Here is a 141351-nt window from a genome sequence, read left to right on the forward strand (position 1 = left end):
TGGACAAAACCCCATTGGAACTAAATTATCTCAGGCTCCCTTGCCTAGGAAGACCCCCCAGAACACCGGGGAAAATAATGGGTTTTCCAACCGTGGACAGCCCAGGAGCTCAACAGCTCCCAGGAGCCCTCTGAGCCCCAGGCTCAGACGCTCATCTCGGCAGGCAGGATCGGTCCTTAGGCAGAGAGCCCTGGTGTTGAATTGGCAGTTTAGCTGCAGCAAGGAACAGGACTCTACGTCCACACTCCAGGAGTTTGCTCTTTGACTTGGGGGACAGGGGATCTAGCACAGAATGAGATCCCTGCCTCTTCTTCAGGAAACAAGCTTTTAAATTTAACTGGTCAGGGACCCCAAGCCAAGGTAGAGGCTTCTGACCCACAACAATAGCCATCTGTCCACAGTCCAGACAGCCCCCTCCTCGGGGCTCAGGGACCTGTCTGGACGCTGAACTCCCAGGAGGTCCGAGGGGTGTGACCTCCCTCCCTCCCGGGCTCCCTCCCTCCCACCACCCAGGCCCAGCCCAGGCCTGGCTATAAAGCTGGCCCAGCCTGGCCCTCAGCACACCCAGCTGGGACCCTCCCGGAGCCTCCTCCGGGGACACGTCCTCTCTGCCCCTCCCTCTCCCGAGCAGCACCATGCGGCCCCTCTGGCTCTGCTGGGCGCTCTGGGCGCTGCCCCTAGCTGGCCCCGGGGCGGCCCTGACCGAGGAGCGGGTCCTGGGTAGCCTGCTGCGGCAGCTGCGCCTCAGCGAGGCTCCCGTCCTGGACGAGGCCGATGTGGAGAGGCTGGTCATCCCCGCCCACGTGAGGGCCCAGTACGTGGCCCTGCTGCAGCGCAGCCACGGGGCCCACTCCCGGGGGAAGAGGTTCAGCCAGAACTTCCGAGGTGAGGCCCTCCCTCCCTGCTGCAGCCTGGTCCTCGTGGTGGTGGGGGAGGGAGGGCCTGCTCTGGGGAGGCGGTCTGGGGGCGCAGGGTCCACAGGGCGATGGGGAGGGACCATGGACTGTGAGGAAGGCTGGGCCCGGGCCCCTTGTCTCTGTCTGCACTGAGGGCCCCACCCCTCGGGGCCAGGAGGAGCTGAGCCAGGCTGGACCCGCTGCCAAGGCCAAGGCAAGAACAGATATCATGGGGTAGGGAAGCAAAGTGGAAAGAGGGGAGAATAGAGAAGAGAAGACAGGCTGTCAAGGGGACTTCGTGCTGGTGGACAAAAAGGCTGGCCTCAGCAGAGACTGTTGCCTCAGAGAGAAAGGACCTCTGAGTTCAGTTCTCAGTTCTGATATTTGTTTTACTTTGGACAAGTCACCGAACAACTCTAGCCTATTTGCGTTTCTGGAAATGAGATTAAAGTAGCTCTGACTACTTCCCAGAATTGTGGGCGTTATATGAGATGGGAGGTACCAGGTCTGAATCCTGTTGCAGCCTGTCACCTCCCTGGGGCTGGGGCTCACCTCCTCAGTGCCCAGAGATAGACGAGGCCAGGTGTCTGGGGAGATGAGGAGACCGGTCCTGGACACCTCAGCAGGGGTGGCTGCTTGTGGCCACGTGGCTGGCTGGTCAGGTGATCATGCTGCCCACCTGGAGCCTCAGCTGTTGGGGACATGTCGCTGGTGCCTCTGAAGAGGGTGCTGTACCCATCCTCAACATTTCCCTCAGGGCTCAGTAGTCCCACAAAAGTTGTTTACAGGCCCCTGGCTCCTCTTCCTCCTTTGGGGGACATTTCACTGGGCATGAGCAGGGAAATGAAAGTAAATTCAGGGCTCTTCCTCTGGCTCTTAGGAAAAGCCAGTTTCAGCTGGTGACCATAGATTTTCACTAGCTGGGTCTTCTGCCTCCCGCCCTCCATTCCCCCTCCTGCCCCTTTGCCTAAAGAAGGCTGTGGGTTTGTAGCCCTCACTGGAAGCCCCAGTCCTTGCAGAGCGTCTCAAAGCTGCCCCTACCAGGTGAGGGCAGATGCCACTAGTAAACGAGCCCCAGCCTCAGATGATGGGGGAGAGCCTGCTTGGCCCTAGCAGTTTTTCTAGGAGTGGAGGTGCTCTCTTTCTGGCCTGGCCCATCAGTTTCCCAGCCCCCAATCTCTCCCTAGGGATTACTGGGGAAACCCTGTTCACTGGCCCTGGGCCCTGCCGCCCTCAGAGCTCCCCTGGTGCCCGGAGGGGCCCCGCTGATCCCGCTCGTGTCCCCAGAGGTGGCCGGCAGGTTCCTGGTGTCCGAGGTCTCCTCGCACCTGCTGGTGTTCGACATGGAGCAGCGGCTGCCGCCCCACAGCGAGCTGGTGCAGGCCGTGCTGCGCCTCTTCCAGGAGCCGGTCCCCAAGGCCGCGCTCCGCAGCCACGAGCGGCTCTTCCCGCGCAGCGACCGCGCCCGGGTCACCGTCCAGTGGCTGCACATCCGCGACGACGGTTCCAACCGCACCTCCCTCATCGACTCCAGGTGGGGAGGTGGCGGCTGGGGTGCGGGGCGGGGATGAGGAGGGGGGCTGGGCCCGGCGCGGGAGGAGGGGTGGCCTGGGGGAGGAGGGGCGGCGCGGTCCCAGCCGGGCCCCTTGGGGGGGGAGGGGGAGGGGGAGGGGGGGAGAGGGGCCCCCCCCCGCCCCGGGGCCACCCCAGCCGTCCCAGTCCCCGCCCCTCAGCGCGGGCCTGTGTCTCCGTGTGGTGTCGCAGGCTGGTGTCCGTCCATGAGAGCGGCTGGAAGGCCTTGGACGTGACGGATGCCGTGAACTTCTGGCAGCAGCTGCGCCGGCCCCGGCAGCCGCTGCTGTTGCAGGTGACGGTGCAGCGGGAGCATCTGGGCCCGCTGGCCTCCAGCGCCCACAGGCTGGTCCGCTTCGCCTCGCAGGGGCCGTCGGGCGCCGGGCAGCGGGAGCCCCAGCTGGAGCTGCACACCCTGGACCTCAGGGATTACGGGTAGGTGCTGTGGGTCAGATGGGTGAACTCGAATAATGAGGCAAATGGCGGAATTAAACTTATTTTGAAATGGGCAACTTTACAGGGTGCTATGGGAATGGATGAATATATAAAATTTCTCCTAACGCTCTTAGGAGTAATATCAGGTCTAATTGTTTATTTGGGGGTTATTTCTAGTTATCCATCCTTATCACAGATATCCAGCATTTTGAACATAACAAGAGATGGACCATAAATCTCCCTCCAGATGCCCCACTAAGCCCTGCCCTGAGCCCCCTGACCTCTGCCCTCCCAGCTGACCTCTGACTCTGCCTCTCCTTGACCCCCACAGAGCTCAGGGAAACTGTGATCCTAAGGCACCAGTGACCGAGGGCACCCGCTGCTGCCGCCGGGAGGTGTACATTGACCTGCAGGGGATGAAGTGGGCTGAGAACTGGGTCCTGGAGCCCCCAGGCTTCCTGGCCTATGAGTGTGCGGGCACCTGCCAGCAGCCCCCAGAGCCCCTGACCTTCAAGTGGCCATTTTTGGGGCCGAGACAGTGCATCGCCTCAGAGACGACCTCGCTGCCCATGATTGTCAGCATCCCGGAGGGAGGCAAGCCCAGGACCCAGGTGGTCAGCTTGCCCAACATGAGGGTTCAGAAGTGCAGCTGTGCCTGGGACGGGGTGCCTGTACCAAGGAAGCTGGAGCCGTAGGCACAGGGTGTAGGCATTGAAGGACTTGGCTTGTATGTGTGTCAGAAGTGTTCCAGGGCACCAGGAGAGATGGGGATTACTGAACCGTGGATGGCACATGCTCTGTGCTCTCTCCTGAGTTCTTCTGACCAGTCAGCTCACCTTCTGATTTTTGTTTCCCAGGAACAAGACTCCCTGGCCACTGGGTAACCCCTGCCCAGTCTACTCTTTTCTTGACATTATTCACTGCACTGTATCCTAAGCACTTATCTGTGTAGATTTTGTAACCTAAGAGGAGAAACCCCAATTTGCCATTGTTTCCTTGTCCTGTCACTGGATCTGGGCTGAGCTCTGTGGTATGGGTGGGAGATGCAGCTGCCACTCTGGGCTTAAACCCTAGGGTCAAGTATGGGTTGTGCATTCCCAACTCAGATAATAAGGGCATTCTACAAGAAACAAATAAAACAGATTTTATTCTGTATTGCTATGTTTTACCCAGAATCCTGCAAATTGTGAGGGAACAGAAAGTTCTATAGGGATTAGGTCAACCAGATTAGAAGACTAAGGGAAAAGCTTAAAAAGACTTGTTCAAGGTCTCAGTTAAGTGATACAGGGTGCTAGGATCAAAATGCATTGATTCTAAGGTGCCTGTCCTCTTAGGATTAAGGCAGAATTTTTTTTGATCATTGTTGTTGACATTTTTACTTTTCTGGGCACAGGGAGTGGGCTTTATTTCAATTCTACTTGATAACAAAATTTTTAAAAATCTGTGATCAAAATAATCATCAATATTACAAGAATGTGGGTCACTCCTTTAGATTTGGGAGCAGATAAAGGGAGCAAATGATAAAATGGTGAACATAAGATTTTCGAATGCCAAGATTACACTGGCTTTTAAACTGAGTTTGATGTAGGATCTGGGCCTGGGGTGTGGATGTCTTGGATTCCTTGCCAGCCAGGCTGCACAGCTCTTATTAGCTATAAATTCTATATCCTCTAAATTTTCATTTTCTTCTCTATCAGATAGGAACAATCCCTGACTCCTGTACTTTTACTGGAGATTTAAGGAAATAGTGTTTTTTTTTGTCTGTTTTTTAAATATTTATTTATTTGGTTGTGCCAGGTCTTAGTTGCAGCAGTGGGCTCCTTAGTTGTGGCATGCTTGTGGGATCTAGTTCCCTGAACAGGGATCGAACCCGGGCCTCCTACATTGGGAGCACAGAGTCTTAACCACTGCGCTGCCAGGGAAGTCCCAGAAATAGTGTTTTTACAAGCACTCTACATACTGCCTGACACATAATGGGGGCTATGTTTATCTCAACTCACATTTTGATCTATCTTGGCCTTCTCTTGATTTTGAAATAACCTACTGAAAGTCAAGTTTAGAAATCCCTTCCCTCTCTGAAATCAAGGATCCTAACTTTTCTCTTTGTCAGTGGCTCCACCAGGGTAGGGGTTAGAACTTTGCACTCCCCTGGGGCCCAGGGCACAGACCAGGAAGGGGGTGGCTCCATTAACTGAGGCAGGGAAGGAATAGGGACATGCAGGTGGGGCGTATGGGAAGGCAGAGAGTGGACACAGGCAGTCTGAGAAGCCAGGGGTAAGTCCAGAGGCCACACCCAGGAACCTGCTGAAGGTCAGGCGTGGGCCCTTGGCAGTCGGAGGTAAGAGCAGGAGAGATGGTCAGGCACCTGCGCAGAAGGACAAGGGCCGGGCTGAGCGCAGGGGCCAAGGGCAAACTGGGAAATAACTAGCGGCTGTGGGTGGAGGAGAGGGAGGAAGCCAGATGGGACAAAAGGAGCTGTTAGAGAAGCAGGAGACATCCCCTACCCCACCCCACTCCAGAGAGCCCCAGGCTGGTGCTGGAGGTGTGGGGAGGGAAGGAAGGAGAACACTTTGACCATTTCCAGGAAAGAGGAAAGCCCAGAAATGGAAGACAGGTCAGAGGCCCTGCAAAGCTGTACACGTGCGGAGTGAAGGCCTGTTCAGGATTTACTAATTTCTAGTGCGGGAAGGGACCTGAGGGGAAGCTTCGGTCCCACCCCCTCGTGTTGCAGACTCGGACGGAAACCGAGGCCTTCGGAAGAGGGCAGTTTGGTGCCGCAGGCAGGCGGTGGTCTTCGGTTTCACAGGGGGCGCAGTCCTCACTGAACCCCGTCCTGCGTGTGGCCCAGACACACCCTGGCGCCCCCTGGGGAGCTTACAGTCCAGTTGCGGAGGCCGCTGGCTCATAGGAAACACCCTGGGACCCAGCCCGGGGAAACAAGCCACGCTTAGGGAGCTGAGCTAGATGGGTGCTCCCGGCGGCCTGGTCCTGGCAGTACCCGCTTTGGCTCCAGGGGACCGCTGAAAATACTGCGACCTCCGTTTGGGGCCAAACGTAGGACGCACCCACCCACCCTCCACAGGGTGTTCCCTGTCCGGCTGCCCAGAGCGGTAGGGGAGCCGCGGCCTTTCACCCTGGGAGCCGGGTGACCGCGTACTGCGTGGAGCCGAGGTGCGGGCTGAGCCCAGCCGAGCTCCCCATCCTCCCACTCCCCCGGGCGGGCCTAAGAGCCGGTCGCGGAAATTCAGTGCAATACAGGACAATCAAGAACGTTTGCCGATGCTCTCCCCGCGCATCCCCCGGACGCGACCACCCTGTGCTAGGCCCGGGGCTCCCCGAGGTGCCGAGGGGAGGGGGACGCGCCGGGGGCTGGGGAGAGGAATTAGCCGTGGCGGCGCCCTCCTCTGTCCGAGGACGCGAGCCGGCCCGGCCAGGGCCTGCAGAACTTTAGGAGGAGCTGCGCGGGCTGAGCAGCCGCCCCGGGGCCAGGCCAGGGCGGAGGATCGCCGAGGGGCGTACGGTCCAGGGCCCGGGAGCCGGCGGCAGCGCGGACGCCTGCCCCGCCGAAGCTGCAAATTGAGCAAGCAGTGGATGCGGGTCTGCGCATGTGCACGAGCGCCGGAGTTTCACTTTGTAACTTTTAAGGAGTCAGGACACCGCCCCGCCCGGCCAGGTGGAGCCAGACAACCTCCCCGGGCCGCGCCGGGTTGCAGCGACGCCGCCGCAGGTAAAGGGGAAGAAGCGTTGGGAGGGGGGAATGTCGCCCTCCGCCTTTCCCGGGGCGTGCAGGACCTGGGGTCTACGTCAGGGTGCCATGTCTAGTGTCCGGTTCCGGGGTGCGGCCCTCCGGCCTCCGCAGACCCGACTCCGGAGCAGGGGTGACCGGGTGGGTGGGAGGAGAAGGTCCGTCCCTGGGCCGCGCACACCCCGCGCCCCTCTTCCAGCGCCGCGCCTCTCCAGCTTTCCTAGCGGCTTTTCGGGACTTCCCCCTCCAAGGCTCCAGCTTTTCGCTTTTATGGCTGATCCCTTTCTCTTCCCACCCCTCTCTTTGGGGATTTGTCAGCTGGAGTCGACCTCCCAGCCTAACCCGGAGCGCAGCCTGGGGGCCCTTCCTTCTCCGACTCTGCGAGGTGGGCCTGGGAAGGGGCCAGGCATCTGAGTCACCTGCTGCTGGGAAGGTAGAAACCACCTTGGGGCTGCTCCTCAGTGACCACTCCCTGCAGCCCTGCTGGAGTCCTGAGGAGGGAAGCTGGGGCTTTGGGGAGGGGTGGGGAGGGTGAGGAGAGCTCTGCTAGGAAACCCAAAACGCAGAGGTGCCAGTACCTGATAAGCCCGGCCATCTGAGACTCGGGGGTGAGCTCTGTCTTTCAGCTCAGGCGGTGTCCTGAAGGGCAGGAGGCCACCGCGGTACACAGAATGACCCGCCGGCTTCCCTCCACGCTGAAGTCGCGTGGCTGTGGCCCAGCCGCACAGCGTGCAGGGTGTGAGGTTAAGCCGGTGGGTTGTGCTCACCAGTTCAGGCCCAGTGCGTACAAGGCGGCATCCTGGGGTCTTTCTCAGGCCCTGGCTCCTGCAGGACTGTGGACAGTCGCTGGGGAGAAGGAAAGACTCCAGGTCACCGCTTATTGGAGAAACGACTCATATTTCCCTTCTCCCTTCTGCATGCCCATTGTCTTTCTACCTTCTCCCCTCCTCTGACACCTGTCAGGTAGTCCTGAGTCTGCTTCTGCATTGAGGTGGATGTGTACAGAAGCAGAGGCCTCCTTTCGCCTTCATACGCCTCTTGTTTGTTTAGTTTGGGGGCAAAGGTCTCCCTTGGCTGTTCACTGGGCTGTAACAGGAAAAATATCAGATGGGGTCCTGCTATGCCTAATATTGTCTTTCCCATTGTCTGGAGAGGTGACAAAATGAGAGCAGATTTTGAGTGCCCACGAGGGCTCAGTGCTTTATGGGCATTGCCTCTCACCAGCCCTGCAGGAGAGACATCATTGTGCCCATTTTACGGAGAAGGAAGCCAAAGCACCGAGTGGTTAAGCCACGTGTCTAAAGGCATGTGGTGCTGAGACCCTAACTCCAGAGCCTGCTCAGGTGACTGCTGGCTGCCCTGCCTCCCCCTGCAGCCAGACTCTGTGCCATTTCCTTGGCGCTCCAGGGCTTGTGTCTGTGGAGGTAAATGGTTGTCCAGGTTCCTGGGCCCTGTTTGGTGGGGCTTTAAGGAGAAGTTTGCAACCTGCCATCTACAACATCAGAGTCACCTCCTGTGGCAGAAGGCCTGGAGCTGCTTGTCGTCCTAACAAAGTCAGAAAATTTGGTGATGATAAAAATACCCTGAATTTGCAAGAGCTGCGACTCTCACACACTTCCTGCAGCGTTCTGTTGCCACTCCTGGCAGGGGAGGCGTAGAGATCTTCAGGTGTGCTGTGGGGGCCAGCAGCTACCAGCTCAGGTGGGCAGGGGGTTAGCATTGGTGGCTGACTTCTTTGGCAATTTTGGGACCAGCCATGGCATTGAGCTCTCAGTCTCACTGGCCACAACCAGACTGTAGGGTGTATGTGGGCTGAACTTTGCGTTGGGGCCTGAGTCACATGCTGCTCACCTGGCACCTGGGCCTCAGCAGTATATCTTGCCTTTCCTGAATGAGGCGATGAGCAGAGAGCTCTCTGGAAGGCATGGATAAGACTAGGCATTCACACATGCATATCTGACAAATATGGGATGAGTGGACATTGCCAGGCAGGGCGCCTTTGGCCACAGGGCCTACTTGCTGGTTTGGCCCCTGCCCAGCACTACCAGTCTTTTGCCCACTGAGCCAACTCTCTCCCGGTCACCACCAGCTGAGTTCCCTTCTCTCCCCCTCCCGTTCCTTCTGAGCCTGGCGGGGCTACCCTATGGTGCGTGTGTTTCCAGCTGCCCTCTCAGAGTGTGCCCGTTTGGGAAGATGCAGGGGGCTGGCCCTGGAGGGACCGTGATGGTTCAGCAGAATCTGGACTTTCCATGTGTAACAGACTACAACTAAGCAGAAAGTTCTGAGAGAGAATGCGGGCCCCCAAAGCTGTGCCCTCACCTGGAGGGGGCAGACAAGACAGGCCACCTCTGGGGAGCCCTGAGGTTCCATCCCAGGCTGGTGGGATTTGATGGCTGACCTCACTGAGTCCTTCTTATCAAACTTTGTAAAACCACCCAGGGGAGCCTGTTTGACTTAGAGGCGTGACTGGGGCTGAAGGGGGAAGAGGAGCATAGGTACCTGCTTCCCACGGGGCCTCTGCTCTCCCAAAGCTCAGCACAAAGCAGCATTGGTGAGGCTCATCCTGCCCCAGCACCACTGCACCAGCCGCCCCTTTCCAGGGACAATGCTCCCTCTGTGACCATTTTATGGGGATGTTTTTTTCTTTCCACTTCACTTTTCAAGCCTTCCTTGTTTGTTCTGCTGCATTCCTTTTTCCTGATTCTAGTCTTTGGGGGCCCTGGGGAAGCCTCTTGGGGCCCGCATGAGGTCCTGGACTCAGTCTTCCTGGAGCCTACAGCTGCCAGCGCTTCTGTGGGGGGAGGTCCACTGCCCTGGCTTCAGTAGGGCCTTGAGCCGTTGGACAAGAGGGGAGAGGCTGGACCCTCAGGTGATGCTGGGGAAGAGAGAGGAGAGAGGAGCAGGGCAGCACAGAGGAGTGTGGACCCTCCGTAGTGCTAGGAGTCTGGGGAGAGAGAGCCAGGGCAGGAGGGAGCGCATTGGGAAGAACCACAGGCTCCGTATGAGCGTTTGAGTTCCGACACATTGGGGCACGTGTGAGTGCAGGGGAAGTGTGCTGCAGGGTTTCAGGCCAGAAGCCCTGAACTGGAAGAGGGCAGCTCCCACGTGACTCTGACTGTCTGTGTTCCTTCAGGGAGGTCTGTAAAGGCTGGTGCCCCATGACCCCAGTCAGGAAAGCCCTGCAGGAAATGAGTGGCGGACCTGAGGCAGCTTGGGAGGTGGCCAGGGCTGCCACTGCCTTTGCTAGAGCCTGCATCAACTGAGGTCCTCTCCAAGGCATTCACCCACACTTCCTTCCCCTGGCATCTGGTAAGTGCGGGGACAGGAAGGAGGGGCAGGCCTTTGCCAATCAGTGTCAGGCTGGGCGTTCCGCTGGGGTGGTGCCAGGGGGTGGGGTTTAAAGGAGGGAAGCTAAGACCATCTGTCTGCCAGAGGCAGCTTTTGTGGCTCTGCCATCACACCCTCCGGCCATTGCCCAGTCTCTTATAGGGATGAGAGAGTGACTTGGCCTTCTGGAGAGTCCTCCCATGCCCTTGACCTGCCACCTCCCCCCACCCACCCTGCACTTCCTGTCATGTGTGTGTGAGACTGTCCCCAACCCAGCCGTCCCAGGGGCCAGAGTTGGGAATCACCTTCCCCCAGCACACATCCTGCCAGTATTACCAGGTAGTCCAAATATCTGTCTGTTCTCTGTACCTCCTCTTCTTGTCCCCAAGATTTTTGTCCCTCTAACAGGTAGAAAGACCAGACTTAGCCGAAGTCCCCTGGGAATCTAGGTTAACCAGATTTAAGGAGGTGGGACCTTGAGAGAAGGTGTTGCTGAGCATTTCTCCAGGCTCTTCAGCCACAGACAGTGTGAAAAGCAGGCCAGAACTTGGCCACTAACACTGGGGCCTTTGGTGTTTGGAGATTTCCATTAGTTTCACCTGGGTTACCAGGAGCCTCAAAGGAAAAGTCAACAACCAGCCTGGAGCGATATTTGCTTTGGAAATGCTGGACCTTCCAGTAAGGCTAGGGGTGTAGGAATGAGAGGGCCCAGCCTGGGGAGTGCTCCAGCGCTGCACGGTGGGTGACTCAGGGGTCCCTGAGGAGGCCTGGGACCCCATCCTCCTCACCCTAGACCACCCCCTTTTGCCTTCTCTGTCTCCTCTCCACTGCCCCTTTCCTGGCTTTTACTCTCTCACTAAACTAACGCATGTGTGTAGACGGCTGCAGAGGGAGTGTGGCGTAGTAGAAAGAGAGCTGTCATCTGGGACCCGGGAGGCTGGGTCTGAGACCCAGTTCTGCCCCGACCAGCTCCTTAATCTTAATGGAAATCTCAAGCCTCTGAGCCTCGGTTTCCAAGTGTATGGAGTGGGCCTGCCTCTGAGGCCCCGGCCTGACATCCCATGAACTCTCGTCTGTGGCTCAGATGATCAAGAGTTGTTGCACTTGGACGCTCTTCCTCCTCCTCTGTTGATTCCTGTGCCCTGCCTGGTCTCCTCTGCCTGCCCTCCGGACCTCCCAGGGTCCCCCTGCAGGAATGACTTCCCGGCAGGAGTCTCTCCTGAGGCTGGAGGAACTTGGCACCCCTTAGGCAGGCACCACAGCAGCTCCTGTCCTTCCCTGTCCTCCTGTTCACCCCCCCGCTGGGGAGGCGGCCAGCTGTGTCCTGGGTGAGCCATCCGCCCGGTCCATCTGACCCTCTGGGCTGTTCCCACAATGGAGCTATTCTCTGTAGGCTCTGCCGGGCACTCGGGGCCAGTGTCCGCCTCTCCCCGATCCCTGTGCCCCACCAGCCCCTGGAGGAGACACCCGCCCTTGGCTCTGCCAGTGGTGGCTGGGGAAACCACGGGAGACTTGGAGCCCTGACCCTCCGCCGGGCCCCATTCTCCAGGGAGGACCAGCACGATGACCGACTCCCCATTCCTGGAGCTGTGGCAATCCAGGGCGGTGGCCATCCGCGAGCGGCTGGGCATCGGGGACCAGCCCAATGACTCCTACTGCTACAACTCGGCCAAAAACAGCACCGTGCTCCAGGGGGTCACCTTCGGTGGCATCCCCACTGTCCTGTTCATAGACGTCACCTGCTTCCTGGTGAGACTCCTTGGGAATCGTGTCAGTTATTTGTTTGTTTAACCTCCACCCCCCACTCCCCTTTCTGGGAAACTCAGGTGAGGAGCCAGCAGACATCCCTGGGTTTAAGTCCTAGCTCTGCTACTTTGCAGCTCTGTAACCTTGGGCGTGTTACATAGCTTGTTTAGGCCTCAGGTTTTTGCTCTGTAAATGGAGGTAATAATTTTTACCTCGAAGATTCTGGGACAAGATTAAATAAGGCGATGGATGTAAAGAATACACATTACGATTCTTTTGATTATTACCATTGTTACCGAGTTATCAGCACGTCATGTGTCTAAGGCCCTTGGGAAGGGTCAGTCCACAGGGATGAGAGATGTGAATGAGAATTAGAGCAGCTGCAATTCCCAATTTATAAATGTCACCCCCCTGTTCCCCACTGGGGTCCCTGGGCCTTTAGAGGATCAGACGAGAGAAGGAGAAAACTGGGGAAAGGCGAGTATACCTTATCAGTGCCGACCCTCACAGGTGGCCTTTCTTTAGTTCAGACCTCCTTGTTCCCACAGACCGCCCCCACAACCCAATTTGAAATATGCCGTATTCTCCCCTAGACTGACTCAGACTTGCTAGGTGAGATTTACTGGGGCTCAGGGGCACCTTCTTTTGACAAGTGCCCATGGGATGGTTGGTCCCTCTTGTCACCTTCTCCTCCCATGTAGGGGAGACCATCTGATTAAACAGGGTAAGAGTGGGCGGAGGGAGTAGACCCCTTGGACTGCTTTGTGCCAGAGGTTAGGTGGGGGCCTGGGGGAGGGGGATTAGGGCCCCTGTCCCTGAAGGAGGCGGGTATCCAAGCCAAGTTTGCTTGCGGGGAAAATGTTCATAGGAAGAGGGAAGGGGAGTCCTAACTCCTCTTTGCATTTTCCTCCCTAGGATTAAAGTCTAAATTGTTGCCTTAGACTTTTGCTACATTGTTGGTCCTCTAGGGGCAGAACCCGCATGCTACTCATGTTGCTTTTACGAAAAAGGGCTCTTTAAGTGCCGAATAACCCACGTCTTGGAGCCAAAACCCATTTGTAGGTTGAGAACAGTCATATCTACCAGCCTTGGTTGGGAGGAGAGAGTAGGCAGGAGCGTGGTGACGGATTTGAGGGTCGGTGGGATTCATGGAGGAGGGTGGCCCTAGAGCTGTGATCCAGCGTCTCCAGGGAGGGGAGGGTCTGGGCCAAGGAGAGAAGTCCTGAGAGGCGGGCTGGGGTGGGTGTGTCTTGGTTGAGAAGAGAGAGTAGCTCTCCAGTGGAGTGTGCTGGTGGGGGTGGATTTGTATTGCGGGAAGTTACGGGGATTGGGGGTGGGGTGGAGGAAGGGGCCCACCGAAGAGCCAGAGGGGCCTGGAGGAGAGAGATGCACGGGAAATGTCCACACCGCTGGGGCCAAGGGGGGCAGCAGCCAGGGCAGAGGGTAGGCACTTGCCCAGCCACCTTCACGTTTATCCGACAGCAGGACTCACCTGCCTTTGAAAATACATCACCAACTTCCAGATTCACCTTGAGAAAATTCTGCTGGAACTCAGCCCCTCTGGGGTCCAGAACCCACATTTAAAACCACAGTTCCTGACGAGGGCAGGCAGGGATATACTGATTAAAACGCTGAGCCCTGAAGGGAGGGAGCCTGTCCAGGGAGGGGAGACAGGAGCAAGGCAGAGGACCTGCAAAGGTGGGCACGGAGGGAGCGAGGAGACAGCCTAGAATCGACAGACTTTTAGAGCGGGAAGGGGGTTAGACTTGAGTGCAGCCCCTCGCGTTGCTGTTGGACGCACGGGCCTGCCGCCCGAGCGCCCCTGCTTGTGGAGGCGGAGCCACACGGAGCCCCAGGCCCTCAGTGGGCGCTGCCCCTGCGTGCTCTGCGCCGGGAGTCCGTCCCCAGGGCTTGCCTCCAGGAGAACCAAACTCAAGATAAAGGTCTGACCACCTCTGGCTCAGCTTCCGGGAGCTCTGCTACCTCTGTTCTATAATTAAAAATGCAGCTCTATGTAAAGCGAAGGAGGGAGCTGGTCCCCAGGGCTGCTGTGAGGGCCCTTCCTGCTCAGGAGACCCTGCAGGCACACCAGGGCCGAGGACGGCCGTGGGTGTCAGGGCTGCCTTGGGAGTGAAGAGCAGGGCCTGCGTGCTTGACTGGGGGGCTGCCAGGGCGAGCTCCGTGTCAGCGTTGACAGCCTTTGTGGCTTGGGCACAGGGGACAGGAGCTGGTGAAGGGGGTGAGCACAGCGTTGAGCCCTTGAGCTGTGTGGCCTTGGGCAGCACCGTGCCTTCTCTGGCCCTTTTAGCCCTCCTGAGTCTGGGGGGCGGGGGTTGGGGAGGGGTGGGCTTTGCCCCTAAGACAATTGCCCCTAATTAGAAGCCATCCAATATGCTTTTACAAGACTTGATTTCTTTTCTACTTTTAGTTTTTGATATTGGTATTTTCCATCATAAGAAGAAAATTCTGGGATTATGGCCGCATTGCCCTGGTGTCAGAAGCAGACAGGTAAAAAAGACTCATTACGTCAAGTGTGTGTGTTTGTGTGTGTGTGTGTGTGTGTGTGTGAGAGAGAGAGAGAGAGAGAGAGACAGAGACAGAGACAGAGGCTGGGATGGGGCTGGGGGCTTGTGAAGCCCACCAGGCACAGCCCACACATGATGCTCATATTAGATTGTGTTCATTAGTGTGTCTGCCAGGCCTGTACCAGAAACTGTTCCCTCTACTCTTCACCACAGACCTGTGAGATTAGCCTTGGTGCCTTCCTTGTGGTGGTAAGAAAACCATTGCCCACACACCCAGCTTTCCCCTGGGGCTTGGAGCTGGCGTGACTGAACCAGCTGCTTCAGGCTACGGAAGAAATCTAGTTGCCTTAGATACTTAAGGCTTTCATCATCAGCTGAGGAGGATGCCAGCTTTCTTTCTCGCCTTGGACATTTTCAAGTGTATCTTCTTTGAGATTAATTAGTTCGGGGCTGGGGATGAGGCGAGCTGGATTGAGAAGGGCAGCAGGGCCGTAGGTGAGCTGCTCCTTTCCTCTGGGTCAGGGTCAGCCAGTGGCCCTAATCCGCCAGCTTCGGACGCTCTGTCACAGAGCACAGACTGCCTTGGCCAGGACTCACGTCCTTCTGCCTCCACCCTGGGCTCTCTACGCATGTCACCTGAAGGGGGAGAATGAGTTCCACGTCTGCACAACTGGCATTTCCAGCTCCAGCTAGCTGTCCCTCACCCCAGGATCTTGTGTCAGATGCAGCAATAGGAAGCGACTGGGGAAACAGAGACTGGCCCGGGCTGCCCCACCCAAGCCTCCCCGGGGGTTCCACAGGCAGACCCCCACTCTTGCTCCACAGGGGGCTCCCGTGTTGAAATGCGGTCTGTGCAGGAGGGGCGATGGGGGTGTCTGTAAATGCACCTTCTTTCCCCACAGTCTCCATCCTGGCGTTTGCGGAAGCCCAAGGGTACTAACCTTGGGGTAAGGTGCTGGGGCCTCTGCTTCAGCTGTGTGCCAGCCTTGGACTGTTTGGGGGGAAACTTCTGAAACACCTGGTGCATTTTTGGCACATTCACTCCTAGGAGGGCTGAGTACTACAACAGACTAGAGCACCTGGAAATCAGGAGCCTCCACACTTCCATGGCTGTGTCATCTTGGTCAGGACCCTGAGCTCGTTGGGTTGTTTCCTCTGGCCTTTTCTTGCCTGTAGGGTTACCATGAAGGTCAAATGAGGCAGTTCTCTGGAAAGGCTTTGAAACTTGAGCTTCATCAGGCCTTATGCCATTAGAAGTGGGATGGTGAAGCCAGGAGTAGGAAAACAGAGAGAAAAGCAAAACTTAGCATACTGCAAACACCTCAAATTCACAGCGCACAGGGTGTTTTTATGGGTTACTCAGAAGAAAGGATCTGCCCAAATTAGCAATGTAAAATGCCCCAGTTCATCAAGTCTAAAATGCGCATTTTTGGCATTTTCTCATCTATGAAACTGGGTGCAACTTATTATCAATGGTGATCATAGTTAATTGACAGCATCCTTTACTTCTTAGTGGTTCAAAAAATAATTGTGCCCTTTACAACCAGTGGTGTCTTAGATTTGATAAAATACAGTATTCCAAGTTTTATTTGCTATATTGGGAAATATATTGTAAACAGGCAACACTCTGGAGTCATTTTATGTAGACCAGTCACAGGGCTGAGGTTCAAGGGTGTGGAGCACAGGATGGTGCACTGATGCCCTGACCCCCTGTTATTCATCCCACGTAACATAGAGTTTGATGTCTCACCAAACCTTGGAATGGTCGATGCCCTTGCCTATATTTTTCACAGGGTGAGTTATATTTTGTCCCAGCCACTGAGCGCTAGTAGCTTTGGTCCTGAGCTCTAAGAGGCAGCGAGATACTAGACATAAGTTTTTAGACCTTTTAAAAGAATTATCTGCCATTTTTCCCTTTTGTGTTTCTAGTGAGTCCAGATTCCAGAGACTGTCATCTTCCTCCTCAGGGCAGCAGGACTTTGAAAGCGAGCTGGTTGGTATTTAAGGGGCAGGTATGGTTGTGGCTGCGGGATGGGGGCTTGCAAGGATGGGCAGTAATGAATTGGCAGGGAGAGGGCAGTTGTACTCCTGCTGAGCCGCTAACTCAATACCCTTGACCTTGAGTGGCACATGCTGGTGAGAGCTCTTCTCTGCTTTGACAAAACACCTGAACTTGGGAAATACCACAGCAAAGATGGCAGCTGGGTGATCCAGGATTGTGAGACTTGATTAATTCTCAGGCACCTGGCTACAGCTCTTGTCTGTGTTATCATACTTAGCGGCTTTGTGTGACAGTTAATTATTGACTTGCTTGCTAGCTTATGAGCCAGCTGTGGGCAGGAACCAAATCTTATCCAGCCCTGTTCCCCACCTCCTGACACCCAGTAGGTGCTAAGTAACTGTCAAATGAATGACGAGCAAATATTTGTCTTTCCCAGCTGGGTGAGAGTCCAGCTTTAAGGGGTATCGAGTTTAAGAGATACGATGGACACTAAAACCCATGAAACCCTTTCCCTCTCTAAACCCCGCCCCAGGGAACTGTCCAGTTGAGTGGGCTTGGTTCCTTGCTTTTGTCTTGCATCTCATTCAGTCATCCTGAAACAAACAGAAGCCCCCATCAGCTTCTCCAGAGCAGCCTTGAACTTTCATCAACTCTCCATTCAAGTTGCACCGTTTGACCCAGGAGCCTGTATTAATTCCACAAATTGTCAAAACTTGAGAGGCTTTCACAAGATTTCCAGGCACAGGATGCATGTTACAAAGGACTGGGGGCACACCGACTCTGTCGTGTTTGGACAAGAGGGTTGCTTGCTGAATTTGGGACAAAAGCACTGCTTTTTATAAAACGGGAGGTTAGATGGTTGTTTAAAGTCAAAGATGATGATTATATCTGCCTCCGAAAAACAGAGATTGTTGGAAGCTAATCCCTGTTCTCCGTTTCCAGGGTTGCTGCCCCTGGCTGACTGCAATCTTCCGCCTGCAGTGAGTACAGCGCCGGTGGCTGGAGGTGTCTTTGTTTGGGTGGGTTTGTTTGGGTGTTCGGCCAATCAGGAGGAGAGAGCCAAGATGCCTGATCCTGAGCTGGAGTCTCTCAGATACTTTTCAGTTCAGACCCAAAGCTGTACTTGGGGGCTGAGAATAAAGGTGGCCCAGGGAGCCCCTGTGCAAGCTAATTAAAGCTAATTTTTTGCTTTAGGCAGGAATTATATCTACGTACTGTGTAACACGGATATATTTGGATGGAAGCTCTTCTAGGCAGCGTCATGTCTTTGAATTAGTGGAAAGTGGAGACATAATGTTTGCTTAATATATTCAGCTCATTTGGTTAAAAGTTTTCTTTTTTTTTCTTAAAACTTGGGCCCTTTGGAGAGAAATCCTGAAAGAGGTGCTTGGTGATTATAAGCCAGTTATTCCCCTTGCACGTGGTGGCAGAGCTAAGCTGCGAGTCTCAGCTCTGCTGCCTGCGGCCGTATTGCATCCTATCTGAGAAACCACCGTTGTAAGACGCACAGCACCAGGAATGAGAAAATGCTTCCTATTATGCTGTGATTGGCTGTGATCCCAGGGTGCCCCCCCATTTCAGAGGTGTTGAAATATGAAAATGACATCTTAGAAGTGATGAAATGTGATAGTTCTAGGACATTGGGTAAGTCCCTCTGTCTGGGCCTCAGTTTCCCCAACTATAAAAGCAGGCTGAGAATAGCACCTGCTCTGTCTAGTTCAAATGCATTCACACGTGTGAGCGTGTTATAAACAGTCCAGGCTGGTGAGAGTTGTTCCCAGGGGAACTGGCAGGAGGCAGTTTGTGCAGAAGAAACCAGTGAACTCTGGTTTGGAGCAGGAGGGGAGGTTTCTGGGAGGGAAGAGGGGACAGAGGTGGGAGAGGTGGATTTGCCAGCCTCGCCCTTCCCTGCCCACTCCAAAATCATGTCAGCGTTTCCTCCGGGTTTTGGAAGTCATGCATATTCTGTGCAAAAATCCATCACGTACAGAACAGAATTAATAGGAAGAAATTTTAAGTCACCCTTACCCCTACCTCTGAAAGATGCCCTTGGCATGTTTTCCTCTGCACAGCCACTCCCCATGACACCGCTGGCTGGGACTCAGGCCATTCCCCTACCCTGGGCTGTGCCCCCCACTCTCTCCCTGGATCGGGTGGGGCAAAGCCAGAAACTTTGACTCATCATCTTCATGTTAACTAGCAAAGGCTGCTGACGGTTTGCACTGGAGTCAATACCCACTGTTTCTATCACTCCATGTCCCCTTCCTGCCCTCTCCGCGTGGACCTCACTTCTCATTGAGTGAGGCCATACCCATACAGCTGCGTATTCTGCTTTGTCATTTTAATGCTGTATCAGACATATTTTTCCATTTCAACTCCCACTGTTTTTTCTCTTCTGTTCCTGCCACAGAAAGGACTACCCTTTGACTTTTTTTAAGGCTGCAATTAAATTTTAACAGCTGCTCACGCCCAGCGTTACAACTGACATTTAAAGAGGCCTCTCAGTTTCCATCCAAATTGCCTTTCCCAGCAAGATACAGAAATTAGAGGTGTATCTCAAGAAAAAATTGTTGATGAAAATTGCTCACTTATTTGTTTTATTTTTAAAAAATATTTATTTATTTATTTTGGCTGCACCGGGTCTTAGTTGCGGCATGCGGGCTCTTCGTTGCGGCATGCGGGATCTTTTTAGTTGTGGCGTGCATGTGGGATCTAGTTCCCCGACCAGGGATCGAACCCGGGCCCCCTGCATTGGGAGTGTGGAGTCTTACCCACTGGCCCACCAGGGAAGCCCCACTTATTGGTTTTAATCTTCACCAGTGTTTGTTTAGTAAGCACGTATTGTGGCAAAGTATATGCATTTTGGTAGTTTATTTAGAAGTGAAAACAGTGTGGTCAGCGGCAGAGCTTTGTCCCCCAGGTAAGCAGTAAAAAGGAGTAACATTAGCAAGCGTACTGCGAGCGTCCACCCCGCACCAGGCACGGCGTTGGGCCCAGATCCTCATTGCCTCCTGTGCGCCTGCTGAGTGACCAGCTAGCTAGCGGGTAGTAGCCTCCCTGCTTTAGGTCCCAGCCTCAGGTGGGTGCTGTGACCCTCTCTGGAGGCGGCTGAGCTGGATTCCGCTGTGGTCTGTCTGTCTGGCTGCAGAGCCCACACGCCACACCTTTCACACCTGCCTTTTTATGCTGTGGCCCTTGCTTCCCTGAGCTCTTTCTTCCCAGTGCAGGGCTTTCCGTGCCTTCTGGAAGCAGGATCCTCAGGGTAGCTCCCTGTCAGGAGAGTGGGAAAGCAGGAGACACCCCCCTCCCCTTATCCCTCTGCAGCATGGAAGTCTGGCTGTCAGAACCCAGAATTTTCTGGGTTGCCAAATGACCTGGAGCCTCCAAATACAGCACTGAGGGTGGGAAAGGGTGGAGCAGGTCGCCCCCCACCTCTGGGGCCACAGCAGGGACACAGGGAAGAGGCAGGGCCAGCAGGATGGACTGAGCCTTAGAATGTTTAAAGCAGTAGCTCCAGGGACTTCCCTGGTGGCCCAGTGGTTAAAACTCTGTGCTCCCAATGCAGGGGGCCCGGTTTCAATCCCTGGTCAGGGAACTAGATCCCGCGTGCCACAACTAAAAGATCCCACATGCGGCAACTAAAGATCCCGCGTGCCGCAATGAAGATCCGCACGTGGTAACGAAGATCCCACACGCCTCAACTAAGACCAGCACAGCCAAATAAATAAATAAATATTAAAAGATAAATAAAATAAAGCAGTGGCTCCACCTCTGTCTCCCAGTTTCCCTGAGGAGGAGGTGGGAGAAAGGGTGGGAACCATGAGCCTGGACACACACAGCTTTGCTCAGGAGATTCTCAGCAGCCCTCTTGTCAGTGGCTTTGCTTGTCCATAGATGCAGGAAAGGGCTGAGGGATAATTGTATTTACACACAAACGTGGGCACAAATGTTTCTAGAGACCTAAAGTGGAGCAGTGGCAGGTTCCTTCGTCCAGGAGTATGGGGCGAGGGCTGAGAGGCAGGCTCTGGAGATCATAGCTCTGCTATTACAGGCTGGATGATTGTAAAAGTTAATGTGCTTTTTCTGTACCTGTTTCCTCATATTTAAAAAAATGGAGATCAAATTGGGACCTACCTCACGGACGGTCACGAGGGTTAAATGAGATCATCCATGCAAGGCCCAAAGGGCCCAGCCTGTTACCACTACTCATTAGGATTCCACGTGTGTCTTGCGCAGAGATGACCAGATCATGGAGTGGTGTGGGGAGGACGCCATCCACTATCTGTCGTTCCAGAGACACATCATCTTCCTGCTGGTGGTGGTCAGCTTCTTGTCTCTGTGTGTCATCCTGCCCGTCAACCTCTCGGGGAGCTTGCTGGGTAAGGACTCCTCATCTTGCCTGAGTTGGGCCCAGGCAGAGCAGCAGCCCTGGGGAAAGGGCCTCATTGTGGTGGATCAGAACCCCAGGATTCATGCTCAAATTCAGATGTGAGAAGGTCTCAGGGTGACTTTCTGAACTTTTCCATTTGCTTAAAGATCTGGAGAAGAATCCACCCCAAACCTGGGCCAAGAGCTGGGGCCCCTAATATCTAAGTAGGAGGAAGACCCCAAGACTGATAAGATCAGGGGCTTTCAGAGTGTGTTTTATAGTTTCCTGCCCCCACCCAAATCAGGAGGCCACAAGTAGTGGATCCAGAAGATGTTTGTGATGCTCTACGTGAAAATCGGAGTGTGGAATTCTGTTTCCAAGCACCCACGGGAATCCAGCGTCACCATCACGAATCCACTTCTTATGCCCAGTGATTCCCAGCCTTGGTTTTGGGAACAGCTTGGGGTGTTTCTAGATTTCTCAAGGAATGCCACAAGAATCTCAAAGCAAGATGAATTCAGATTTTGACTTTACCCACATGGTAGGTTGAGAAGAAGTTGTCAGGAGCGTCTTGGAGTAAAGCAGCGGCCTTGGTTGGTGTAGCTCTGAAAAGACTGGGCGGTCGTCACAGTCCTCTGGCTTCTCGGACATCTTAATGCTCCTCCTCCTTAGAGCTCCACAAACCAAGGCTGTGTTGCCCCCCTCCCACTTCCCTAGTGTGACCCTGCAACTGAGTATCTGTGCTTCTCTGCAGACAAAGACCCTTACAGCTTTGGGAGGACGACAGTCGCAAACCTACAGACTGAGTGAGTTCGAGGTGGGAGGGCATGAGGGTGCTGATGGGTGAGACCAAGGAGAGGGCAGATTCTGGAGCCCGGGATAGGCCAGAGGTCGTCCAGAGTGAGCGAGTTAATGTCTGAAAGCCTCTTTGCCGCTAGTGCCTGCTGCTGGGCTATGGGCATGGACACACCCCAGGCCGCTGTTGTTCTGCAGTGGGTTTTAGGAAACACAGAGGGCCCCGTGGAGCTGGGGTTCATTTGTGAGGACAGTGCCTTCTCTAAAGGGCACTGGCCACTCAACCTCTGTTGGAGGATCTGTTGTGAGGAAGCCTTTGGCCCTCAGCTCAGTGCCAGGAGGGTAACCAAGCCCAGCCCTGCACCCTCACTCCCTGCCTGGGAGCCCAGCCCTGATGGCAGGTGGTGTCCCTCCCCTCCCCCCCAGCAACGACCTGCTTTGGCTGCACACCGTCTTCTCTATCCTGTACCTCATCCTCACTGTGGGCTTCATGCGGCACCACACCCAGTCCATCAAGTACAAAGAGGAGAACCTGGTGAGTGAGGGACGGTGGGGGGCTGGGCGTGTGCTGGGGAGGGGCCCAGGTGGGAGCTGGGGAGGAGTGGCACCAGGCTTATTCCCCAGCACCACGATGGCAGTGAGTGTAAGGAGGGGCCTCAGGCTTGCAAATGTGTGCTCAGAATCGGCATTAAACATTTTTTTCTGGTAGATTGTTTTAGGATTTGGCTATTTCACCCCATTTTGCCAACTAGCCTTTAGATTTGTGGGGTTTGGGCTTGTAGTTACTGATTCTAAGTAACTTCCAAGAAGTTTGAATTGAGAGCAGCTCCCTCTCTCACTGCAACCCATAACTTGATGGAGGGAGAGGGAGTTTCCATTACTTGGTTCCAAGCCTGGGTCCTCCTCTGATCTGCTGTGTGACCTCATTTGAGTCACTTCCCCTTTCTGAGTTCTTTCTCAGTCTCTTGTCATGCAAAGGAGGCTCATCGAAATTGCTTTGGAAATGTATTTTTTTTTTGGCCATGCTGAGTGGCATGTGGGATCTTAGTTCCCTGACCAGGGATCGAACCCATGCCCCCTGCAGTGGAAGCGCAGAGCCCTAACCATTGGACTGCCAGGGAATTCCCTGGAAACGTATTCTTGACTGCCTAGAAGAAGATGCTATGTAAAGAAGAGACTTCAAGGCTCTGTCAGGCCAGGAAGGCAAGCACCTGAGCCTCTGAGTCCCCATCGTTTTCCTTGGGGAGGCTTGAACAGGATGTCCCCCTGGCCGACTGGCTTGCCCTGGTGACTTTTCTCCCTGGTGTGTTTCTCCGGCAGGTGAGGCGGACCCTGTTCATCACAGGACTCCCCAGAGACGCGAAGAAGGAGACTGTGGAGAGCCACTTCCGGTGAGCAGGGCCGCTTCCGCTGGGAGGGAAGGGGAGAGAGACCCTAGGAGGACCTGGCCCAGCCACCGAGCCGCGGATGCTGCTCTGGGCAGGCTCTGCTGGGGCTGTGAGGGCCTGGGCTGGGGCGGCACGTCCTCTGCCAGCAGCCACGGCTGCCCACGTGACCGCAGTAGCCAGAATACAGGCCAGGGTGTGGGGCAGATAAACATCTTGAGAGCTCAGGGGCAGAGAAAAAGATTTATAGAAACAACACGCCCACACACCCGCCGCAAAAAAAAAAAAAGAAAAGGATTCACCCTGGGCTTCTCAGCGTCAGCTTTGCAGAGTAAGAGATACCCGAGAGACAGCAGTCTTGGAGGCAGGGAGGGACCTGGGCCCCGCTTTGCATTTCGTGGTTCATTCTTCTGCTCAGCACGTGTCTCTTGAGTGAGCACTCCGGGTCCGGGGCCCTGTCCTCACAGAGCTCACTCACGGCTCTCCCAGCAGAACCTCCTTTCCAGCAGCCTCCTCTGAGCGCCTGCACCAGGGATACCTGCAGGTGGGGGCTAGAGGAAGGGCTTTCCTGTGAGAAGGAAATTGTGTGTACGGTGCGATGAATGCAGGGCATCTCATGGAGCTTCAGGAAAGGGGATGGTCGGGGGGAGAGCAGGCCGGGAAGGCTCCCAGGACCCTGGGCTGGAGGGCTTGAACCTGGGCTAGGGAGCTGAGGTTTCAGTCTGTATTCATTCCTCATCAACAGTCATTAATTTGTAGTATGGATTAGGGGTTGGCTATGGCTTGGCTTTGCACTATTTATGAAGAACACTTGCTAAGCAAATTATTAGTATAAACAGAATTGTAAAATGAATGTTTAAAATTTATCGACTAACCTCTCTTTTAGAAACTCTAAGTATTTTAGAAATATTTTTCTATATGTAAACACTGGGTACTGGAATCATTTTTCTCTATTCCTTGAAACAGCTCCCCAAAGTTGCCTGTTAGGCAACATTTGGAAACAGTAGCTCCACTTAATATATTACCTTAAAGAGAAAAACAAGTCCTCTCATTCCCATTACAAACACTGAATCACACTTTCTCCTATTTCAGGAAGCCCTTTTAGTGAACACTGCTGCAATCCATGGGGATTGATGTGTGAATTTGCCTTGTAGCAGGGACGCTTACACCATTGTTCTCTTCCGCAGAGCTTGTAATGGGACCTGAAATTGTCTACCTGACATGTCTATGGGCTGTGTCTCTCTCTCTCACTAAAATGTAAACTTATCCAGGCTCCATCCCAGTGCCTAGCAAGTAGTAGGTGGGGATTTACACGGTTCAGGAATGCCCAGGAGTTGTACGTAGGATTTTGCGTATATGGTGAGGGAGGATCATATGCTGGGTTACAGGCATGCGCCCTGGAGCTGGGCCGCCTGGATTTACTTCCTGGCTCAGACACTCACTAGCTGTGTGATCTTGGGCACCAGTCATTTTACCTCTCCGACGCTTATTTTCCTCATCTGTAAAATGGGGACAAAAACCTCACAGGTTATGGTGAGGATCAAATAAGTTAATGCTCTAATAGTACCTGGCCAAGAATAAGTATACATACAGCATACTTACAGTATTTTACTATGATTGTTAATGCATGTGTAGACATTTACTGGGCTGAGGGTCCTTTGCTTTCATGAGACCGAAAAGGTCTGTGATCTTCAAAAGGGTCACAAACTGAATAGGATCTCAGTGATGGTCCAGAGTAGAAATGACCTAGAGCAAACAATAAACTTACTCCTTTGCATGGGTAGAGGAGGTAATGAATAGTGTTATTTTTTTTCTTCAGGAGAAGTACTGACTGATTTAAAGCCAAGTGGGTATAAACTTGTCAGTCTCAGGCAGTTAACTTTCACGCTATTTAAAAGGACCTCTTTGTATTACATTTCAAAATTTCCCCCTTTGGTAAAAGACAAAGAGGAAAGAGGTCTCCCCTGGCACAGAAATGAGCAGTGTAATTACTCTGCCACCCCTGTAGTCTTGGGGGTCTCTCCTGCCTGGGGGGTTCTCTTTTCCAATGGCTATCTTTTGCTTTTGATCTGCCCTGGGCACAGGGACGCGTATCCCACGTGTGAAGTGGTGGAGGTCCAGCTGTGCTACAACGTGGCCAAGCTGATTCACCTGTGCAGGGAGAGGTAAGGGAGGGCTGGCAGGGTGGGTGGGCGTGGGCTGAGATGGCCTGCATCTTTCTGACTCCTTCCCTCTGAGATGCCATCCTCATTCCTTGCTGGCCTCGGATCCCCTAGCAGGAAAGGAGAGGAGTGGCTCTGCCGCTTTCTTGTTTAGAAAGCTGGTGTGACCAGTGGTTGATGATGGGTGTGGGGACCGTGAGTCACACCACAGGATTGCGAGTCTGAAGTTTGTCCCTCCCACTGCAGAAAAAAGACAGAGAAGAGCCTGACCTATTACACAAACCTGCAGGTGAAGACAGGCCAGCGGACCCTCATCAACCCCAAGCCCTGCGGCCAGTTCTGCTGCTGTGAAGTGCAGGGCTGTGAGTGGGTGAGGGCCCACACCCCCCGGGAACGTGGGCGCTGGGTCCCCCGAGACCTGCACAGGACCACGTCATCACAAGGGGATGTGTCCTCTGGTAGGAGGACGCCATCTCCTACTACACGCGGATGAAGGACAGGCTGATGGAGAGGATCACAGAGGAGGAATGCAGGGTCCAGGACCAGTCCCTGGGAATGGCCTTCGTCACCTTCCAGGAAAAGTGCATGGCCACCTAGTGAGTGTGGGCATGTCCCTTGTCTGCCTCCAGATAACTTGCTGTCCCTCTTGGTTAGAGACGGTACTGCTGAACCGCCATTGCTGGGATTTGTTTGTAGCATTTCCATCTCCTTCTGCGGGTGTGGCTGGGATTGGGGGCAGACATCCACACCCACTCCCTTGGTGAGCCCGGCCGATGTTTGTGTGACAGCTGAGCATGCGTGATTCCAGCTGAGCCCCTCTTGGGTTGATACGGCCTTACCCCACTGCCGGGCTCTCACCAGCTGCCCCAGGGGTCCCATTGCCTCTATGACCCAGCATTTCGCCAGGTGGGGTGGATGCCACCCTCTTTCACGTACCTACTCTGGAACCACAGATCTTCCTTCTGTGCGTGGCCTTCCCATCTCCCTACAAATGCACTGCTGTGGGGAAATACCACCGGGCACTCCAGGATGCTCACTGCTGCTGAGAGCCTGGCCCAAGGGAGTGGGTTTTCATAGTGCACCTTGGCGTGAGCTCTAGCTCCTAAAACGCTCTCATGCCTGGGATCTCCATGTCGTCTCGCCTTGGGAGCAGCAGGGGATGGGGTCGGTAGAGGGAGGCGGAAAGGAGTTGGCCCAGCAAATGCTCCTTCCCCTGCCTTCCCTGCTTTGGGCATCGTGAACCGTGGGAACAGACTCCTGGCTGTGCCTTGCAGACTCTCAAGTGAGGCTGGGGTGGGGACGAGGCCAGTGGAAAGAGGAAGAGTGTTCTGAGACAGGAGTAGGGGGGCTGGTGGGTTCTTTGTGGGAGACTAAAGGGGGAAGGAGTGGAGAGTGTGGGGGTGGGAGTCCTAGGGAGGGGCATCTTGGAGTCATAGGTGATGCAGTCTAATGCTGCTATGGGGCCTGGGAAGAGGCGAGGGAGTGGAAAAGTGAGGCCCCGGGCCTGGCAGCGGGATGTCCGGCTTCATGGGCAGGGCAGAGGGGGGCCGCAAGGAGGAGCCGTATGTTGGGGCAATGCCAACAACATGGGAGCTGGGGTCAGACAGACAGGGTACAAAACCTAACTGAGAGCCTCAGTTTCCTCATCTGTAAAATAGGAATGGTAATCCCCGGCTTAGAGGGTTGTCCTGAGGATTAAGCAGAATTCTGCACATAATGTGCTAAGAATGGCATCTCTTTCATAGCACTAATTATAGCATAAATATAATAAACTAATAATAAAGCAAAGGTCCTGTGCCATGGGGCTCCCACTCTCACACGGTCCTGTTTGCTGTGTGGGTACATGGTGCCCCGAGGGGTCTGGACCCTGGCCATTTCTACATTTCCTGGCAGCATCCTGAAGGACTTCAACGCCTGCAAGTGTCAGGGCCTTCAGTGCAAAAGTGACCCGCAGCCATCCTCCCACAGCAGAGAGCTCTGCATCTCCAAGTGGACGGTCAGCTTCGCCGCTTACCCCGAAGACATCTGCTGGTGAGCCCCCAGGCCGGCAAGGGGCGGGAATGGGGCCTGGGAGCCCTGCAGGGCTGCCCAAGTCACCTGGAAGCACAGGTGTGACCTGGCACTCAGAGAAACACTCATACTCTCCTGCACCCCTCTGGGCCGGGGGTGGGAGGCGTGATGGGGGTGGGTGGTGTGTCCACACCCAGGACTTCTCTCCCCGGCATCAGCAGTGTCTGGTAGGATTATAATGGGAGCAATGTATGCAATTTTAAGTTTCCTTTTAGCCACATTAAAAAAAAGTAAAAGAAACTGGGGAGTTCCCTGGTGGCCTAGTGGTTAGGATTTCAGGCTTTCACGGCCATGGCCCAGGTTCAGTCCCTGGTCAGGGAACTGAGATCCTGCAAGCTGCACGGCGAGGCCAAAAAACACCAAAAAAACCACAACAAAAAAACGGGTCTTAAAAAAAAAGAAAAGAAGTAAAAGAAACTGTTAAAATTAATTTTAATAAGAGTTCTCCCTCTATATCTAAAATATTATCATTTCAACATGTAATCAATTGTTTTAAATTGAGATGTTTTACAGTCTCCTTTTCATACGTAGTGTCTTTGAGATCCAGCGTGTATGTGCCACTTCTGGCCCATCTCTGTTTGGACCAGCCACATTTCAACACACAGTAGCCTGCTGTGGCTCGAGGCTACTGTACCAGACAATGCGGCCCTGGGTTAGGTGCCAGCCGCCTCTCTAGCCTGGGACACAAGCTGGTGAGCTGAGCTGTGTCCCCAGGAGTCTTAAGCACAATGCCGAGGGTGAGGACAGCCCGGCAGAGGCCCCACCGTGGCTCGCCATCCAGCCTGGCCTCAGTTCCTGGTCCAGAGCAGGGTTTGGGCGCTCATCTCCACTGGGCTGTATTTCAGCCCCTGGCAGTTCTGCTCTTTGGTTCACTGAGCTTTCTAAACTTGGGACTGGTTTGCCGGTCTGCTCTTGGTGGGGTGAGAAGCCAGGGCGGGTTCCAGCTGGGCCTTTTGCTTTTGTCCCCCACCCCCCTCCAACTCACACCCCAGCTCACGGCCCCGTGGGGAGTCACGTGTCTTTAGCGTGTCTGAAAAATGCCATGTTGGAGCCTTGTTTGGCCTGCTGGGGGGCTCATGGCATCTCTTTGAGTAGGGTCTGGCTCCCAGACTCTAGCTGCAAATAACCTGTTTTCCTTCTGAGCTCATAGGGACCCCAAATTCGACCTTCCTGTAGCTGAAGGTCAGTGCAGGACACTTGCCTGTGCTCCCAAGGTCAAGATGGGCCCTCAGCCAGAGCCCTCAGTCTAGTCTCTTGCCTTGCGTAAATTTGACCTTCTGACTCACCCAAGCCGTGGGCACTGTAGGTGTCATAGGTGGCCAGAGCCTGAGAGATAAACCTCCAGGGCCTGTGTCCTCCCCTCTGCAGGAAGAACCTCTCTATCCAGGGCCTCCGCTGGTGGTTCCAATGGCTGGGCATCAACTTCACTCTCTCCTTGGGGCTGTTTTTCCTGACCACACCCTCCATCATCCTGTCCACCATGGACAAGTTCAACGTCACCAAACCCATCCATGCGCTAAACGTGAGTGACCATCCTGTAGGGCCTCTCGCAAGAGGGCATGGAGGGTGGGGGAGGAATGAGACCAAGAGCCGTGGGGGCCAATGAACCAGGAGGCCGTGTCACTCGGCTCATGTGCTTTTAAGCCCTGAGCAGGCATGGCCACGTTTATTACAATGTCTTTATAGTAATGTTATGTAGATATACATATTATGTATACATGTTATGTATATACTTTATGTATACATGTATGTGTATGTATATGTGTGTGTATATGTGTTACTATAGAGACATAGATACAGTGGAATCAATCTAAATGTTCAACAGTAGGGGTAATTTGAGTTGAATGAGGTATATTCAGTCTGACAGACTGTTAAGCATCCATTAAAAAATTGTATAGACTTTGTGGCAGACATGGGGTTTTACGATAAAAGCAGAATATAAAATTCTCTCTCGGCAATGGTTACAGTGATGTACCAGTGATGTGTGTGCAGGATGGCTGCTATGGGGAGTGGGTAGCAAAGAATGCAAAGCGCTTCTCTGATGGGGGTGGCGGGATCATGAATGAATTTTTCTTTTTATATTTCAGTTTCTGATAATCCTGTTGTAAAGTTACTTATTCTAGATAGGTAATGAATGATTTTTAAGGATCTTAGATGAATTGGTAACAGCTGAACACTCCCTAAAATGGCATCTACTTGGTTTCCCATAATTGGCTTTGCTGAAATGTCACTCCACATCCTTTTCTTTTTTTCAGTTCCACTTGGCATTTGGTTAATCACACTCTGGGAAAGCACAGGGGACTGGAGGCCCTGAGGGCCTGGTCCTCGCTCAGCCATTCCCTAGTTGATGAATTCTGAGCCTTGGTTTTTCCTCTAAAAACTGGCTTTGTCCTCTATAACACTCTGCTATGTTATACTCATGGGGCCGTTGTGATGATCAAATGACTCAATAGATAATAAAAAATACGTAAGTTTTGTTTAGATTTAAAGCATTTGTTTAGATTTAAAGATTCCTTTGCCAGTCTTTTGATGTATGGTCAAGGCCTGTTCTTTTGAGGAAGGATCTGCTGATTAGATTTCTCCTTTGTGTATTTTATATAAAACACACGCTTATTTCATTGTTTGTGATTCTAGTTTTGGTTTCTTACAGTCAAGCAAGAACTTAGAGATACTTGCAAAGCCATTCAAAGTATAGAACCCTCCTAGATTTCATTTCCCTTGATCTTTTACAGTTAATTCACTCTCATCTAATTCAGCAGCATTTTTGAGAAATTGGCCTTTATCAAGTCTTTCCAATGTATCCAACTTAGTTTTCAAAGAAATCTCTCTATTGCTATGCTCATTTTATCAGAGAAGGTAATAAGCTAATCGAACCATGTAATTGCAGTAACAGGTACAACAGGCATAGATGAGATTGGGAACAAACACGAAGCAGTTCTGGGAAGCTACGACTGGGCCAGTGGGAGCTGAGTGGGCAGGCAGCTGGGGAAGGGCCCTGGCCGTCAGTGCTCTGTCTTCCTTTGGTGTCCGTCGTTGGCTTTCTATAGGGAATGGAGGAGGTTATCTCTCTGGTCAGTAAGACAAGTGGAGTTCAGTTGTATGTGAAGTTGCATTCTTCGCTCTGAAGAGCTATACAGGGACTTCCCTGGCGGTCCAGTGGTTAAGACTCCGTGCTTCCACTGCAGGGGGCACAGGTTCGATCCCTGGTGGGGGAACTAAGATCCCACATGTCACGTAGCGTGGCCAAAAAATTTTTAAAAATAAAAATAAGAAAAATAAAGCACTGTACAAATGTCAGGTGCTGTTATTGTCTGTTCAGCCAACATTATCTACCCTGTACCAGGTACAACGTTGGTTCTAGGGGACAAAAGTGACCAAAATCCCAGAGGTCACTGAGTCACCGTGCCAACAGGTCATGGCCCAAGGCCCCCAGGGCTCACCGCTCTCTCTGCTATGGACTGTTTTCTAGGACCCCATCATCAGCCAGTTCTTCCCAACCCTCCTCCTGTGGTCCTTCTCAGCCCTGCTGCCCACCGTCGTTTACTACTCTACGCTGCTGGAGCGTCACTGGACCAAGTGAGTTCCCTGGGGCTCGCCCCTGAGGTGGGTGTCTCTGATGCACCCTCCCCGCCATCGCGATGGGCATACAGCAGGGCCCTTACTGGGGACGCCCGGTGCATCTGAGGGACTGTGAGGGCTCACCTCTGACTTCCTGCAGGTCAGGCGAAAACCGAATCATGATGACCAAGGTCTACATATTCTTGATCTTCATGGTGCTGATTCTGCCCTCCCTGGGCCTCACCAGGTACATATTACCACCTCCTGCTCTAAATTCAGAACCAGGGTCACGACAGAGAACACTATCCGCAAGAAAATGCAGATGGTTTGGGAGTCGTTGCAAATTCCTGACAACATTTAAACCTGTCACACTCACTTGGCATGCAATTATGCTGGCCCACTGATTCTTCCAGAGATATGATCTTTCTGCCTTAAAAAAAAAAAAGCTTGAAAATGAAACTTACCATGGACCTTCCACTTAGGGAGAGGGTCTGATCATGGCTTTGGTTATTTTGAGGAAGGAAGTTTCTGTTAAAGCAGGCCCTGATGAGTTATGGTATAATAAGTAGCATCTTAGAGAACCAGGGTAGATCTTGAGATTTGGCCTTTTTTTAAAAAAAAAGCAGAAAGCAGAAAAAAATGAAAACATATGCAGTGATCACATGGACTGTTGGAAATGAGTTCTTACGGGATTCATTTTTCTTTCAGTTTGGATTTTTTCTTCCGGTGGCTCTTTGATAAAACTTCCTCGGAGGCCTCTATCAGGTTGGAGTAAGTATCAGCCACGCTGAGTTTTGGAGCCACGTCCCCCAGGGGCTGGGGCTGGGGCTGCAGTGGGGGGAGGGTTGTCTGTCCTTCAGGGCCTGTGGACTCCCCGCACCACTACAGGTTCCTGGCGGGGCTGCACCGGGGGAACTGACCCACTTTGTGCTACAAGTGCAGAAATGTGGTTAATCTTTTAGGTTGAAACTCAATTAGTGGCATTCTCATTCATTCTTTGAAACTTACTGAGAACAGAACTGCCTGGGGAGAAGGAACTGCTGGGTCTCAGTGGTGCCGGGGAAGGGGGAAGGAGAATAATAATTAACACTGCAACCAGAATGACTGTCTGGTCCAGGATTATTTTCGCTAGGAGAGAGGAGTTGAACGTATTTCTAATGTGTGTCCTTGTTAGTATTTTCAACTTGTACCGAACCCACTTAACAGTAATAGCTGTTATTTAAGAAGATGCTATGCTAAATGCTTGATTCTTTTTTTCATTTAATCTTTAAAAAAGCTATGAGTCAGAAATTTGACTATTTCCATTTTACAGATGAGGAGACTGAGGCCCAGACATGCTGAAGAAAAAAAGGCTACCCAGCTAGTTAAGAGACAGAGCTGGGATTCATCCCCAGCCCCTACTGTACTATACTTTAAGTCCTAATGTAGGCCCGGATGTTCAAGATAGACTTTTCCAAAGGACTGTTCACAGGGAAGCCTGGCCGTGCCTATCTGAAAGGATAGAGTGAATTTTCTTAAATGGGTTCTCGCTGGGTAAACTGAGGACTTGGGAGCTGGCAGCCACAGACAGACACACCCATACCCAACCAGCTGGGGTCTAGGTTGACAGTGACTTCCAGATGGCCAAATCCGTGGTCAGTTCTGAGTCACGTCTCTTCTCAGTCACGGGCCCCTCTCCCTCTCGGGGCACTCAGCTCACACACCCGGTGGTTCCCCAGGTGCGTCTTCCTGCCCGACCAGGGCGCCTTCTTTGTGAACTATGTCATCGCCTCGGCCTTCATTGGCAACGGCATGGAGCTGCTGCGGCTGCCCGGCCTCATCCTCTACACCTTCCGCATGGTCATGGCCAAGACTGCAGCCGACCGCAGGAACATCAAGCAGGTACAGAGGGTGGGGGTGGGCGCTGACTTTGTCCCAGAGCCTCCCCGCCGCCCGCGTTTACCCAGCCGCCTGCTAAGTGCCGGGCACCCTGCGCAGGGCCTCTCACCTGGGCCCAGGGCTGTGGGGAGAGGAGGTGTAAGGAGCCTGGGTGAGGGTGGCCTGGCTACGTCATCCTCCACGCTGACTCTCCGGCTGGAGGAGAGAGTGGGGCTTTTTGCATTTTAACCGGGCTGATCACACACACACATACACATACATTTCTTTCCCATGGACCTTCATTTGCATAAATTCTTAGATTACTACAGAGGTCAAAGCATTTTGGGCTGGTGGCATTTGTTCCATGACTCTCTAGATTGGGTGTGTGGGGTTCTCTTTTATTCTCCTTTGCCACTGTGGGAACCATAAGAGGAGAAGCCCTGCATCCTGTCATTTAATCCTCAGAGCCCGCTGTGAGATGGGCGCTACTGGACCTTGCTTTGCAGACGCACAGACTAAGCCACCGGGAGGTCAAGTGCTTGGCCCAGGACACACGGCTAGAAGGGGCGGAGTGATGTTGGGTCTGACAGAGTCTGTGGAGGGTCATTCTACAGTGAGATGTACCCCCTCTGCCCTTTGGGGGCTCACAGGCCTGCTGTGTAGACAGGATTAGAACAAGAGAAACACTACGAAAACACGATTCATTGTGCCTTTCGAGGTCTGGGTGTGAGCCAGGTGAAGCTGGAGGAGGCTTGTGGAGGGACAGAAGGGGCCTTGAGAGGTGAGGGGCGCGGTGAGGCTCCCACTTCCGAAGTCCTCCCGCACTGTGTTCTCCCTGACCGCTTGGAGTGCACGGAGGCGGGTTGGGTTGGACCAAACCCCTAAGCCCCTCACCACCTCCCGCTCCCAGAACCAGGCCTTCGAGTACGAGTTTGGAGCCATGTACGCGTGGATGCTGTGCGTCTTCACCGTCATCATGGCCTACAGCATCACCTGCCCCATCATCGTGCCGTTCGGTGAGTGGCCCTGGGGCCGGTCCCAGGGCAGGTGGGTGGCTGATTCGGCCGAGCACCCCAGGACAGCCATCAGCAGGGCGTCATGGAGCCCCACAAACAGAGGGCCTCTTGTAGCCACAGGAACCGTAAGCTGCCAAGGAGCCACAGGGGACACCAAATGTAATTTCACTTCTCATGGATTCCTTCCACGGGCCTTCCTTGAGGGATAAGGGGAGGGGGGCTCAGCGTGGGAGGAAGTTGAGGCCAGGCCTCTGGGTGGAAAATCGCCTCTTCCCCCAAAATGGTCCTAGAATTTCAATGTTCCGTGGGGACAGCAGCACGGACGCCTCTACTCCCTGGGTCAGAAAGAGGCTGGGAGGGAGGAAGGGGAGGTGGGGAGAGGAGAGAGGGGGAGAGGTGGACAGGGAGGCGGGGGGGAGAGAAGGAGAAGGAAGAAAAACAGTAGGAGCCAGGACATGCACGTGTGCACGTAGACCAGCCGCAGCCCCAGCCCAGCTCCCGGCACAAACAGCCACCTCCGGGAGGAAGGGGGTAGAGTGGCCCCTGCGGCCCAGCCACTGTCCAGCTCACAGCCCTGGCTCTGCAGGCCTCATCTACATCCTGCTCAAGCACATGGTCGACCGGCACAACCTCTACTTCGCCTACCTCCCGGCAAAGCTGGAGAAGAGAATCCACTTCGCAGCCGTGAACCAGGCCTTGGCTGCTCCCATCCTGTGCCTCTTCTGGCTCTACTTCTTTTCCTTCCTGCGCCTGGGTGAGTGGCCCTTCTGACTAGGGCAGGGGTGGAGGGCAGGAGGCAACACCCAGCCTCCTATTCCCGCATCCACACCAGCCCGTCAAATCCCTTCCTGTTTTAAGAGCATCAACTCGTTGTCCAACCAGAAGGTGGTACCCCAAGGGTGAGGGCTGATTGGGTGCAGCACTGACAGCCCAGTTCCAAGCTATCCTGAGGTCAAGTGTAACCTGGGGAAGGCCAGGTCGATTGCCCCAGACAGCCTTACAGAGAAGATGGTCCCTTTACCAGCTATGGAGGGGCTGAACCAGAGAGGGGGAAGCTAGTCCGCGATGCTCTTTGCGGGTGTGGATGGGCCCAGGTCCTCAACGCTTCACAGTGTGGAGGCAGTGGGGACATGCCGGAGGGAAAACTGCCACTCTTGAGAAAAAGGAAGAGGCAGAAGAGATGTGTGACTCTGCTGAGGGCACTGGAGACTGGAGGGAACCGACTCAGCAAGGAGGCTGGCAACTTGCCTTTGACTCGGTGCCCCAGTACCTGAAATCTGACCAGGGATAATGCCAGCTGTTCAGTGGGTCACTGTCTGTGCTCCTGCCTGTGAAGATACCATCCCAGCTGCTGGAGATGGTGGGAGGCGGAGGGTGGGTGATGCCTTCTCTTCATTTCCGGCCTGAGAGTGAAGCCACACACAGTTCCTGCACCAGGGGTGAGCTCCCCCCGCCAAGGCTGGCATCCCTTTGTCCCCAGGTCTGAAGGCTCCCCTCACCCTGTTCACCTTCCTGGCGCTTCTGCTCACCATCCTGGTCTGCCTGGCCTACACCTGCTTTGGATGCTTCAAGCACCTCAGCCCTCTGAACTACAAGGTAAAGGGCCCCTCCCCCACTGCTGCCCAGCCAGGGTCTGGGAGGAGAAGATGGTGGCTTCCTTCTCCATCCCTCCTCCACCTCTTCCCATATCAGCAGATCAACAGTCCTCTCCAGATTTTATTTATCCACGGGGAAGGCGTGGGTAGTTGGGTGTGATGTGTAGCTTCCCTCCCTGCCCCCTTCCCTGCTCCCTGCCCTGCCCACACCATCCTCTCTTGGGCTGCCGCTGGGAGCTTTGTGCCAGCTGGTACTATTATTCTGGGTGTTAATAGTCTGTTTGTTTAGAGGGTGTTAGTTCAGGAAGATCGGTTTTGTTTATCATCGCAAGTTTTTGCTGTTGTCTGCAGACGGAAGAATCAGCAAGTGACAAAGGAAGTGAGGCAGGCGCCCACGTGCCTTCACCGTTCACAGTAAGTGTGGTTCTCAGCCGCGCATGAGCACCTGCAACGGCCCCGACCAGATGGGCCCTGCAAACCTGCTTTGACCCTCTCTTGTTAAGACAGAAGTCCCTTGATCACGTGCCAGGCGGGTTTCTGAATTAACGTCATTTGAGAAGGAATCCCTGGTCCCTCTGGATGTTTTCTCTTGCATGTGCGAAGCCACATCCGGCACCAGAAGATAATTAGTTTTGCCATGATGTATACCCACCTCCCTTGGTTTCAGTTGCCTGCTCACTTTCCTTCTCTGCATATTTAATGCTTGGTGAGCTTGGGCCTTTAGTGAAGCCATATCGCAAGGCCCTGCGGTTTGATGAAGCTTTATCAGAGCATTTCGCCAGCACCTGCCTGTGTGAGGTCCTTTGCTAGGCACCAAGAGGGTGTCACACTAACTCCCCTCTGAATTCAACAAATGAACATTTTACCTGCTATGGAGCGGGGCACAGTGTTAGAAAGACACCAGGACTCCTTTCCTTCCTGGTTCTCCCTGCTCCCGGCCTCCAGGGTCCTGCTCCTAGGGTGGGGTTGGGAAAGGAAGGTAGCCACAGGCTCCCGGAGCTGTGACCGCCGGCCTGACGGACGGGGCTAGGACAGCACCGATCTAGATCAGCAGCAGCATTCTTTCCAGTGGCTCCCTCTCAGGTTTCAGGCACTCTTATCAGTGTCTGTCTTTGGACCAGCCCCAGAGAAGGTCTCAGGAAGATTCATTACCCAGAGGCTCACCTGTGACTATGCCTGCCAGGCAGGGCAGGTGGATGACGCAGATCCCTCATTCTCAGCCTTGTTCAGGGTCGGCAGCTGGAGTCTGGGATTGAGAGGAAACAGAACCTACACAGCGTCGGTCAGCTGCTCAGAAGTCCCACTGACAGCATTCTAAGCCTGCCCTGTGTAGACAGACCTGTTTCCTACATAAAGTGAGAAATTCTTCTAGAATCCAGGGCCAGGAAGAGTTCTGTTTCCTCTGAGAAATTGGTGTGTGTGCTTTCTTCTCTATGACCACGAGAACCCTGTGACTGTGTGTTCTAATTTGCTCTGGCTGTTAGGAAAATCTGCAGTTGGCATATTTTAGGTCCTGATGTCCTAGGTTGATGTTACTTCTTTATGTGTCCGTCATGAGCATTCTGTGTGTCTTCCGACTGGAGGGAGGCGGGGCGGTAGGGGAGGAACGGGATAGGGATTCTCATGCCCACCCCGCCAAGCACTAACACCCCCATTTGTTGGCAGTCCTACGTGCCCCGGATTCTGAACAGCTTGTCCTCGGAGAAAACAGCCCTGTCCCCACAGCAGCAGCAGACCTACGGTGCCATCCACAACATCAGTGGGACCGTCCCAGGGCAGTGCCTGGATCAGAGCCCCGCGGACAGCGTGGTGGCCGCCTGCCAGGAGGCCTGAGGGCCGGGGAGCTGCCGGGCTGGTCCAGACCCGGGGAGTTGGGAGGGGAAGAGACACAGGTGGAGAAGTGGCTTGACTCCAACCTCAACCAAGTCAGGACTTCTTTCCACCTGTTTTAAGCACGACAGCTCTAAAACGATGGGAGCAGAAAGGGGCTCTGGCCCTTGGCTGAGGCGGAAGTGCGGGACTGCCATCAGGTGGTGGTCTTTTCTAGTCCTAGCAGTGGTAAGGGGAGAATGTGCAGCTCTGGACTCTCCCTTGCTTGCCCGAGGCTCTGTTTATCTCCAAGTCCCCCTTCTGCATAAGTGCCCGGCTCTGTGGCCGGGATGACGCCCCTGATGATTTTCAGCAGGATCGCGTGTTGGCGCTGTGTTCCTCCAACCCGTTAGTGTGGTGACTGTATCAAGTTAAGAGGGGGAGGTACCGTGTGGAAGACCTTCTCCCTCTGAGCATGCAGACACTGCCCCCCTCCTCCGGGCACACACGCAACTGATAACCAAAGAGTCTGCAGCAACCGCAGGCCTGAGATGGGTGCCAGATGATGGTCCAGGTCCATCCCAGCTTCCCCTTCTGGATATCAGGCCCTTCACGCCCCTGCCCCCGCCCCCCAGGAGTGAGCTGCAGGGAGCAGGACGGGAGCGGGCCAGTGCTGGGCCGCCCCAGGCTCCTCCACATCCCTGCCATGGTTCTGTGTTTTTCTGTCACGTTGCCAGTGACACCGTGGCTGGGTCAGGGTCACCTGCAGCTGGCAGGGACGATGAGGACCACTAATAAAATGCCCATTCAGCCAGACTGGTGAGATGCAGCCTCTTCGGGGCCCAGTGCGTGGGGCTCAGCCTCCAGCCCTTGATTCCATCTGTCTGTTCCCTCCAAAGGGAGCAGTGCTCGGGGCCTCCTTGAAACCAAGGGAGAACTATGGCCACAGAAGGAGGGGCGTAGCCTCTTTCTTTTTCTCTCCCCACGGGATCCCGCGGCTGGGACGCACCTTTGGGCGCTTGCCGGAGAAGCTGCCTCCCTACTGCCAGAGGCACAAGCCGGCGTGATGGGTGCTGGTGGGCAGAGCTGGGAGGCCGCTTCCGTCCCCGCTGAGGCGAGGCGGGCAGGTCCCCGGCAGTCACTCGGCCTCACTGCCTCTGCTCAGAGCTGCCTGGGCGGGCACTTGGGAGGACAGAGTGGCCTCCCGCTGGCCCCAGCGGCCCCTCCTGCCTCTCCCAGCCGGAGCCCCAGTGCAGACCTGGCAGCTCTGCTGGAAGGGGCACCCCACGTGGGGTTGGGGCTCGACATGTCACTTGTTCCAGCCGCTCTTAGAAGGAAAATCATTTATCATCAAAGCCATGTTGCTTAACAAAGTGTGTGGGGAGTGCGTGTGGAGGGGTGAGCATGGGGTCCCAGCACGGGCAGGGGACGGAAGCAAGCACATTCTTGGGAAAAGGGGCAACTCCACCAACAGAGGACTGGGAAGGGGCCTCCCTGCCAGCCTCACTTCTACTGGGAGCTGGGCTGGGAGACTGGGGGCTTCCGGGGAAAAGGGCGGGTGTCAGGAGGAAGCCTGCCATGCCAGGGCAGGGGCTGCCTGCGAGGTGACAGCCGGTCCCCGCCGGGGTCACTGCCTCTCCAGCAGCCCCACGAACTTGCGGATGTCCTGGGCGAGCAGCTCTGGCTCCTCAAAGGCAGCGAAGTGGCCCCCACGGGGCATGTAGGAATAAGAGATGAGTTTCGGGTACTTGGACTTCACCCACTTCTCTGGGACGTGTACTAACTCACAAGGGAAGGCAGCAAAGCCCGTGGGCACGTGGACCTTTATCCTGGAAGAGACAGAGATCCCACTGAGGGGCAAGCTGTGGCCTGGCCCCCCTCCTCCAAAGCAGGGGTTCAGGGGGCTGGGGGTTCAGTTCGCTCACCCACGTGGAGCCATAGAAGGACAGACCCAGGGTTTTAACCACCCACCTCAATTCCAGCCCTCTCTGGGGCCCTCTTTTCTGGAACGGCTGCCCCAGCTGGACAGTGTCACCGAGGTGGGATGGGACAGCCTCTAACTCCCACCTTTGTTCCCCCTTCCCTTTGCTGCTGCCTGAGAGTCTCCCTGTGAGATCTGGAAAGGGCTCCAGGGAAGTCCCAGAGCCATCACTGCCACCCTAGGACAGCCTCCTGGCCCTGGGGGAGCCCCTCGGGATGTCTGGGGGCCAGGCCTGGTGTTCCCTCCGTGAGCTACTTCTAATGACAGGAATTTCTCCCAACACCCCTGACCTTTAAATTGTGTTCTCACCTTACACTCCCGGCGCGCACCCAAGGCTAGGCTGTACTTTTCCGCATCAAACGTCCTCCCTTGAGTCCAAGGCCAGGCCGTCCCCCTGCTCCCTGCCTCGGAGGCACCCTCCTCAGAAGCCCTGCCCCGGGCTCAGCCGGACTCACCCCTCATGCGTATTGTCCAGTCTCAGGTTCTCTTTGTAGAAGCGCTGGGAGGAGGTGATGGTGCCTGTCGTCCAGTAGAGCATCGTGCCCGTCAGCAGATCGTCCAGGGAGAACTTCCTGGGAAAGCAGACCGGAAGGCCCCTCTCAGTGCCAGGGGCAGTTGTATGACAAATAAGAGCTGCCACTTTCAAGCTGTACGCCAGGCGCTATGCCCGCCTGGCTTCCTCCCTCCTCCGGCCTCACTGCCAGCTTGGTGATCTTAAACCCCGTGCCACAGGCAGGCCTGGCCCAGGGTCACCAGAACCGTGACGACAGGCAATGCAGAGTGATGACCATGTACACGGCAGGCTGTCATCTTGGGTGGTGTCAGCCAACCCCCTCCCTGATCTACCTAACGGTTCAGGCCAGAAGGGATGAAGCAGGTGAGGTCAACTGAACCCAGAGGCTTTGGCTGGTCACTGCTGGGTAGCCAGGAGGTCTGTGGGTAGGGTGCTGCAAACCCCGTTCAGAGGTGGTGCCCACTCCTGGGACCTCAGTGCAGGCCACCTTCAGACCATCCTCAGGGGCGCCCACCCCTGCCAGGCCCTGAGCAAAACCTGATCTCCAGGCAGGCTTTAGAAGCCCTGATCCTGCCCTAACCGGGCACCAGGAGAAGCAGGGCAGGGTCAGCAGCTCCTGGGGCATTTTTATTCACTAGCCCCCAGCTTGCCTCCCGCCAAACCTGTGTCACCCCAGGAGGGAGCCATGGGGTCCTTCAGAGACCCGCCACACCCGCTCAGCATGGGACACCCCTTTTCTTCTCCAGCCTGGGAACTGCTGAGCAGGTGAACCCCACCCAGACTGCAGAGCCCCACACTCTGGAAGGAAATAGTCATTTGGTACCTAATGTTGGAGCACGTGGCCTGTGGACTCTGGAAAGCCCCACTTCCTCCTGGGCCCACCCGGCCCTTGGGCCCTCTCCGTCTCCTGCTGCTGGGCTCCCTCAGCCCGGCCTGCGTCCAGAGCCCCCGGAGCCCTCCATGGCCCCCCCTCTGCCCAATTCAGCTGCTGCTTTCCACTGGCTGTGCCTCCTGGGCCTCCATCTCCCCACTGCTCCCCAACTCATCTTCCACTCCCCAGCATCTGCCCTTCGGCCCTGGAATAACTGCCCACCGCACCCCAGACCCTCTCGCTCCCCTGACATCACTCACCCCTTCAGCGCCCTCAGCCTGGGGGCCTTCTGCCACCCTGAGCCCACCCGACAGTCCACAGGCGTGAGGGGACTCCAGCGCTACTGACGCCACGCTCTCCAACCTCAGCTGCCACCTCCTCAGAAGGTCCTGACGGCCGTGTGCTCACCCACAGCCTCCCGCCTGCCCTGCCTTCCTCTTTGAGGAAAGCCAAGTTCACAGAGCAACAGCTCCCGCCCCCCATACCCTTCCCTGCTTGATTCCAGGTTTGGGGCTGAGGAGAGCTGTCGCCCCCTTGTCCTGGGCCCTAAATGCCTCCATCTGCCTCTTCAGGCCCAAACGTCAGTCACCCGCCCCCCACAACCCCAAATGCCCTCAGGCCTTCCCCTCCCTCCATACCCCTGTCCCCTCTCTCCCGCCCCTGCATCTCTCCCATGCCTCCTCACCCTGCACACCGGAACTGTCCCTGCTGCCCAGGCCTCGCGGGTAGGGCCCTCTCACTAGGTCTGTCCTCCCAGACTCTCACTTCTGGTCCTTCTGCAGCCAGTAAGGCTCCTCCCAGCATCCCCGGATGCTGCCTGCTGCTCTCTGTCTGAGGAGATCGACCCTGTGGCTCCAGCTACTAATTCGCCAAGAGAACAGTGGAAATAACTCCTTCCAATCCCACCCCTCACCTGAGCTCCAGATCTGTGAGCCCAGTTACCAAGGGGACGCCTCCGCCCGGGCATCCTGCCAGCATCTCCCACTCGGCGTGTCTGCGACGAAAATGAGCTCAGCCTCTCTGTGTCCCCGCCAAGCCCTGCTGCCCTCACTCCTGCATTCCCACCCCATCCTCGCTGCCTGGATTAAAGAACATTTGCTGCTCCGCCTGCCGGGCTCCTCAGCTGTATGCAATTAGCTTCGTTGATTCATCAGAAGCCAATTGGCCAAAAATGGTCAGTTTGCTTAATTTACTTGTTTGCTTCAGCTATTTAGATGCAGTTGGTCAATTATATTTTTATCCTTAGAACCACATTTTGCGCCACCAGGGAAGTCCTGAACATCTTTTTAAATGCAATTTTGATAACAAAATGAAAACCAGTCAATGGAAACTGAACAGTTAAAAGAAGCATTTAAACCTGTGAACTGGGACTTCCCTGGTGGCGCAGTGGTTAAGAATCCACCTGCCAATGCGGGGGACATGGGTTCGAGCCCTGCTCCGGGAAGGTCCCACATGCCTCGGAGCAACTAAGCCCGTGCGCCACAACTACTGAGCCTGCGCTCTAGAGCCCGCGTGCCACAACTACTGAGCCCACGCGCCACAACTACTGAAGCCGGCGCGCCTAGAGCACGTGCTCCACAACAAGAGAAGCCACCTCAATGAGAAGCCTGTGCACCGCAACGAAGAGTAGCCCCCACTCACCACAACTAGAGAAAGCCTGTGTGCAGCAACGAAGACCCAGCGCAGCCAAAAATAAATATATAAATTTTAAAAAATAAATAAATAAACTGGTGAACTGGCTTTTGGCAAGTTGGCCAAGTGCTTCCATCTCCCCTACAGCTCTGACCACAGCTTGGAAACTGCCACAGCAACCATTTCCACCCTCCTGCAAAAAGATCTGTGTCCCTTATAGAACACAGATCTGATCTCGTCTGTCCCCTGCTCAAAGCTTTGGTGCTCCTGGTATGCAGCCGAGCAGGAGCTGAAGGGGGAGGCCCACGGGCGGTCTGGCCGGCCTCACATCTGGCTCCAGGTACTTGTGTGCAAGGAGCAGGGCCGGACCCCTCGCCAAGGTGCTCCCGGTGGCACTCCATTGACCTTTGGGTGCTGCCCAGTGTGGGGCGGGGGAGACAGATCCCAGGGTGAGGCTCTTGGAGGACCCGCCTATAGGAATGAGTTTGTGGTCTGGCTCCACTGTACCTGCTCCAGCCTCAGGACAAGTTACCCCTTCCAAGTAAACCAGGCATTTTAATCACTCCAACCTTTGCTTCTGCTCTTCTCTCTTTGCCTAAATTCCCTTCTTCGCCCTTTCCACCTGGCAAACTCCTACTCATCCTTTAAGGCCCAGATCAAATAGATTCTCCCAGTCATTTCCCCTCCCTGTCCCTTAAACAAAGTGAATCCTCCTTTCTCTGTGCCCCACAGTCCTCGGCATGTATCTTTAGAGCTCATTTCATCAGACAAATATTTATTGAGCACCAACTATATGCCCAGTGCTGTTCCAGGTGCTGGGGCTAGGGCATGGCTTAGACAAAGTCCCTACTTCCAGGGCCAGATCCATTCACTCTTTTCCACATCTCAGCACTGTATCTGGCACTCTCTGTGTCTCTGAAGGAATAACAAAAGGGATGGGCCCTGGAGAAGGTGGGTCAAGACCAACCTTGATGAAGCTTAAGTCAGACCAGGGACCCAGGAGTCTTGCGCTGTCGAGGCTGCAGCCTCCAAGGCTTCGGGAGACAGGACGCCCTCCCCACTCTTTCTGCAGCCACCCTGCAGGACCGGCTTCCACAGAGCATGCATTCCTTCGGGCATGAGGCCCGGCTCTTCCGGGGTTCAGGGGGGAGGGGCCGTGAGCTGCTCCCACGTCTTGGCCAAAAAGAGGCTCTTGCCGCCCTCTGGACGCCCCGGTCCCAGGAGGAGGCTGCTTAGCAAGCGGAACAGTCTTGAGCCCTGCATCCTATTCTTGACCCCTCCGCTGTGAGGCTAGACCTTTCTGGGCTTCAGCTTCCTCCTCCAAAGATCAGGGTTAGGCTGGCCACAGGGTGAGGATTTGTGGGACATCCAGCAGCAGATGGAACTTGCTGACCATCCCGCCCAGATAAAGCAAGCAGAGGTGAAGATGGCGAGGAGGGAGGTGGGTGAGGAAGGTGGTGCCAGCAGCAGGGGTGGATGGGGTCTCACCTCTCCAGGCCTCCATCCTCCAGGTCTCGGAACTCTGGATTGGTCCAGGTAGAAAACTTCTCCAGAATATAGGCAGCCAGTCCCACGGGAGAGTCATTCAGAGCACAGCCTGACATGGAAAGAAGCAAGCGAGTGACTCAGGCCTGGGGCCAGGGAGCTGGCCAGCAGGACAGAGGTGTGGTGCTGGGCCCACAGAGCGGCACCGTGGGCAGGAAGCCCGCGTCAGAGCCCAGCTCTGCCCTAACTCTCAGGGTGCTCCTGCACCTCACTTCCTTGACCCTTGGCCTTGGAATCCTTAATGACAAAAGGGGTAACACCTCTCCCACTACCTCCTAGGGATCCATACGCTACATGGGCAGCTTCCTTCAAACCGAAGAGGCTACGACTCCAGGTTTTGTAGGATCCAAATGAGAAATACATATGAATGCTATTTTTTAAAAGTGGGGGTTTTTTTGGTTTCTATTCTATGATTAGTGAAGAATTAGAAACAACCTACAAGTCCAAAATAGGGAATCAGTTACAGATAATATTGATCCACTCATAAGCTCAAAGACTGAGCAAGCATTAAAAATGGCATGGATGGATCTCACAAACAAAACATTCAGCAAAAGAAGCCAGACTCAAAAGAGCACCTATTTGAGGATTCCAATGCATATAAAGTATAAAAACAGGCAAAAGCAATCTATCTGTCAGAGTTCAGGAGGGTGGCTGCCCTGGGCGTGGTGGGTAGTGCCCAGAAGAGGGTACAGGTGGCTTCTGGGCTGGCGGGTCACGCTTTGTTTCTTGAGTGCGTGCTGGTTATATGGACATATCCCATTTGCGAAAATTCATCAACCAAAATGTTAGCAAGTTCTTCTGCAGGTCTGGGAGAGGAGAGGTAGGGAAGGACGAGAGGTTTCAGGCGATTGTCTTTTCTGTTTTGTGCTTTTTTGCATCTTTCAATTTTTTGACAATGAACATGGATTACTTTTATAATCAGAGGAAAAAAACTGGTTTTATAAAACACTGTTACTATTATCATGAGCTGTCTAACGTGTGTGAGCATGAGACTGTCATGGAAACTCTAAAAGACTTGGAAATGGGCAAAACGATTTCTGGGTGTCCTCTGAGTGGGATTCGGGGAGTTTCCAGTGGACCCTTCTGGGGTCATCTGATTGTCAAGGGGGCCCCTCTTCCCTTGTCTTAGAGATATTTTACAGCTCTGTAAACTGTTGAAAACTAATAGGAATGCAAATGATTCTTGTTCACAGAGAAGCAAAGTAGATCCTAAAGGTTCTCATCACATGGTAAGAAACATTATTTTTCTCTTTTTTTTGTATCTATGAGATGTTGGATGTTAACTAAACTTATCGTGCTAATCATTTTGCAACAGATGTAAGTCAAGTCATGATGCTGTACAGCTTAAATGTATACAGTGCTGTATGTCAGTTATATCTCAAAAAAACTAAAAGAAAAATAAATTTGTCCAGTGGAGATTTACTTGAATTTTACCCTGTGGATTTTGACAAATTTTGCATCTATTAGCAAATTTACTTTAGTGTTCCCAATTGCCTTCGACTGTTCTGTTTTACATTTTACTAGTTCCTTTATTAATTAATGAGTTAAATAAAATCTTTGACACGTGTTCATTTTTTATTTGTATGATTTTATCTTTTTAAATATTTGGGGGGTTTTTATTTACATTTGTAAATTACTTTATTGACAAAATATATGGTATACTCCCCACACACACAAAGTATAGCTGTGTGATTAATATCTTTAAAAAAATATTATTCCGGGCTTCCCTGGTGGCACAGCGGTTGAGAATCTGCCTGCCAATGCAGGGGACACGGGTTCGAGCCCTGGTCTGGGAAGATCCCACATGCCACGGAGCAACTAGGCCCGTGAGCCACAACTACTGAGCCTGCGCGTCTGGAGCCTGTGCTCTGCAACAAGAGAGGCCGCGATAGTGAGAGGCCCGTGCACCGCAATGAAGAGTGGCCCCCGCTTGCCGCAACTAGAGAAAGCCCTCGCACAGAAACGAAGACCCAACACAGCCAAAACTAAATAAATAAATTAATTTAAAAACAAAACAAAACAAAACAAAATATTATTCCTTAACAGGGCCCTGATGGCAGAAACGGTTGCTGGGCCCTCCTCACTGTCTTGGGGACACTCCCCCCAGGCCCTGGGGCACCCTCCTGCCCCCAAAGCCCCAGACCTGATGAGCCCTAGGCTTCGTCCTCCCCCCATCCCTGTCCATCCCTCTGCTTCTCACTGTAGGACTTGGGCTCAGGGGTGGAGGGACCAGGGGTCAAAGCCAACAGGAACACTGATGCCGCGCAGTGGAGTTGTTTGGGAATTTTATGACCACACACCACTCACGTCTGTGGAGAAATGCCGGGTAAGGGTGGAAGGAGCTCTGAGTCTCTCACGAGAGGTTTTCACCCCGTGAACCGTGTTCCTGGGGTGGGTGAGGCTTCCCCCCGGTTGGGAGCCTCGCTGAATGGAATGGATGTAAGCCCACCCCACCCGAACCACTGAGCCAGGCTTTCTTCCGCTTGCTCACTCACCTACGGTGTCCGGCTTGGTGCTCTGGATGTGCATGTAGCCGGTCTCCCTCACTAAGTTGAAGAAGATCTTCTTCAAGGGGGACATCAGCTCCATATCCCTCTTGGTGTAGCCAAAAAGCCTCCCAAAACGCCATCCCAGGAGAAGGGTCAGGGTGTAGAAATTTCTTAAAATGAATGCCATGTTCAAGTGCAGGCCTTTCACGTGGCTGAGGGCAGAGAAGGGCCAGGGGAGGCTGGGTGGCATCAAGGATGGGGAAGCGACAGGGGCGGAGGTGGAGGAGGAAGAGGCCACAGGGCCGAGGAGCACAGGGCCAGCCCTCTTCGGCATCTGCCCCCTGGGGTGACCACATGAGGTGGAGAAGCAGGTCCCGGTCAGGCCTCTCCCAGGACTTGGTCCATCAGAAAGGTCTACTCCCCGACTTTCCCCTCCTCTAGCTGGCCCTCTGCCTGGGAACCTGGCCCAGAGTCACCAATCCTGTGTGACACCAAGTGGAGGGAGGATCCACGTCGAAGTGCCCCAGGCAGAGCTGAATGACAAGCTCCCTTGTCTCCCCTGGGCCCACACATATCCTGCCTGTGTGGCCCCTGCTCCGAGGCTCAGACACTATGTCCAGGCAGGGCCTGGCGTGCATAACCCGCCTCCCTGCACATCCACCTCACATGGGCTGTGCACACACACCTGCACACGTACACACACACCTGACAGCCCCCCTCACCTGGGCACCAGCTGGGCCATGTTGGTGCAGATCAGGGCTCCCCAGTCCCCGCCTTGAACATAGAATTGCTGGAAGCCCAGCCGCAGCATCAGCTTATGAAAGATCCTGGCGGTGGCCACTGAGTTGAAGCCTGGTTGTAAAGGGGAAAGAAGAACCAGGCGGAGGTCACGCCTTGGGTCCTCCCAGGTCCTCTGAGGTTCCTCATCCCCCCTCGCCCCAGGCTGAGGGGAGAGCAGCTCACAGGGGGTGAGAAGGACTCCTGCAGCCCAAGGGTGGGGTGCCCAGTGCCCAGAAGGCAGTGCTCCTGGTGCTGGCCTTGGTGCAGGAGACACTGAGGGCGTGTGATGGGCTCAGACCGGTCCTGCTGAGCGTCCGTGGGCCCACACTGTGTGTGGGGCTTAGTCGGCCTTGCTGGCCCAGAACAGTGCAGGGCCCAGACGTGGACCTGCCCTTAGTGGGCAGCTCCTGAGGACACGAGAGTCCAGGCCCTGAGCCAGCTCCGGACAGTCGTGACTCTGCCCGGTCCCCCGCCTGCCACGCCCCTCACATCTTGAGAAGATGCACTGGCCCTTTGGCAATAAAATCGCCCCCATTGCTCCTCTTCCCTCTGGTCTCAGACCCCTCCTTCCTCAGCCTCCTTAGGCTCTGAAGGAAGATGTCCCAGCCGACTCCCCACCCCTGGGGCAGTGACACAGCCTGCAGCAGCCCGTACCCTTCTTGGAGGATGCCTCTGAGAAGCCATAGCCAGGAATGGATGGACAGACGACTTCAAAAGCATGCTCATTGCTCAGGCCATGCTTCTCGGGGTCAGTCAGGAGCGGGATGATCTTATAAAACTCGTAGAAGGAGCCAGGCCAGCCATGCACCATCAGCAAGGGCTTTGGGGTCTGGCCGGAGGGCAGCTGGGGGGGCTTCACGTGGATGAAGTGGATGTCCAGCCCTAGGGAGACAGAGCACAGGTAGGGTCAGGGGGAGAGGGCCCTGAGGCTGTGGAGGCCACAGTCCCAGCTCTCAGGGTAGCCAATCAGGCTCTGCACCGCCAGAGCAGGGCTGCCATCCTCGGCGCCCCCATGGTATTGACTACGGTCACCACCGCTAGTGCTGGCTGAGTGCTTACACGGAGCTCCAGATACCCGGGTAGCTCGCTCGGCCTCACGGCCACCTGCAGCCACCTGCCTTTCACGTGAGAACGTGAGCTCTGTCTGTAAGGCCAGGGCAAGGCTGCTCACACACGGCTGGATTCCCAGAGGCCAGAATAGGTCCTGGCTCATGGCAGCACTCAATGAATACTTGTTTAATAATTTACAAATTGCGGGGGGAAAAAGCCCTATATATCCAGCAGTAGAGAATGAAATAGATTATAGCTTAACAGTATACTGTAATATGACACAGTCATCTAAAATGACTTCCCTGGTGGTCAGGACTCCCCGGGCGGTCCAGTGCTTAGGACTCCGTGCTTCCACTGCAGGGGGCACAAGTTCAATCCCTGGTCAGGGAACTAAGATTCCACATGCCGGGCGGTGCAGCCAAAAAGTAAATAAATAAAATAAAATGACAGTGTCGACGTGTATTTAATATGGAAGTCAGTTCCTTACACATTGTTAAGTGGTAAAAGCAAACTACCAAGCCATATCCATTGTATGACCCAATTTTTGTAAACAGTCATATGTATGCATATGTTTACACGGTGTGCATAGGAATTTTAAAGTCTGAAGAGATAAACTACAAGAATATAAGAAGTAGTCCTCTCTGAGCAATAGAATTTCAAGTAAATTATTGCCTTTTTTGTGTTATATGAACTTCTAAATTTTTCTACAATGGACATATGCATAACTTTTTTTTTTAAGTGGAGAAAATTTTTCTAAGGTAGAGTGCTGGGCACTGGAACACCATCCTGGCCAAGGGCAGGTGAATGGATTCCAGGCCCCACTAGAGTCCCTTTGATAGCAGCCCCTTCCCAGGCAAGTGGCCTGGATTGCGCCTGGGTGTTCACGGCAAACACAGCCAGGGCTGCTGGCACACCTGGAACCCTCCACCATGAGGGCTGGCACCGATAGCAAGGTCTGTTGTTTATTCATTATACAAATCATACATGTTTTCTATAGAAAACAGGAAACAAAGGTAAATCAAAAGGGGGGAAAAATCACATTGTAATCCCATGATCTGAAGAGAACATTGTGTTGTCTGTCCAACTTTTTGCATCAAATTTTTTTGGGGAACAATTTTATATTTATAGAAAAATAGTGAAGCTAATACAGGAAGTTCCCATATACCACCACTCAGTTTCCCCTACTATTAACATCTCACGTTAGGATGGTACATTTGTTACAATGCATGAACCAGTACTGATACATTAATAACTAAAGTCCATACTTTAAGTATTCAGATTTCCTTAGTTTTTTTTTTTTTAAGTTTTAATTTTTTAAATTTTATGGTGGTAAGAACATCTAACATGAGACCTACTGTCTTCACAAAGTTTTAAGTGTACAGTACAGTATCGTTATCTACAGGCGCAATGTCCTTCGGCGCATCCTTAGAACTTACTCATCTCGTGTAACTGAAACTTTGTACCCAGTAATTAGCAACTCTCCAGTTCCCCCACCTCCCAGACCCTGGCAACCACCATTCTACTCTCTTTGACAATTTTAGATACCTCATATGAGTGGAATCATGCAGTATTTGTCCTTCGGTGATTGGCTTATAACACTTAGTATAATGTTTTCAAAGTTCATCCATGTTGTCACATATTGCAGGATTTCCTTCTTTTTAAAGGCTGAATAATATTGGTACATACAAACAGTGGAATATTACTCAGATTTCCTTAGTTTTTTACCCAATGTCCTTTTTCTATTCCAGGATCCCATCCAGGACACCACATGACATTTCTCTGTCATGTCTCCTTAGGCTCCTCTTTGGCTGTGACAGTTCAGACTTTTTTTAAAAAGAGAGAACATAAATTTCTTTTAACAGAAATAGAACCCTACATACATTCTACTTTGGAACCTCATTTTTTTCACTTAACAATATATCCTGGGTGTCCTTCTATGCTGCTAAATTTACTCCTAAGTTTGTTTTAGTAGGTAATTTTATCTCCTTTGGAACACAGAGCATGATGTGAGATTATTTATTTTTGATTCGAATTCTATCACTCACGTTATCATTTGAGTTTAAAGTTAGAAAAAACACACATATACATCCATTCTTGTGTATGCATGGGCTATCCCTGGAAGCGTATGTTTTTGGTTTTTTTCTAATAAACTTATTTATTTATTCATTTTTTATTTATTTATTTTTGGCTGTGTTGGGTCTTCGTTGCTGCACGCAGGCTTTCTCTAGTCACGGTGAGCGGGGGCTACTCTTCATTGCGGTGCACGGGCTTTCATTGCGGTGGCTTCTCTTGTTGCAGAGCATGGGCTCTAGGCGTGTGGGATTCAGTAGTTGTGGCACGTGGGCTCTGTAGTTGCGGCTCACGGGCTTTAGAACGCAGGCTCAGTAGTTGTGGCGCCCGGGTTTAGTTGCTCCGCGGCATGTGGGATCTTCCCGGACCAGGGCTCGAACCCGTGTCCCCTGCACTGGCAGGCGGATGCTTAACCACTGCACCACCAGGGAAACCCCTGGAAGCGTATGTTTAACAGAAGCAGACACTGTCCCTGGGGAGGGACAAGAGGGAGACTTCCTTTTCGCTCTGTCTCCTTCTGTACTTTTTGAATTTTAAATACGTAAACTTTTAAAATTAAAAAAAATGTTAAAATATGCCCTATGGGCCCCCCTTCCTTTTGGGGAGGAAACGCTCTCTCGGTTGCCCTACATGGTACCGGTAGGTTCTCTGTGCCCAGGCTGCTGGGTCAGAATCGAGAAGCCAAACTGGGCTCAGAGGGCAGCACTGGGCCTGGCCATGGGGTGAGGGGAGGCAGTGGTCACAGCCTAGGGCCCGAGCTGAAACCGTGGCCACAGGTGAAGGAAGAACGGACAGCCTGGGAGGCTGGAGAGCTGGGTTCTGGCCCTGAACCTCCACTTCCCTGTGACTCGGGCAACTCCTCCCTCCCGTCTGGAGGTGATGGGCTGCATTCCCCAGAGGCCTCTAAAGCCCCTGAATGTCTCAGACTCTCTGAGAACAGAGACTGATCTGTGGCAGGAGGCCCAGGACATGGGCTGGAGTCAGAAGCTCATCACAGAACAAGGAAGTGGCAGGAACAGGGAGGCCGAATAAGGAGGCTAGCGGGGATGAGGACAGAACATCGGGGAGGGGTCAGAGGTTGAGCCTTGAGCAGCCTGGAGCACAGGGGTCAGTGCAGAGACAGAAAGGACCCCGAAAAGGTCCAAAAGTGAGGGAGGAGGATGGCAGCAGAGAGAGTGATGAGGCAGCCTTCTTGGGCCAAGAAGGCTTTTCCCTGGGCTGGGGAGCCAGGAAAAGAGACACGCTGAAGGCGTGCTGGGCCCAGGGCTGGGAGGTGGCCAGCTCAGCACTGTGGCGGGGGGGCAGACGGCATGTGAAGCCGGGTCCAGCAGGAGGACCCACACTGCAGGGCCCAGGGCCAAGGCCAAGCTGCAGGCCTAGGGAAGTGACTGAACTGCACACGGGTTCAGTCACAGTGGGCTGCTTCCGTGATAAACTCCACGCAAGAAACTACCCCCTTTGCAGCACTTGTACCCTGAGAAGGTTTTGTGCTATAAACACTTGATATCGTGTGATGCCGTGAGGAACCCTGAGACGGTCCAGTGGGGTAAGGCTTTCTCAAGCTTGCAAGCCTCCAGGAAGGAAACAGCCCTTTAGTGCCTCTTGCCTCTGGGTTTTGGAACATGCTGTTCCCTCCTCTGGACAACCTTCCCCACACACCTGGCAAACTCCCGTCCATCCTTTAAGTTTCAGCCTAGATGCCACCTCCTCCAGGAAGCCTTCCCTTATACTCCCAGGTGGCATGTGGGGCTCACAAAGTTCCCGGAGCCTCCTCCCTCGTAGCACCCCTTACCACATGCTATAATCACCCCCAAGAGCCTGTGAGCTGGGAAGGCAGGGACCTTGTCTTCTCTGACTGTGTGTCACAAGCAGAATGCTTGGGTACAGGAGGTGCCCTGTCAATATCTGCCAGATGGACATTGAAGAGCTGGGGTAACCGAAGGAGCTGAGTCAAACCCAAGGGAGCCAGGCATCTGGCACCAGGGATCCAAAAGGCAACCTTTGTAAATTACATACAAGGACCTGTAGGTACTTTGGCTTAGATAAAATGGTTTAGATCCTCTTGTTAGGCTCACGACAGAAGGTATCAAAGTCCTCTAAAGTGCACAGCAACAACTGGTTTATATTTAGAATTATTCTCCTACTTATTGAAGTTACAGATTTAAAAATTATTCTTCAACTTACTAAAGTTACAAATTTCAAATTTAAAGCTCTTCATTAAGCATTTGAGTTCAACTTAAAAATATTATTCTATATAGTTCTTAATCTAGCAAATGTTGACGGTCATTCTCCAGGAACATTTGATTAATGGGGCTGCATGTCTATACTTGCTTTATGACACTCCCTTAAACACTGTATAATTTCAATTTCCTTTATAAGAACTTTACTTGATTTGACTAACCAGTATATCTTCCACAAACTTTAAGTAACTCTTAGAATTTTAATAAATTAAATTTATAAATATGGTGAGGCTTAAATCTTCCAATATTGCATATAAACTCAGGAAGATTTTCATATAAAATCACAGGTCTAAATCCATGACTCAATTACCCACTTTAAATTAGTACTGAAAAGTCATATCTGTTACTTGCAAAGGCCAAAATTCTCTTAAACATTACAAATATCTAAAATTCCAAACATGCACAATTTCTTCAACATGAAAAATTATTGGTAGAGCAACCCACAGAATGGGAGAAAATATTTTCAAATCACATTATCTCATAGGGGATTAATATCCAGAATATATAGAGAACTCCTTAAACTCAACAACAACAACAAAAAACAAACAACTCAATTCAAAAATGAACAAAGGACTTGAGTAGACATTTCTCCAGAGAAGAAATACAAATGGCCAACAAGCACATGAAAAAGTGCTCAACGTCATTAATCATTAGAGAAATGTAAATCAAAACCACAATGAGATACTACCACTTCACACCCATTAGGATGGCTATTACAAAAACAAAAACAGAAAATAACAAGTATTGGCAAGAATATGGAGAAACTGGGAATCTTGTACACTTCAAAACATATTTACTCATTTTATTATTTTTCATCCCCAAATACATATAAATGAAAACCTACTCTTCAAATGCAGGGAGGCCCTTGCCTATAATGTAGTATTTATTACGTTTACATTACAAAACATTCTCATATGAAAATCAGTATGCAGCTCTTTCACATGCAGTTTTATATATACTCACACACAATATATGTAAGCAGTTAGGACTTTTCTACTTACATATTCCTCTGGTGGAAAATTAGGAAACTGGGCAATTCCCACACTTTTCAGCCTTGGGAAGGTAAATACAACCTCTCTGAACATTTTTTAAGAAGATGAATTTAAAATGGTGCAACTGCTAGGAAGAACAGTATTATAGTTCCCCCCAAAATTAAGCATAGAATTACTACTTGACTCAGCAATTTCACTTCTGGGTATATACCCAAAGAACAGAAAGCAGGAACATAAACAGATATTTGTATACTCATAATCATAGCAATATTTTTCACAGTAGCTAAAAGGCAGAAGCAACCCAAGTGTCCACTGACGGATGAATGGATAAGCAAAATGTGCCATATCTATAACCATGGGGTATTATTAAGCCTTAGAAAGGAAATTCTGACACATGTTACAACATGGATGAACCTTGAGGACATTATGCTAAGCGCAATAAGCCAGTCAAAAGGACAAATACTGTATGATTTCATTCATATGAGATACTTAGATTCAGAATCATATTTAAATTCATAGAGACAGAAAGCAGAATGGTGGTTTCCAGAGGCTAGGGAGAGGGAGGGAATGAGGAGTTATTGCTTAATGAGTACAGAGTTTCAGTTTATTTATTTATTTATTATTTATTTATTTACTTTTGGCTGCGTTGGGCCTTCATTGCTGTGCTCGGGCTTTCTCTAGTTGCGGCGAGCGAGGGCTACTCTTCGTTGCGGTGCGCAGGCTTCTCACTGCAGAGGCTTCTCTTGTTGTGGAGCACGGGCTCTAGGCACGTGGGCTTCAGTAGTTGTGGCACGCAGGCTCAGTAGTTGTGGCTCACGGGCTCTAGAGCGCAGTAGTTGTGGCACGCGGGCTTCAGTATTTATGGCGCACGGGCTTCAGTAGTTGTGGCACCCGGGCTTAGTTGCTCCGCGGCATGTGGGATCTTCCCGGACCAGGGCTCGAACCCGTGTCCCCTGCACTGGCAGGCAGATCCTTAACCACTGCGTCACCAGGGAAGTCCCCAGAGTTTCAGTTTTGCAAAATAAAAAAAGTTCTGAAGATAGATGGCTGTGCTGGCTGGGTAACAATATAAAAGTACTTAATCCACTGTGGCGTTACACGTAACAATGTACACTTAATGGTTTAAATGGTCAACTTTATGTTATGTGTATCTTACTATAATTAAAAACAGATAAATTTGTAAAAATTAACAGCATGAGTTTGATTTTCTTAAGCATTTCTATATTTGATTCTAAATCTTTCTGGGGCTAAAAAAATGCTTTTCCACTTAGGAAACTATTATCTCATCCCAAATGATCTTAGGTCACTTTCCCAAGAACATTTTGAGAGATACCTTCCCTTCCAGATGAAGTTGGGTGACAACCTGTGATACTGTTGGGATAGGAGGTCTAGAGCTGCAGAGACAGGACAGTTTTTATTCGGACCTTGACTGACAGGCTGAGCACCCTTGAACAGTCACAGCATCATGGACTCCAAAGCTTCAAGGAGGGGCTGATTGACCAAGGCCACGTCCAGATCTAAATCTTATCTCCATCCTCTCAGAGATTGTTCCATCACTGAAGTGGATTGTGCATTTCTTTGGTTTTTAATTTATTTATATGTTTTCCTGTTTAGCTCTAAAGACCATTGGATTTGTTGGGATTCTGCATTATTTTTGCATCCTCGTGGCGTTATACCTTCCAAATACATCTCAGTGACCAATAATTGAATTCTGGGTCTTCTGGCTTTATCTAAGTCATGTCCGGTATCTAAGGAAGGTTGTTTTTTTTTTTTCTGCCGCACTGGGAGGCATGTGGGATCTTAGTTCCCTGACTATGGATCGAACCCATGCCCCTTCTGTGGAAGCGCAGAGTCTTAACCACTGGACCACCAGGGAAGTCCCTAAGTCACGTCCAGTACCTAAGAAGGCCGTTCCTGTGATATACATCCCCCTCCAGGTGGTGTTCTGGAAACATACCTTCAATCTTAGTCTTGAAGTGAGGGTATCTGTTGAGAATCTCCACCTGCTTCCTCCAGTCAAATTCATTCCGCCAGTAGGAGATGATTTTCTTCAGATAGTTTGAGTTGAAACCGTAGTGGAAGCGGCTGTCCTCCAAAGGTGGGGTTAAACGGACCTTGTCAATCCTCTGGTGTAAATCCTGGAGCAAAATGCAGGACCCCAAGTAGAGAAGGTGAATGAGGCAGAGCACAAGAGAAAGTTTGTTTCCAGAAGACAGTTCCAAACCCTGCAGCCACAAGACCCAAATATTATATATTTTATAACATTATTATATTACATAAAATGTATATTATATATTTTATATTATTATATCCTATATATTATATGTAATATATATTATATATTAATTATATATATTAGTATAGTTAATATATATGATAATATATGATATATAATATGTATTATATATTACAATTATATTAATATACATTATATATAATATGTATAGCAGAGGCAAAGCAAAGTTTCACCAGACAAGGTGAGGAGACTCCTGGTCTGCACACTCGCGCTCTGGGTTGTTAGGTTTATCCCAGAAGAAACCTCCGGGCTTCCCACAGCAGTGGCTGTTCCCCAAACATATGTTCTTCACTTTCGACTTCAGGTTTACTTCTCATCTTTCAGTTTTTAAATGTATGAACAATACGGATCTTTAATTTATCGAGGCTTATATACAGCAAGGGTTGGCAAACTTTTTTGTAAAGGGCCAGATCATAAATATCTTAGGCTTTTTGAGCTGCAGCTACTCCACTCTGCCCTTGTAGTGTGGAAACAGCCGTGGATGGTACATGGACAAATGGGCATGGCTGTGTTCCAGAAAAACTTTATTTATGGACACTGAAATGTGATGTCATGTGATTTCCACATGTCGCAAAGTATTATTCTTCTTTTGACTTTTTTCCAACCATTTAAAGATGTAAAAACTATTCTTAGCATGGGAGATGTACAAAAGCCGGTGGCAGACTACAGATAAAACAGATAATCAACAAGGACCTACTGTATAGCACAGGGAACTCTACTCAATATTCTGCAATAACCTATATGGGAAAAAAATCTGAAAAAAAAATGGATATATGTCTATGTATAACTGAATCACTTTGCTGTACACCTGAAACTAACACAACCTTGTAAATCAACTATACTCCGATATAAAATAAAAATTAAATTAAAAAAAAAAAACAGGTGGCAGGATGGATTTGCTGACTCTGATACGCAGCACTGAACGATACAGTATATCCTAACTCACTTAGGATAAAAATGACAGACCCGGAGAGAAGGTACAAGTCTCACGGGCAGGCGTGCATCAAGCTGAAAGAGCAGCCCCAGCTGGGGAAGTTCAAGTTGGTCCACGGAGCCTCTCAAGTGTTACCCTTCCCAGAGTGTCCTCCCAAGCACTGCAGTAACCTCCACACAGATTTTAGGAATGTCAGACGCTGAGCCTAGGAACCCACTAAAGGAGGTATCGACAGGGCTCAGCCTCTGTCCTCAATAGCGACACCTCGTCAAGTGCTACCAAGGGAGCCTCAGTCTGGTTTCTCTTGGGTACAGCTGTCTCTGCTCTTTTATCCCGTCCTCCTCAGCGCTCCCATGACTTTTTATGGGCACTTCTTACTGCATTTATCTCTATTAATCATTAACGTTTCTCTGTCCACATTTCTCAACTGCTGGACTAGGAGCTCTTTGAGGGAAGGCTCTCCCTCTTCTTCCAAGCACCCAGCACAGGGCCTGCACACAGTAGGTGCTCCCACACCCACAAAATGAAAAAAGGATGAGTAGGGACATCCCAGGTCCCACCCACCCTCCTGGCCCTGCTCAAGCCTCGCTCTCAGATCAGCCCACCCCACGATCATGTCTATCCATCCTGATGCCAGCCCCGTGCAGAGGACGGGCATAGTCTTTGGAGTTAGACAGATCTGAGTTTAAACCCTCTGCTTATTATCTCGGTCACCTTGGGTCAGTTGCTTTGCCTCTCTGAGCTTCAGTTTCTGCATGACCGCAGGGACTGCATGTGACTGCAAGGGGGCTGACACACAGTAGGTGCCTGGCCACCGCTGGCCCTGTGCCAGGTTCTCTGTGCAGCAGCATTTATGTCACCACGGCTTTGCTTTTCACTCACGATCTCCACCCAGGCCCTGAGCCGAAAAGCTCACTCCCAGGGCTTCAGGTGGGGCACCAAGGAGGCAAAAACAGCTGCTTTCTGTGACCCTTGGGTCCGGCTGGCACCCACTCGCCGGCCTGGGTACTGCTGGGCCTTGGGAAGGGGAAGGCGGAAACAGGGGAGGGAAGGAGCAGAAGGGATGGGTGGGCAGAGTGGGCGAGCCCAGTGGGAGAAGAGCAGGCGAAAAATACCCCCCCACCGAGAGGAACCACTTCCCAAGCCCCTCCGCATCCCAGCCCCAGCCTGAGGCCCAGCCCCAGAAGGGGCCTCCCCGCCCTCCCCTCTGCTCCCTCGCCTGGAAAGAGGTGCCTTACACTGATCTCCTCGTCTGACGTTTCCACCTTGAACGGGCGGATGCTCTCGTCCTCCCCAGCTGTGGGCCTCACCCCGGGCCCCCACCATCCATCTTCAAGTGGCAAAGTTTCCTCCTTGTCCTTGGAGACGAACCAGTAGATGACAAAGCCCAGCACTGAGGCGAGGAGTATTTCCAGCCACATGACTCCTGCAAGGGGGAAAGAATCCACCTTGACCTCTGGCCGGAAACACCAGATCCCCGACTTCTTTCCCACCCAACCCTCGACTTTAGGTACTTTTGACCTGAAAAAAATAATATAAGCATAGTATGGAAAAACTGGAAAACAACAGAAAAAGACACAAAAATCACCCATGATCCTACTGAGCTATGAAATTCATGAATCAAATTTGGAAAAGATGAAGCCGCGTTGGCTTCCGCACAGCCCTGGGTGGTGGGGCTGCGTTTCTGAGGCCTCATGGTTCTCTGAGGGGCCTCTGGCTCCAGACGCTTCGGAGAAGCTTCTCTCCACCCTCGTGACACCCTCCCCAACGGGAGGCGCAGGGGCTTCTCTGAGTGGTGGGCTCAGGAGAGGAGATGGAGCCATGCTTGCCCCTTGCTGGCTCTCTCTGAGGGGGGCCTGTCCTCAGGGTGTACATAAGGGGTAAGAGGGGAGGTCTGAAGAGCTGGGAGGCTAAGTTCATTCGGGGTGGGGGAGTGTTCAGTGGCCCAAACATGGCCACATATCTCAGCTGGCTGTCAACAGCTTTATTGAGATATAATTCATATACCATGTAATTCACTTGTTTAAGGTGTACAACCCGGTGGTTTTTAGTATATTCACAGATATGTGCAACCATGACCACAATCTTAGAACATTTTAATCACCACAAAGAGGAACCCTGTACCCTTTAGCTATCACCCCGCTTTGTCCCTCACACCACCCCAGGCCCCAAGCAACCACTAACCTACCTTCTGTCTCTATAGACTTGCCTATTACATTTCATATCAGTTCAGCTCTTTTAACCCTCATTTGTCTGATTCCCCTGCTTTTTTCTCAGAAGGGCAAGAAAGAAGAACTTAGTTCCTGCAAACCAGTACCAGGCTGACACTGGCCCAGCATTATTATCTAGCTCCTCATCTTGCACATTCCTGGGGAAGTAACCCCCCGGAGGTTCACATTCAGAGAAATGTGCGTGAATACGGGCACCGTCCTCGGGCCTGAGCCAGCAGAGGGTCTGCTGGACGCAGGCCAGTCAGGACCCAACCGGAGGAGAAAGCATGGATCTCAGGTGAGGCCTCAGCAGACCCGCTTCCCAGGCCCATCCAGACTCTCCCTTGGAAAGCTGGGGCAGGAGGAGGACGCTGCTAGCAAACCCACCCTAGGGTGCCCTCTATCTGCCACAGGGCTCTGCTGGGGGCTTGCTGAGGCTCTGAGGTTTGCTCCTGCCAAGAAAAGAAAACATGCACAGGCTTCTCCCGCCTCCCACAGAGAGACGCTCTGTCCCTGCCAGGAAATCCTACCCCTTGAGAAGATGGAGAAAAGCCAGCTGCTAGTCTCTGTGGTATTGGAAGGCAGGACTAGGCTTAGGGATTGTGGGGCACTGGGGAGCATGTGGGAAAAGGCAGAAGGCAGAGAGCAGAGCTGCCCCCAGCAGCAGGAGCAGATGGACTCAGTTCACCTGGTGGGCGGGTCACAACACAATAGTCTGGAGCTGGGAAGGCAAGGACTGTGTCTATCCTGGTCCCTGCCCTGACCCCAGTGCCCAGTATAATGCCTGCCCAGAAAGGCACTTTGCCAATATTTGTGAAATCAGCATACGCGGTAGAAGCAAATAAGATAAATTGTGCAGGATGTTGTCAAGCACAGAGAGGCCAAGAGCACGGCTGTCACTTCCTGCTGGGATATAAATGACCAACTTTCCCTTTTCTGCATAGAATTATCCTAGTGCTTTCACTTTTCCACATGAGCTCTGAGTTCTCACCCTTTGATCAGCTCCTTGGGAAGCAGCCAGGGAAGCAGAGCGGTGGAGTTCTGCACCCAGACACATGCTAGGGGCGCTACAGGCACCACCCTCACTCCCCACTGCCTTTTTTTGTTTGTTTGTTTGTTTTTTAGTTATTTATTTTTGTTTGCATTGGATCTTCGTTGCTGCGCACGGGCTTTATCTAGTTGCGGCGAGCGGGGGCTACACTTTGTTGCGGTGAGCGGGCTTCTCATTGAGGTGGCTTCTCTTGCTGCGGAGCACGGGCTCTAGGCACACGGGCTTCAGTAGTTGTGGCATGTGGGCTCAGTAGCTGTGGCGCACAGGCTTAGTTGCTCCGCGGCATGTGGGATCTTCCCGGACCAGGGATCGAACCCGTGTTCCCTGCATTGGCAGGCAGATTCTTAACCACTGCGCCACCAGGGAAGCCCCCCCACTGCCTTTTAACAATTGCTGCGCTCTACCAACTTAGCAGATCCGATGTGTGTGCAGCGTAGTTATGTCCCCGGACTTGGGCAGCAAACAGAACCACGAGAGAGAATGTTGAAATGATCAGTGTTCAAGCACTGCATCTAAACTCAGGGAACCAGGACAAGGGGCACCATGATGGGCCACGGCCCAGGGCAAAATAACAGATTCAAGGAGAAAGTTTAAAGTCCTTTCTCTTGCATCCTAATTAAGATAATAAGAATATTAGTCCTTGGTTCAAGGAGGGCGCTTTAGAGCCACTGATCTCAGATTACAAAGCAAGCTTTAACTGCAGTGTGTTAATCTGCCACCTATTAACCGCCCTTTATTTAATAGCGGGTCCTAAATGCACACGAAGTAGGGCGCTCTAGGTTAGCCAGGTGTAACAGGCATTGACTGTCTGCAGGTGGGTTTCCCAGGGATATGATAAACCATGGCCCATGCAAATCCACCCACTAAGGAGTCAAAATTCATTGAACTTGACTTTCCTTTTCACTTAAGGTAAGAATCAGAGCAGGCAAGGGACGTGCCCCAAATCGCATCTCACTTATGAGGATTAGAATTTGTAGTCAAAGCATTCATTCCCTGTCTGTCATTGGGCATGTTGCTCCTGCCAACCCCGCCCCCAGCCCATCTTGTCTCCCTTCAGCATGTTTTCAGCCTCAAGCCTTCATACCTGTTCTTTGCGACCCTCAGAGCACAGGCGAGCCACGACTGCACGCGGGCCGCGGCCGTCTACCCGAGTGGGTCTCTCAGGCCTGCACATTTTTTTTCCGAAAAATTAAATAATAAAAAACAAGACCTTCCCCTTCCTGGTGCACAGGAGCTGCAGGTCCATGAAGAAGGAGGTCAGCGAGCTGCATGAAGAGGCGGGGCCTCAGAGTCCGACCAATCAGAGTTCACGGGCCCCCCCCCCTGCGTCCTTAGGTTTAACTCCGCCCCCACGCTCCCTGGTAGGGAGCGAGAGCCGAGACGCCCACCCCCGGGGCGTGGAGAGTCTGGGCGTTCCGGGCGCCGGCGGGACGGCCACCAGGGTGCCGCGGCTATTCTCAGGCCTCCGGCCCTCCCTGGCCAGGACTGCTGGTTTACTTAGAGTATGAGGAAAGTGGAAGTTTGAGGCTCAGGAGAGAAGGCGCCGCTCTGCCTGCCCAGCTCCCTGCACAGTGCAGGCGAGGGCATGGAGCTAGCTGGTGACTCTCCTCCCCAGGGCGGGCTCCTTGGGGTTGGGCTCCCCATCTCCCCCAATGGGGAGAAGCGCTGTTCACCGGGAAACCCAAGGCCAACTGGACTCTGGCTGCCGCAGCCTGGGTTGGGAAGGCGGTAGCACTAGGCAGATGACACAGCCCTTACCTGCCTCCCCTCCCCCAAGGCCTCTCTAGGCCAGTTGGCACCTGAGAGGAAGAGTAGGGCTGCATCAGCCCAACCTCCCTGGGTCGGCCAGTTGCTAGGTTGGAACCACTGAACCTCCAGGCTAAAGAGGAACTCAGCAACGTGAGTTCACCCCCCTCACTTCATAGCTGGGGAAACTGAGGCCGGGGGTGGCCGTGACTCCCCCCAGGTCATGTGGCCAGGGAGCAACACATCTGGAACAAAGGGAGAAAAGGACCACTGCCCTCCCTGCCCTCTATGGTAACTGCTCTAGGGCAGGGCTTCTCAATCTCAGCACAACTGACATTTTGGACCAGATAATTCTTTGTTATGAGGCCTGTCCTGTGCATTGTAGGGTGTTTAACAGCATCCCTGGCCTCTACCCAGTAATACCAGCTCCACCTCCTCCCCTACCCCCACCCCCACCCCCGCCACCCCCCCGTGTGACAACCAAACATATCTCCAGATATGGCCGAGTGTTCCCTGGGAGGGAAATTGCCCTCAATGCAGAACCCATGCTGCAGATCAGCGGTTCCAACTTCAGGATGTGTTAGAATCACCTGAGAAGATGTTAAACGATTCAAGGGATCTGGGGTAAGGCCGGAGAATCTGCATTTCTAACTAGTTCCCAGGTAATGCTGCTGCTGGTGGTCCGGGGACCACACTTTGAGAACCCTTGCTCTAGACTGGATTATAAACTCTAAGAAGGCTGGCTATCTGTCTTGCTCCCCAAGGTATCCCAGTGAGCACTGAGCCCAGTTCTGGCAGATGCAGGAATCTCACCAACAGCTGTTTAATAAACACTTGGGCCTGACTGAGGTGGGAGGGACTGTGGCCCTTCTGTAGGATCAAGAAGCAAAGAGAAAATGCCATCTCCAAGGTAACAGGTGAGCAGACAATCCCAGAGCCTCTCTCCGCGCACAGACTGTTAAGTTGGTCCCGTGCAGAAAGCTGGATTCCCCAAGCTGCCCTCCTGGTTGTAACCCTCAGGGGGAAGGGTGGACCCATGACTCCACATCCATGGTGTCCAAGATCCCAGTAGAAATTTGAAGAAAATGCTACAGTTCCAGGGGCCTGCTGCCCCCCAGCCAGGCCTGTGAAAGTCTCAACAGCCCACCTCTCACATTTTACCAACTCTCTTTTCCTAGGGAGGAGAAATTCCATAATCTGTCCTTCGCACAGCCTGCAAGCTACAGGCTAAACTCCTAGTCAGCCCCAGGAGGCACCCCGACTCTGGAGCCTGAAGCCATACAGTTTCTCTGTCCCCCAAAAACAGACCTCCATATCCTGGGACAACCCTCCATTTCCCCCATCAGAACCCTGCTCTTCCTTCCTCAGGAGTCAGCAAAATCTCTTGTCCGTGAGCCGCCCTTGCCCCCATGGCAGTGTATTTATGCTCGCCCCTGAACTCTCACCCCAGTGGGCTCAAGGTCTGAGGGTAACAGGCATCTTAGGGAGGGCTTCCTCGGACACTGCTGTGAGCAGTTTGTATCATCTGACCCATTAATCCTCACAACAGTCCCACTTTACAGATGAGAAAACCAAGGTTGTGTAACTTGTCTGAGATCACAGCCAGTAAAGGGGGTGGGGTTGGAGGGGAAATGTGGCAGGATTCTAATGCAGACAGCCAGACCCACAACCCACCCTTCCCCACACCACCTCTATTCCTTATGCTTTGTTACTTGGGGAGGATTTTTCTGTACGATGAAACTGTGTGCTTCTCAAAGGCAGGGATTCTGTCCTTTTCAGCCCCAAATCCCCACCATGCCTTGTTTGTAACAGGAGGCCGATAAACCACAGTACTGAATACTGTAATAGCCAAGCCCGTTGTGACAAAGAGAGCAGGGCGGAGGCTCAGGGAGACCACATGGCTCTGCTCAAGGTCACCGGGGGTTATGAGCTAGCTCAGGCCTGCTTGGGGCAGGGGGACTGCTGAGAGCTTGTAAGGAAGCTGGGAGACGCTGCCGTGCCGTCCAAGTCACCTTCCTTGCAGGTGTCTTTCCTATCTTCCCCTGACCCTTCCGCCCCCTCCAGCTAGAATGCGATCTTCTGTTTCTTCGGTCTTCCCCTTGGCTCCAAGCACGGGGCTCTGCCCACAGAGGTGCTCAGTGTCAGCGCAGGCACACACTTGAAGCTGCAGGGCTGGGGTGGCTGGTGGGCCTCAGTCCTACCACTGGACTCAGGTAAGACGTTGACCTTTAAGATGGAAGGGTATGTGGAGGGTCCCCTCAAAATTGGAACTGAGGTAACAGTGCTAGAGAGAAACTAGGATGAATCAAAATGTAACAGGAGACTTTCATACAGTCACTCTGGAAGACTGTTTGGCAGAATCTACTAAAACTGGGCAGATACAAACGCTGTGACTCAGCAATTCATTCCTAGGTATAGATCCAACGAAGATGTGTCCACGTGTTTACCAAAAGTCACAAACGAGAATGTCCGTAACAGCACGATCCAATCCGATCTGTAGAAGCCAAAAACTAGAAACAATCCAGATGTCCTTCCACCACAGATGATGGTCTCTTGACACAAGGGAACACCATACAATGAGAACAGACAATCTGTAACTACACACAGTGACAGGGATCAATCCCACAAACAGTGCTGGGCCAAAGATGCCAGACACAAAAGAGCACACACCGCATGACTCCACTTACATAAAGGACAAAGACAAGCTAAACGAATCTATAGTAAGAGACTTGAGAATAGCGCTTTCCTTTGGTATGGGGGCTGGAGCCCAAGCGCTATTTTTTAAACTCCCCAGTGAATACAGTGCGCAGACAGGGGACAGGTCCGTATGTAGCCCAGAAAAGAGAGGCCTCAAGAGCAAGACTTGGGCATGTGCCTCAACAATGCAGGGGTGCGCTGAGCAGTCACGAGTGTGGGGTGGCCACGGTCACAGGCCTCCCCATAAGCCTGTATGCTGCCCCTCAACTGTGGCACCCCACCCGGGCTCTGGTTCTCTACTCAGAACTACTGACTCAGAAGTCAGCCGCAGGTAAGCCTGATTGCTGGAGGAGGGTGGGACATTAGAGGGCAGACCTAGTCACTGGGTCCCCAGGAACAAGGTGTCACCCCGTCCTGCCATACATCAAGGAAATGCATACACCCTGTGAGTTTGGGGAAGCCTGGTGGCCCACTTGGGTGTTCCCATTTGAAGAACCAGCCTGGCTTTCCTGGAGAACCCCCATTCCATGAGACATCGCCCCACCAACAGCAACTTGGACTACCTTTGATTTTAAGAACCGGGAACGTTTTGGAGTTTACAGTAAAGGATCTTCTAGCTTGCTTCCCTGTTTGAGTAGTTCAAAGCCCAGCTGTGGGCTTCCCTGGTGGCGCAGTGGTTGAGAATCTGCCTGCTAATGCAGGGGACACAGGTTCGAGCCCTGGTCTGGGAAGATCCCACATGCCGCGGAGCAACTAGGCCCGTGAGCCACAACTACTGAGCCTGCGTGTCTGGAGCCTGTGCTCCGCAACAAGAGAGGCCGCGATAGTGAGAGGCCCGCGAACCGTGATGAAGAGTGGCCCCCACTTGCCACAACTAGAGAAAGCCCTCGCACAGAAACGAAGACCCAACACAGCCAAAAATAAATAATAGATAAATAATAAATAAATTTTTTTAAAAAAGAAACACATCTCTACATAGCCATGGATCAAAGAAAAAGTTATGATATGAGAAAATATTTAAAAAAAAAAAAAAAAAGCCCAGCTCTGCCATTTACCAGCTGAGGGGCTTTGGACAAGTTACCAAACTGCTCTGACCATCTGTGGCCTCCTCTGTAAAATGGGGATAACGCCGACCTCACAGGCTCAAAACAGGTACTCTACCAACGTGTGTTCCTTCCCCTTCCCCCAAAGCCCTTATTACTGTGCAGAATCTTCATGCAGGAAGAGACCCCAGAGGACCCCTATCCCTATTAGATGACTTAGGTATAAGCAGGCTGGGAGCAGGAAAGTGCATGGTGTGGGCATCTGCTGGCCTCCCCATGTGCCCTTACCAAGGACGGACTTGAAGGATAAGGAAAGCACAAGGCCACATACATCTTGGCTACCAGTGTTTTGCAGTACATGTACCTGGGTAGTCCCCACTCTTCTGAGAAGTTACATTCTCAGCGTTAGCAGAATTCTGTTTACTAAGCCTTCCCGTTTCCAAGGAAAGCTATATTTATCTCTTCTGTGTGGTCCGCTCCTGCTGGTGTAGAAAATATTCTATCTACGTCAAAACATCAATATTTAGGAGACACCATGAAAAATTCAGAAGCAATACAATGCAAAACGAGAGTGCCTGCTTTATTATGCTAGCACCTGAAACTGGAGGTTAATTCATCTACTCCAAAAGTTCAGAAAATATATTTTATCTGATTAAGTTGTTGTTTTGTTTTGTTTTGTTTGTAATGCACTTTTCCAGAATACTGGCAAAATACTTTGCTGAGAGAATTGGAGAGCGGGGAGTAGCCTTTCAGAATGAAAGCATTTTTTTCTTGGAGCCACAGTACCCTTCCTTAAAAAATGATTAGTTTGTCTAGTAAGGAAAATGCAGTTTTTGTTGTAAACTAGCCTAAGTTTTTTAAAGACACAGTAACTGGAGGACAGTGGTCATTTAGTTCTAAAATGTTGAGCTTAGAGGTAAATCTGAGCAGCAGTTGACTACTCTGATAAGAAATGGGATTATATGAAGTTTAAGTCAAGTCCCCACATTCTATATTGAAGCTTTGAGCATGCACTTCTGAAACTTGGGAAAAAATTAGGAATTAGTTCAAGTTGAAGAAGTCAGTTGTGCAATATGGTTACCTTTACCCTTAAAAGATGCAAATAGAGCAATTTATTATTTTACTTTTCTTTTGTCTTTCTGGGTCTTACTAGCAAAGGACAATTTTAAATATAGGAGATCAAGTAAAAGGGGTGCTTAGTTCTCTAGGATGGCTAAAAGGAAACCCAGTCTAATAATTTCACTGAATGTATAGTATTTCTGTTATGCTTGGGGCAAAAACACAAGTTTTAAAGCATACAATTGGGACTTCCCTGCTGGCACAGTGGTTAAGAATCCACCTGCCAATGCAAGGGACATGGGTTCGAGCCCTGGTCCAAGCCTGTGCGCCACAACTACTGAGCCTGTGCTACAGAGCCCATGAGCCACAACTACCGAGCCCACATGCCACAACTACTGAAGCCCACACACCTAGAGCCCGTGCTCCACAACAAGAGGAGCCACCACAGTGAGAAGCCCGCGCACCGCAACGAAGAGTAGCCCCCACTCGCCGCAATTAGAGAATGCCCGTGCGCAGCAACGAAGACCTAAGGCAGCCAAAAATAATAAATAAATAAATAAATAAATAAATAAATAAATAAATAAATAAATAAATAAAAAAAAATACCGATGGAATTAAAAAGAAAAACATACGATTCACTTTTATTTTTTTTCTTTAATTTATTTATCTTATTTTATTTTTGGCTGTGTTGGGTCTTTGTTGCTGTGCATGGGCTTTCTCTAGTTGCGGCGAGCAGGGGCTACTCTTCGTTGCGGTGCGCGGGCTTCTCACTGCGGTGGCTACTCTTGTTGCAGAGCACGGGCTCTAGGCGCACGGGCTCAATAGCTGTGGCACGTGGGCTCTAGAGCGGAGGCTCAGTAGTTGTGGCGCACGGGCTTAGCTGCTCCGCGGCATGTGGGATCTTCCTGGACCAGGGCTTGAACCTGTGTCCCCTGCATTGGCAGGCGGATTCTTAACCACTGCGCCACCAGGGAAACCCACGATTCACTTTTAGATTGATACTGAAAGTTCAAGTGAAAACCCTTTTCTTGTAATTTGAATATGTAAAGTATCAAGAAGTCATTTTATTCTTTTAAAGTAAATAAGAGATTTGTATTGGTGCTGGAAAAGTAAGTATAAACTTGCTTTTGGATCAAAGGGCAGTTTAGTAGACGCTACCCATGACTATGCGCTGGGGTCTTTGCAGGCACAAGGAAGAAGACACAGTCCTGTACCTGCTGAAGTTCATGCTCTAGTAGGACAGATAAACAGATGAACAAATAACACCTTTCTAATGATAGATACAATATATCTGCACAGATGGAAGAGAAGTGTGCAAAGTTAGAGTGGTAAGTCTGCCACAAAGGTTTCACAGAGGAGGGTGTCACTGAGTAGGGTTTTTAAGAATGAATAGGAGTTTACCAGGCAGAAAATAATGGTGGAATGGGGATAAATCTAGGGAGAAAAGAGAGCATGTGCAAAGGCATGGAAGTAAGAAAGTGCATGGTGTAAGCAAAGAACCACAAGAATCTACATCCATGTTCAGTGTAGAGTTGACGATTACAAACTTTGGAGTGGTCATTTAATTTCTTTCTATATTAGCTGAAAGGAGTCCCTACCTTATCTCTTTTATGAATTGTTAACTTCATCATGTTGAAGCTGACCCAGGAGTTTAACTTAGAAATTGTGTTTGCAATTCAGATGACCCTTCTGTAAATTAGATGCCAAGGGGAATGAGGAAAGGAAATATACTTGGGAGGTGAGTATTTCATGGTTGCATGAGAAAAAGGTGGCCAGGGCAGGAGATTACTCAAAACCAACATTCCACCCCAGCTGCCCTTAGTGATTGGGCTGCTCTAGCAAATATGCCCTCAGATTGATAGTGTGGCAGACTGCCAGCTATGTTTTCCTCTTTGTTCTCAGCACTGGAATTTTTATTTTAGTTGGAGAAGCGCAGCTAAACACTACATTTCTTGGCCCTCTTTGCAACTCAGTATGACAGGGTGATTAGGTGCTGACAAAGAGCTGGAAGTGTATTTGAGGCAGAGCCATCTGTGACCCAGACAGTACCTTTGTGTGAATTAGGAAAAGGCATCCATTCCTCAAAATACCATCAGAAGATGAACCTAATATACTGCTTTGCTATATGCTAGAAAGCACTTGTAAATAAAATATAAATCCATGATGTTGATGATATGAATGGCATCCTTGTCCAGTGAACAACCTACACAAGAGTCCATGGGTCCTGCATGTGTGTGGAAGACTATGTAGAGAGCCCTGACTCAGCTGGGAAGCACACCCTTTTGCCCTTCCCCTTTCTTTTCATGCCTCCTGGGACACAGACATGATGGCTGGACTCCAGTAGTCATTTTGGACCATGAAGTGATCTTGAGGATGGAAATCAGAGATGATGGAAGGATCTTGCGTTCACCATGGAGCCACCAGCCCAGGCCTGGACTGCTTACTCCCAAACTTCCTTTGTATGACAGGAAAATAAAACTTCTATATTGTTTAATCCATTGTTATTTTGAGTTTTCTATTATATAAAGCCTAACATAATCCCAACTAATTGAGAAAGTCAGGGGGGAAAGAAAATATATCAAGTTCCCCCAGGGCACACACTCTTAAGAACAAATGCCCAGTCTTCAAAATTTTCAATGTTCTATTACTGTTCCGTCTCTGGAACATTTATATGATAAATAAACATTTTCCTGATGCCCCAATCACATAAAAGTATGTTCTCAAAAGACAGCAAAGAGGAAACAAACTTTCACTGAATATGTTTTTGCATGTTGAAAAACAAAATTTTTTTTTAACCAAATGCATGTAGTATCTACCCCAAAACAAAATAATTATACATTTTAAAAATATGGACAACCACAAGAGTGAGTCTTCCCTGTGATCCAGCTCCAAGAGTGAGTCAGACACCTCGCAGCACCAGAACTGCGCAAACGCACTCAGCAGCTGAGGTGTGACTTCCCAGTGGCCAAGAAGCCCTGGAGACAAAGGTGAATCCAGAAACTCAGAAACCCATGGGCATCTGAGGGCCGGGGCCCTGGCGAACATATGAAACAGGGTGAAGAAAGCTGGCTGGGCTGTGGGAGAAACACTGGCTGCCGAAGAACTGGTGTCCAAACGGGGCTGTCCTTTCTGTGCACATGGCTCCCGCTGCCACCTCTGGACAGATGACGGACGTGAGCATCTCTAACCCAGACCTCCTCTGAGCTCCAGACCCAGGCACCCACCTGCCAACTCGATAGTTCCTCAATGTCTCAAAACCTCCTCCAGTGCATCTGAAGTTGCACTTGTCTCCCTAAACTTTGTCTTCTTCTGGGGTTCCCTCTCACTGTAGCTGGCAGTAGCCACCTTCCATCTGCCAAGCCAAAAACCCAGGTGATGTCCTTGAAACCCCCCTCCTCCATTTCATCCACATCCAATCTCTCGGCAAGTTCCGGCAGCTCTACCTCCCAAATTATATCCCCAATCCTTTTCCACCACCACCACCCCGCCCAGGTGCCCAGGTGCCCGTCTCTCCCTGGACTACAGCCGGTCCACTCACCCCTGCTCAGCCCCCTCCAATACACTCTGTAGCCACAGCGATCTTTTGGCAATGCAAATCTGGCCCTGTCGTGCCCCTTGTTAAAACTCTTAAATAGCTTCCTGCTACTCTGGGGACAAAGCAACACTGGTTAAGGTGACCTTCAAGGCCTGTGTGGTCTGACCTGCCCACACCCCTCCCAGGCTTCAGCCCTGAACCCCTTGTCCTTTCAGGCCTGTGTGCTCACCTGCTCCCTCCTGCTGCAGGGCTTCATGGAAATGCTGGTTCCCCTCTGTCTGCAATGCTCTTCCCGTCCCTTCTCAGCTCCTTAACTCGTGTTCATCCTTCCGATTTCAGATCGTGTCCCTCCTCCAAGCCTATTTCAGCACCACGCACCTCTCCTTCCTACCCCCTGTCACTGTCACATTTGTCCATGAGGTTGTGTGACTGGTAGGGGTCTCCCCCACTGGAAGGAAGCTCTTTGAGGGTAGAGACTAGGGCTGCTTTGGCTCCCCTGGGTCCCCAGTGCCTGGCACTTATTGGATGCTCGGTAAATATTTGTTGAAGGGCCTTTTCCCCCGGCCGGCAGCTCGGAGGCCGCACAATGCTTGGAGTTACTGTAAAAGACGTGAACCAGCGGGAGTTCGTCAGAGCTCTGGCAGTCTTCCTCAAAAAGTCCAGGAATTTGAAAGTCCCTGAATGGGTGGACACTGTCAAGACGGCCAAGCACAAAGAGCTCACTCCCTACGGTAAGAACTGGTTCTACACACGAGCTGCTTCCACAGCACAGCACCTGTGCCTCCGGGGCAGCGCGGGGCGGGGGGGCAGCACTCCATGACCAAGATCTATGGTGGGCGTCAGGGAAACGGTGTCATGCCCAGCCACTTCGGCAGAGGCTCTAAGAGCATGGCCCGTCGGGTTCTCCAAGCCCTGGAGGGGCTGAAAAAGGTGGGAAAGGACCAAGATGGGGGCTACAAACTGACACCTCAGGGACAGAGAGATCTGGACAGAATCGCCGGACAGGTGGCAGCTGCCAACAAGAAGCATTAGAACAAAATAAAGTGCTGTTGGGCTTCCCTGGTGGCGCAGTGGTTGAGAATCTGCCTGCCAATGCAGGGGACACGGGTTCGAGCCCTGGTCTGGGAAGATCCCACGTGCCGCGGAGCAACTAGGCCCGTGAGCCACAATTACTGAACCTGCGCGTCTGGAGCCTGTGCTCCGCAACAAGAGAGGCCACGATAGTGAGAGGCCCGTGCACCGCGATGAAGAGTGGCCCCCGCTCGCCGCAACTAGAGAAAGCCCTCGCACAGAAACGAAGACCCAACACAGCCAAAAATAAATAAATAAATAAATAAAGTGCTGTTGACAACTTGTGATAAAAAAAAAATTTGTTGAATGAATGAATTTAAAAGTTCTTTGAATGACAGCGTTGAACATTATCAGACCTTTTGAACAGAAAGATGGCTGAATTCTCCTTGAGGAATTATAGACGACCTGCTGCTGAGCCTAGTTTGTAGAGATGGGCCGGTATCCCAGGCGCACTGTAAATGTCAGGGTTTGGGACCTAGAAAGATGACGATCAGCCTCAGGATCCTGCTGAACACAATGGGGGGAGGGGCGGGTCGGCCAGCCTGCCCTCGGAGAGCCTCCTCCCTCGGACCCAGGCAGGTGGTGAGGACCTCACAATCTGAAAATGCTCCCCAAGTCATAGAAAGCTACTAGCTAACTCTAACTCTTACCATGTACCTGGCCTTGGGCTGGATGCCCAAATGTCCTTCAAGAGAAGAGGCCGAGAGGGTGGACACAGACCTGAGCCCGAGGAGAAGGCCCAGCTGTGGCCTGCACGGGGGATTCCTCCCTCCACCCTGTTGTCTGACGTCTTCCTGACAGGGATTCAGACTCAGGAGCGTGATAACCTTGTGTTCCTTCTGGGGAAGTAGTCGGCCAGCGGTCCACAACCGCGGGGCAGAGGGGTACACTGTGTGCCCCCAGACTCCAGGCCAGAGAAAGGTGGGGCTGGGGGTCTGTGTGCTTCCTCAGCCTCAGCCCCTCGCCACCCTACCCAGCCTTGCTGCTCCTTCCTGGGGAGAGGCATATCCAGCAGAAAGGGGAAAACAGATGGCTTCCCTTCCGCGCCAGGTGGGCATGCCAAGGAGGGCCACCCAGACCAGGAACGTCCCTCCAGCAACGTGCACCGGAGGCCGGCCAAAGCCTGGGGCTCCCAGGGGCTCCCCAACAGTGATGCCCGAAACTCCCAGGCAAGCTCACTGTAGCGGAGACCGCTCTGGCCCAGGATGGATGGGGGAAAACCCTGGGTGAAGGGCCTCCCCAACTCTGCACAGCCCAGCACGCGACCAGCCTCTCCACCCACAGGCCTTTCCCGGAACCCCAGTGGCCAGCGGTGCTGGGGTGGGCGAGGCCCATGGGCAAGGTCAGCTGGGCTGGACAGATTAGAATGCTCCGCACTTGGGACAAGGGCCATGTTTATCTCCCTGAAAGATCTGGAACCAAGCCCTGGGAGAGCAGCCTGGCAGGAAAAGAAACACGTCATTTGTAGGCAAAAACAAAGGGAAGTAAAAAAGTAAAAACAGTGTGGGGGGCAGCCTTCTTATGGGGAACCCTGTTCCGGGGCCTGAGTGAAGGCACATCGCTGTGTGCCCTGGAGGCTCACCCCCGCCCCCTGCCCCCATCCCCATGCCCCCAACGATATATATATATATATATATATATATATATATATATATATATATATATATATATATATATATATATATATATATATATACATACACATACACACACACACACACAACTGTATAGACAGACAGAAAGAATACAATTAATGACTGCTAATCTGATCTGATGAAAATCTTCATGGACTCAGGAGCCAGTTTGGCTGGTGGTCAGGCCCTCAGGGCCTGCTTTGAATCCTGGCCCTATCCCTTACCAGCCATAGCCTAGGTAAACTTAGGCCAGTGTTTTCATTTCTCCAAGCCTCAGTCTCCACACCTGCAAAATGGGTGGAGTAAAGTACATCCCTCACTGAATGAATGCAGGGAAAGTGGCCGCACAGGGAACAGCTGTCACAGGCATTCGCGTTTTGTTTTTAAATCCTGAGGACACTAAAGGTCGGGGAGAGAGGCCCACCCTGAAGCTTGAGGGAACCTTCCCTGAGGAAGTGTTACCTGAACCAAGAAGGGAAGTTAGGAGCGATCCTTGAAAGAGGGAAGGGCAGAGGGTTCCAGGGCGGATAGGATGCCTGAAGGCCAGTGTGGCTGGAAGGCAGAAAGTGAGGGAAGCGCGGCCTAGGATAAGGAGGGGGCTCTGGGCTCTGGGGCCTGAGTGAAGGCAGCCTCAGCACCTGCCTGGAGGGTCTGGATGGGTGAAGGGGGGGAATGATATGGGTGGGCTGGCTGGCCCAGAGCACCTTCAGAGAGGGGATGCTGACCTCCACAGATTTTAAATGCCCCTGAGCTGGGGGAGCAGGGGCCACCACAAACTCATTTACACAAGCTGCCATGCAGACTTTTAGTTAAACAACACAAGCGGGGAGCAGACTCTCTCCACCCTGCAGGGTTCACACACTCATGCTCTGGGAGTTTCACTTGAATCCTTTCCATCTCGCATTCTGTCAAGTTGTCCACTGGTTCTAAATTACCAGAGAAAAAACCCAAGTGGAACACAGTTCACTGCCTATGAGGAAAAAAACATTACCTTCCTGGAATTTCAATACTTGGCATTCTCTATTTGAGGAGAGAAAGACTCTTATTTCAGGAGATAATAGGCGTGGGCCATATAATACACCTATTTGATTTCCTTTCCACCATTAACCACACTCTCTCTCCTCCCTCCCCTCCCCAAGCCTGCTTTTCCTCAGCGAAGTGCTCCCGGTCTGGAAGCTTCCTCAATAGTGTGTAACAGGATAGCACTGCGAGCTGGGCCATAGCACAGTCACCTGAGCTGGCTTTATTGTCTGAAACGCACTGAAAGGTTCCCTGTGCTTCACGTACTGCAGCCCTAAGGACTAGGGTCTGAGTTCAGAGGAATATTCTGGGTTGCTGGTGTCTTGGTGGGGTCAGTTTGCTTGTGGAAATGTCTAGGTTGCAAAAAGAAATAAAAAGTCAAAAAAGGCTAAAAATACTTCTGAAGTTCAACCAAAGGTCCAGGGGGCAACTCTGAAATTAAGGTGTTCCATCTTGACGGTATCACTGTGACCCTGAGACCCACCTGTGGGAAGGGCGCACAGAACCGGCCGAGGGCAGGGGGCCGCCTTCCCCCACCCGGTGCCCAGCCTGCCGGCTCCTGCCTCCTCACAGAGACAACTTGGTTCACAGGCAGAAAACCTGGAGAGCAGGAAAATACATCCATTTTCTCCCAAAGAGTTGGTAAGAGCGTCAGATTTCCCTGAGCCCTTGGCACTCAGGGGTTAATCACGGAGCTTGGTGCTGGAATCAGTGTTTCTCTTACTTTCCAAAAGGTCCCAGTCTCTCCAGTTCTAATGAGAAGGGTAGTACAATCGGAAAGTCGCACCCAGTATCGCAAAGGTCACTCATGCCACCTGGAAAGCCACGTCCCAGGCTGAGCTGCCAGGGGACACCCTGAGGTGGTGGTCCTCGGGGAAGGGTGTAGGCCCACGCCCAGCCACTGAGAAGCACCACGCGGGTCTCTGACGCGGAGGCACCTGGCCTCCCGCTCCTGGTCATTGGCTTCCTGCAGCCCTCACGGCTCACTGCAGGCCACAGCCTGGCTACAGCCCACCCGATAGGCCCACGGCGGGGACGCTCAGCACCCTTCCAGGACATGAGGACGCGTCTGGGCAGCACCACCTCCTCTGAGGAAGCCCAACGAAGCCCTGGACTGGGGCATGGTGGTGGGAAGACTCCATAAGCACATCATCTCCTGTGCTATGATAACCCTAAGAAGTAAGGCGGAGTTGTTTTCTGTTTTAAAGAGATTTAAAAATGAAGCTCCAGGGCTTTCCCTGGTGGCGCAGTGGTTGAGAATCTGCCTGCCAATGCAGGGGACACGGGTTCGAGCCTTGGTCTGGGAAGATCCCACATGCCGCGGAGCAACTGGGCCCGTGAGCCACAACTACGGAGCCTGCGCGTCTGGAGCCTGTGCTCTGCAACAAGAGAGGCCGCGACAGTGAGAGGCCCGCGCATCGCGATGAAGAGTGACCCCCGCTCGCCGCAACTAGAGAAAGCCCTCGCACAGAAACGAAGACCCAACACAGCCAAAAATAAAAATAAAAAAAATAAAAAAATTTAAAAAATGAAGCTCCAAGAGGCTTAACAGTTTGCCCAAGTTAACCCAGCTTGCAAGTGCCAAGAAGATATTTTAATTCAGTCTGTTTATCAATCTTCCCAAACGCTAAAGGTAGTAAAAACTCCTGCTCCTGACTCGGGACAAGACCCATGGTTCCCATTTGTGAGTTAGCTATAGATTCCTCCAGAAAGTCCTTGAAATCCCCAAATAGAAGAGCATTTTTTTTTCCTAATGCAAGCACTTTCAGTCGAGCCTAACAGGTGTGGCTTTGCAGTAGTTGGACCGTGCACTCAAATGGCTCCTCATGGGAACAGCGCCCAGTGCCTGACAGCAAAGCCAAGACAGACAATGGGGTCCAGTGGACAGGAAGACTCCACTCCAGGTCCTTGAGCCTGTCTAGAGGAACGTTCACAGGCTAGACTTTAGACAGTGAAAACAGCTGCTCTCTGGTGACAAAGGATGAACTATGACCTCCCTCAGGAAGTAAACATAGAGTCATTCCTCAGTATCCGTGGGGGATTGGTCCCAGCACCTTCCAGATACCAAAATCGGTGGATGCTCAGGTCCCTTATATAAAATGGCAGAGTGCAGTCTGCCCTCCACGTGGCTGGGTTCCACATCCACGGCCTCAAAGCCTAGGGATACGGAGGGCCAACTGTAACCTTGATGGCAGAAGAGGCTGTGTTTCAGTTTGAACCTGGTTTGCACAATGGCGTGTTCAGTTAGGCAACCAAGGGCAGGATCGTACCGTTCTCTCCTTGACAAGACAGCGTCCAGCACTCCCTCCTCAGGGAAGGGGGTGGGGGGGTGCTGGATCCTTGGCAAAGCTTTGGTTCCCTCTTGGGGGAACTGCTGGGGTGCCATCTCCCTGCTGCAACCTCCCCACCTGACCATACAGCCCCTGGAGCCTCTGCTCCTAAACCACTGGGCTCAGGCCAAGAACCACCCACCAGCAGCCCACAGGTGACCCATGGGGCCAGCTGGCCTGGGCAGTGACACTTCTGCCTCAACCCTGGGCCCTTGACCTCTGCCTGGGGTTTTGCCCCCTACACCCTGGCCAGGCCCTTCACTCTATTTGACGCTGCCCGCAGCGAACCCGGCGTAGGCTGCAGGACCACCCAGGCCCCATCAAAGCTGACAGCTCCCCACTAACCTCTTTCCTTTTCTGAAGATCCCTTTGGACTCTTAACCACAGAATCATCACATATTAGATCTGTAAGAAGCCTTGCAGATTATATAGCCCAACCTCATTTCATGGATGAGGTCCCCAGAGGGGAACTTACTGGCAGAGCTGGGACACCAGCCAGATATTCTTCCTATGCCAATTCTCTTTCCACATCACTGTATCACCTCTCAAAGGAATGAATCATTATGATGGGATGTAGGGTCCTATCAGAGGTGGGTTTTGAGCATGGGATCCTAGAGACCCCTCAAGTCACCACAGGCCTGCTCTGTCTGTGTCCACTCCAGCCTGAGTGGGTATGCTCTGGGCTCCTTCTTCGGCAGTAGTGAGCAGCTCACACTGAGCCCTGCCTTATTTTGTAAGCCCAGCTGGGTTCCATGTCTTTGAGTATCTCAGCTCAAGGATGGAGAACTGGAGTCTGGGCAGCCCCTGCCTTTCCATGTCTGGGCTAGGCCAGGATGCTGGAAGGAAAGTCAAGGTGCAAGTCAGCAATGACTAAGCCTGGGAGTTGGGTTATGTCAATGGGAGGGTCACCGTGTATTGATAACAGGGGGGCCTCCTGTGCCCTCCAGCTGGTGCTGGATTTAGACCTCAGACATGAATGAGGACACCACAGGAGGGGGCTGGGGCAGGCACTCCACTTCCTCCAGTGATCCGATGCCCTTTCTCTAAAGGTCCCTCTGCCCAAAGAGGCCCCATTCAGTCTCTTACCACGGATATCCCACTCCCATAAGTCTGTACCAGCCCATGCACTTAAGGGATAGCCGGGAGGCAGGTGGGATCACACAGGGAGCATGTGGGTTGGAGCAGGTGGTGTTGAAGTTCACCCTGGCGGCCTTGCTGAGCAGTTATTTCCCATGGAAGACTTTCCTTTCCTGGAACTGGATGTGGGGGGAGCCTCTTGTTCTCAGGCTGAGCCAGTTAAGTTTATCCAGTAGCTCACTCACACCAAAGGATCCTGGTGGCAGCTTGGCCCACACTCAGCGAACACAGATATAAAGTTCATCCATGCCAGCCACATGCCTGCCATGGGGCCTTTGCACTTGCTTGACCTGTGCACCATCACTCCAGATAGCAGTCTGCCACCCCCTTACTCCTCAGTATTATTCAAATATCCCCTCTCGGGGGGCCTTCTTTTACCCGCCCCCCCCCCCCACTTCTCTTTTTAGTGCTGTATTTTGCTCCCACATCGCTTTCTAACATAGTTTATATTTTACAAATTTATTGTGCGTATCGTCCATCTTTCCCCCAGCAGAACGGTAGACTCCGTGAAGGCATGCTCCCTGCTGAGCCCCCGTGCCGGGGCAGAGCCTGCACACAGTGGTCAGTCCGCTCGCACTGCCCACGCCTAGGTGGGAAGGAAAAAACTGCTTTTTGCTAAATCAGACCTGCTGGGGCTAGTGAAAGGCTCCTACAACGTCCCCAAGCCCCCACTCCCTGAAGGAAGCAACCACCATACCAGAAGACAATGCTACTTCCCAGAGCGGTACCGCTTCTTGCCAAAGTTTATTTTTAATGCTGAATTCAGAGGAGTCTGCAGAGCGGCACTGAGACAGGCATAAATCCCAATGCTCTCAGCAATTTCCCGCAACAGCTCGTAAATCCGATGTACTGGGTGCTGAGGTGCCGAATGCAGAGGTCCCCCCCCCCTACTCCACGGCGGAGCCGGCACCAAGCTGCAGCGCGGGGAGGGGGGCAGGGCAGAGAGAAGGCTGTCTGCGCATCCGGGCGCCAGGGGCCCACCCAGGCTTTGTGGAGCCTGAAGGTTATATAGTGGAGGAGAGTGAAGGGGGTGGGGGACGAAGCTTTAAAAGAAGTCAAAACTAGGATCACAACATCGCTAGAGTCTCTGACCGCGCCTCCACCCCGAAGGCGTCAGAAGGGCCGGGCAAGTGAGGGGCCGGAGGCTTAAGTTCCCCAGCTTCCTGCGGGGAGGGAGGCTAAAGGAGTCTCGGGTCTCTGCTGCGCTTGCACTGATCACATCCCTGGGCTCCTGCTACATGGTGAACTCTTAACCCCGGGCCCAGGTTTCCTCTCCTGTGCGCTGAGCTGAGCAGGTTGGCCTTCTCTCCCGAGAGAAGAGCAAGGGGAGGGAGAGAAAAACTGGGGCGGCGCACAGAGATGGCGAGAGAGCACGTCTCAGCTAAGAGACTTGAGATCGGTTTTAGTACACAGGTGACAAACAAGTGCAGCTGCACTGCGTGAGCCAGACGCACCCTGGAAGCAGTACTCCCCAGGAGAACTAGGCAACGGGGCCCCGCTGCTCTCCCCCGCTGGCCCGAGCCCGCTCGCAGGGCTCACGCGGGCCTCTCCCGGAGTCCGGAGCGCTTGCGGGCCAGAGGGGGCGGGGACCGAGCGGCGCGCTCGGAGCCTAGGTCTGGACGGAGCTGTGGGCTGCGGGGAAGCGGGCGGGAGCGGAGGCCTGTCTGGAAGTCTCCCTGGAGCCCTGGCCGGACGGCGCCGGCCGACAGCGTCCCCCAGCCCGCGGGATCGCGATCCGCCCCTGCACCCTGGGAGCGCGGTCACGGCCGCCCGGGCCCCGGAAACTGCGCACGACGCCCCCGGGCGCTTACGGTCGTCTGCTCCTGGCTCCCGGGCTCGGCGGCAGCAGGTACGCGGTCCCTCCGGCTCTGGCTCCCCGGGTTCCCCGGCTCCCTATCCGCGCGTCCCCTGCCAACCCCGCGCTGACCCCGCCCCGGCTCGGCCTCCCAGAGGGGCGGGCCGGGGCCGGGCCCAGGGCGGCGGGGCGACCCGGGTTCAGTCGCGCTCCGCCCCTGTTACCTGAGCGACCCGGGCGAATCTCTGCACCTCCCTAAGCTCCGCCTCTGCTTTGGAAGAGGGCTCTCAAAGTGCTGTCCACTGACCCGAGGAGAGAAACGAAGCCGAAGTGTTTAGTAACTCAGGCAGTAACTTTGTCCACTGAATCAAAAAACAAACAAACCCCAAGGTTGCACGTTGTATGACTTGTTTCATATTTCTAGCCGTTCATTGCTATTGTATTTTACACGTGTATTGGTCCAGGACAGATTGGGAAATTTAAAAACAAACAAATCTGTCTTTCAACACAAAGAGTCTGAGAAGCATTAGTCTGGGTGAAAGTACGACCCATTCAAAGAGGTCTTCATCGCACTCGTAGAGAACGGACGTGAGGGCACGGATGGGGCGAAGGGGAAGCTGGGACGAAGTGAGAGAGTAGCACTGACGTATATACACTACCAAATGTAAAATAGATAGCTAGTGGGAAGGAGCCGCATAGCACAGGGAGATCAGCTCGGTGCTTTGCGAAAACCTAGAGGGTTGGGATAGGGAGGGTGGGCGGGAGGTTCAAGAGGGAGGGGATATGGGGATACATGTATACATATAGCTGATTCACTTTGTTGTGCAGCAGAAACTAACACAACATTGTAAAGCCATTATACTCCAATAAAGATGTAAAAACACAAACAAACAAAACCCAAAGAGGTCTTCATGGTGAGGATGAGGTCTACAACGGGTAGTTCAACCCCTGGAGAGTAGCACTTAATCAATCCACTTCCGTTCAGCAGAAGCTGGGCGCTCAGGCCGGTGGATGCTTGGCTCTTGACTTCTGCAACAACCGTTAATCCCCAGACCTTCATCCTTTGAAAACCTACCCTGTCACTTCCGTCATCGCTCCTCGTCACCGCCTCACAACTCCTCCGACACCGCTTTTATGTGCTCACAGATGCAGTTTCAACACCCGGGATCCTCAAGATCACAGCCGGCAGACCAGAACCAGGGCCTGTTACAGGGATATTAAGCTTCTGACTGTCACCCTGCATACAACTTCAGGATAAAGTTCACCCCCTTGGCCTCCAAATTTACTGCTCACCCTGGCCCAAGAACTCTCCATTTCAATGAAGAGAGGCTGTTCTTGGCTAACACACTCAATTCAATCACATCTCCGAACTTTGCTCGTGCAGCATGCCTGGAAAGGATGCTCTCCTGCGTCCAAACATGAAATCCTACTGTTCTTGAATTCCACACCCTCCTACAAAAGCCTTCTCTCATCCCTGCAGTCTCTGGCATCTCTGTGCTCCTTGAAAACGTGCAGCCTGTGAGATCCCTCCATCCCTCCCCCACATCTTTCAGACAGAAGCTGCTCTGCCTCTGGCCATTTTACCAAGGGACTCAAATTTGTTACTTTTCAAACTGCAGTGATGATGAAAACATTCTAAAATTAGATATTGAGGATGGTGTATCACCATAACTCTGTTAATATACTAAAAACTACTGAATTGTACACTTTATTTTTTTATATAAATTTTAAAATTTATTTTTGGCTGCGTTGGGTCTTCGTTGCTGCGCGCGGGCTTTTTCTAGTTGCGGAGAGCGGGGGCTACTCTTCCTTGCGGGGCGCAGGCTTCTTCTTGCGGTGGCTTCTCTTGTTGCGGAGCACGGGCTCTAGGTGGGCGGACTTCAGTAGTTGTGGCTCGCGGGCTCATGGGCTTAGTTGCTCCGTGGCATGTGGGATCTTCCCGGGCTCCAACCCGTGTCCCCTGCATTGCCAGGCAGATTCTTAACCACAGCGCCACCGGGGAAGCCCTGAACTGTTCACTTTAAAAGGATGAATTTTATGGTATGTGAATTGTATCTCAAGAAAACTGTTATTTTTATATTAAAAAACTGCACTGAGGTTGTAACCTCATTCCTCACTCCTGTATCCTAATATCCTCCTCCTTGGTTAGATATTCATCCAGTGTTAGACTATGAAATCCCGGACAGTGCAAGATATTTCAAAGTACAGTCTATATATACACAGTCAGTAAATAAATAAAACACTGAGTCCAACTCAGCAGGGCAAAATTTAGACAATCAGATGTCAGCTTTTGGTCAAAAGCTGTTGAAAGGTTTATGGAGTGAAAGAATGGGTATAAAGTGATCTCTAGAATAAACTACGTATTTTTAAAAAGTCAGAACAAAGGCTGTTCTTCTGTACAGACTTCTGGACAGTTTCCAGGTACATCAGGGAGAATGAAGAATAATGTGTTGGGGGGAACAATCTTGGCTAAAAATTGTAGATCAATTCCTGATTCACTGGACGGAAACAACATCTTTTATGCCAAAAATGCATAATATGAATCTAATCATGAGGAAACATCAGGAAAAAAAAAAAACCAAAACCCAGATTAAGTAACATTCTACAAAATAACTGGCCTGTACTTTTCAAAGATGTCAATGTCAGAAAAGTCAATGTCATGAAAGGAAAGGAAAGGCAGATAAAAACGTTCATGATGAAAGGAGACTAAAGAGTCATAAAAACAAATCGCAACGCTCTATCCTAGACTGGATCCTGGACCAGAAACCATTTCTATGAAGAATATTATTGAGACTACTGGGGACATTTGAAGAAAGTCTATAAATTAAATAATAGTATTATATTAATGTTAAATATCTTGATTTTGAGAATGAATTCTTTCTAAGTGAATATCCTTGATCTCAGAAAATACACACTGAATTATTTAAGGAGTCATGGCTGAAATGTCCTTCCATTTCATACACTATATATACTCTACACACACACACATATATATATGTATATATATATATATATATAGAGAGAGAGAGAGAGAGAGAGAATTACAAAGCAAATGCAACAAAACGTTAACAATTAGTAACTCTGGGTAAAGCATATATGGGAATTCCTTATACTATTCTTGCAACAACTTTGCTGTAAGTTTGAAATTATTTTGAAATTAAAAGTTTTTAAAAATGTGGGTTAAATAAACATGTACATTTATCTCAGTTCCCTACTGAAAACGCCGTGAAAATAACTACAGAGGGTTAGAAAAGCTATAAATTCCACCAGGAGAAAGTGATTGGGAGAAAAGATAACAGCAGAGGAGAAATGTCAACAGATTTTTGTAAGATGAAAAGTCAGATGATGATTGACTTAGCAGAACAGATAAAGCTAAAAACCTTTCTACAACCAGAAGCAAGCAGATTCTTGCCCTAGTCTTGCAGAGATCATTCAGCTATAGCCCATGGGCCACATCGGACTCACAACTTGTTTTTGTAAATTGTTTTTGTAAATAAAGTTTTACTGGAGTACAGTCATACTCGTTTGTTTGCATATTGTCTATGGCTGATTTCATACAATAGCAGAGTTGAGTAATTACCTGTAAAGCCTAAAATATTTATTATCTGACCCTTATACAGAAAACATTTGCCAATCCCTGCCTTAGAGCCCTGCCAAGTCTTAGGAGCTAGAGGTATGGGGAGTCTCTGAAGGCAGGGGTGTGGTGGTGTGGGATATGGTCATCTGCCACAGACCTTGAGTGTCCCTGCATGTTCCTGCTGGATGTGCCAAGAACGCAAGGCAAAGACTCAGTAATGGAGCATTGCTGTTTAATGGGTATAGAAGTTCAATTCTGCAAGATGAAAAGAGTTCTGAATGGGTAGTGGTGATGGTTGCATGACAATATAAATGAATGTGCTTAATGCTACTTAACTGTACACTTAAAAATGGTTAAGATGATAAATTTTATATTATGTGTATTTTACCACACACACAAACACACACACACACACACACACACACACACACATTGGGGGAAAAAAAATCCTAGGAGGATTAATTTAAAGTTTGTATAAGGAGAATTTATATCTCCTGTCCCTTGTTCATAGTCTAAGCCAGTGACAAGTCCTCCCTCACTGTGGCTGACCAGGGGTTTATTTTCTGGAAACTGAACTGAAAGGCTTCCACCCCAGGGGCACTAGGCCCAAGTAGAACAGGGATGAGGCACCCAACTGAAAACAGTAGAACCAAGTGAAAGTCTTCCCATTAACCTGTGAGGCCCTCCTCAGCCCCTTCCCACTCGAGTTCACAGAACACTGTCTCCAAGTAATAATCCCGAGGCAGGAAGCAGAGGATCTGCCTCTGAACTAAATGAGCTGTCCCGGAGAAAAGAGCCGCAGATAGTGACATCTGGAGGCCTCAAAACAGCTGGCTCTCCATCTGACCACCCTCCATTGAGGTCAATCAGGCTACTGCCCCCCACGCACACAGAACTTCCAAATGGTGTTTTAGTGCCTCACTCCTAAATATTAAAAGATCACCAGACACTGGCAAAAGTCTCCCACATAAAAGGCAGAGTCCAAAATAGAGAGAGAAAGTGCTCACAGGTAACAGAAGAAACTATAATATCCTCAAAGAGATAAAAAATGAATTGAAGCAGGAACAAGACACAATTAAAAAAGAAGCATTCAGAGAATTAGAATGCACTTTTTGAAATTAAGAGTTTAAGAGAAAGGTCAGAAGATAGAGTTGAGGAATTCTCCCAGAAAAATAGAACACAAATCAAAGAGATAGACAGTGGAAGAAAAAAAAAAAGGAAAAGAAAAATCAGAAGATCGATCCAGGAAGTCACCAGACTAATAAGAGCTCCATAAGAGAGAAAAGAGAATATAGACAGAAGGAAATTATTAAATAAATAATCCAAGAATATTTCCCAAACCAAAGCACAGGAGTCTCCAGATTAAAAAGACACAATAAAAAGCCAGAAGAACACACCAATGCAAGTCATTGTGAAATTTCAGAACACTAAAGAAAAAGAGAAGATCCTAAAAGCTTTGGTTGGGGGGGACCCAAAAAAACAAAAATAGTCAACACAAAGACTCAATAATCAGAATATCCTCAGACTTTTTAGCAATAACACTGGATGCCATAAAATAGTGAAGCCAGGCCTTCAAAAGTTGTGGGAAAATTATTTCCATAGAAGAATTATATAATAAAGTGTGAGGGCAAATTAAGGACATTCTCATATGTATAAGGACTAAATATATTTTTACTTCTCATGCACCTGTTTCTAGGGATATTACTAGAGGATGTGCTCCAGCAAAACAAGGGGGTAAAATATGAAAGGGGAAGACATGGTATTCGGGAACCAGGGGATCTAATAAAGGAGCAGCAATAGGAGTCCTAGGCTGACAACTGTGCAGCAGGCTTAGAAAGCAACCTGTCCAGGTTGAAGGAGGAAGACAAATGGCTGGGAGGCAGGTCTCCAGGGAAGAAATGAAATTATACATTAACTGAGTTAACTTTTTGGGAAATAACATGAACAGATATTTGTCAGATCTGATTGCTTATTTAGGGGAAAAAAGCTAAGGAAAGGAAGATAGAAAAATAAGTGAAGGAGGAAAATGATTAACAATAGGAAAAACAGAAAGTTGTTCAAGAAAGCAAATCTAATCATGGTACACTGCTTGGCTGTGTAGTGAGCATATTTACATAGTCATCATTAGGTAACCACTATTGATTTAACACAAAGTTATTGTTACTATCTTGGGAGGATGCAGTGGGAGTAGTAGGGGCGGGTGTATAATACTTAAGTCTTTACTATAAGAAAAAATCAATAGGTCATGTCTAAAATTGACAAACCCAGAAATATGCATTATAGGCATATTATTTATTTATTCAGAGGTAAATGCCAAAAGACTTGAAAGTAGAATGAGAAAAATGAGGGGAGGGGATTGTTATATTTTATTCTAAGCTTTGATTATTTGATTTCTCAATAACCATGTACAGATAAAAATAGAAATTCATTTTAAAATATTATCTTCTAAGGCCATTGGACACTCCAGATTCGTTGCATTTCTCCCTAGATTTCTAAAGCATGACTTGCACTCTTCCCAATTCCAGGCTCATATCAGTTCCAATAAACTGCTGTTTACTTCTGCTTCCACTCAAACTTTTCCTTCACGTTTATTCACCATGGGGCTCCTGCCTTGCACTCTCTGCTCTCTGGATGCTTATCAGTAAGTTCCTTTTCAGATGCCAATTGAAAGATAATTTATTGCATCAGACCCTGTATGTATTTTATTAGAGTTAGATTCTCATATCACCTGCTACTCATCACAAAAGTGTTATCTACCTCAAAATGAACAGATTACAGATCCCCTGGGACTTTAGAGTGGAGGTGAGGATACCAAATGGCTATTTTACAAAATGCCCTAAAGAGAGAGCATTTTGTAAGAAAATCAATTACACAGAATTATTTCATATCTGTATTTCTCATCATTTTTATAATCAAGTATATTTAACAGTCATCTGTTAGCATACGGCGCTACCCCAACTAATAGAAGAGATGTTCACATAGTGAGGTATAAGAACTTATTCTGGCTTATACATGATTTAACTTGAACTTTAGGCTAACAAGAACAGCTTGTTTGTGGCCTATTAAACATGCATTGCACATCTGCTTTAACCATTAACACAAAGAATGCATTTTAAAAAATCAAAATGGAATAACTGTGGTTCAAGCCTTCAAAATGGAGCTGAGTGGCCATTTTGGACACTGTTTCAGACACGTTCCTGGATTACTCAGAATTAAATTTTCTGAACTGTATCAGACTCAAGGACACAACCCTCCGTTCTCAAAACAATATCTGATAGCTGCCAGCTGCAACCTCACGGTCTCAAGGTCTCCCCTTGTAACTATGTAACCATTTGGGACTACAATCAATCCTTCCTTGGCAGGCAACCTTGCTTCTTGCCAGCTCCAATTATAATTCTTGACAAACAGCTCCTGTAATTTTGCGGTCTTTGCCTTTATAAACCTCCTCCATTTTGTAGTCTGGCAGAACACAGTTCAAGCGCTACTTGAATCTGTGTCTCCTGGGCTGTAATCTTCAGTTTGACTCAAATAAAACTCTTTTCTATTCCTATTGTAGATTGGTTTATTGATTTTTTTCCGTCAACACAACAAAACAACCAATAAACAAACACAAACGGAACCCCCAGCTTCTAGAAACTTGCTCATGTACAATAGACAAGATAATTTACAAAGATATCTTTTGGGAGATTATCAAGAATGACAAAATAAAGTAATATGTCCTGAGTCACCACAAATAGAAAATAATTTTAGGTTTTAAATAGATTTCATAGTTTTACAAAAAGATGCAAACGAAGAGGAAAGATGCAAAATGTTGGATTTTTTAAAGCAGTTTTCCTATGTCCACAGAAAGGCAGAAGGATACATACTTACTCAACAATCCTGAAGTTTCTTTTAAATTACTTCACACTGACCGCTTTCTCCCACATTTCTTGAGATCACTGACTATACTATATTCCCAGGACTTCAAGGTCAACAATATTATCTCATGAAGATCAAAAGTCAACAGAAGAATTTAGTAAAGAAGCCAGTTGTAAACACAGTTTATACACAAAGTTCAAAAGAAGTCAAGGCCCTCTTGAGCCCTCTATGGGCCTGCATTGGACACTGCATTATGACGATGCCCTATTTGAGTATGAGAATCATTTCGTTCCTGTTTTGCCCAGGATGGGGAGACTGCTATTTAAACTCAGTATTTTAATCAGAGTCAATCACTTGAAGCCTCAGTTGGCTCTACGTGGTTTTAAGACAACAGCAGTTTCAGCCCTTTTCCCCCACCCCCATCCCCCGTCCTCCTTGAAGAGCAAAAACCAGGTTTAATCCTTTTAACTGATTCTTTTTATATTTGTATACTTAAGTGTTCTTCTTTTTTAACCTCATCTTAGGCACTACCTGTTGAAGACTTCAACAGATAAGGAAATCAGCTCTTCAACTGACTTCGCTAGGGAACTTCCATCCGCCCCGTATTCCTTCCCCCCAATTTTAGTTATATTTTAATATTCAGTGTTTTCATTGTTATGAAGGCAACTCAGGGCCAAGCTATTATCACTATGATTTTCTTTTCCTGTGTAACATGATGTTTTCCCTAGAATTAATATTTTTAAAATTTGCTTGGTTTTCTGTGTACCGATCACTACTTCACCACCGACCTCTCTATCAGTTATATACATCCCTTCATAGTAAATTCATTCACATCAGATTTTTTTCCTTTTCTTAAAGAAGTGCCTCAGGAGCCCTCTGACCTGCCTCTGATCTGGTCTGGTGGCACAGCTGTCATCTGAGTTCCCCCTTCACCACCATCCTGGGGATTCCTTCCTGCTGTCTCCTATGTTAGGTATCCACTTGCTATATCCCATGTCTTCGTCTTTCTTGATTCATTCCATTTTAGAGGAACACCTCCTTGAGTGACTTCCTGAAAAAGGGTATGTGGGAGGTAAATTTCTGAGACATTGTGGAGTAGATTACTGCCCTGGCGATTTGCTGGATATATATTCCTGCCCTTTGCTATGTGACCTCCAGTGCCTCCCTACAGATGAATATAATTCCCCATGTCACCAATACCAGGCTTGGGCATGTCACTTGCTTTGACCAATAGAATATGATGTGACATCTGAGCAGAAGCTTTAAGAGCTGTCTCCAGGTTCTGCTCTTTCATCCTGGATCCTGGAATGAAGACACTGGAGCAGGGGAGGGGCTGAGGAGCCACAACTGTCTGTAATTTGAACAAAAAATAAACTTTTTTCAAGATACTGAGATTGGGGGTTTACCTCAGTAAAACCTAATCTAAATGTGTCTGGGAAATGTCTTTATTCAATGTTTCCCTTTAACTGTTTGGATGAATACAAAATTCCAGGATGGAAACAGTTTTCCTTCAGAATTTTGAAGGCATTGCTCCACGATATTCTAGTTTCTAGTATTGCCCTTGAGAAGTCCAAGGCCACTCTGATGCCTGATCCTTTTAAAGAACCACCCCCCACCCCCAGGACCTCCCTGGTGGCACAGTGGTTAAGAATCCGCCTGCCAATGCAGGGGACACAGGCTGGAGCCCTGGTCCGGAAAGATCCCACATGCCGTGGAGCAACTAAGCCCGTGTGCCACAACTACTGAGCCTGCGCTCTAGAGCCGGTGGCCACAACTACTGAGCCCGTGAGCCACAACTACTGAAGCTCACACGCCTAGAGCCCGTGCTCCACAACAAGAGAAGCCACCGCAATGAGAAGCCCACACACTTCAACGAAGAGTAACAGCCAAAAATAAATAAATTAATTAATTAAAAAAAAAAGACCCCTCCCCCTTTTTCCTCTGGAAGCTTATAGGAGCTTCTCTTTATCACCATTATACTGAAATTCTGAGATCATAGGTCTTGATATTTGGTCTACTTTCACCCTCATGCAAGGCACTAGGCAGGCCCTTTCAGTCTGGAAATTCATGTCCTTTAATTTTGCAAAAATTTCTTAAATAATCTTGTTGATGACTTCTTCCACTCCATGTTCTTTTTTAGGGAATTCCTATATCCAAATCTTGAACTGTTTTTCCTATCTACTCTCACCTTTTTTTCTGCCTCTTTTTTCTTTTTGGCTCCATTTTCTGAGGTATTTCTGCAATTTTTTCTTTTCCCGCTTCTACTTTTTCACTTCAGCTGCCATGTTTTTAATTTCCAGGAGTCTTTTCTGTTCTTTTAACCTAGGCTCCCCTGAAAGCAGAGCCTGAGACAAAGGCTTACTTATGGTAGCTTATTTGGGAAGTCATCCCAGGGATAGGAGTGAGGGCTGGGAGGTGAAAATGTAAAGGAGGCAAAGACAATACGAGGATGTGTTTTCAACTACACCACTGCTCTGGGTAACTGGTGCTTGATTCTATGGGACCTTCTGAGAAGATTTATAAAATGATTCTCAGAACTGTCCACCCAGGGAGCAAAAAGTAGGAGTATTAGCGCCATCCCTCACTGGTCAAGGGTGAAACTCACAGGCTTAGAATTCCCTGCATTTCTGGGTTGCATGTACATGAATGCCAAGAAAAGTGGTGTCAGACTGAAACCATAAAGGAACGGACTAAGAGAGTTAAGTGACTATATCAAAATCTGAAACTTCTGCGTGGCAAAAGGTATCTGTGGTAGGCTGAACAATGGTTCCCCCAAAGACATCAATGAGCTAACCCCCAGAACCTGTGACAGTTACCTTAGATGGCAAAAGGGACTTTGCAGATGTCATTAAAATGTGAAGATTATCCTGGGTTATCTGGGTGGGAACTAAATGTAATCACCAGAGTCCTTATAAGAGGGAGTCAAGAAGGTCAAAGGAAGAAGGAGATGTGGTGACAGAGTACAGGTAGGAAAGGAGATGCAGCGTGGAGCCATGAGCCAAGGAATGAGAACAGCCTCGGGAAGCTGGGAAAGGCAAAAAATGGGTTCTCCACTGGAGCCCCCAGATGGAATGAATCCTGATTGATTTTAGCCCTTTTTCAGTCACTTCAGACTTATGTTCGTGTAAGAGAATAAATGTGTGGGTTTTTTAAGCCACTAAATTTGTGATAATCTGTTATGGCAGCAATAACAAACAAATTAGTTTCCAAGGGATCAAAACAGTATCCACACACAAAGATAAAATATGAATGACAGAATGGGCAAAATGCTTGGGACATATTTAACAAAAGACATTCTGAAAACATAGAGGATTCCTGTTTTTTTAATTTAATAAACACATAGAAATTACTATGTACCAGGCCCTAAGTGCTTTACAAATGCTAATTCATTTAATCTTCATAATAACTCTATGAGGTTCTTATTATCTGCCATTTTACATCTGAGGAAACTGAGGCACAGAGGTTAAATAACTTGTCCAAGGTTCCAAGAACCCTTAAAGAAATGACAACAACCCAACAGAACATTAGCAAAAAATTTAAAATTCAAACAGACAACACACGTTTGAAGATACCGTTATCAACTCAAGTCCTCTGGAAAGCACATACCAAGGTGGAATAAGAAGTGTAGAGGTCTATTGGCAGAAATGCCTGTGAACAGGAGAGGGAGCAGGAGAGGGAAAGAGCCTCAGACCACAGTGCAGGTCTGACACCTGTGAAGGGAGAGCAGGGAGGAAGGAAGATTGGGTAGGAAGAGCCTCAGCCTGCAGTGCAGCTCTTGGTCTTGGCCAGGCTATACGGGGCAGGACTGGCCCAGTGCTAGTATCCCTGCCATGGTCAGTTACTGGCTGGGAACAGCCCAGGAAGAGTGACATATCAGCGTGAACCTGCAGCAAATCTCACAGATGTGGCAATTGGAGGCTGCCAGCTAACTGCAGTTTTTTTCAGGAGGTTCTCTCCTTTTCTTCAAAACACCATATTGAGGTATAATTGGCACACAATAAACTGCAAATATTCAGAATATACAATTTCACAAGTTTTTATATATGTGTACACCCATGAAACTGTCACTATAATTAACATAGTGAATATATCCATCACCTCCAAAGGTTCCTCATGTCTCATTATAATCCCTTCCATCCACATCTCCCCTCTTCCCCAACGAAACCACTGATCTGCAGTCACTATACACTAGTTTGCACTTTTTAGAATTTCATGTGGTTAAGTCATTTAGTATGTACTCTTTCATGTCTGGCTTCTTTGACTCAGCATAATTATTTTGAAATTCATCTACATTGTCATGTATATAAACAGTTCATTCCTTTTCATTGCTGAATAGTATTGCTATGTATGGATGTGTCACAATTTGTTTATCCAAAAACCTGTTGATGGACTTTTCAGTTGTGTCTATCGATAGTGTTTTAGCTATTAATAAATATAGCTGCTATGAACATTCAGGTACAAGTCTTTGAATGGATGATTAGACATATGTATAACTTTTAAAGAAACTGCCTGTTTTCCAAATGGTTGTAACAGTTTACATTCCTACTAGCAGTATGAGAGATTTGGTTGTCCCACATCCTAGTCAGCACTTGGTATGGTCAGTCTTTTTAATTTTAGCCATCGTAATAGATCTGTAGTGGTATTTTGTGATTTTAATTTTCATTTCCTTAAAAACTGAAGATGTTGAACATCTTTTTTTGTGCTTATTTGCCATCTTTCCATCTTTTTCAGTTAAGTGTCTGTTCAAATCTTTTGTGTACTTTTTTTGCGGGGCAAGGGGAGTTTTGACAGTTTTACTCACTTTTTGTTTGTTTGCTTTGTTTTTTAAATTTTATTTATTTTTGGCTGTGTTGGGTCTTTGTTGCTGTGCACGGGCTTTCTCTAGTTGCGGTGCACAGGCTTCTCATTGCAGTGGCTTCCCTTGTTGCGGAGCAGGGGCTCTAGGCACGGGGGCTTCAGTAGTTGTGGTATGCAGGCTCAGTAGTTGTGGCTCGCAGGCTCAGTAGTTGTGGCTCGCGGGCTCTAGAGCGCAGGTTCAGTAGTTGTGGTGCATGGGCTTAGCTGCTTTGCAGCATGTGGGATCTTCCTGGACCAGGGCTCGAACCCGTGTGCCCTGCATTGGCAGGCGGATTCTTAACCACTGTGCCACCAGGGAAGCCCAGTTTTACTGAGTTTTGATAGTTCTTTATATATTATGGATACAAGTCATTTATCAGATGTATGCTTGCAAATAATTTTTTTCTGATATGTGGCTTGTCTTCTCGTTCTCTTAAGTCTTTGGAAGAACATAAGATTTCAATTTTGAAGTCCTTTTTTTTTTCTTTTATAAATTGTATCTGCCTAGCCAAGGACCCAAAGGATTTTCTCCTGTTTTCTTCTGGAAGTTTTATGGTTTTATATTTAGAACTATGATTTGTTTTTTAAGTTAATTTTTGTATATAGTACAAGGTAGAGGTCCAGTTTCATGTTTGTTTGTTTTTAAAGATTCCTATTTTATTTATTTATTTTTTGGCTGCGTTCAGTCTTTGTCACTACACACAGGCCTTCTCTATTTGTGGCGAGCAGGGGATACTCTTTGTTGCAGTGCACAGTCTTCTCATTGTGGTGGCCTCTCTTGTTTCGGAGCCCGGGCTCTAGGCACGTGGGCTTCAGTAGTTGTGGCTCATGGGCTCTAGAGTGCAGGCTCAGTAGTTGTGGCGCACGGGCTTAGTTGCTCTGCGGCATGTGGGATCTTCCCGGACTGGGGCTCAAACCCATGTCCCCTGCATTGGCAGGTAGATTCTCAACCACTGCGCCACCAGGGAAGCCCCCAGTTTCATGTTTTTTAAACATGTGGATATCTAATCATATCAGCATCATTTGTTGAATAAACTATCCTTTCTCCATTGACTTGCCTTTGCTCCTTTGTAAAATGTTATCCATGTATGTGTGGGCCTGTTTCTGGACTCTCCATTCTGTTCCATTGGTCTAGATGTTTATCTTGATGCTGTCTCATGTAACTGTAGCTTTATAATCAGACAGGAAAGAAGGTGGTTTTAGCTTTTCACTTTTTTTTTTAAAGAATTTATTATTTATTTATTTATTTAGGCTGCATTTGGCTACGGGAAGGCTTTCTCTAGTTGCAGCAAGTGGGGGCTACTCTTTGTTGCAGTGCATGGGCTTCTCATTGCAGTGGCTTTTGTTGTTGCAGAGCACGGGCTCTAGGTGTGCAGACTTCAGCAGTTGTGGCTCGTGGGCTCTAGAGCGCAGGCTTAGCAGTTGTGGCGCACGGGCTTAGTTGCTCCGTGGCATGTGGGATCTTCCCGGACCAGGGCTCGAAACCATGTGCCCTGCATTGGCAGGCGGATTCTCAACCACAGCACCACCAGGGAAGTACCTAGCTTTTCACTTTAATTCTTCTTTTGCAGAACTGTTTTAGCTATTTTAGGTCCTTTGCTTTCCGTATAAATTTTTAGAATCAGCATACCAATTTCTACAAAAAAAAAAAAGGCCTGCTGGTATTTTAATTGACATTGCATTGAATCTATAAATCAACTTAGGGAAAAATGACATCTTAATAATACCAATTCTTCTGACCCATGAATAAGATCTATTACTCATTTTTTTTTAAAATTAATTAATTAATTTATTTTTAAGGCTGTGTTGGGTCTTCGTTTCTGTGCGAGGGCTTTCTCTAGTTGCGGCAAGTGGGGTCCACTCTTCATCGCGGTGCGCGGGCCTCGCGTTATCGCGGCCTCTTGTTGCGGAGCACAGGCTCCAGACGCGCAGGCTCAGTAATTGTGGCTCACGGGCCCAGTTGCTCCGCGGCATGTGGGATCTTCCCAGACCAGGGCTCAAACCCGTGCCCCCTGCATTAGCAGGCAGATTCTCAACCACTGCGCCACCAGGGAAGCCCCGTATTACTCATTTTTTAACTCTTCTTAATTTCTCTCAGCAATGTTCTGTAGTTTCCAGTGCATATCTTGTGATGATTTAAAATTTTTTTTAAAGTGGGTTCTTATTATTTATCTATTTTATATATAGTAGTGTGTATATGTTATTCCCAAATTCCTAGTTTATCCCTTCCCCCCACCTTTCCCCTTTGGTAACCATAAGTTTGTTTTCTATGTCTGTGAGTCTGTTTCTGTTTTGTAAATAAGTTCATTTGTATCTTTTTTTTTTTTTTAGATTCCACATATAAGTGATATCATATGATATATGTCTTTCTCTGACTTACTTTACTTAGTATGATAATCTCTAGGTCCATCCATGTTGCTGCAAATGGCATTATTTCATTCTTTTTTATGGCTGAGTAATTTTGCATATATATACCACATCTTCTCTAACTATTCATCTGTCGATGGACATTTAGGTGGCTTCCATGTCTTGGCTATTGTAAATAGTGTTGCTATGAACATCGGGGTGCATGTATCTTTTCAAATTATGGTTTTCTCTGGATATATGCCTAGGAGTGGGATTGCAGGATCATATGGTAGCTCTGTTTTTAGTTTTTTAAGGAACCTCCATACTGTTCTCCATAGTGGCTGTACCAATTTACATTACTACCAACAATGTAGGAGGGTTCCCTTTTCTCCACACTGTCTCCAGCATTTATTATTTGTAGACTTTTTGATGATGGCCATTCTGACTGGTGTGAGGTGATACCTCATAGTAGTTTCGATTCATATTTCTCTAATAATTAGCAATATTGGGCATCTTTTCATGAGCCTGTTGGCCATCTGTATGTCTTCTCTGGAGAAATGTCTATTTAGATCTTCTGCTCATTTTTTGATTGAGTTTTTTTTTTGATATTGAGCTTTGTGATGATATTAAAAATGTATTTGTCTTTTAAATTTTTCCATACCTGTTTGTTGCATACAGTGTACAGAAATAAAATTATATATGTTGATCTTGTAACCTGCAAACTTGGTAAACTCACTTACTAGTTTCAGTAGCCTTTTTGTAGATTCCATAGAATTCTCTATGTGTCCCATCATGTTATCTATAAATACGGATAGTTACTTCTTCCTTTCCAATTTGGATGCCTTTATTTTTCTTGCCTTGTTGCACTGGCTAGTTTCCAGTATGACATTAATGAATGTCTCACATGCACTAGAAGTATTCTGCTGTTGAACTGAGTGTGCTGTGTCAATTAGATCCAGCTGGTTGATGGTGGTGTTCAGTTCTTCTACATCCTTGCTTATTTTCTATTTACAAGTTTTATTACTGAGTGAATTGTTGTATAATAAAGAATTTATTTAGTCTTTGTCCCTGGTTCCTGGGAATTAACCTCTAAATCTTAGGAATTTCCTGAGTGACAGAAGAGTCTTTGTTATTCATGGTGGTCCCTGGGACCATGTCTTGAGTTTATACTAATGAGATAACTTGCGATGGGGCCTGGCCATGCCAGAAGGGCCAGTCATATGATTAGAGGGTTGGTGATCTTAGGCCAGATGTCTGGCTCATCCTTTGGGGAGATGAAGTGAGATTGGAGATTGAGTTCTAGCACGTGGCCAATGATTCAATCATTCCTACATGATGAAACATAATGGACAGCCAAAGTTCAGGCGAGCTTCCCTGATTGGTAATCATATATGTATGTGCTGGGAGAGTAATTTGTCCTAAGAACATGGAAGCTTTGCAGTTGGTACCCTCTCAGTTCTTACCCTATGTCTCTTCATTTGACTGGTCCTGACATACCTTTTATAATAAAACTGCTAAGTATAGTGCTTTCTTGAGTTCTGTGAGTCACTCTAGCAAATTATGAAACCGGAGGGGATAGCCAGTTTGTAGCCAGTTGGTCAGAAGTGCAGGTGGCCTGGGAACCCCAGAGCTTGCAGCTTGTGTTTGAAGTGAGGGAGTCTCATGGAGGACTTTGCTTTTAACCAGTGAAGTCTGTGCTAACTCTGGATATATGATGTCAGAGTTGCATTGTAGCTTTCAAATATAATTGTGGATTTTTGTTTCTTCTTTCAGTTCAGTTCAGGTTTTGCTTCATGCATTTTGAAGCTTTTTATGTGTAATCACATTTAGGATTATTATGTCTTGGTGAATTGACCCTTTTATCAATATATTGTCCCTCTTTATCCTTGGAAATATTCTTTGCTCTGAAATCTAATTTAAAAAAATTTTTATTTTATATTGGAGTATAGTTGATTAATGTTGTGTTAATTTCAGGTGTACAGCAAAGTGATTCAGTTATACATATACATGTATCTATTCTTTTTCAAATTCTTTTCCCATTTAGGTTGCTACAGAATATTGAGCAGAGTTCCCTGTGCTATATGGTAGGTCCTTGGTGGTTATCTGTTTTAAATAGTGTGTTTATGTCAATCCCAAACTCTCAATTTATCCCTATCCCCCCACCTTTCCCCTTTGAAGTCTACTTTTTAATATTAACACAGTCCAGGTAGCTTTTGATTAGTGTTTGCATTGCATGTTTTTTCCATCATCTTACTTGTCACCTACTTGTTACCTTCAAATACCATTATATTTGAAGTAAGCTTCTTGCAGAGAGTACAACTGGTTCTAGTATTTTGCGTTTTGATTCTGACAATCTGTGTGCTTTAACTATTTGCATTTGATGTAAGTGTTATGTTGAATTTAGGCCTACCACTTTATTATTTGGTTTGTGTCTGTTTCCTATATTTTGCTCCTGATGCCCTTTTCTTGCCCCCCACTTTTTTAAAATGTTTTTTAGTATTTCATTTTATCTACTGTTATTATATTTCTTTGCATAGTTCTTTTAGTGATTGCTTGAAGGATGAGGATATACATACTTACCTTTTCAGTCTACTTAGAATAAGTATTTTTTCACTTTGAGTGGAATGTAGAAAGTTTACTATCATATAGGTCTCTTTATCCTCCTCCTTTATGCTACTGGTATCTTATATATTACATCTACACACAGTGAGAACACCATATATATTTTATTTCTACTATCAAACATATTTTAAGAACTCAACAGAATATTCTTTTAACCTAGATAATTACCATTTCTATTGCTCTTCCTTCATTCCTGAATGTTTCAGTTTCCCTTATGGTATCATTTCCCTTCTAACTGAAGAACTTCCTTTAGTAATTCTTTTTAACACCAAGTCTGCTGGCAATGGATTCTCTTCCTTTTCCTTCATCCAAGAATGGTTTTATATCACTTTCGTTCCTGAAGGATAATTTCTATGGATATAGAATTCTGGTTGACAATTCTTTCCTTTCAGCAATTTAGAAATATTGTGCCACTTCCTGCTGTCCTCCATGATTTCTGATGAGAAATCCAGTCATTCAAATAATTGTTTCCCTACAGATGCTTTTCACTGGCTGCTTTCAAGATCATTGTCCAGTTTCATTATGATTGTGGTTGGATTTCCATTATGATATGGATTCCTTTGGCCTTCTTGAATCTATAGGTTTTAAGTTTTTCACCAAATTTGGAGAGTTTTCTATGCCAGGAAATTTTGGATTGTATCCTTGACATTTTGAATATTGTTACCAACTCTGGGCCTTGTTTAAATCCTATGGAGATACAGAGTTTTTGTTTGTTTCAGCAGGCAGTCAACCTGGTTAGGTTGCAGGCAAAGGCTTTTTTTGTTTCTTTTGGTTACTTTCAGGTGTTCAACACCAGGTAGTTTTTGAAAGGTGAACTGACATTGGAATCATAGCCTACAGAAGACAGGTGCAGCTTTCAAAATTTTTGCAGTGCTTTTTGGACCTACTGCATGTGAATGCCTCCCAACTGCTGGTCTGGAATTTGGGTGGTGGTCTACCTATTCAGTTTCTAAGTCTTTAACATGCTGAAAAGAATCAGATCCATACACATTAGCAGATTGGGGCAGACTCAGAACTACATAAACAGCTTTATAAGGTCACTTTTTTGAGTTCCTTCCTTTCTATGATCTCCCTGGTACTTTCTGATTCCTTCTATTGGTTCTCGGGCCAAAAGAAATCTGGCTTTAGTTACCCTGTGCACTTCTGCCACCATCTTTTGCATCCAGGGCCAAGCAGATAGAGAACAAAGAGAAAAAAATGAAAGTTGGCTCCACCCTCTTGGAAACACAGCCGTACTGGAAAGGTAGGGCTATCTCCCTGAGTTTTGGCTCCTGCAGGCTCCCATTGCCAGTAGCTGACACTGTCACCACCATGGGATTGCTTGGGAGTGGGCTGTAAGAGAACACAGAAAAGGGGGGGGGGGAGAAAAAGGATTTCTGCACTCTCTCCAAATATTAGAAGTTACCCTTCTACTTCTTGGGTCAGACCCAAAGGCTTCTGGCACTCCTGGTCTGCACCCCAGTACTCACTTCTAGGTTTCCAATGTGTTGAATTCAGGCTGGGGGATACCAGAGGGGGGAAAATGATAAGACTCATTCATCACTGGTTCAGTGGTACTTCAAATTCTTGTCTTCTTGCCCAACCCACCTGCTATTTTCTTTTCAGAGTCCTCAGACAGCTGCTCTGTGCATTCATAGCTGTATTCAGCAGAAGAGCCATGGCGGAGTGTGCTTCTTCATCTTTATCTGGAACCAGCCCAATCACTACTTTTAATGTAAGAAAGAAGAATGAAATATTTTGACTTTCTTCTCATGCTATCATAAATTTTAACTGTAGAACTAGAGGAATATTTTCTGTTTTAAAAAGAAATAATACTAAATACTATGATATTACCATTACCACAACAAGGTATTTTTTACTAAAAGGGGAACAATAAATATTAACGAGGGATTTGGTTTTGTTTCATTTCTAGTAGGCAGAAAGGAGTACCTCTTACTGTCCTTGGGCAATTAATTTCACATTTCACTCATTTTGAATTAGTTTTAGAATACAGCTGACCCTTGAACATCACAGGGGTTAGGAGTGCTGACGCTCTATGCAGTAGAAAATCCGCATTTAACTTTACAGCCGGCCCTCCAGAACTGTAATTCCAACCAACTGCAGATTGTGTATTACTGTATTATGCATTTTTGAAAAAAACTGGCATATTAAGCGGACCTGTGCAGTTCAAACCCGTTGTTCAAGGGTCAACTGTACTTTCAAGACTATTACCATCATATTGTTGTGTTCAATTTTTCTAAGGGTAACAGAAGATATCAACTATAAAATGCTGCCAACGCTGCCTCTAATCACTGACTTAGAGCTGTGACTAAGAGATTTTGTATTTTTAAGACACAAAGTTGGCAGGCTAGGGAGAAAGGAGAAGCCAGCCCTTTCAACATATGTAGCCAACAACGCTTAATGGGCTCTGTGCTCCAAGGACAGTGGGTCTTTCCAAGAGAAGAACAAAACTGCTAACTGTACCTAGAATCTTAATTACTATGATGACTTCATTTGGATTACCTTAGGGTCAGCAGCATTTGATCAAATACATCACAAAACAGTTTGCTAAAAATTAGTTCATGGGGAATTCCGTGGCGGTCCAGTGGTTAGGACTTGGGGCTCTCACTGCCGGGGCCCGGGGTTCGATCCCTGGTTGGGGCGCTAAGATCTCGCAAGCCGCACATGCAGCCCCCCCACCAAAAAAAGTCCATGAAAGTGTGATTATAGTATCTAGAAATACTTCCTAATAAAAGAAAAAAATCAGAGTATACAGCATTGTGATTTTCAGAATACATAATTTGGTGTTTTATTATTTATATGGTCTTTAAGAGATTCAATACTTTCACCACCAATTAGTTATCTTAATAATTTTATTTTGTGTAGATACAAATAAACATGTTTCAGATTTAAGGATTTCAGTTTCCCCCACCACATAAGAACACTCCTCATGGGGACAATCTTGTTTTACTTCACCTGCCAAAAATGGCATTTGATAATAGACATAGCTCGGTAGAAAAGGCAAACGTTACTTATAAGTAACTATTCAATTACAATTATGAGAAAACTTAAGAGCTGGCTACTTATACCCAGTCCCCTGAAAAATAACAATCATAACAATAATAGTAATAATAGCTACCATTTATTGAGTTTTACTGTGTTCCAGGTACTGTGCTAAGGGCTTAAAGGGGATTATGCCATTTAACTGTCAAAGCCCTATGAATACTACTGTCAGCCCAATTTCCAGAGAAGAAAATGGAGGCTTAGAGAAGTACTGTCTCAAAAGCCACAGAATTGGGGAACAGTGGAGCCAAGATTGCAACGCAGGCAGTCTGCCTTGGAACCCCTGCTCTTAATCACTGCTGCAAGCTACAAGGACTCAAAGAACTCAAATAGAAGTCCCTCCCATCCCCGGTTATCTTCATAAAGTAGTGTTAAAAAGTGGAAGATGGGGACTTCCCTGGCGGTCCAGTGGTTAACACTCTGTGCTTCCAATGCAGGGGGCGAGGGTTCGATCCCTGGTCGGGGCACTAAGATCCCACATGCCGTGGAGTGCAGACAAAAAGTAAAAAAAAGAAAGAAAAAAGTGGAAGATGTAAATGAAAAAGAAAAAGGCCAAAAAAACCTCTGGTTATCCTACTATGGGGGGAAAACACCAAAACCCAAAAAACCCTATACTATTTGATGTTACTTTTCTTAATCAAGAAAACAAAATGCCATAGCATACAGCTCAGAGAAAGTCATATAATAAAAGTACCAAGAAACAAAATAAATAAAAATGTATATATAGCATCATTAGGCTCACTTTAGTCTAAATAAATATAGAATATCCCAGTCAAGAAATCAGTAATTCTTGAGAAGTTAAAAACTTAAAGTGAAACAATATATATTCATGTAATATTTTATTTACTGATCTCTCTGAAACATGCCAAAATTCATACGGCTAATGGAACTTTCCATGTTAAAACACTGGTCAACACAACAAATTCCTAACAAAAAATATTTTAATGTAGGAATCAACATGTGAACATTATATTTAGGTGGTAAAACTCAGGTTACAAATATAAGATAAATATCAAATAATATCATACTTCTGGTTTAATGGAGAACAGTTGTGAGAGTCATGCTTAACACCTTGGTTAAGTAATGAGAGAAATGGGTGGGGGTGTCATAGAGGTATGCAAAAATTTAACAGTTCAAATAATCCTTAGCCCTTCTGAGAAAACATAGATGGCAAATATGTGGCAAATATTTCTGTAATATGGTGGTTTCAATCCATTAGTGAGCATTCTGTTCATGCATTTATAGTAACAGCAGATGTTTCTGAGCACTGAAAATTAGATTCAAAGTTAGTCTTTGCTCAACAAGTTAATGATACTATGAATCCCTTATATTTAAAAATATAGTTTAAATTTGTAAAGTTTAAGGTAAAGCATACTTGTTTTCATAGTTATTTTTAGATATAATTGAGACTACACTACCATATATAATCAGCTATACTGCTGTGCAGTTAATTCCAGTTACCATATTTTATATTTGCTGGTCATCAACAGCACAAAATTTATGCTCCAAAAGAAATATATCAATCCAGCAAAATGGTTCCATTTAATTTTTCTTTTAAAGACAGATTAACTAAATTTAAGGAAGAACTGGCTTTTCTTGATATCTCATTTTCAAATTACTGATACAAACTTACCAGAGAGTAATTATTTATTTTGCCTAACATCAAACAATCTGCAAAGTTTCCAAGATAGAGCCATTCCTTGTTCCATTTCCAAAAATAAATAAAGGCTTTCTAACTGGAAGCGTTTACAGTCCTAGCTCTCTAAAGTAAACATTAAAAAACAAAGTACAAAAAATGATCTCTTGGCTTCTGAATAGCCCACTTAGTTACATAAAGTATTTTCTGTCCCAACACTTTCTCAAATTCAAAAGATATTTACTTCCTAAGAACATGACAAACAGTCTTCATTTCAAACCATTCAGTCCGTTTCCATGGCAACACTGCGGGATTCCTTGGCCACCATAAGTCGCATTAGTTGACTGTGGAATTTCTCAATCTTCTTTACATCTTGAGCTTGGTCTGTTCTATATACCAAACACTGTCAGAAATTTTAAAAGCACACATTAACTATGTAAAACTAGATTATCAATGACGTAGCAAACATATGATTGGATAAAATTTTGAGTCTTTTCCTACCACTGTTTTGCTCTACTTCCTCTGGAGGTCATACTAAAGGAATTACATTCAAGTTTCCAAGTCCCCAACAATTACATTCCTTAAGTTCAGTATTTTATAATATTTTAAATGCCACTGCTGTGGTTAAAAAACAAAGTGAACTCTATTAGAAGCTTCTCAAAAATGACCAGTTGAATAATGTATTCAAATTCTGCCATGGTCTGATGAGAAGACTTCAAGATTGGAATTAGATATTTTCTCCCTGGGATCTGGTCATAAATGATTGAGTTACAGTGGGAAAAGCATATAAATCTTAGGATCCCTTTCTCTATTTGTGAAATGGGAGGGGGGGGAGGGTTAATGATAATTTTTTAAAAATCTGGAATTCCTTGCTTACTGCTGGTCACTACCTAAATCAAACAAGATAAATCTATTCAACCTTGATTTTTCTGACATTATTTATAATTTTTAAACCAAACCAAATTCTTCCTTGCTATAAATTCAATTCTTCATTAGATAGATACTTATGATCTGTTTATCGTTGGCCATAAAACCATTTGTTCTAGAATCTTCAAAATTATCAAATTTAAGCTGGCAGTCTTTTTTTCATCTTGTAACACTGATCCATTTTTCTTTAGCCCATCTTAGATTCACGTGAGTTTTAAACAATGGGAGCTTCATGATCCTACAGTAATATTCATCAACTTAAGTAATTTGGAGTTCAACCCCATCAGACCAACTGATCTGAATTCATACAGCCTTTAAATCACTTACTTAAAAAAATTTTATCCACACATTGTACAAATTTGTCTAACAATTTTGTAAAGTGGCCATAATCATCTCCACCGTTTCAATTTTAGTATATGTTCTGTAGAAGAACAAATACCTTCTCACTACAGTTTAGTGAGAAGAACAAATACCTTCTCACTAAAATACACAGAAAGATTTTAGGTCCACAGAAGACAATATTATAAATCAGTCATGGCATTGGGAAAAAATGATGCATAAATGGGACTATAAAAAAGTCAAAGCTCCATGACGATAATAATGAAGTCTAAGACGAGTTTTGTGAAGGAATTATTAGCCACTAAAATGAATTACTGAAGTATACAAACTTTTCTTTAAGAGTCATTAGAAAACAAATTTTTATGTTGGAGTTGATTCATATATTTACTGTTTAGGAGGATGGGTTTGATTGTGTCTTTGGTCCCTTCTAGACATGGACTAGTTCTCAGTAGTTTTAAGAAAGGGAACAAAAAGTATTTTTCATATTTAGATCTTGTCATAGGAATCATCAATTTTAAATAAAGTTCTTTCCAATACTGCTTACCATGAATCCTTAACTATATTTAATCATTACCAGAGGCAAAAAGTCATCATCTGGAGATAAAGCCTCTTGTATGGAATTCAATTCTGCATTTTCCTCTATTTTTAAAGCACGATATACCAATTTCTCTTCAGTAGATATATCTATTCACTCTGCGACAATCATAAGTAAAATTTTTCTCAGTGTGAATGCTCAAGATTCAAGTATACATTTACTGAATCTACTAAGTGCAGGCACTAGTGCTAGGCACTTCCACATATTTCATTTACACTCCACAACAACCCAACTGGGTAAGCAGACTATCACTGTGGCACTTCATAGACAAGAATATTATGGCCCCAAAAGCCAAACTTTTGGCCTGAACTTTCCCCAGGATGAAATGCTGGTAGATGGCTAAGCTAGGATTCAGATCTCTTGAATCTAGGTTTAGCACAATACAGCTCAATTTATTCTTCCTTTTTCACATTTTCACAGTTACTTCACCAAACTCAACTGGTTCTTGGAAGATATGGTAATCATTAAAAGATCTGACTTCACACAACCTCACAATGGAACCCTGAACACAAACATAGTAAAATATATGACCAAAAAGTCACTTTTAAAGTCACTATTAAATTTTTAAAAGAATTAATCCATTAAAAAAAAAGTGTTTGCTAAGTACCCTCTGGGTCAGGACACCATGCTAGTCACTACAAATACCGGTAAGAATATTACTGATCTATCTTTATTTTGAAGCTCACAATCTATTAAAAGTCAAATGTGATAAGACAATTGTGACACAGCACAAAAAGAGGCAGAAATAAAAGTAAGAGATGAAGCAATCCTTTTGAGCTGGGTTTTGAAAGATAAGCAGCAGGCTTGTCACACTGGGGCAGGGGTGGGATTCAATATTGCAGAGATGGAAACAGACTGTTCAAAAGCTCAGAGGCCTCAGACAGCATGGCATATGAAAGGAGCCCTTAAGTAACATTGAAAAGACGAAGATTAGACAGGATATGAGGGTGGAATTTACATTATGAGTGATGAGAAGCCACTAAAGATTTTTTTTTTGGCCACTAAAGATTTTTAAGCAGGGTAGTAACAAGCAAATTTGCATTTTTAGAAACCACTCCAGCAGGACAGCACAGGACGACTAAAGGATGAGCTGGAAGCAGGGACACAGTTAGAGCCTATTCTACTAGTCCAGGTGAGTGACGTTGAGCCCTTAAAGTTACGAGGTTAGCAGTCAAGATGGAGAGTTCATGGCAGAAAATGAGATGAGGGAGCTTGAATCAATAATTCACAAATGCCCAGCAAAATGTATGGAACTTATCGGAGGATCAAAATACAAGTTTTTCAAATGAAGGAATAGTTAATGTGAGAATGAGGGAAAGGAAGAGACCAAAGATGATCCCCAGGTTTCTGAGCAGGTAGATGACAGTGCAACTAACAGAGAAAAAACAGGAAGAGCCAGTTTGATAAGACATGATGAGTTCCATTCTAGACAGGCTAATGTTAACGAGGAGAGGAGGAAGGACGCTCAACTTAGAGCTAGTCAGGAAGCCAAAAGAAAAATATGGGCTAAAGGTACAAAACTGGAAGCAGACAGATACAGGCAGTACTGGACTTAATGGGTTGGTCCAGAAGTGGTATGAAAAGATCAAGAACAGAATCCTGGAGAAACCAATATTTATGGGGGCACATCAGTGAAATAATTAGCAAAGATGAATGAAACAGAAAAAGAAAAACAAGATAAAATGGAGCACAGATGCCAAAATAATAATTTCTACAAGAAGTGGTTTTCTCAGAAGCAGCCAGGAGGTCGCATAAAATATGAACTGCTGAGACTACTGGGTTTGAAAATAAAGGGGCTGCTGCTGAGCTCTCACCAAGAGCAGTCTGAGTGGAAGACTTCATGCAGAAACCAGATGGCAGAGGGGTAAGGAATGAATGGGGTGTGAGGAACAGACAAGAGTGAGCAGACAGGGGAGGTCAGAAATATAATTATAGAGCCTATAACTTGTGTTCAAATACCATTATTTACTTCTCACACACGTATAAAGAAACCTTTACCCCTCATATCCACTTTTGGTCTCTACGTTCCTCTTGCTTAGGGTCCGAAGAGAGCAGTTATTAAACTACACTTAACATACTGCATTAATGAAGCAAGTTGAATTATCTTTCCAAGTGCCTATAACAATAGCTTCCAGACCAAGGTTCTTGACTTGGGAATGCAATGTGAAATAAGCATCCTAATGGGTGACCTGCATAAATTCTATGTAAATAATTTCAAACAAATGATTAACTCAAACAAATCTGAAAGTATGCAACAAGTAAAAATGTATACTTACAACTAAATCATCTGTTACTTTAATACACAAACTCCCATCAGAATGCCTATATTTGAGAACCACACGTGCCTGAAATAAAAATACATATTTAGAAACAGTGAAGTCAGAAGACATTTCTCATAAATAATTTAGTCTTCAGGTGGGCTAAAATGGATCCTTTTAGAATTAATAGCCAAAACATCTAAAGGCACCTTTACTGTAAACTTATTGAAATGCGGGAAAGCAGCATTTTGTTCATTTCTATTGCTGCAATTTTTCTGAGACTTAAAATAAAGTCAGGTATTTTATTTTCAGCCACTTTGAAGAGATGTACTGAAAATTCCCAAGACACATCCATATTCAGAGAGCCTGTGAGATTCTTAAGGTGGTTTGGCATTTCTTGCCAGTAAGAATAATATACTGAAGGGTATTCACAGCTTGCCACCTCAAAGTATACCACTTAGGCATAAGGAATGTTTTGAGCTGAAGGCGATTAGCTCTCTGCCCTTTCTGGCCAAAAGCAGGACATAAATTAACCTTTGTAAAGGTGACATAAGTTTCCAATTGTAAAGGTGTTTCCCTCTCCCTGGGAAAAGAGAACAAGGTTTGTTCCCTAACAAACCTTACTAAACAACTCTTCTTTCCCATACATTTCCTAGTCACCTTCTCACAACTTACCCCCTCCCAGAAGCCCCAAACCTCTTTTCCTTTGTCCAGCCTCTTTCCCACCCTTTGTTAAGATGGCATATAGGTCCCAAGTTCCTCAGGTCACATTTCTTTGTGAACTTCTGTGCTATGTATGTTTCTACCTGTTAATTTGCAGAGCCCCAGTTATAAAACCTAAGAGAGTAAAGGAGAAAGTTTTTTCTCCCCTACAACACCAACACACCTAGCCACAGAGGAATGATAGGAAAAGAAGGGGAAAAAAATAGCAGAAATGGCTAGTTAAGTTCAAATCCATTCCCCAGGAAAGAGCACTGCAGTCGCAGTTCATACTTTCCATTTTCCCATGGCTCTCAGGAGGTGGACTCAGGCTAAGTTACTCAGCAAAATCACATCTTTATCATGATGGCACAAGATGTCTCCATCAACAACTTTCTAAATCCAGAATAACTCCTATATTGAGTGCCATGCTACACAGCACTTTTTGTTGTTTGGTATTCTACAGTTAGGAAGCCAAGAAAATGATTTAGGTATTACGATATTCCAATAAAAGAAGACATCTCCCAATAGAGTTTACAACTTCCATGAACATTATTTTTACTTCTTTAAATGATGGATTCAAAAGTGTACTGCAGCAGAGTCAAGTTTCTTGTTAACCAAAATAAATAACTCTTGTTTAGTTTTAGCTAGCTGTTTTAAAAAGTGCTAAGTATCTATAAGCCAAAACAGGAACATAATTTTAAAATGGTTACAATGTAGCACAGGACCCTCAAGACAATTCTGGAAACTAGATAAAAAGGGCTATTAGAGCTTTTCCTACAGCTTTTCCCATTATGCTCTCTGCTCTCCTGGGATTGCAAAAAAAAAAGTCATATCACCCTGAGATTTGTCTTGGTGAGGGAGGAAAGGGAACACACCAAGCACTTAAGTAGGTATAAATAATGAAAACTAGGTTAAGTATCTTTAGACTACCTGATTCTATTTATTGAGCTATTAAATTCAGTTTTACATATTTAAAAAAATTCAGTCCTCCAGAATCAAAAGGAAACTGAAACTAAAAAATATACTAAGCATGACAACTACATAAAGTTTTAACTCTCACTTAAAAGAATCACTGGTGAATAGGAGAAATGAGAGTTAAAAGGTCTGTGGTACTATAAGAGAGTCCATTTTGTAACTTAGGGAGCGCCTAAGTTACCATGTCAGATGCCACTAAGAGAGAAAAAGAAATCAAGGTTCTTGCTTTCTTAGGAACTTTGAATTCAACCAAGCAAAATAATCAAAACATAAGACAACATAAATTAAACCCTATAAAGGCATATACAGGTAAAATGTTAAAAGAGAACACAAGTAATTTAGATTGGGAGAAGGGGAAGTGTAAAAAGGCTTTATGGAGATGGCTTCAGAAACGCATTTTTTTTTCTTTTAGGGAAGAAGTTAGGAGAAAAGCTGAAGTGGCAGTCTGAAGATATGATGCATTATGTAGCTTCATGAGACTTGGGCTGAGGATGGTGGAAGTGGTGGAAGACAAAGCCAGCAAGACTGGAGAGAGGGTCAGACTGGGGACTGGGAGTCCGGATGTCTACCAGCAATCAATGAAGAACCAGTTTTAAAGCAGGAAACTGAGAATTCAATTTTTGTGTTTTAGATAGCTGTGGTAAGAGAGTGCAGAAGGGATTTTAAAAACAGGCAGACTAAGAGGTTATTACATGGTCCAGAAATAATGCCATCTTCAGTTAGAGCGGATGCAACAGAGAATGGTAAAAGGTGATGGATGTAATCAACAGGGAGAGAAGACAGAATTCTGTAAAACAGATCCCAAAGAGTTCTGACAAAATTTCTTTTCTTTTTCAGTCCCAGCAGTATGGACCGGTAGAAATAGCATGAACATGGGGTTTAGAGACGTGAGTTCAAATTTTAGCTTCATTTCTTAGAGATTAAGCAAATCATTTAATGTATCTAAGATTGTTTATTCATCTACCTCAAGGGGCTGTCTTAATTGTTCACATAAATTATACAAATAAATATATATATAAAATGTCTGTCACATACAAGGTACTCAATATAACTGTCAGTCTCTCCCCACTCATCCCCTCACCTTCCTATCAAAAAATCACTAGTTTTTAACTAGTGCAAGGCTATCGTAAAAAGGCACAAGTTTTTAGGCCACTGGAATTTTCTGATTGGGGAAAGAGCTCAAAGATTCTCACTCTCTTGCCTATACTAGACATGCCTTGTTCACAGCAATGCTCTATAATTACCATTTTATTATCATTTTCCCTAAGAATGACCACATTCTTAAAATATGATTACTCTTGATGTGAATTTGTATATTCTTTACTATCTTTTCAAATATTTTTAGTTTACACTGTGGGTACTTCTGGACAAAAATCCTGTATTGTCCTCATGGTGTACTGCTTAAAGAAACAGATGGCCCTACAAACAAAATCTACCAAATGGAGGAGCCAGAAATTGTGTCATAAACAAAGTACTCAATTTCAATAATATCTAACTCATTTCATAATTTGTTATTATTACATCTTTGTATTGCAAAGAATGAACCTAAGAATGTTTTACAGCTTCTTGTTACTTATCTAGGTCTAAAACGCTAGCAGGATTTTTTTTTTTTTTCCTGGCTGCATGGGGTCTTCGTTGCGGTGTGCGGGCTTCTCATTGCGGTGGCTTCTCATGTTGCGAAGCAGGGCTCTGGGCGCGCGGGCTTCAGTAGTTGCAGTACGTGGGCTCAGTAGTTGTGGCGCACGGGCTTACTTGCTCCTCGGCATGTGGGATCTTCCCGGGCCAGGGATGGAACCCGTGTCCCCTTCATTGGCAGGCAGATTCTTAATCACTGCGCCACCGGGGAAGTCCCGCTAGCAAAATTTCTAATTAACAGGGAGCTGCTTCAAATATTATTTAGATGACAATAAAATAAATAAAAACCTGAGAGGAATAAAGGTCAAGACCCAAATGCTATATTCTCATCCTTGCGACTTCTCTGCTTTTTAATAATAAGCTAACCTCTGACACTCACTTGTTATCATTTTTGTGGGGGCCATGAATGAATTACAGGGATCCATGGGCCCTCTAAAATTGTTTACAAACTTCTACGTACAAGTGGATTTTTCTGAGAAAAGGGTGAAGCATCTCATGTTCTCAAAAAGGCAGTGACCTCCAAAAGATTAAGAACCACTAAGCTAATGGCTGTAGATGCCTCCAAACTGGGGTCTTTCCAAAATTTCTCTGCGGTGGCAGAAAAACATAACCGTTTTATCTTACACGAGGTAGTACGGGACAAGGGCACCAAAACAGCTGAGGGACAGAAGGCCGAAACTGCAGGGGGAGAAGCCCTGCCCTTAGAGACACGTAAACCAACGACAGCCATAAGGGATGTTCAGTGATTGGGGGCGGGGGAAAGCTACCTAAGGGCCCTGAAATGACCCCGATCTTGCCCGTTTCATGGCTTCACCGGGCCGTTAATAAGGGAGGAACAAGTGGACTTGGCAGGGTCCGTCTCTCCTCACTCACAGCACCTACTAGGATGCTGGAGAAGCTTCGGAGGCCGAGCGGACAGCAGAGAAGTTATCCTGATCGGGGGCTGGGACAGAGGCACTGGCCCCTCCAGTGATTTACCTTCATAGGGTCTGCGAGGTAGAGCTTCTCCGCTGCGCGACTGAACTCCTCCCAGGTCTGGTACTGCGGCATCGTGGGCCCGCGGCAGAACAGGAGAGGGAGGCAAAGCTACGGACCTGAGGCGACGCGACGCGGCCCACCTACCTCCCTACCTCTCGCAGCCACCTACCGCGGCAGAGACCCAGCAGCTCAACGATGGTGGCGCCTCTTCGCACCAACGCCTCGTTCCATTGGACTGCCCGTACCGCCCTCGCCCAATGGGAAGGAGGGATGTTGCCAAGGAGGAGGTGGAGCCCCGAGCGTGTGGCTCTGGGAGCTGGTCCAGAGAAGTGGAGAGCAGGGAAACGATGGAGGTTGCCACAGCGCCCCCTGTAGGACTGGAGGAGGATCTGTCCCGCTGTTCTTCAGGCTGGACTCCAATGGTAAAGCCCAGGTTTCTTCGGAAAACATTAAGCGGCTTAGTGATAAGCGCTGGAGCTACAAGAATGGAGACATTAGGGTCCAGCTGTCACACCTACAGCTTAGTAAAAGAGAGAGGAGACATAAACACAAGAATGCAACCGAAACCTTTATGTGATGGATATTTATGTCGGGTTAGTAGAACACAAAGGAAGAGTGAGCACGTGTGGGTGGGGGGATGCTAATAGTGATGGCACAAGCTGAATCTAGATAAACATGGTGGATGTCCAACAGGTGGGCAAGGCGGGGCAGGACATCTAGGCCCACTTTAGATCTGTAGTGTATTTAATGTGATAGGTATTTGGGGGATGGGGGAAGAGAAGAATCAAGGGAAGAAATCATGTCATCACTTAAGCCAGAAGACATTTGAACTTTGTTCTCCAGGCAATGGAGTGATGTAGAAGGGTATTTTTCTTTAATCAAGTTTATTGAAGTATATTTTTTTGTACAATGAAACACACCAGTTTTAAACGTACAGGTTGATGCATTTTGACACACACACACACATTTATATATTAAAACCATTGGGTATATGCTCATATACCAGATACCACAATCAAGATAAGGAACATCTCTATCTCCAGAATAGTTCCCTTATGCTTCTTTATATTCAATCCCACCACCTGCACCCCTAACCCCGGACAATCACTGATCTGCTTTCTGCCACTCTAGTTTTCCTGCCCATGCGAGGGCTTTAAGCTGATTTGCATTTTATAGGGCTCCAGCTTCACACAAGGACTGAAGTGAAGTGGCAAACCTGGAGATGGGGATACCTCTTAAGATGCTCATGCAGTAATACAGGCATATACATAACTAAAAAGGACCTACTGTATAGCACAGGGAACTCTACTCATTACTGTGTAATGACCTATATGGGAAAAGAAATCTAAAAAAGAGTGGCTATATTGTATATGTACAACTGATTCACTTTGCTGTGCACCTGAAACTAACACTACATTGTAAAACAACTATACTCCAAAAAAAAATTTTTTTAAAGGATATATTGTACAGCACAAGGAATATAGCCAATATTTTACAAAAAAAAAAAAAAAAAGCCATGGATCTGAATTAAGGCACTAGCTTAGGAATGGAGAGGAGGAAACAGTTTTGAGATTTACTCAGTGAATGATGTGGGGTATGCAGGAGAGGAAAAAGTAGAATGACTCCTGGGCCAGTGGAGGTGGTGATGCCATTGACTGATGCAGGAGAAAGGGAAGAAGAACAGGTCTGGGGGAGATTGGGGAAGACAATGAGTTCAGTTGTGAACTTGATGAGTTTGAAATATCTTTGGGACATCCAGGTGAAGATGTCTGGTAGCTTAGCTGGGTATCTCCATCGGTAACTCCAGGAGTGGTATGAAATAGGAGTCATCAGCAGATAGGTCTTAGTTGAGCCTTCCTGGGGAGAGGACACAGCATAAGAGGAGAAGACTAAGGACAAATCCTGCGAAACAGCCACATGTACAAAGGGTTAGAGAGAGGGAGTAGAGTTCGCAAAGGAGGCGAAGCAGAAATTATCAGAGGGATAAAAGGAGACCAGGAGTGTCTGGGAAGTGGCGGGGAGAAGGTTTTGAGGAGGGAGTCGTCAGTGGTGTCAGATGGCGGGTAGAGAGCAAGTACAAAGAGAACTAAAATGAGTCCACTGATTGTAGTCATTGGGAGGCCATTGGCGACCCTCAGCCAGAGAACCCTCAGTCAGACTGGGGTTCGGGTAGAACTGACTGAAAGAGGCTGAAGAGGTAGAAAAGTGAAGGCAGTTGCTTTATACTCTTCTTTATAAGAGCTTAACCACAAACAGAAGAGGAGGTAAATAAAAAGATACGAAATTGAGTTATTTGTGGTGAGGTGGATGGACCTAGAGTCTGTCACACAGAGTGAAGTAAGTCAGAAAGAGAAAAACAAATACCGTATGCTAACACATATATATGGAATCTAAAAAAAAAAACAATGGTTCTGACGAACCTAGGGGCAGGACAGGAATAAAGACGCAGACGTAGAGAATGGACTTGAGGACATGGGGAGGGGGAAGGGTAAGCTGGGACAAAGTGAGAGAGTGGCACTGACATATATACACTACCAAATGTAAAATAGATAGCTAGTGGGAAGCAGCCGCATAGCACAGGGAGATCAGCTCGTTGCTTTGGGTCCACCTAGAGGGGTGGGATAAGGAGGGTGGGAGGGAGATGCAAGAGGGAGGGGATATGGGGATATATGTATACGTATAGCTGATTCACTTTGTTATACAGCAGAAAGTAACACAACATGTAACGCAATTATACTACAATAAAGATGTTAAATAAATAAAAATAAAAAAAAGAAGAGGAGGTAAGAAGATGGCCCAAAGACACCAGTAAAGAAAGTGTTATTGTTTAAGATGGAAAGATTTTGTGCCTGTTTATAACTTTCAGAGAAGGAATTGTAAGAGATGGAAAGATTAAAAAGTACAAGAGAGGGCTTCCCTGGTGGCGCAGTGGTTAAGAATCCGCCTGCCAATGCAGGGGACGTAGGTTCGAGCCCTGGTCCGGGAAGATCCCACATGCCGCGGAGCAACTAAGCCCGTGCGCCACAACTATTGAGCCTGCGCTCTAGAGCCCATGAGCCACAACTACTGAGCCCACGTGCCACAACTACTGAGCCCGTGAGCCACAACTAGTGAAGCCCGCGCGCCTAGAGCCCGTGCTCCACAACAAGAGAAGCCACCACAATGAGAAGCCCGCGCACTGCAACAAAGAGTAGCCCCTGCTCACCGCAACTAGAGAAAGCCCGTGCGCAGCAATGAAGACCCAATGCAACCAAAAATAAATAAATAAATAAATTTATAAAAAAAAATACAAGAGAAAGAGGAAAGCAAGATTTCAGGGGAAACATGAAGGGGAGGACTAAAGGCACAGATGTATGAAAACAGAAGATTCAGCATTGCCTTTGAGGTGGTGGGGAAGGAGGGTAAGGTGGGTAAGGATATAGGTGAGTATGTAGATATGAGGACAAGAAGGTAAACTTTCTTTGCCACCTAAGAGGCAAGGCCATCTTCTAAGATAGGAGGGCAAGAGTGGGTTTGGAGCCTTGAGAAGATTTAGAAAAGCCATTGTGCGAAATGAGTAAGGAAGCAGACCAGAAACTTAAAAAAAAGTATGTCAAACAGAGTTGAAGGCCCAGCTGGAACTGTAGATCATACCTTGGGAATTGCCCCAATCTGCACATCTGCCCCAATCTGGATGGTCTCCAGCACCATCCAGAAGCTTGGGTCTTAGAATGGAAAAGGCAGATAGTAGGGATTTGCAGGGTATGCAAGGCAGAAGGACAAGGGGACAAAAATGTTGAAGGTACAGGCAAGAGAGCAGTTGAAGTGATAAATCATGGGATAATTAATTGGGCCAAAAGAGAGAGTTTAAGGGACCAGGTCTCTAGGAAATCTGAAGGTAATATAATAGGAAAGAGGAACTGAAGTTACGGTCAGATGAGCTATTGGGGTTTAACATCTTGGAGGAGAATGGTTCCTGGGTTGTCCATACTAGGATCAAAGTCACATATGAGTAAGAAAGGGGATAAGATGAAGGAGAAGGCTGTGAGCCAGTGGCCCAAATCCTCAGTTAATGAGAACGGAGTTGGGGGAGCCATAAAGAACAAGACAGAGAGGGCAGAGTCAGAAATAATGACCCTCTGGGAGGAGGGGTTTTTGCCTGAAGGTGAAAACAATGGGAGTGAAGACAATGCCAACTTTGCCTTCATCACAATGAGGAACATAAGAGATCAATTCAGCAAAACATATATCAAGTGCCCACCCTGGGCAAGCACCAGGAGCTGTGCTAGGCACTGGAGACCCGGCAGTGAACAAGAAAGACCTCATCCCCGCCTCATCGAGATCACAGCTTAGAAGGCAGGGTGACAATAAAGAAGTGATTTCCATTGTGAGGGTTCCCATGATGAGTTCCAGTACCTGCCGAGCTTAGCCCAGCCCAGCCCCTAAAGAGAGAGAGAAATCAAGATGAGGAAGAAGGTAGAGGCCCTTCTTCATTCAAATGTTCCCAGCCACACTTGGGTGCATTCTTTAAAGTAGGTTATTCTTTCCAGCTGTGGAGAAATAGCTTCCGAAGGGCTATCAAAGAGTGTCCTTTATAAATTGCTCTCACTTGCATGAGTCAGAAAAGAAAAATTCCTTTCATTCCCAGTCAGGAAGAGCAGGGCCTCTGCACCCTTTGTGGTTATCCTTTTGGCTTCATCTTCACACACGTATCTCATTTGAGCACTAAAACAACCCTGTGAGGGTGGCCCACGAGCCCTTATCATAATTCTGAAAATCTGAAAAGCTCTGAAAAACAGAAGTATCTTGATATCTTGGTGGAAAACTTGACCTGACCTCTCATAAGGCTATTTGTAGTCTTATTTGTCCAAGTTGGTGTATTTGATTACAGGGTGAAGCCTAGTCTCTGCTGGAGGTATTATGTAATATATGGCATGTGTACCATATTACCTTTCTAGAATCCAGCAAGCTGTGAATTCCGAAAGATATGTGGCCCCAAGGATTTTGGATAAGGGATTATGGACCTGTGCGACTCTCCTTTACAAGTGATGAAGAAACCAAGTCTGAGAAATAAATTATACTAAACAGATTGGCACTGGACTTTCCTCTCCATTGTTCAGCAAGTGGCAAGCTAGCAGATGTTAATAACGACAGGAAGTGGTATGATTAATTTTGATTTTTAGAGCATGTCACTAGTGGCAGTAGGGAAGCTGGATGGGTGGAGCCCAGCCTGGGTGCAAGGTCAAAACCAAAAGCCTTTGTTCTTTCCCCTGCATTGGTTGCCTCCTGTGATTGTTTTCTTGTCCTTGCCTCCCATTCAATTCCATTCCCACTACAGTGTCTTCCACTCTGTCCCCACCACACCCCTCAACTGAAGTTGCTTTCATGAGGTCACCAACTGCTCTCAGGGTCACTAGTGACCTTCATATTTCCCAATCCAGCAGACAGCTCTCAATCTTTTCTTGACCAGATTATTCAGATGCATCTGAGGCCATGGACCACCCTTTCATCCTTACAATTTCCCAGCTGCTTGGCTTTTTTTGACTCCATCCTTCCTTGCTCCTCCTTCTACCTTTCTGGCTTTTCCCACTCTGGCTCTGTCTTAGCCTCCTGTGCCCTTTTGGCCCTTCAGCACTTCAGCACTGGGCCCCAAGATACCAGACTTTGATTTCACTCTCTGTAGTTCTTTCTGTAGTTCTTTGGGTTTTCACTTCCACCTCCAGGCTGCTTAGTCCAGACTTCTTCCCTGAGCTTCAGATTCATATATCCAAATGCCTGCCAGGCCCCGGGGCTAACCCCAGAGTTCAATTTTGGGAGATGAAAACAATTTTTCAGCAAATTGAAGCAATTTATAAGCCATAAATGTGATGCCTCCTTTTAAACTTATTTTACTATTGCCATTTGGCAAATCATTAGCCACTCATATACTATATTTGACTGCCAGGAATTCAATACCTATGTATTGCAGACCTTTCAAGGGCCAGTGATTGTGTTGGGCAAAATATTTATAAGCTAGTGAGGTCGGGGCAGAGATAATAAGGCAAATTCACAAATACCTACAATTAAAGACAGAAAATGTGTCACAGTACAGCAGAGAGCAGTCCATTCCACAAGATTTGGCGATACATGTGTTTACTCTCCTGTTCCTCTCTCTTTCCCCTAAGGAGGAAGGTCTGTTGTTGTTTTTAAGTTAGAAATGACTGATTGTTTTCGAATTCTTTCCTTGGAGCTTTTTGTCCTTCTTTGTTCTCCTCGGTTGTCTTCCAAAAACTGTCAGCACCATAGTGGTTGTAGACTACGAATAGGAGTAGCTTCTTAAGTGGCTTCTTATTTAACAATCATAATGACAGTCCACAGTGCTGCTGGCATGCCAGGAACTGCGTGTTACTATGTTGATTTTCATGCCATAAGCATTTGTGGAACCCACGATACACCGGAGTCAAAGAAGCCGCTGTTCCTCTCGTGCCTTCCCAGGTCTCATGGATTCAAGGCAGAGCAGTCAGACAATCCTGGTAAGAGAAGGCAACTGAGAAACCGGTTTGCCCAGGAGTTGGATCCAGAATGGGGAGGGAAGGAAACCTGAGGACATCCTGACGCGGCTGCAGGTCGGGGGCAGCTTTGGCCCAGTGTCCGGCGGAGGGCAGTGGTGTGCAGACGGTCATGTGGAGACGGGTCCCTGACTGCTGACTTCAGCCTTTTCACGGTCCCCATGCAGCACATACCCCTAGTTTAGCTGAGGAGGTTATTGGTGCGCTTTGTTACCTTTTGCTCAATCTCAACTTTTCCTTTCCGGAAAAAGCCTCAGCTCTTACTTAATTGCCAGGAACTTCCAACCCAGTTTAATTCATTAATTACTCATTGAGCACCTCTTCCCTGTCAGTCACCCTACCAGGTGTTCTACACTGAAAACAAAGACGTGCGTGAAAAGCTTACACGCTAATGAGAGCAAAGCAGGCTGCAGGGATAAGGCAAGTTTATAAATAATCAAAGCTGGAGGCAGAAACAAATATTTATGGGGATTCACGCAGGTCTAAACATCCCCTGCCCTCCCAGGTGTTTGGGGGGGAGGGGTGGTCAGGAGGGAAAGACAAGAGTGTGACTGTATGAAGCCCAGAGCTGACCTCCAGGACCCACATCCAGCACTCCCAGATTCTGTGATCAGAAGCCCCCCGGAGCTGCACAGGAACAGTAAGGATCACCTTGAGGCTGGGGGCTCAGGGTGGGAAAGGGAGGGATGGAGGGAGGGACACAGGCCTAGATAGAAGTCACCCTAAGAAACAAAGCCCCTTCCCAGAGCCATGCTCAAAGGGGCTTAGAGACCAAAGGTTGTGCTAGCACACTCATGCCACCCTCACCGACAAAGCCGTCCCCCAGGCGTGTGGCAGAGTTCCTGGAGGCTGTCTCTCGCTGCCCCAGTTGAACCCCATTCCTAGGATGCTAACATTGCCATACTTGGGGCAGGTAATTCTCCCTTTAAGGTGAAACAGATTTCAAGCAGAATGAACACACCTCAAAAAACAACAAGGGGGGAAAAGCCTTGTTTTGTCCAAGGGTGTTGAGAGAGAACAGGCTCCCATTGAGCCTTGGGGATCGGAAAGGCCACCCTCAGTGTTGCCTCCTCTGGGGGAAGGTGGGTCAGGCCAGGTCAGATGCTGCCCAACCCTGGCGGCTGTGCTCTGGAGACCGGAGGCCAATGGCAGGGGCCACTGAGATTCCCCAGGCTCCTGCCTTGTCAGTTTCCTCTGAAACTGATTAAAATGAGATGCAAACCCAAGTCACTAGGGAAAAAAGGTCAGAATTTTACTCCCGCCTGCTCCCCTCCCTCCTCAGCACACTGCGCTCTGGCCTGGGTCCCATCACTGCTCAGATTTCCCCTTCACCCGAGCAGCCCCGCACTGCCCAGAAACCCCAGAGAATGGCCCCATTGTAGATGAGACAAACCAAAATAGCAGCATCTTCTGTTCTCGGCCTTAGGGAGATTCACTTAAAACCCCAAAGTCCCAGATGTGGACGACAATGGGAGTCATTGTTGCAAATTAGTGATCCTGGAACAGATGAGAGGCAGGTAGTCAGAAAGCAGCCAGTGTGGTGGGCTGGGCTGCAGGGAGAGGACAATTACGCAGTCACTCCATTAACCCAATTAGCAATCACTGGCAGGAATTCTGTTCATCACCAAAGAAGCACGGTGGGGAAGGTGGGAAAAGGGGACAACCAACTGGTAGGGGGTTATGGGGGCTGCGGCTGGGGAGGGCGGGGATCACTGCTGGAACAAAAGGTCTAGAAATAAAACTTCAGTTATTCCTAGGCTGGTAAATGTTATTTTTATCATGTTTTAAAAATGTTCTGGGGCTTCCCTGGTGGTGCAGTGGTTGAGAATCTGCCTGCTAATGCAGGGGACATGGGTTCAAGCCCTGGTCTGGGAAGATCCCACATGCCGCGGAGCAACTGGGCCCGTGAGCCACAACTACTGAGCCTGCGCGTCTGGAGCCTGTACTCCGCAACAAGGGAGGCCGCGATAGTGAGAGGCCCGCGCACCGCAATGAAGAGTGGCCCCCGCTTGCCGCAACTAGAGAAAGCCCTCGCACAGAAACGAAGACCCAACACAGCCAAAAATAAATAAATAAATAAATAAATAAATAAATGTTTAAAAGGAAAAAAAAAATGTTCTGGATTTCTTTTTAGACTGTGCCCTAGAACATTTGGATGAACAGTGTTTGTGTTAATTAATAAATCAACATATAATTAATAATAAATTGACATATATACACTAATATGTATAAAATGGATAACTAATAAGAAAAAAAGAAAATCCCTTTGGATTTGAAAGATAATAAGAAAATTAGAGAATAGTCTTAAGTATATAAACTCAGTAAAATTATGAAAACAAATCTCAGGACACTAACATACATATTACTTAAGAAATTTTGCAATAAAATAAATCCAAGACAGGTGATCAAAGTTTTGTTTTGTTTTGTTTTGTTCTTAAGATAGAGAATTGTGCCTTTTTTTTTAACATTTTTATTGGAGTATAATTTCTTTACAATGGTGTGTTAGTTTCTGCTTTATAACAAAGTGAATCAGTTATACATATACATATATCCTCATATCTTTTCCCTCTTGCATCTCCCTCCCTCCCACCCTCCCTATGTGCCTTCTTAAGGAAGAGGAAAATGAGTCAGTTTGGCAGAGGGAAGGGAGGTGCAGTTGCCAAAGAAAGCAGAATGTTTGATCAAGGATGCTCTGTGAAATGACAAGAAAAGAATATCAATAATACTAACAATAAAATTAACACTAATAACTGCACAAATAAATAAATAAATAAATCGGAGGACATCTCCACTCTGCAGCAGGCTCTGCTGTGGAAACTGTCCAGGTGGCCTGGGAAATGGTGACTGTGGACTCTTGATTGATCACAGCTGTCATGTCCTCAGTCATTCAGTCCAACAAGTCAATCAACATGTCCTAAGTGTCTACCTGGTACTCGCTAGAGTTTTGTGAGGGGGGGTGTGGACACAGCATGAAGAAGGCCACAGCTGTAAGCACTACTGGCTTTAATAAGTAGTGTTTACATTCAAGTCACAAAATTCTGAGCAGAGAAGGGACAGGTTAATTGGGAATGGGAATCAGGAAAAGCTGCACAGAGGAGCTGGATTTTAAAAATAAAGGTCAGATTATGACAGATGGAATGGGCAGGCTTTAGGTTACAGAGAAGGTGTAAGCAAAGGCACAGAGATAAACTTTTAAGGAGCAGGTGCAGCCCTTCTCCAGGGGGAGGCTGGGGTACTCAGAATATGGTGACCTTAGCGGCAGAGATGACCAGTTGGGAAAGAGGGCATTGGAGTGGCCACTGATGACTGGAAACACGGTGAGGAAGGTCCTCCCACTCCCTCTGCCTGGATTTTATCTTTTTTAGAGGCCACAGGGTGAGGGACTGACCTGGGATCTTTGTGTGGCCGCCTGGGGCTGCAGGAGCCAGGACACTGATGACTACAGCCTTCATCACAGTAAGTAAAGGGAGAAAGGGAAACCTACCAAGTCCGGAGCACTGGCTGACTGTGGGAGGACAGATGGAGAAGATAAGCCCAGCCCCAGGGGAAACAATGACTGATTAGGTGTCTGCCCATCTCCTTCCCCACTCAGACCTGGGAGCCGCCCTCCCACAGCTCCCTCCCCCAGGCCCACTACCTCTCACTCTGTTATCACTCTCTCCACACGCCATTGTGCTCTCACCCAATTTCTCTCCTGCTCTTATTCCCTTCTCACCTTTCCCAGCCTTCCAGCCACTGTGAAAGAGAAAAATGGTAAAACATGCAAAGCTTTGACTTCAGCACAAAGGTGAGGTGTCCTGTGTCTCCTGTGTTTGACCAGTTGCAAGCCAGCTGTGTCTGGTTGCTCAAGATCCAGCTAAGCTTTGCTGCCCTTTGCAGTCTGTCTTCAGGATGCAGGGGCTGGGAGGGCAGGCACTGACCTTTGATCACACAGACAGTAATTATTTGCTGATGGCCAGCATGATGACATGTGGAGAAACTAATGCCCATCAAAGGATTTTAGGAAAACATTCTTTGATCACTGACCGATGGAATTTCCGTATCCCCAGAGGTGTCTCAGGCATATGTTCTGAGATCTATGGAATTGTTGTGTGCATTGGGGTGAGGGCTGGGAAACATGTCCGTCTTGGCGTCTGGGCCTGCTTTCTTCTGGGTGTGGGTCACCAACCTCCTCATGGACACAGCCTTCCTTCTTCCATTCTGGTTGGAGATCACCCAGGCTCCTGGAAGGCCCTTGCTCCCTCCCCGCTCAAGGCTGGGATGGTGTTTGTATGTGTTTGTATGGGTATTCTATACCCCCTCTGTACCCAACCACACAATACCTGCCTGTTCTCAAAGCACCAGCCCAAAGCCACTCCAGCTTCTTCTCAGGTTTCATAACCCCCTCGCGAACTGCACCTGGTCCTTCTTCCCCCGAGGCTGCAACGTTGGAGGCTGAGTAGATGGCCTGCTGGTGGCTCCCACAAGGCCAGGGCCCCGAGGCGACTGGGGTTTCAGAGGCTGGCTCACTATGGCAAGAGTCAAAGAGAGCCTCGAAACACAGGGCATCCTTCAGGAGTGAGCTACCTCTGGCTCCAAGCAGGAGGAGACCAACAGGTCTCAGGCTGGACAGAGGCAGGACAGCTACTTTGGAAGTGCAAGGAGGTGCGCACAGGCACTGGCGTGGTGCCTGGAGGGCTTCCCAGTGTCCCCTTGAGAGCTCCTGGCCCACCTCCCAGCTAAGCTCAGCTGTGGGGCTCGGGCTCAGCTCTAAGCAAGCCTGGACGGAAATGGCCGTGAAGCTCACCCTTACCTGGCAGCTCCCACTACCAGCACAAACAGGCCTTTAAAAAGCCTCCTCGCTTCCTGGGGTGGGTGGGCAGTCAGGGCAAGTGGCTGCTAGTGGCCACTGCATCATTTTCTGGTGCAGTTCCAGGTGGCCGGCGCCACTACTTCTTTTCTGTCCGGATGCGGAGGCCAAGAGGTCTCCTGGGAGAGAGCTGCTTTGAAGCTCCTGCGCTGAACTCCTGCACGCTGTCTTGGTGTTGGGAAGCCTTACAGCTGCTCTGTGCTGGCAAAGCCTTCTCTCGCTAACTCGGGGCTTTTTGGATCAGGGTGCTGGTGAAGCAGAGCTTTGGCAAGAACCTTGGCAGCTGCTGCCAAGAGGAGAAAGAAGGGAGATAATTAGACCTGGTAATTGGTTTGCTTTTTACTTTTTTATAGGCAACAGTGACTATGGCTGGGAGAAGACACAGAAGAAAGTTGTCCTCCAGGATCAAGGCTAAGCTGTCTTGATTTTAGGGGAAAATGCTGGTCCCCGGCCAGTCCACTACTTCCTGTCACGTCTTGCCTGGCACATCTGTCTGGCTGTGAAATGATTCTCTGCACCCCATGCTGCCCCCAACACGGCAATGCAGTTTTATGGTACCCAGGTCCATGCTGAGCCCGGGACCAGGCATCTTAGAACCTTGAATCCAAAGGTAACCTTTAGATGGATTTGCCCATCTCTGACGCCTCCAAGAAGAGACGCTGTGGGGCTTATTGCAAAGGGCTTTATGGAAGCCTTTTGTTTCTGGGCAGAGCTGACTCATCATTTCCCCCAGATAAGTTTGCTCTCTGGGAGGTTTCCAGGCCCCCATCCCTCCAGTTGGCCGTTTCTCCAGACCAGATGGCTCATGTTAGATCTCAATTTGCAACGTGCTACCCTTCATGGGCACATGTTCTGGATTCGTCCCAAACTGAGCAGCTGATTCACTTGAACGTTCTGGGAAGTCCTCGCCATTTGATTCCAACTCAGCACATCAGCATAGAACCTGCGAGTAGGATTTCCAGTTTTTGTGGGGAGCCTATTGATTCTAAGCCCAGACTCAGAAGTGCAGTCCTGGGAGACTGAAGTCAGACCTCAGGCAGGGTGCCCCGGGAGCTCTGCATCGGGTCCTTGGGTTCTGGTGTTGCCCCTGGGAGGGCTGCTTCCTCAAAGTTCATCAGAAGTGGACTCAGTGGGATCAATGACCTGTTTTTGTGGCCATTTAATATCTTGGATAAAAGCAGAGGAAAGAATTCATGACCAATTTGATCTCTGAGAGTTTAGGTTTAAACAGGATGGCCTTTCTCCAGCTTCCCTCCTTCCCAGTTACCGACCGTTTATACAGTAGACAGTTATTGAGCAAGTACTGTGTGCCAGACATTGTTCTTAGGGCTCAGGGATAAGGATAAAAAGATGATCCTTGCCTTCAAGGGACTTAATGACTAATGTCTGAGATAGGCAGGCACTGAGAACAAAGTGAGTGAGAGCTGATGTAACGCAGTGGTCAAGAGCCCAGACTCAGGAGCCAGACCACCTGGCTCAGGTTCCTGCTCTGCCACTTAGAAGAAGCATGTGACTTTGGACAAATTACTTCACCACTACATGCACCAGTTTCCTCATCGGTAGAATGAGAATAATAATGATACCTACTTTAGTGTTTTATGAGGATAAATTAGTTACTAGATTTAAAGTGCTTAGAACTGTGCCAGGAATAGTGAGGGTGGTACACATCTGAGATAGGTTAAAGCTGTAGCCTCAAGAGGACTAATTGGATGAAGGGCTTAAGAGGAAGGAAGAGGTAAGGTATATACCCCAGGATTCTGGGATCTGGACATGTGCAGCCAGGAAAGGTCTTTTGAGTCTAGGGACCACTAGCATATATATACTTTATTTTAAATGTAAGTGTAGTTGATTTATAATATTGTGTTAGTTTCAGGTGTACAGCAAAGCGATTCAGTTATACATACATATATGTATATATGTATTCTTTTTTTCCTTGATTCTTTTCCATTATATTTTCTTACAAGATATTGAATATAGTTCCCTGGGCTATACAGTAAATCCTTGTTGTTTATCTATTTTATATATGCTCATGTGCATCTGTTAATCCCATACTCCCAGTTTATCCCTCCCCCCCTTCCCCATGGATAACCATAAGTTCGTTTTCTCATTGTGAGTCTGTTTCTGTTTTGTAAATAAGTTCATTTGACTATTTTTTAGATTCCACATATAAGTGATAGCATGTAATATTTGTCTTTCTCTGTCTGACTTACTTCACTTAGTATGATATTCTCTAGGTCCATCCCTGTTGCTGCAAGTGGCATTATTTCATTCTTTTTTGTGGCTGAGTAATATTCCACTGTATGTGTATATATATGTGTGTGTGTGTATATATATACATACCACACCTTCTTTATCCATTCATCTGTCAATGGACAGTTAGGTTGCTACCATGTCTTGGCTGTTGTAAATAGTGCTGCTATGAACATTGGGGTGCTTGTGTCTTTTCGAATTAGAGCTTTCGTCTTTTCTGCATATGTGCCCAGGTGTGGGATTGCAGGATCATATGGTAACTCTATTTTTAGTTTTTTAAGTAACCTCCAGGCTGTTTTCCATATTGGCTGCACCAATTTACATTCCACCGACAGTGTAGGAGGGTTCCCTTTTCTCCACACCCTCTCCAGCATTTATTATTTGTAGACTTTTTGATGATGGCCATTCTGACCAGTGCAAGGTGGTACCTCATTGTAGTTTTGATTTGCTTTTCTCTAATAATTAGCAATGTTGAGCATCTTTTCATGTGCCTGTTGGCCATCTGTATGTCTTCTTTGGAGAAATGTCTATTTAGGTCTTCTGCCCGTTTTTTGGTTGGGCTTTTTGTTCTTCTGTTATTGAATTGTATGAGCTGTTTGTGTATTTTGGAAATTAAGCCCAAATTGTCAGTCGCATCATTTGCAAATATTTTCTCCTAGTAGTAGGTTGTCTTTTTGTTTTTGTTTATGGTTTCCTTTGCTGTGCAAAATGTTTTAAGTTTGATTAGGTTCCATTTGTTTCTTTTTGCTTTTATTTCTATTGCCTTGGGAGACTGACCTAAGAAAATACTGCTACAATTTGTGTCAGAGAATGTTTTGCCTATGTTTTCATCTAGGAGTTTTATGGTGTCATGTCATATTTAAGTCTTTAAGCCATTTTGAGTTTATTTTTGTCTATGGTGTGAGGGAGTGTCCTAAATTCATTGATTTACATGCAGCTGTCCAGCTTTCCCAACACCCGTTGCTGAAGAGACTGTCTTTTCTCCATTGTATATTCTTGCCTCCTTTGTCAAAGATTAATTGATCCTAGGTGTGTGGGTTTATTTCTGGGCTCTCTATTCTGTTCCATTGATCTATATGTCTGTTTCTGTGCCAACACCCCAGTGTTTTGATTACTGTAGCTTTGTATTATTGTCTGAAGTCTGGAAGGGTTATGCCTCCAGCTTTGTTCTTTTTCCTCAGGATTGCTGTGGCAATTCTGGGTCTTCTGTGCTTCCATAGAGATTTTAGGATTATTTATTCTAAGCTGTGGAAAATGTCATAGGTAATTTGATAGGGATCACATTAAATCTGTAGATTGCTTTGGGTAGTATGGCCATTTTAACTATATTAATTCATCCAATCCAAGAGCATGGGATATCTTTCCATTTCCTTGAATCATCTTCGATCTCCTTTATCAATGTTTTATAGTTCTCAGCGTATAAGTCTTTCACCTCCTTGGTTAGGTTTATTCCCAACCAAGGAATTTTTTTATGTGATTTTAAACATGATTTTTTTTTTTTTTTACTTTCCCTTCCTGATATTTCACTGTTAGTGTAATATATATATATATATATATATATATATATATATATATATATATATATATATATATATTTTTTTTTTTTTTTTTTTTAATCTTGAGTAATTATGGCCTTGGTTTGTTTCTTTGTAGAGTGGGGATAATCATATCTTCCCTTCCAACCTCAGAAAAGCCAACATTTGAATCTACTATGTACCAGACAGTTTTATTCCGAATATTTGAATCTACTATATATCAGACAGTTTCATTCTAAGATTGAGATAAATAACATATTTTAAATGTGTTTATTTTAAAAATTGTGATTTTCTCTCTACCACCGCCTCCCCCACCTCATACCCACCAATAGCCTGGGTAACTGAAAGACGACCAAGCAGGCAGCACTTTGATCTGGCTTTGATAACAGCAGGTACTGCTGTGGTCCTGTTTTGCCTCCATGCGATTCATCACATTTCCATGCTGTTTAGTTCCTGGTTACTAAAGCCTTGTGACCCCACGGGAGGCTGGTGATTTCTTCAGAAGGAGGATCTGGGAGCAGTAAGAAGCCTCGTGAGAAGGTCTGGGCTGCTCAGAGGTGAAGTTTCCTGGATGATATGATGAGATGGGTTGAGGACACACATTCCCCTGTGCAGACCGGTCCCTCTGGGTCCTGGAGGAGCTTCAGGCTCCTAGGAGCTTGTCTGTGCCGCAGGGCTTCTGTAAGGCAGGCTCTGCACAAAGCGCGAGCTTGTTAACGGAGGTGGGTGGGGAGCATTCACATCCTTTGACTGAGGGGAAAGGCCGGATTGGGGGGTGGTAGTGCGGGGAGCGCGGCAGCCTCACTGTTTGCTCATTACCGTGAGCTGCCTTCAAGTGTCCTGGAGAGACTTCTTGGCGAGGTTTCAGAGCTTGCCACCAAGATTATGGCCCCGGCTGGCCTGGCAGCCGTGTGAGGGAGGAGGAAGTCTGCAGCAGATGCAGCAGGATTCCCGCCTGTTTGGGAGACTGGCCAACTCTAACGGGATTACCATCCGCTGCCCTGGTATCCGCCAGGAAGTTGTGAAATGAAATCTCAAGGACCCTACCACAGAGAGTGTGTGGGATGACTTGGCTGAAGCAAGAATCCTTGGGGAAATCGGTCCACTTCCCTGGCACTCCATTAGTCTCTTTCCAGAACAGAAGCTCTGCCTCGGAGCCCAGCACTGGGCAGCTGGTCTGTTCTCTGCATGGCAGCCTGTGGCCTTGGGTGGGGACGAGAGAGATGGTACCCTGGCAGGATGCTGGGGGGTGATGCGGTGACATGAAGGAATGCCTGGGCTGAACCCCAGGAACCGGAAAGTGATCCCTTGCTCTCTTCTAAGCCTCTCCCAGGCCTCTGACAACCCCACACTGTAAGGTCAACAGGGACTGCCTAGGAGACGGTTATCCAACCCTCTCGGTGGATGGAGGAAAGCACCCCTGAGCTTGGCGTCCACATTCTGGGTTGGAGGTTCGGCCCAGTCCCTTAACCTATCACTTAACCTATGGGGCCTCATTGTAAACTGCTTATCTTGTGAGGATCAATCAGGAAATTCTTTGTAAACTGTAAAGTGCTTTAAATGGAAGGAATTGCTCCAGGCACAAAATTCTCTGGGAATTGCTCCCAGAGAGTCAGAGGAGCTGAGTGGAGCCTTCTGGGCCTGACTAGGTCTTCTCCTGAAGACAAAGAGAAAGGACCTTTCACATGGCCCTTCTTTCTGGCTTCATCTGATATGGGTATCCCTGCTCTCACTGGTGGTCTGGGGTCCTAGCAAATAAGAGTTTCTGTGCCAAGATCACAGAGCTGACTGGTTTTCTTGTGACGACAGGTTTACCTGTGATGCCAAGGTCACTGGTCTTCGGGGCAGCCTAGGGGATCCCCAGCCCAGGAACCAACAGGGGCCCTGTTTTCAGCAGGGTTTGTGTTTATACACGACAGTGTCTTTACCTTTTATCTAGCAAGAGTGAGTAATCTATTTGGGATATTTAACAAAAACCAGACATTACCTCACTGGTGTCTTATCCAGAGCTGCTCCAGTCTTCCCATTAATTCCAGTAACTCAGGGTCTTTTGTCATGTTGAGCAGTATAGAGAGAAATCCATACTCTTTTTCTCTGAGTAAAGGGATTCACAGGACACACTGTTCTAGTATTTGTATTCAAGCCCTTTCTTTTCCCAGTAAACATCTGTTTTCTTTATTCTGAGAACATGGCAGAGGAATTAACCCAGCTCATCCCCCAAACCATCCTGACTCTAGTTGGGTTTCTCTGACGCCCCTCTTCCCTCAGGGATATGAAGAATTTATGTGTGAACTCGCACTCGCCTCACAAGGCAGCATCGGGAAATACCAGCAGCAGGAATACCACCTTCTCTGAGGCTGATGGCTGTTTTCTAACAGAGGTGTCAGAGATAGTGGCTCAAGTCATCATAGGCTTTGTGAGCAGCTGTCAGAGTACAGACTGAAGGTGTCTCATGTCTCCCCAAGGTGTGCAAAGGCCTGCCTGCTTCTTGAAGAAGGACCTGCCATCGGTCATTATGGAACACCCCGTGGGTCGTCCTCACATAGGAAGTACAGCTATCATAACCCCAGGCCAGGCAATGTTACATCTGTGTCTTGCAGTAGAAAAATTGAGGCCCAGGGACTTCCCTGGGGGTCCGGTGGTTAAGAATCTGCCTGCCAGTGCAGGCGACACAGGTTCGAGCCCTGGTCTGGGAAGATCCCACATGCCGCGGAACAACTAAGCCTGTGTGCCACTGCTGCTGAGCCTGTGCTCTAGAGCCCGTGAGCCACAACTACTGAAGCCCACGCGCCTAGAGCCCGCGCTCCCCAACAAGAGAAGCCACCGCAATGAGAAGCCTGCGCACCACAACGAAGAGTAGCCCCCGCTCGCCGCAACTAGAGAAAGCCCATGCACGGCAACGAAAACCCAGCACAGCCAAAAATTAAAAAATAAACAAATTAAAAAAAAAAATGAGGCCCAATTAAAAACTTCCATGTATCCAAAATCATCATATATTAGGTGATATGAAGGAATAATTGCTAATTTTGATAGGTATCATCATGGCATGACAACAACGTAAGAAAATGTCCATAGTGGCATAGATGCTTACTGAAGGACATAGCAGTGAAACGACATACCATCTGGGATTTGCTATAAAATATGTTAGCAGAAATATAAGAAAGAAAAAAGAGATAAGATGAGTGACACAAAGCATTGTTAATGGTTGAGTCTGTTCTTTCAGCTTTTGTGGATGATTGGATGTTTTCATAATAAAAAAAATAAAATAAAGGCACTGTGAATAGTGTTAAAAGACAAGACCTACACTGGAGAAGATATTTAGAACACATGCATCTGACAAATGATTCCTATCCAAAATATATAAAGAATTTCAAATCAGTTTTAAAAAAATCATCAACCTCATAGAAAAAAAGGGCACAAATTAGAACAAGCAATTCCATTCCTAGAAGGGGAAGCTTGAATGACCAATGCCCACACTCACTGGTGATCAGAAAAATGCAAATTACAAAACAAGACACCAATTTATGCCATTAGATGAGCAAACATTTTAAAGTCTGGCAATACCAAGTATTAGTGGAGATATAGAGTTTAATACATATATTAGAAAGCAATTTGGCAATATCTGCTAGAAATGTTTATATCCTACAACCTAGGATTCTACTTCTCAATATATATCCCTCAGAAAGTCTGGGGCAAGTGCACAACATATACTTCGAACACATACTTCGATGTTCATTACAGCATTGTTTGTAATAGTTAAAACTAGAAAAAATGGAGAAATAATTCATGGCATAGTCATTATTATGGCAGACTACATAGAAGTTAAACGAATGTGTTCCATTATTATATATAATTATACACAATTCATATAGAGGACAGACTTGTGGTTGCCAAGGGGGAGGTTGAGTGGGGGAGGGATGAACTGGGAGTCTGGGGTTAGTGGATGCAAACTATTACATATAGAATGGATAAACAACAATGTCCAACTCTATAGCACAGGGAACTACATTCAATGTCCTGGGATAAACCGTAGTGGAAAAGAATATTTAAAAAAATAATGTATATATGCGTATAACTGAGTCACTTTGCTGTGCAGCAGAAATTAACACAACATTGTAAATCAACTATATTTCAATAAAAAAATAAATTTAAAAAATATTAGTTTTTTTTTTCATTAGTCCTTTCAACGTTTACCTTTTCCCATTGAGTTTACTATACACAGAACTGCAAATTTGTCATCTTGAAATTCTGGGGTTTTTTTTCTGAAGTGCTGTTCTCCGCCCCCCACCAAAAGGCTATTTTATATCAATTATTCCCAAGCTCAAAAACCTTATGGTGGCCCACTGCCAGCCTAAGAAGGTCCAAAATCCTTAACCGTTTGTTCGCATGCCTTCCTCTTTCTCCAGCTTTGTTGCCCACTGTCTGCTGTCACTAAGGAGGTGGCACAAGCACCCAACCATGCTGCATGTCTTCCTGTCTTCCTGCATTTTCAGTCTTGAGATGCTTCGAGCTCAGATCAAATGCCTTTTTTACAAAGCTTTCATCCAGTTCTACCGCGAGAACCATTCCCGTAGCACAGCCCATGTGCTGCCTTAGGTGCAGGCAAATCTTTTTGTACAAAACGGGTCTACAAGGCACATCTTTCCCCCTCCCCAGATCCCTTTCCATTAATGCTGAGCTCAATTATTTAGCAGACTCAGGAAGAAGAGGTGAGATGAATAGACATGCTTATCCATACAGGATCTCATCCATATAAACGTTAAATCCATCTTTCCCCCTTCCTTTCCTTCCTCTTAGATTTTCTTCAGTGATATTAACTGTAAAGCAGGCTGGCCTCACATAGGATTTGCAGAGAAGGTAAGGTGCTTTTCTCTGACATATGGCAAGAAGCTGATGAAAATGAGATTCCTTTAAGCCTAATATTGTATCAATTCTAAGATGCACATTTTTTCACATGTTAATATCTCTGAAATCAAGATGCATTTTTCAAGCAATAGAAGTTTTTTTTTTTTTCTTTCTTGCTGGTATACAAAAATAAAAGTGCATCTTCTATTGACGGTATCTATAATTAGATGAAATAAGGTATATGGGAAGTATTTAAAATGTCTCTAAATGCAAACAGCTTTTACTATTTGATATGAATATTAACTATCAGTGTTAAAAAGAGACTTTGGAACACTGTTCTAGGGGTGCATACTTTTGCAAAAATGGCTCCAGAGCAGCATTCCACTTCATTCCCCCACAAAAGCAGCATTGTGTACATGTCTTATCTACTCTGCCTTATTTTGTAAGCTGTTAGAGGGCAGAGACCCAGAAGAAGATATACCTTGAAATTCTCTGTGTAATGAGCAATAAAGAGCAGACATAAAGCCCTGCAAGCGAAATTCCTGAACAAAAGGTTTCTATGAAGGAAGCGGCTGACCAGTCCCCAGGTAATATCTGGTGTCCCAGATAATAAGCGGGCAATCAAGAATAGAACCCGCAGTGCTCATGGCCTCGGTCTCAGGCTAGACTGCACTCTGACCTCTTTATGCATCCTGCTCTCCAAGAGCCCAAGTTTGGGTTCTCAGGAAGCCACTCCAGGCATGTTTTGTGACAACAGAGGTTGCCTGACAGCTTGATCAGGGATTCATTGTTTATACTTTTCTACTTTCCTGGCGTCCCTCCCACCCGCTTTCGTATCACTACCACTGGTAAGTTAGGCAGACCAGACTCTTCCATTGTCCTCTGTCACCTCCTCATACTACTTCTCCCAACCCTTGGTGAAGCCAGGAGCCCCAGCTTAGGTCACCTGTCCCTTACTGGTCACCTGTGACTTACTTGCCCATTCTGTCCCATTGACTTAGGCAGTAAACTCCCTGGGGTGGTAACAATCTAGGTGGTCAGGGGAGACTCTGAATGCAGTATGGTACTCCATAAATTATTAACTGTTGGAATCGTGAAAACAAGGAGCTGTGAGTATCCGGAGAGGGTGGGCAGAGAGGGGTTTGACAACACACGCACCGCACACACACACACATTTACACAAACATGCAGGATGAGTTTTCTCAGTGACTTTGTTATATGGTTTTCTGAGTTTTCTGTTTTGGTTTTTGCGGAACCTAAGTGCTTTTGCGGTCATAAGTAGGGCTGTTGCCAACTTGGTCCCAGGATGCTCGGGCAGGGGATGGGCTGCAGAGAACTTTTCTTGCTTATGGCAGCAGCAAGGGAACTGTGGGTTCCTTCCAAGGAGCTAGTGTGACTGCAGTGTTGGCGGGAGGCAGCCAAGGTGATGAGAAGGATGTGTTGATGCAAAGAGGTCTGAGGTCAGGGAGCCGCTTTCTGCGTGGCAGCCCTTCCACGCGGCGTTTCCAGCACACCCTCGCTCCCTCTCACTGGCATATCCTGGTGAATGGAGGTCAGGGAATACTATTTTGAGTACTTCGAGAGGGACGGGAGGCTGCTGGATATATCAGCCTGCTTGTGGGAGGAAGAAGGAAGAAAAGCATCATCAAGGCTGTGCTAAACACAGATGCTGTTCTTTGACCTTCACTCCAGTTGCTACATCACTCCTGCGTATTTTATCTTTGCCAAAACCACAATGGGAGGAAGCTAGTGAGACAAAGAGGTGATCATGGAGCCAATTTCTATTTCTAGCCTGTGGTTGACCCTGGCAAGTAACCTTGAGCAGGTCATTAACCCCTCCCTAGTGTGATTATAGTGGATTCCAACTTATGTCAAGGAACTCCTGTGAAAAGTGATAAGTTGAGATTTTAAAGTGCTTCAAGATCTTAGAAGAGATGAACAAACAATATCGCTGTGTTTGGGGCCAGCGTTATGGGCTGCCCTTGAAATCTAGCTCTCCATGCACTGGCCAGGCTCTCTCCTTCGCTTGGTGACCAAGTGCACAACACATTTAGGACTAGTAACAAAAATAGCTAACATTGATTAAATGTTGACTGTGTGCTGGGCACTTTAGTTTAATGCTCACAGCAACCTCATGAAGTAGCAAAAAAAAGTCCAGAGAGGTTAAGTAACTTTCCCAAGGTCACACGGTCAATAAGCCAGAACCAGTATCTGAACTCTGGCCTCCTGAGTCCAGGGTCTGCTTTTATCCATGATGTCGAAGTGTATTTAATTACCAGGTAATTCCTCATTAGTGAGCATTTGCTATATGTTCTGTGCGAGTTGGATGGTATGTGGTATGGAACTGTATAAACAGACAGGAAACACATGAAGGTTGGGTGCTAAATGGGTGACACTGAAATGCTTTTGGAGATCTGGGGAAAGAGGGATCAGTATGCGCTGCACTTTGAGGGGAAAGTTCATAGAGAGAATGAGGCTTAAACAATGTTTTGGCTTTCTAAACAGAGTTAGAACATTTAGCCTCTCTGGAATCACAATGTCTAGAAAGATGCCAACACGTACCGGTTGTGGGAAAAGGGGCAGGGAGGAGGGACTACTTCAAAGTCAAATCTGGGACCTGCTGCCTACACCGTGTTGAACTGATTCGTAATACTTTGGCTCTTGAAGCCTCTGTGATGCTCAGCAGTAACGGAAACTTACACAACATTATATGTCACCTGCATCTCAATTACATAAAAAGAAACCTGCATGTCTTCCAAATGTTTTTGGCCAATAGAACACCTTTTTCATAGAATTTTTGTCACTAACTCATAGACTTTCAAGTTTGGGAGCCACTGATGTAAAGGAAAGCCCCTCCTTGGAAACAAAAGTCGTTGACAACCCCCAACAACTGAAAATCAAACTCCCTGAACATCCAGTGTAACGCTGCCCTTTTCAGGGCTAGCATTCATCACACAGCGCTCTGGACATTTGGGTTTTTTCCCTGTTACTACCCTAAGCCAGACTAGGAATCTCCCAAATGCAAACATTTGGCTGGTGTATCTTTTTATGCCCTGTGGCTCCTAGCCCACCTTGTCTAAAGAAGGTCAATAAACATATGTTGGTTTAAAAACGGAGACAGAGAGCAGAGAGGAGAAAATGAAGAAGGAAAAAAACCCGTGCTTGAAATGACAGCAATTATTGGCAATTTACAACTGATTATTTGAGTTAATTGCCACTCATCAATCAGCACTCTTTGAAAGACTAGTAGATTGTTTAAAATGCAAAATAATGCAAATTTTTATCTTGGTCTGGGTCAGAGCTGGATCTGCAGTTGGAGGGAGCCAAATTTGGGACATGACCTCTAAAATATATCTTCCTTTATTAGCTTTGGCTGCTTTCTGCTGAACTGGGTGTGCCTGGGTGGCTCCAGCCCTTGGAGGTTTGATGCCTGGTCCTAGAATCTCATAAAGCCTGAGTACCCCCCGGGGTCAGCATGACTGCAGATGCCAACTGAAGGGCTGCTGGTGATGCCACTGCTTGTGGAACAACTAACCCAAGGCGGGGGGAGGGGGGGGGCTGCAGTTAAAAGTGCAAGTGACACTTTGATCTTAGGCGTGGTCCCTGTCTGAACACACCTTACTGCCCACACCCCTGCCCCCAGTTCCCGGGGTTAAAGAGGGCACCATTCCTGAGGTGTGTGACTTTTAGTCTCTAAAGGCCCATGTCTTTATTTTTTAATTAAAAATTTTTTTATTATTGAATTATAATTGACATACAATATTATATTAGTTTCAGGTATATAACATAGTGATTTGATACATTATGAAATGATCACCAAGATAAGCCTAGTTATTACAATGTTATTAATATAATTACTCAATAGTCTTAAAGGTTCCTCCCACCCTAACTCCAGTTTTTTTTTTTTTTATTGCTTAATGACATTCCATTTATTTTACTTTATTTTTTATTGAAGTATAGTTGATTTACAATGGTGTGTTAGTTTCAGGTGTACAGCAAAGTGATTCAGTTATACATAGACATATATATATGTATTCTTTTTCAGATTCTTTTCCATTATAGGTTATTACAAGATATTGAATATAGTTCCCTGTGCTATACCGTAGGCCCTTGTCGTTATCCTAACTTGAGTTTTGAAACTAGTTCACCCTGGGAGAAGTAATTCATAAAACATTTGTTGCTGACACCTAGAGGGGTTTCAGCGCAAATGGGCAGGGGCTTCTCTCCTTTTTTTCAGGAGGAAGGGGAAAGGAGAGGGCTCCTAAAGAGGGTGGAGTCCCAGCACAGGATAAAGGTGTCTCTGAACACTGGTATGAAGATTCTGTCTCCTGTGGGAGGAAATTGATCTTGTTTGCTCTTTTTGTTCTTGGTTGAGTTCCCGGTGTGGATCTTGGTGTCAGAACCACCCAGGCTTGGTCCTCACTGGCTCCTACAGATTCCTAGCCAGGGTTGCTCCCAGGCCTGGGCAGCAAGAACTGGGTGGGAGCTCGGAGAGGTCCTGCCCTACATGCTGGGGGCCTGTGGCCGCCTCCCCTGTTCATGCAGCTATTTGGAAAAGACTGGAAGGAGAGGGTGGAGACTCAAAGCCTTGAAATCTGACTGTGGTTGTTTTTCTGCTAAAAACAAAGGATCCCCACCCGCGTCCTGGCCTGTTGGTGCCCTTTAGGGCAGGGCCACAGTGACCCCTGAGGAGCAGCTGCTGGAGGTGCGGCGGGACGAGCACATCCCCTCTCCTCCTCCCCTTTGCTTTGGAAGCACTCATGTACCAGTGGAGCCAGCACTGGCCTCCCGTGCTAGCTTGTGTTACGTGGATCAGCGTGAGCCCTCTACAGCCAGGGCCGAGCCCTGTCTTCGTTTCCCATTTAACTTCCCACTGGTGCCCAGGGGGCTGTGTACACAGAGGGCCTCCAGGGGAGGCTGCTGACAGCATGGCGGAAGAGTTGGGAGTTAGGAGGCTGTTTTGAGGGGTGTGGCGGAATCCTCATCCCTGTCCTTAATTTCTCTGATGCCTGCTAAGGAGCCAGGGTGTGCACCGATCAGTCTCTGTTCCTGGCCCCGTGGCCAACTGTCACACGCGTTGGAGCAAAGAAGAGCTGCCCTCAGCGCGTTGTGTGTGGTTGGCTTGGCCTCTGAGGCTCTGGCTCCACCCGTTGAGCCACAGGTTCTCTATCTTGTGACGCCCTTCATCACCTGTCCCTCCTGACCAACCGGTTGCCTCCACTTCTCCTGCCTGGATGGGAAACGCTATGGGGGAGGGGGCTGGGCAGCCTCTCACCTGCATTAAAGCTTGAGGCCAAGGGGCAGGGGAAGCAGGGGGCCGAATTGGCAGGGTTCAAATGGCACCATCAGTGAACTCAAGGGGGCCTGGCTTCCCACCCAGGAGCCCCAGGGTGATGGGACCATACTAAGACAGGCTGGGATCTGGGGCCCTTTGCTGCAGTGCTTGCACCTGGACAAATGTCTCCTCAAGCAACAAAATACAAAGAAGCTATGCGGGACTAAAAATAACTGCGTGCATGCAAAGTTAGGGCAAATTATGGACAACAAGATACAAGAAGCCCGTGCACCGCAACGAAGAGTAGCCCCCGCTCGCTGCAACTAGAGATAGTCCACACGCAGCAACGAAGACTCAACGCAGCCAAAAATAAATTAATTAATTTAACAAAATACTTAAAAAAAAAAAGTCTATTGGTTTTTTTTTTTTTTTAGAAATTTATTTATTTTTGGCTGCGGTGGGTCTTTGCTGCTGCGCATGGGCTTTCTTCTAGTTGCTGCAAGCGGGGGCTGCTCTTCGTTGTGGTGGGCAGGCTTCTCATTGCAGTGGCTTCTCTTGTTGTGGAGCGTGGGCTCTAGGCGTGCGGGCTTCAGTAGTTGTGGCACACGGGCTCAGTAGTTGTGGCGCACGAGCTTAGTTGCTCTGCGGCATGTGGGATCTTCCCGGACCACGGCTCGAACCCGTGTCCCCTGCATTGGCAGGCAGATTCTTCACCACTGCGCCACCAGGGAAGTCCCATAAAGTTTACTGTTAAGATACAAAAAGACCAAAACCCCAACTGCCACTTCTGAAGAACCGTGAGTGAAAACAGGGTGTAGGGAGAAAAAGCAGGGTACTGCTCATTCCCCCTGCACTCAACACCACCAGAGAGGTGGACAAACCACCTAAGGCACGCCTCCAGCCCGACCCCTGGACACACACCTACCCTCACCCCATGTAAGGAACTAGCTCGGCCCCCCACTCGGGGACTGAGCAAGGGAACCTGTTACTTGTTTTCCCTCCCTCCTGCTGCAGCAGGAGGCCCAGTAAAACCTTGCGTGAATTTCTTGTCTGGCCTCTTATCAATTTCTATTGATTAAGGAAGGACAAGAACCCTGGTACGTAACAATACAACTTGCAGTCAGTTCTTGTAGCCCACATGCATCCAGAGACTTTCCAGGCTGAGCAAAAATATTTGACCACTGCTGCATCTTGGAATTCCAATGGTTTCAACCTTGATAGTGCAGTTAACTGGATGTCTTTCTCACAATTCCTTTATTCATAACGTGTACAGAGGCCAAAGTTTGCTGTGATCTTCCTATGTGCCCAGCACTATGCCAAGTGCTTACAATGTATTATCTCATTTAATCCTCACAACAACTCTACAAGGAAAGTTCAGTTATCACCCCCAATTTACTGATGAACTAACTGAGGATAGGGAGGGTAAGTAACTTGTCCAAGATTATATTCCCGGTATGTGGCAGAGCTAAAAGTCTGACTGAGGCAACAGTCTTAACAACCATACTACTGTCTCATGTATATGATGATTTTCCTTTGTCCTGGATTAAAGCCTTTACATTTTACCAAATCTAGGTCTTGTGTATATTGATCTAGCATGGGGGTCAGCAAACTATGCCCTATGGGTCAAATCTAGTCATACCCTTTTTTTGTTAGGCCTGCACGCTGGGAATGGCTTTTTACTTTTTTTTTTTTTTTTTTTTTTTTTTTTATTTGGCTGTGTTGGGTCTTCGTTGCTGGGCGCGGGCTTTCTCTAGTTGTGGCGAGCGGGGGCTACTCTCCATTGCGGTGCACGGGCTTCTCATTGCAGTGGCTTCTCTTGTTGGGGAGCACGGGCTCTAGGCACGCGGGCTTCAGTAGTTGTGGCACGTGGGCTCAGTAGTTGTGGCTCGCGGGCTCTAGAGCGCAGGCTCAGTAGTTGTGGCGCACGGGCTTAGTTGCTCCGCGGCATGTGGGATCTTCCCGGACCAGGGCTCGAACCCATGTCCCCTGCATTGGCAGGCGGATTCTTAACCACTGCGCCACCAAGGAAGCCCACTTTTTACATTTTTAAAGGTTGTTAAACACACACGTGCATGGGTGCACACGCACGCTAAATTGTACACTTAAAATGGTTAAGATGGTAAAATTTTTTTTCTGGATGGGCCTTTAAATTATTTTTTTTAAAAACTGTGGTAAAAAGACATAACATACAATTTACTGTCTTAACCATTTTAAGCTTCCATCTCTTGGCTATTGTGAGTAGTGCTGCTCTCAACATGGGCGTGCAGATATCTCTTTGAGATCTTGCTTCAATTTTTTTTGGATATATATCCAAAAATGAGATTTCTGGATCTATTTTAAACTTTTTTTTTCTTAAACACCACACTGTTTTCCGTAGTAGTTACATCTATTTTGCAATCGTACCAACACAATGGTTGCACAATGGCTCAAGTTTCTCCACGTCCTCACCAACATTTGATATTTTCTGGGTTTTTTTTTGACAGTGACCATCCTAATGAGTGTGAGATGATATCTCATTGTGGCTTTTATTTCCATTTCTCTGATAATTAGTGATGTTGAACATTTTTTTCATATGCTTGTTGGCCACTTATATATCATCTTTGGAGAAATGTCTATTCAAGTCCTTTGCCTATTTTTAATTGGGTTATTTGATTTTTTTGTTGTTGAATTCTAGCAGCTCTTTATATACCCTGGGTATCAGATGATATGTGACTTGCAAATATTTTCTCCCCCTTCATAGGTTGCCTTTTTAATCTGTTGATTGTGTTCTTTGATGTATAAAAGTTTTTAGGTTTGATGTAGTTCCATTTGTGTACTGTTGCTTTTGTTGCCTGTACTTTTGGTGTTATATCCAAGAAATCATTGCAAGTCCAATGTCATGAAGCTTTCCCTTATGTTTTCTTCTAAGGATTTTATAGTTTGGAGTCTTATATTTAGGTTTTTAACCCATTTTGAGTTCATTTTTGTATGTGGTGTAAGGGAAGGATCCGACATCATTCTTTTGCATGTGGTTATCCATGCAGTTTCCCCAACATCATTTTTTGAAGAGAGTATCTTTCCCCCTTGAGAAGACTGTGAATTTTATGTTATGTGTATTTTAACACAATTTTTTGTGTTAAAAAAAGAAGAATATGCAGCAGAGATAATATTTGGCCCACAAAGGCTAAAATATTTCCTATTTATTATTTGGCTCTTTATAAAAATGTTTGTTGACACTAGAGCTAGCGCCTACAGCATCTGGATACAGTATACCAGTGTCATATGTGTTGACAGTAAGCCCCAGCGTGATGTCTGCCATTCTCTAATTCTCTGATTCTCTTTGGAATATGCCTCTTCTAAGAGTGCACTTAACAATTAAAAACTCAGTGGATTCATTGTGTGCATGACGATGGAAGTGCCAGTGGCTGCGCCTTTGAGTCTGTGTAGATGTGGGCCTGGTTGCCTGGCAGGGCGGCCAGTGGCCTGTTTCTTAACCTTCCTGGTTGTGAAACGAGGATGAGAAATTTTGGCCTTGGAAAGGAGGGAAGTGAAAGAGGAGAATCTGACCAAGTCTCACTGAAACATTGGCAGGGAGCTCTGAAGCCTTCTTAGAAGGAAGAACCAATGTAAATCACGGGCAGCATTATTATCTTAGCAAGTCTTTGAGCTCCTGGCCTAAATGTGTAAAATAATCTGCTTAGGCTCAAGAGAATGCCTTTTCTCTTTTCACACTGGATGTATGAATGTATGACCAACAGACTATCTAACTTAATGTCTTTTCCTGCCTCACTTCTCTACCCAGGTGGTGAATTCCCCGAGGCCTGGTCTGGGTCTCAGATTTCACCTGTGGCTCCTCTGAGCCCTTGGTACCACACTTAGCAGCAAACAGCGACTCTTCTTCTTTGTTTACTGCCTGACTCACGTTCTGAAAAGCCCCTAAACGAAAACAGGCCTCTAGGAAGAGTCTCTAAGGAAATAAGGGCCTTCTGCCCGCCTCTGAGAACAATCTTGAGGCCCAGAGAGCTGGGAGGGCCCTGAGTGCCCAAGTATTCCCTCCCTCACCTTCAGAAGACAAATGCTGCATCACTCCCTGCATCTTCGGCCTTCAACCCACTTCAGTGCTCCAGGAAACATCCTGAGGGTTAATTATTTCTGAGGGCTGACTCAGACGGCATTTTTCTGCCAAAGGATTCTGTCAGCCAAGCACGGTCCTGCAGTCACCCCTGGTGAGGGAGTCTTTGTGAGTCCTGTCAGGGAGGAAGCCCCACTGGCAGGGAGGCCCCAGGCCCTGTCGCTTGGGGTGGAGTCCAGACCTAATCCCCCAGGGTGGGGCTGGTTGCCGGGAAGGGAGCTGTCGGGAAGGGAGCTGTCGCTGGGCGAGTGAGGGAGGCCTGTGTGAGAAGCCGGCTCCAGAACACTCACCACCAGCTGCCTTTCAGTCAGTCCCTGTGGGGCTACCGCTTGCCTTTCATTTTGTTGATTGGAGACTGTGTCCCTGAATGGAGCCTAATGTCCTTTTGAAATTATCTGTTCTTTTTTTCTCTTTTAAAAATTTCTCTTGCATCCTCCATTTGGTTCAGATTGTCACTGTGTCCCTGACAGCTGAAGGTGGATAATGGGACATCCGGAGGAGAGGGTTGATTCTCAAACACAAACGGTCTGCCCTATGAGGCCAAACTGGGGGAGGGTGGGAGGGAGGGAGGGAGAGTGTCGGGGGAAGAGGGCCTGGGAGCCATTCTTTCTCAGGTCAGTGTAGGATGAGGGGGCGGGGTGAGGGGGGGAGGCCTGGGAGAGCTGGGGGCAGGGCATCACATCTACAGCAGAAGAGGTGTCGAGGCGGCTGTGGAAGCAGGAGAGCTGGGAATGCAGGTCTGAAGACGATCTGAGGGATGGGGGTGGCTGGAGCACGGGTAGCAGAAGGGAGGTTCAAAGAGGCTGAACTGCGCTTGAGGTGGGGAGGAGACAGAGCGAATGAGGCCAAGGACTCACTCCATGGGAGCCCTTAGCTTCGACCTGCCCTCTGCCCACGATGTGTGTAGGAAGATATCCACGGGGCAACACAACTGCAGTCATCCCCCCAGCTGACCCATGCTGTATTTAGGGCTCCTGCTGATGGGCCAAAGCTTTGCCTTCATACAGAAAGAACAGCACTTCCACAAAAGGAACCAGTGAGGGACTTCCCTGGTGGTGCAGTGGTTAAGAATCCGCCTGCCAATGCAGGGGACACGGGTTCGAGCCCTGGTCTGGGAAGATCCCACATGCCGCGGAGCAACTAAGCCCGTGCGCCACAGCTACTGAAGCCCGCGCACCTAGAGCCTGTGCTCCTCAACAAGAGAAGCCACCGCAATGAGAAGCCCGTGCACCGCAATGAAGAGTAGCCCCCGCTCGCCGCAACTAGAGAAAGCCCGCAGGCAGCAACGAAGACCCAACGCAGCCAAAAGTTAATTAATTAATTAATTAATTTTTTTAAAAAAAGGAACTAGGTGAAGGCAGGGCTATTCTTGCCGTGAGAAATGATAATTATACCAGTCAATTCCATCTCCTCTAAGAACCCAAGGCCTGTAGTAAATTACATAGTTACAATTCTACCCTATTCCCAATTTACCCACCAGAAAACAACACAAAATCCGGCCCCGTGTTTTGCAAGAGTCAGTAAGTATTTATAGGACAGCTTGTACGTAGTACATACAGGGAAGTATTTAATGTGTTATATCATTTGATCTTCTCAGTAACCTTGTGATCTATTTACTAATAAACAAATGAAGACTCAGAGAGGCTACAAGGTAACCAGGGATCACAGGACCAAAGAGATAATAAACCTAGGCCTGTCAATGCTGAGTAGACAGGCTTTGCATCTAGTGAACGGTGTCTACCAGGCTCCAGGATCAGGGCTTGCACACTGCCCCACAACCGCGTCCAGGGCCCAGAAACTGGGTAGACCAATGCCTACAAATATGCCGCAGGGCTGCTTTTGGAGATTCTATTCTCATCCTCTCTCCTGTGCGCTTCACTCCCCGGCTGCCATCCGGTCCCCCTCCCCCTTCCAGGAAGGCATAGAATGGAGAAGTTGAATTTCATTATTTGACGTCCCAAGTATTTGAGTGCCTCCCGTGGTGCCAAGCATTATTCTAGTTTCTGGGGTTAAGGAAGTGAACAGGACAGATTAAAACCTCTGGCCTTATGGAATTCATATTCTAGCCAGGGTACAGACATTTGTCTGAGAGATCAGGTTCTAACTGCATGGAACAGGTCCTTGCGTGGATCAGGGAAGATCTGGGGGAGAAATGTAAGTTCTGGGACTCCTAGGCTGCCGTGCAGAGACTGGAGCAGACCCCTGCTGGGTTGTCTGCTGCCCTACCTCACCAGTTGTGTCCGCTCCCATTGCTGTGGTCCAGGCATGGGCCTTGCAGCTCTGTCTGTGGACCCCTTCCCTGGTTCTCATCCCAGGATGGGCTTCTAAGCCACGCTGACCTAATTAGTGTCATTGCCACAGGATCTGGAATTGAGACTAAAAGATTCAATCTGGGCTGATCTCTTGAACATGTAAAACACCAGGAGCTAAGGAATGGCCTTTGGGTATTTTTTTATTAACAATATTTATTTTATTTTTTTTTACCATATGGACTGGAGAGCATAAAAAGTCCATTACAGAGTAAGAGGACAGAAACGGACTCAGGCATAGAGATGCAGCATGGACAGACACCCTGATACCCTCTAGGCCCCGATGTTGGTATTTTCCTGAGGCCCAGCTGCTCTCCTGCTGCGGGCATAAGAAGAAAACTCACCCATTCAATGACTTATCCTTCTGTGCTTAAGCTGGCTTAAGTTGTTTCTGCTACTCAAGACCAATTCAGTCTCATCTTCAATGTAAACAAAAACTTTGAACCTCTGTTCAGGGCAGAAGCAGCAGACTTAGAATTGGCCTGATAAGGTCAGGACTGGGAGTGACAATCAAACTGGTCCCTAGAGACCACGGATCACTTTTAGGACACTCTCCTGCCCCGCACCACCTCTCTTCCAAGGCCCAGGGCTAAGAGCACACAGGGAACATGCAAGTTGATCTGGATACAACCAGAGGCTGACCTTCACCCAAATCTACTCTCAGTAAAGGATCAGATTTTTGATCCACATGCATTTTTTCCTTTGCTCTAGGCCCTAGAAGGGAGAAAAGATTGTGGT

General features: G+C 48.1%; 4 protein-coding genes and 1 pseudogene across 10 annotated transcripts; 3 read left to right on the forward strand and 2 right to left on the reverse strand.

Moving 5' to 3' along the window:
* Positions 1–635: 635 nt before the first annotated feature.
* Positions 636–3598, forward strand: LOC137763027 (left-right determination factor 2-like). Of its 2 annotated transcripts, XM_068541741.1 has the most exons (5): positions 636–885; positions 2184–2212; positions 2315–2430; positions 2661–2903; positions 3235–3598. In XM_068541741.1, the coding sequence occupies exons 1-5, from the start codon at positions 636–638 to the stop codon at positions 3596–3598; spliced, it is 1002 nt and encodes a 333-aa protein (XP_068397842.1). The 2 variants fall into 2 exon arrangements, with proteins under 2 accessions (XP_068397842.1, XP_068397841.1); XM_068541740.1 differs by having other exon boundaries at positions 2184–2430.
* Positions 3599–6260: 2662 nt separating this feature from the next.
* Positions 6261–37680, forward strand: TMEM63A (transmembrane protein 63A). 5 transcript variants are annotated; one of them, XM_068541747.1, is made up of 25 exons: positions 6556–6630; positions 6967–7081; positions 9782–9957; positions 11525–11724; positions 14150–14229; positions 16176–16239; positions 17191–17228; positions 20485–20627; positions 21372–21423; positions 21839–21947; positions 22733–22803; positions 24882–24962; positions 25206–25329; positions 25422–25555; positions 26853–26990; positions 28398–28551; positions 30499–30605; positions 30748–30834; positions 31296–31358; positions 32306–32468; positions 33355–33460; positions 34047–34214; positions 34941–35056; positions 35407–35469; positions 36721–37680. In XM_068541747.1, the coding sequence occupies exons 4-25, from the start codon at positions 11539–11541 to the stop codon at positions 36886–36888; spliced, it is 2415 nt and encodes an 804-aa protein (XP_068397848.1). In that variant the 5' UTR covers positions 6556–6630; positions 6967–7081; positions 9782–9957; positions 11525–11538; the 3' UTR covers positions 36889–37680. The 5 variants fall into 5 exon arrangements, with proteins under 5 accessions (XP_068397844.1, XP_068397847.1, XP_068397846.1 ...); XM_068541746.1 differs by lacking the exon at positions 6967–7081 and having other exon boundaries at positions 6542–6630; positions 11369–11724; XM_068541745.1 differs by lacking the exon at positions 6967–7081 and having other exon boundaries at positions 6542–6630.
* A 512-nt stretch (positions 37681–38192) lies between these two features.
* EPHX1 (epoxide hydrolase 1) lies at positions 38193–78723 on the reverse strand. Of its 2 annotated transcripts, none has more exons than XM_068541749.1 (9): positions 78603–78723; positions 57497–57684; positions 54986–55253; positions 47331–47558; positions 46619–46748; positions 45903–46108; positions 43351–43459; positions 39301–39417; positions 38193–38693 (listed from the first exon to the last, which is right to left on the reverse strand). In XM_068541749.1, the coding sequence occupies exons 2-9, from the start codon at positions 57677–57679 to the stop codon at positions 38492–38494; spliced, it is 1443 nt and encodes a 480-aa protein (XP_068397850.1). In that variant the 5' UTR covers positions 57680–57684; positions 78603–78723; the 3' UTR covers positions 38193–38491. The 2 variants fall into 2 exon arrangements, with proteins under 2 accessions (XP_068397850.1, XP_068397851.1); XM_068541750.1 differs by having other exon boundaries at positions 54986–55166; positions 78603–78720.
* Positions 70186–70631, forward strand: LOC137761605 (small ribosomal subunit protein eS19 pseudogene; annotated as a pseudogene).
* A 19936-nt stretch (positions 78724–98659) lies between the features above and the next one.
* On the reverse strand, positions 98660–109136 carry SRP9 (signal recognition particle 9). Its single transcript, XM_068541751.1, has 3 exons — positions 108913–109136; positions 104641–104709; positions 98660–100906 (listed from the first exon to the last, which is right to left on the reverse strand). The coding sequence occupies exons 1-3, from the start codon at positions 108982–108984 to the stop codon at positions 100787–100789; spliced, it is 261 nt and encodes an 86-aa protein (XP_068397852.1). The 5' UTR covers positions 108985–109136; the 3' UTR covers positions 98660–100786.
* Positions 109137–141351: the final 32215 nt, after the last annotated feature.

The sequence above is a fragment of the Eschrichtius robustus genome, chromosome 3 (assembly GCF_028021215.1).
Source record: "Eschrichtius robustus isolate mEscRob2 chromosome 3, mEscRob2.pri, whole genome shotgun sequence".
Classification (NCBI taxonomy): domain Eukaryota; kingdom Metazoa; phylum Chordata; class Mammalia; order Artiodactyla; family Eschrichtiidae; genus Eschrichtius; species Eschrichtius robustus.

Excerpts from the sequence above, each read along its gene's own strand:
- LOC137763027 (XM_068541740.1), top strand. The coding sequence starts at position 636 with ATGCGGCCCCTCTGGCTCTGCTGGGCGCTCTGGGCGCTGCCCCTAGCT. Across the intron at positions 886-2,183 it reads GTTCAGCCAGAACTTCCGAG|AGGTGGCCGGCAGGTTCCTG; the intron begins GTGAGGCCCTCC and ends TCGTGTCCCCAG. Across the intron at positions 2,431-2,660 it reads ACCTCCCTCATCGACTCCAG|GCTGGTGTCCGTCCATGAGA; the intron begins GTGGGGAGGTGG and ends GTGGTGTCGCAG.
- TMEM63A (XM_068541743.1), top strand. The coding sequence starts at position 6,495 with ATGCGGGTCTGCGCATGTGCACGAGCGCCGGAGTTTCACTTTGTAACT. Across the intron at positions 14,230-16,175 it reads CTGGTGTCAGAAGCAGACAG|TGAGTCCAGATTCCAGAGAC; the intron begins GTAAAAAAGACT and ends TTGTGTTTCTAG. Across the intron at positions 35,470-36,720 it reads ACGTGCCTTCACCGTTCACA|TCCTACGTGCCCCGGATTCT; the intron begins GTAAGTGTGGTT and ends ATTTGTTGGCAG.
- EPHX1 (XM_068541749.1), bottom strand. The coding sequence starts at position 57,679 with ATGTGGCTGGAAATACTCCTCGCCTCAGTGCTGGGCTTTGTCATCTAC. Across the intron at positions 47,559-54,985 it reads CTTCAAGACTAAGATTGAAG|GGCTGGACATCCACTTCATC; the intron begins GTATGTTTCCAG and ends CTGTCTCCCTAG. Across the intron at positions 38,694-39,300 it reads CTGGACAATACGCATGAGGG|GATAAAGGTCCACGTGCCCA; the intron begins GTGAGTCCGGCT and ends TGTCTCTTCCAG.
- SRP9 (XM_068541751.1), bottom strand. The coding sequence starts at position 108,984 with ATGCCGCAGTACCAGACCTGGGAGGAGTTCAGTCGCGCAGCGGAGAAG. Across the intron at positions 104,710-108,912 it reads ACCTCGCAGACCCTATGAAG|GCACGTGTGGTTCTCAAATA; the intron begins GTAAATCACTGG and ends TTTTTATTTCAG. Across the intron at positions 100,907-104,640 it reads AAGTAACAGATGATTTAGTT|TGTTTGGTATATAGAACAGA; the intron begins GTAAGTATACAT and ends AATTTCTGACAG.